The sequence below is a fragment of the Notamacropus eugenii genome, chromosome 6 (assembly GCF_028372415.1).
Source record: "Notamacropus eugenii isolate mMacEug1 chromosome 6, mMacEug1.pri_v2, whole genome shotgun sequence".
NCBI classification, from domain to species: Eukaryota; Metazoa; Chordata; class Mammalia; order Diprotodontia; family Macropodidae; genus Notamacropus; species Notamacropus eugenii.
In genome coordinates, this window is record NC_092877.1 from 157,094,474 (window position 1) to 157,238,652 (window position 144,179).

The window sequence follows — 144,179 nt, forward strand, 5'->3', positions numbered from 1 at the left end:
ATGATGATTTACCTAGAGAATCCCAGAGATTCAAGTAAAAAATTACTTGAATTAATAAACAACTTTGGCAAAGTTGCAGGTTACAAAATAAACCCACACAAATCTTCTGCGTTCCTATATATTAGCAACAAAGTCCAACAGCAAGAGATAGAAAGAGAAATCCCATTTAAAGCTAGGGTAGACAGTATAAAATACTTAGGAGTCTACCTGCCAAAACAAACCCAGGGATTATATGAACACAATTACAAGACACTTTTTGCACAAATAAAGTCAGATTTAAGTAAGTGGAAAAACATTAGTTGCTCATGGGTAGGCCGTGCTAATATAATAAAAATGACAATTCTACCTAAATTAATATACTTATTTAGTGCCATACCAATTAAACTATCAGACAATTATTTTCTAGAGCTGGATAAAATAATATCAAAATTCATTTGGAAAAACAAAAGGTCCAGAATATCAAAGGGACTAATGAAAAGAAATGCTTGGGAAGGTGGCCTAGCACTACCAGACCTCAAACTGTACTATAAAGCAGCAATTATCAAAACCACTTGGTATTGGCTAAGAAACAGAGAGGTAGACAAGTGGAATAGACTTGACACTCAAGATGCAGTAGGCAAGGAATATAGCAACCTTCTGTTTGATAAACCCAAGGACCCCAGCTTCTGGGATAAGAACTCATTGTTTGACAAAAATTGCTGGGAAAACTGAATAACAGTGTGGCGGAAATTAGGCATAGACCCATACCTGACACCGTACACAAGAATAAAGTCCAAATGGGTACATGATTTAGGTATAAAAATTGATACCATGAATAAACTGGAGAAGCAAGGAATAGTGTATTTATCAGATCTATGGAGAAGGGAAGAATTCTTTACTAAAGGAGAGATAGAAAACATTATGAAATGCAAAATGGATAACTTTGATTACATTAAACTGAGAAGTTTTTGCACAACCAAACCTAATGCAACCAAAATCCGGAGGGATGTAGTAAATTGGGAAAGAATTTTTACAGCTAAGCTCGGGGATAAAGGCCTCATTTCTAGAATATATAGAGAACTGACTCATATGTATAATCATACAAGTCATTCCCCAATTGATAAATGGTCAAAGGATATGAACAGGCAATTTTCAGAGGAAGAAATTAAAGCTATCTATAATCATATGAAAAATGCTCTAAATCACTATTGATTAGAGAGATGCAAATCAAAACAACTCTGAGGTACCCCATCACACCTATAAGATTGGCAAACATGACAGAACAAGAAAATGATAAATGCTGGAGAGGATGTGGGAAAGTTGGAACACTAATTCATTGTTGGTGGAGCTGCGAGCGCATCCAACCATTCTGGAGAGCAATTTGGAACTATGCCCAAAGGGCTACAAAAATGTGCATACCCTTTGACCCAGCAATATCGCTACTAGGACTACATCCCTAAGAGATCATAAAAATGGGAAAGGGTCCCACATGTACAAAAATATTTATAGCAGCACTCTATGTAGCTGCCAAAAACTGGAAGTCAAGGGGATGTCCATCAATTGGGGAATGGCTGAATAAATTATGGTATATGAATGTAATGGAGTACTATTGTGCCATAAGAAATGATGAACAAGAAGACTTCAGAGAGGCCTGAAAGGACTTATATGACCTGATGCTCAGTGAAAGGAGCAGAACCAGGAGAACTTTGTGCACAGCAACGACCACAGTGTGCGAGAGTTTTTTCTGGTAGACTTGGAATTTTGTAATAACGCAAGAACTTCTTATAAAAAAAAAAAAATCCCAAAGGTGGTTCTCAAGGCAAAATGCCTTCCACACTCAGAGAAAGAAATATGGAAGTCATTCACAAAATGTAGCAGATCATGTTTGTGTATGTGTATGTGTTTGTGTATCATGTTTTGATTTGTTATATGATTTCTTGCATTTATTTTAGTCTGACTACATAGCATGACTATAGTGAAAATATACTCAATAGGAAAGTATATGTAGAATCTATACAGAATTGTATGCAGTCGTGGGGAGGGAGGGGAGTAGTGGGGGGTAGGTGTGGGGGGGATAAAATCTCAATTGTATGGCAGTGATTGTTAAACATTAAAAAATAACAATAATAAAAAGAAAAAAAAACAATTGCTAAATAGATGATGTTTATTTTTTTATCATGACTTTTGGATCGTCCAGTAATTTTTAAATTATCTCTCTTAGATCTATTTCCCAAGTCTATTTCTTTTCCAGTAAGATATTTCACATTGTCTTCTATTTTTCTCATTGATTTGCTTTCGTTTTATTGTTTCTTGATTTTTCATAAAATCATTAGCTTCCATTTGTTCCGTTCTCAGTTTTAAGGAAATTTTTCTTCAGTGAGCTTTTGGACCTACCTTTTCATTTGTCCAATTCTACTGTCCAATACTTTTTAAGGTTTTCTTCTCATTGGATATTTAGACCTCTTTTCCCATTTTTGAAGTTGCTACTTTCTTCAGTATTCTTTTGGTGTCTTTCTAAATAAGATGTTGACTCATTTTTCACTATATTCTTCCATCAGTGTCATTTATCTTCCCTATTTTTACTCTACTTCTCTTACTTGATTTTCAAAATCCTTATGAGCTCTTCCATCACTGATTAATATTTTTTTCTTGGAGTCTTGAAATGTAAGAGTTTTGGCTTCATTATGTTCTTCTATGTGTACGTTTTGCTCTTTCTTGTCTAATCAGAGTTTTTTTTGGTTCATTTTCCAAGTCTACCACTTGACTTTACCTTTTTGTTAAGGTAGGACTCTGCTTCCAGTATGGAAGGCATACTACGCAAAACTTCAGGGTTTCTGTGCAACTATTTTCAGAGAAGGCTTTTAGAGTAGATCTATGCTTCTGGGGTACAGAAGCCTCTGTCCCACAGTTCTTTTGCTTAGAACTTGAGGCTTTGTGTACTTTGGCCTCTGGTTCTTTCAGCTAGAAGCTAAAATGCTGCAACTTATCTGATGAGTTGGCTGATATGCCAAAGCAGAGGTCAGGTGAAGTCTTTCTGAATTTCCTCAGAGTTACTGTGGATCTCACAGCTTGAAGTGTTGGGCAAGAGTGGTCTGACCACAGGACGTCTCCTCTGCTGAGCTGGAGCATGGGCAAGCTCAGCAGTTGGTGAATACCATCTGCGCTTGTTTCTTCTTGATTCCCCTGGCTGTACCGAGGCATACCTGAAAATCTGCTGTAGGTGATTGTGGGCTCCACACCCTGGGACTCAGGATCGCCTACTGGTTTGCTTGTGGGGCTGTCTAGGATACCTCTGGTTCTGTGATCCTATTTATGCTACCAAATATATTGCCAAAGCAATATTACTGCACTGGTGGTGACTTTTAGTATTTCAGCATAATTCTCAATTGCAAAATATAAAAGACTCTCTATACAGAAGGCAGAAGAGAAACAAATTTAAGAACCAGGAAGTAAATTCCATCATGATGACCAAGAAGTTAATAAACATGATCACCTCAGGGAGGAAAGTCATTCTCAATCTTCTCCCCCTCAGACAAGGTATTTTCACAAGCAATTGCTCAAGAATCTGAGCCTTGCTGCAAGCCTGACTCTCCCCTCTGCCCCCTCCATGCTCACTCACTTCCTCCTAGTTCTGCTCCACCTTTTCTGTTCTGTCTGTTCAGCAAACTCCTCCAAGCCCATGTGACTTAGGCTTCCAGGTGATCTAAGCAAATCATATGGGGCTATAAATGAATGAGAAATATCTTTACATTAAAATTACTATTACATCTGTCACCTGAGATCTCTGGGAGTAGTTGTTGCTGCTACTGCTGCCATCACTGCCCCAGAGCTGTGCTGGAGACAGGGCAGGACTGAGCTCTTCTCTAACCCATTTTCAATAGCCCTTTCTTACCAACATTGCAAGTTGTTTTTGACATTTTGGGGGTGAGAAATCTGGAAACTGACAGAGCTGGCAGTGATTCCATCCCTTGAGTCCTGCTCTGGGTTTGCTGTAACCCAGTCTCTTGGTATAACTTGTGCTCTTCTTTGAGCAGCAAATCTTTCCTGTTGACCTTCTAGCTTGTCTTCCTCTGGAAATTTGTTTCGTTTTCTTTTTGTGGGTTCTGCTGCTCTAGGAATTGTTTTGATTAAATTTTTACCAGTAGAAGGGTTTGGGGGAGAGGGCAAGCAAATCTCTGCATTTACTCCACCATGTTAGCTCTGCCCCTCAACTTTCAAGCATTCTTAATATGTAGACCAGATATTAATGGAAAGTTTGACCTTAATAACAAAACCCAAGACAAGCATATAAAGGTAAATAGGAAAGGGAAATAATAAGTGACTACAATGCCAATGAGATATTCACAGTGCCTATGGTGGCTGTGAATGTGCCAGCACAGTTCTAAATCGCAAAATATTAACAGACTCTCCACATGGAAAACAGAACCAAAACATTTATTCAAACACCAAAAAGTAAAATCCCAACTTCAGAAAACCAAATCCATCAAAGCAAGAAAGAAGTCTATACATAATAATAATCAGGGAGCACCGCCATCCCCAATTCTTCCCTCTGTTAGATTTTTCAGAAACCACTTCCCTTAAACAAATCAAAGATAGCCTCCCTTAAAATCACAACATGCTCTCACACTCATGTCAGTTGCTGCATGCTCTCTCTTTTCCTGCTCTACCCATTCAACAAGCTCTTTCCTACAAAGGCTCATGTGACTCACACCTCCATGTGACCCAGGAAGGTCACATGGTCCTGATAATGAATGAGAAGGAGCTTCCCATTTAAATTACCATTTTGGGGGCTTAATAATTTTAAACTGTTTACATTTCTACATGAAGAAGATCATATCTGTAACTCATAAGACCTTTCTCATTATGAGGGTTATTGTGTTCTCTATATTGAGGATAACATTGAAGGCTTTCTAATAAGATAAGAGTTGAAGTAAGAATGCCCACTATCATGACTATTATTTATTATTATACTAAACATGCTAGCTATAACAATGGAAGAAAAATAACGAGAAACTAGAATAAGCAATAAGGAAATAAAACTATCACTCTTCATAGATAATATAAAGGTATACTTGGAGAATACACAGAATCAACTAAAACTGTTTGAAAAAAATTAATACCTTCAGCAAAGAATTGCAGATTATAAAATAAATCCACATAATTAATCAGCATTTCTACATGCTACCAAAAAAAATCCCAACAGGAAGAAATTAAACAATTCTATTTAAAATAACTTTAGACAAATTAAAACACTTTAGAGTTTAGAGAGTATAAAATATCTGAGAGTGCATCTTCTAATTTGTTTATGATATTACCTTTTATGTCTAAATCATGTGCCCATTTTGACTTCAACATGGTACATATATGGTGTAAGATATTGGTCTACACATTGTTTCTGAAAAAACTGACAAATGTTGGAGAGGATGTGGAAAAATTGGGATGCTAATGTATTATTTTTTGAGTTGTAAACTGACCCGACCATACTGGAAAGGAATTTAGACCTGTGTACTAAAGGTTATAAAACTGTGTGTACCTTTTACCCAGCAATACCACTACCCTCTAGGGCTGTATCCCAAAGGGATGACATAAAAAGGAAAGGTTAAGTCCTATACAAAAATCTTTGTAGCATCTCTTTTTTCGTGGTGGCAAAGAAACATAAAATGAAGGGGTGACTATCAATTGGGGAATGGCTGAACATATTGTGGTATATGATTGTGATGTAATGCTATTGTTCTATAAGAAATTATTAGCAGGATAACTTTCAAGAAAACCTAGGAAGACCTATAAACTGAGCGAGAAAAACCAGGAAAACTTTATACACAGTAGCAGCATTATTTTACAATGAAAAGCTGAGGATGACTGCAATGGTAATTTAAGTGAAAACCTTTCATATTCATTAATAGGACCATGTAAACTTCCTGAGTCACATGGAAGCCTGAGTTACATGAGTCTAAGTCACAGAAGACTGTCTGTGGTGGGAGTAGTTTGCTGAATGGCTGGCACTCAAAGAGGTGGAGCTGGAGCAGAGCTGAGAAGAAGTTAGTCTTGAGAGTAGTCAAAGCTAGGAAGCATACAGTATGCTGGCTAGTGTGAGTGATTTTGTGATTGTTTCTGATTTTGTTTAAGAGAGTCTGGTTGTGATTTGTTTAATGGATCTGGTTTGTGAAAAGCCTAGCAGGAGGAAGAACTGGGGATGGTCTTTTCCGCATTATTATTGTGTACAACTTTTTCATACTATAATGGATTTGCCTTCCTGGTTCTGGAATTTGGCTTTCTGGTGTCTGAATAAATGTTTTCATTCTGCCTTCCATGAGGAAAGTCTGTTATATTTCAAAATTCAGAATTGCATCACAATATTCATGGATGCTTTGGGCGCTGTGAATATCACATTGATGCCAAAATGATTTACCTATTCTCAACAATACAGTGATCCAAGACAATTCTGAGAGATTAAAAATAAGGAAAACTTCTAACCACCTCCAGAGATGGAACTGGTGGAATCTGAATGCAGATCAAAAAATATTTTTTAAAATTTTCTTTATTTTTTCTGGCTCTTTTTTTTGGAGGCGTGAGGGTTGTTTGGTTGTGCATTGCTACAGCCTGGTTAATATGGAAACACTTTTTCAGTGATTGCACATGTATAATATATGTTAAATTTCTTGCCTTATCAAGGACTGATGGGAGAGAAAAAGGGAGAGAATTTGTAACTCAAAATATAAAAAAATGTCAAAATTGCTTTTCCATGTTATTGAGAATAAATAAACAAAAATCGAAGGCAACATGGCAGAGTGGAAAAGGTCTTGGCCAGATTAATGATTTTGGTCGAGACAAGTTCTTTCTCCTGACTTCCATTTTCTCATCCTTAAGAAAAGTAGATGAACTTTAAAACTCCATCTAGTGGTAAACATTCTGTAATATCAGTTCATTCTGTCTACATATCTAACAAAGCATTTCAGTGTCAGAAAGAACTTCATCAATTACCTTGTCCAACTGAACAGAATCCTTACTATGACATACCCCTAATGTAATTGAGCAGGAAAATTTTACTTACACCAAAGATTATCTTTTTGACAGAGTATTTAATTCAGCACAAATAGGAAATGATAGCTAATAACATCTATCAGCTATATGACCCTTTAAGTTTTATAAAGCTATGAAACTTTACTTCATATTCATAACACCTCTATGACATAACTTGCCCAATATAACATAGTTAGTAAGTATCTGAGCTAGGATTTGAACTTCGGTCCTCCTGAGTACAGGTCCAACATGCAACTCCATAAATTACTAGTGCCTAATGGATTGTGTTTACAAAATGTCTGGTAAGAAATTATTCAGCCTTTGATGGCTTCCCATGAAAGGGCAACTGATTACACCCTAAGTGCACTTAAACTCGAACAGAGCTAAAGATTTAGTAATATTTCCTTCTTACAACAAGCTTAGAATACCCTTTTTGAAACATCTACATAATATCAATTATGTTCTCCTTTGTGGTCTTCTACTTGACAGATTTTCAAAAGCTTAAAGAGAAGTATCAAGGGTGGACCCAAGATGGCAAAGTAAAAGGAGGGGGTCTCACCAGAGTTCTTCCTCAATCCCCTCCAAATACTTTTAAAATGATTCAAAAATAAATCTAGGGCAGCAGAACCTACAAACATAATGAAGTAAAACCAAAAAAAAAAAAAATCGGAATAAAACATTTCCAGTCCAAGACAATCTGAATGGTCAAAAGGAAAGTCTGTAATACTGAACTGGGAGAGGAGTACAGTCCAGCATGTATTGCGCCAACACAGACTGGGCCCCAGCAAACTTGGAGGAGGCCTCAAGGTACGGAATCACTGGCAGCAGTGGTGGTTTCCAAAATTCTTAGCTCACAAACCGCAAACACCATTTAGAAGGTCAGTAGGAAACATCTGTCTGACTTAGGTGAGAGAGAAATATAGATCAGCCTCAGTCCCAGCACATGCTCAAGGGAAGGGCCCAGACAGCTGCAGGAGCAGTAACCACTACTTTCAGAGCTCCTAGCTCATAGATGGTAAAGGGATCAAACAACCGATCAGAAGGAGATCACAGGGATCTCTTTGATGGCACTGAGGCAGGATTCTGTTGCTTTCTCAATACTTGCACTACTGGGTGGAAGTCTTGTGGAGAGGAGGAGCAGTAATATAGAAAAGCTTGTGGGAGCAGTGGAGAGGAAACCCTCCTGACAGTTCCATGGCAGAAGAGTGTTGTGGTCACTCATTGACCAGAACACATGCCAGGAGAAGAGTAAATAACTCTGCTTAACTTATATCACCTTGGAAAAACTGAAAACTTACTAGAAGGCTCTCTGAAAATAACTGCACAAAACTCTTAAAGTTTGGGATAGTATGTCCTTGACATTGGAAACAGAGCCCTATGTTAACAAAGAGCTTAAAAAAAGAATTGTCTGGGAAAATGAGCAAACAACAGGAAAAACCCTCAGACTTTAAAAGCTTACTTTAATGACAAGAAAGATGAACATGTACACTCAGAACACAGTCATAACATAGTCATAACAAAGTCAAAGCTCCAACATCCAAAACCTCCAAGAAAAATATGATTTGTCCATGGAAGAGCTCAAAAAGTATTTGAAAATGAAATAAGAAAATGTAGAGGAATAACTGGGAATAAAAATGAGAGTGATACAAGAAAACCATGAAAAACTATTCATCATTTTGATAAAGGAGACTAAATATACTGAAGGACACTTACACAAAATAAATACATCAAATAGCAAAAGACTTCCAAAAAGTCAATGAGGATATGAATGCCATAAAAAGCAGAATCAGTCATGTGGAAAAGTAGGCTCAGAGGATTACTGAGGAAAATAATTCCTTAAAAAGGAACATGGAGAGGGGCAGATCCAAGATGACAAAGTGAAATCGGGGAGTCACCTGAGTTCTTCCACAAATTCCTTGAGATACATCTAAAAAGTGAATCTGAGCAAATTTTTGAATGGCAGAATCCACTAGAAGATGGAATGTGGCAGATTTCCATCCCTGAAGAACCCAAAAGGTTGATGGGAAGGATCTGTTACACTGGGCTGGAGGAGCAGAGAGCACACAGCCTGCACCAGCACAAACTCAATGAAGAATGGCCCTAGGTGGTCTGAGTGACCAGCAGCAGCGTCGAATCCCAAACCTCTCAGCACAGGAGAGGAGATGGGCAGAGATAGGTGCGAGAGAAATAAAGAACTTGTAGCAGTAACCATCACTGTTCCTGTGGCTATCAACCCACAGAATGAATGTTTGAGTCATCTGCTTGAGGAGATTGACAGAAAAGTCCCTCTTCCTGTGGCTGAAGAGGACTGGTGTAGGACAAGAGGCATCCCAGGAAGTCTCATCTCAGGGAACAGCAGGAGATCCTGAGATCCAGGGGAGTGAATTCTGTAAATGCCTACCCTAGGAATCCAGATATGCCTCAACATAGCCAGGGGAATTGGGCAGATTGCAGTGTATACTTGGTTCACCAGTCACAGAATCTGCCCATGCTCTAGAGCAGCCCTAGGGTAGCAGACCTCCAGGAGCCAACCATGCCTCCCTGAAACTTTGCTCCATGAGTTTCAGTGTAACCCTGGGGAAACTCAGATAGACTTCACTGGCCTCTGACTTGGCACACACCAGCCAGCTCAGCACCAGGTAAGTTACAGCATCATATAGCATCTATTTGAAAGAACTAGAAGCCACAGCACACAAAGTCAGCAACCTGGACCCTAGACCTGAGTACAAGAAATATGTGACAGAGTCTACTGTGCCCAATAAGCAGAAATCCACTTTAAAAGCCAGGAAAAATAACCATGAACAAGAAGCCAATATAGCATTGACAATATAGCCATATTTGAAACCTCCAAAGAGAATATGAACAGATGCCAAACCCAAAGAGCATTCTTGGAAGAGCACAAAAAGGATTTTAAAAGCTTAATTTGGTTTTATTTACTCTAAATTGAGTGGCAGAAGAAAAATCGACCAATGATTTTAAAAACACAATCAACTCTTTCAAAAGTAAAATTGACCAAATGAATGAGGAGGTAAAAAACCTAACTAGAGAAAATAACTCATTAAAAGAAAAGATTTGGCAAATGTAAAAGGTGATTGAAAACCTACTTGAAGAAAACAATTCATGAAAAATTATAACTGGGCAAGTAGAAGCAAATAGCTCTATGAGGCATTAGGAATCAGCCAAACGAAATCGAAAGAAAGAAAAAAAAGGGGGGGGGGTTAGTTTTTGGAAGAAGGATCAAGTCCAGATAAGACTCTAGGAAGCCATTTTAAGAAGCTCCCCTGCAACCTCCTTGAAAACCTAGATGTTGGTGCTTCTCTCTCTGGTAATAATGTAAAGGAATTTGGAGATGGCTATGATCTTGTAAAGACTCAAAGACGAGGAGAGCAATCTACTGTAAACCAGAGAGAAGTGAAGTCCAGGGTGTTCTGACCAGACCTATCTAGCAGGTGTGGCTACTGATCAAGCACATTTGGAAGTGAACTCCATGTCCATGTGGACTGCTGTCTGGTGCAATGACAATGAAGTCATATTCTGCTGCAGCTTGGTGATAAGCAGCTTTTTTGGTAAAATTGTGTTCTGTGCAAGTTAAACCAGACTGTCAGTGAAGAATAAGAAATTTTTCAGTTTCTGCCATTGGTGGTGAAGGGAATGGAACCTTCAACCTTTTGTGTTTCAAAAGTTCAGAACAAATATTTTGACTGACATCCTACATGAGGCATTTGCAGCCACCTCAACATCAGTGCCACATAGAACACAGAATGACCATCAAGTGACTTTGGTAACCCAGTGCAACAGTAGTTGAGACAAGGACTCATTCAGCAGCAGTGCTGCATTTGGATTTGAACTTGATAGGACTAATGCTATGCAGAAATTGAGCTAAATTTGGGCTTTCTCTCCCCAGAGATTGACGTAGTAAAGGGGTATGTTCTCTGAGGTACTGGGGAAAATGTTTGAACTTTTGCTTTTGCTTCATTCTCTTTGTGAAAGCTAAAAGATGGTAAATGATTAGATGGAAATAGGGTACTAATCATGGGTAAGAGTGTAAAGAGCACTGCTAGTGGAGACACAAACAAGTGGTAACAGAAAAGAGACCCCAATAGAAAAGAAACACCCCCAAATCTTCTTTATTTGCAGATACAATTATTTGCCTAAAGCATCTTGGAGATTCAACCAAAAGAATTAAAGCAATTATTAATTTAAGTAGGATACAGTACAAAGTGACAAAAATCATTAGTTAAAAAAGATAAATTTAATTCCATTAAAACAACTCAAAAGTACATTAAAATATGGAAGATGATCAAGAGGTCCTCAGGACTAATATGAATGTGAATGCAAAGTATTCTATTAAAAATGAAAACTTAAATAACATTCATTGTTAATGACTAGGTTGCATCATAAAATAAAAATGATACCACCTAAAGAAAGAAAGAAAAAATAGAAGAAAACCTAAAATATCCCATTGGAAAAGCAACTGACCTGGAAAATAGGTCCAAGAGGGAAAAATCTAAGAATTATTGGTCTACCAGAAAGCCATGATGAAAGAAGGACTTAGACAGAATATTCCAAGAAATCATCAAAGAAAACTGCCCTGAGGTCCTTAATTCGAAAACAAAATAGGGAAAGAATCTACAGATAATCTACTGAAAAAGATCCCAAATTGAAAACATCAAGAAATATTATTGCCAAATTCCATAATTATCTGGTCAAAGAGAAATACTGCAAACAGTCAGAAAGAAATTATTCAAATATCCAGGAAATACAGTCGGGATCGAACAGGACCTTGCAGTGCCTACATTAAAAGATCAGAGGGATTGGAAAATGATTTTCCATAAAGCAAAGGAGCTTAGGCTACAACAAAGGATCAATTACCCAGAAAAACTGAGCAAAATATTTCAAGAAAGGAAATGGACATTCAATTAAATAAGGGCTTCCCTGAACTTCCTGATGAAAAGGCCAGAATAACATAGAAATTTTGATATTCTAATATAAGACCTGAGAGACATACAAAAAGGTAAACACGAAAAAAATGTTATTCAATATGGGCAAGCTATTTACATTACTGTATTTGAGGAAGATACTTGTCCTTAAGAACTGTACATTTATTATGACATTTCAAAGGGATAGATAGATAGACAGACAGACAGACAGACAGACAGACAGACAGACAGACAGACAGACAGATAGATAGATAGATAGATAGATAGATAGATAGATAGATAGATAGATAGATAGATAGAAGGTACTGGTGTGATGATAAAAATCCTAATTAAGGGATGTGAAAGGAGAAGAGGAAATAAGGAGGCAGAAAAAGGTAAATCACATCTCCTTAAAAAGAACAAAATCATATTATAGTAAAGGGAAAGAAGGGAGGGAGATGAGCATTGTTTGAGTTTTACTCTCATCAGATTTGGTTCAAGGAGGGAATAATTAACTCAGTTGAGTATAGAAATCTAACTTGCCCTATAGGCAGTAGGAGGAGAAAGTGGGAAAAACGGGGAGGGACTGGTTAGAAGGGAGGAAAGATTGAGAAAAGTCATGGTTAGAAGTAAAACACTTTTGAGGAGGGGAAGAGAGAAGTGAGAAATAAAAGGATAAACGGGGCAGGTGGTAATAGTATAGAGAGAACTACAGATAATAATTGTGACTGTGAATATAAACAGGATAAATTCTCCAATAAAATGGAGGTGGTTAGCAGAATGGATTAAAACCATAATCCTACAATATATTGTAGGACAAGAAACACATCTGAAAGAGGGGGATACAGACAGGGTAAAGGTAAAAGACTGGAAAATAATATATTATGTTGCAGCTGAAGTGAAATAACCAGGGATAGCAATCCAAATGTCAGACAGAGCAAAAGGAAAAATAGATGTAATCAAAAGAGATAAAGAAGGAAACTATATTCTGCTAAAAGGCACCATAGGCAATAAAGTAATAACATAGTTAAACATATATACAGCAAGTGGAATGGCATCCAATTTCTTATAGGAGATGTTAGAGGAGTCACAGGACGAAGTAGAAAGCACAACAATACAGCGTCTAAGACTAGGATTGCTACCTCTCTCTTTTTTTTTTTTTTTTTAACATCAGCTAAAGCACAATATATTCTACTCCAGCCTCTTACTTTTACCATGTGTGCGGCCCCCCCTGTTTGAAATGTGCTTCTTATAAAAAACATACTGTAGGTTTATTGTAGGTTTCATCCATTTGGCTGTCTGCCTCTGTTTTAATGGGAGAGTGTATGCCATTCACATTCACAGTTATGATTAATATTTGTGTCTTTCTCGCCATCATCCCCCTCAACTTGTTTGTGTTTTTATTTCTACCTTCCTCAAAAAAGTTTTACTTTTGATCCCTACCTATCTTAGTTTTCCCTCCCTTCTGTAAGGCACCCTCATTTTTCCCTTACTACTTGTTCCCTCCCTTCTAACGACCACCTCTCTGTTTTTCTCCCTTTCCCCTTCCCTTGCCTGTAGGGCAAGTTAGATTTCTATACTTTTTTTGAAATTAATTTATTTAACTTTTAACATTAATTTTAACAAAATTTTGGGTTCCAAATTTTCTCCCCACTTGTCCCATCTCCCCACCCCAAAACATCGAACATTCTGATTGCCCCTATCACCAATGTGCCCTCTCTTCTATCATCCCTCCCTTCCCTTGTTCCCATCTTCTCTTTTGTCCTGTAGGGCCAGATAACTTTCTGTACCCCATTACCAGTATTTCTTATTTCCTAGTAGCAAGAACAGTACTCGACAGTTGTTCCTATAACTTTGAGTTCCAACTTCTCTTCATCCCTCCCTCCCGACCCATTCTCTTTGGGAAGGCAAGCCATTCAGTATAGGCCATATCTGTGTAGTTTTGCAAATGACTCCCATTAATAGTCATGTTGTGTAAGACTAACTATATTTCCCTCCATCCTATCCTGCCCCCCATTGCTTCTATTCTCTCTTTTGATCCTTTCCTTCCCCAAGAGTGTTGACTTCAGATTGCTCCCTCTTCCCATTGCCCTCCCTTCCATCCTGCCTCCCACCCTGCTTATCCCCTTATCCCCCACTTTCCTGTATTGTAAGATAGGTTTTCATAACAAAATGAGAGTGTATTTTGTTCCTTCCTTGAGTCAAGTGTGATGAGAGTAAACTTCCTCCTTTTCTCTCACCTCCCCTCTTTTTCCCTCCACTAAAAAGTCTTTTGCCTGCCTCTTTTATGAGAGATAATTTGCCCCATTCAATTTCTCCCTTTCTCCTCCCTATATATTTCTCTCTCACCACTTAATGTCATTTTTTAAAGATACGATCCCATCCTATTACATTCACTCTGTGCTCTCTGTCTCTGTGTGTGTGTGCATGTGTGTGTGGGGGCAATCCCAGCCACTACCCAGATACTGAAAAGTTTCAAGAGTTACAAATATTGTCTTTCCATGTAGGAATGTAAACAGTTCAACTTTAGTAAGTCCCTTATGATTTCTATTTGCTGTTTAACTTTTCATGCTTCTCTTCATTCTTGTGTTTGAAAGTCAAATTTTCTTTTCAGCTCTGGTCTTTTCATCAAGAATGCTTGAAAGTCCTTCATTTCATTGAAAGACCATTTTTTCCCCTGAAGTTTTATACTCAGTTTTGCTGGGTAGGTGATTCTTGGTTTTAGTCCTAGTTCCTTTGACTTCTGGAATATCATATTCCACACCACTTGATCCCTTAATGTAGAAGCTACTAGATCTTGTGTTATCCTGATTGTATTTCCACAGTACCTGAATTTTTTCTTTCTAGCTGCTTGCAATATTTTCTCCTTGACCAGGGAACTCTGGAATTTGGCCACAATGTTCCTAGGAGTTTCTCTTTTTGGATGCCTTACAGTAGGTGATCAGTGGATTCCTTGAATACTTATTTTGCCCTTTGGTTCTAGAATCTAAGGGCAGTTTTCCTTAATAATTTCATGAAAGATGATGTCTAGGCTCTTTTGTTGATCATAGCTTTCAGGTAGTCCCATAATTTTTAAATTGTCTCTTCTGGATCTATTTTCCAGGTCAGTTGTTTTTCCAATGAGATATTTCACATAATCTTCCATTTTTTCATTCTTTTGGTTTTGTTTTGTGATTTCTTGGTTTCTCATAAAGTCATTAGCCTCCATCTGTTCCATTCTAATTTTGAAAGAGCTATTTTCTTCAATGAGGTTTTGAACCTCCTTTTCCATTCGATTAATTCTGCTTTTTAAAACATTCTTCTCCTCATTGGCTTTTTGAACCTCTTTTGCCAACTGAGTTAGCCTATTTTTCAAGGTGTTATTTTCTTCAGCACTCTTTTGGGTCTCCTTTAGCAGGGTGTTGACCTGCTTTTCATGCCTTTCTTGCATCTCTAATTTCTCTTCCCACTTTTTCCTCCACCTCTCTTACTTGATTTTTAAAATCCTTTTTGAGCACTTTCATGGCCTGAGCCCATGGTATATTTATTTTGGATGTGTGGGATACAGAAGCCTTGAGTTCTGTGTCTTTCCCTGATGGTAAGCATTGTTCTTCCTCATCTGAAAGGAAGGGGGGAATTATCTGTTCACCAAGAAAGTAACCTTCTATAGTCTTATTTTTTTTTTCCCCTTTTCCGGGCATTTTCCCAGCCAGTGACTTGACTTCTGAGTCTTCTTTCCACTCCCACCACGCCTCCAGATCTGCCCAGGCAGCGCTTCGTGTCTGAGATTCAAATGCTGCTTCCAAGCCTTAGGGCTTTGAGCGGGGGTGGGGCTTCTATTCAGTGTGAAATTAAGTTCAGGTGCTCAGGTGGGGGCAGGGTGGCCACTCAGGGCTCAGTTCCCTCAGGAGGTTTATGGGGAGACCTTCAACAATGGATCCAAGCTCCTGCCTGCTTGAGGAGCCCCTGTCTGCTGCTGCCTCTGATGCTGCCTCCCGAGGGGTTCTGAGTTATGGGCACACCCCACTCCCCTCTCGAGCAGCCAAAGAGACAGTCTCACCAACCCTTGTCCCCTGTGGTTGGAGGAACCTGCACTGCCACTGGAGATTCTGTCCTTGAAGCCTGCTCCAATCAGCTCCTCTTGGTGTTGGGCGGCCAAGGTAGGTCTGCTCACGGTCCGGTGTGCAACGGACCTTTCGCATCAGGTTTTCAGGGTTCTGTGGAACAAAAATCTCCTCCACTCCGTTGTTCTGTGGCTTCTACTGCTCCCAAATTTGTTGGGAGTTCTTTACAGATATTTTATGGGCTGTGGGTTTCGGAGCTAGCATATGTGTGTCTTTCTATTCCACCATCCTGGCTCCTCCCCCTAGATTTCTATACTTAGCTGAGTTTATTATTCTGTCCTTGAACTAAATATGATGAGAATAAAGTTCAAATAATGCTCATCTCCCTCCCTTTTTTTCCCTGTACGGTAATAAGTTTTTGTGTGTCTTCATGTGATGTAAGTTATCCTTTTATGCCTCCTCCTTTTCTCTTCTCCCATTACAATCCTTTACACCCTTTAATTGCAATTTTTATCTTCACCTCAGTTAATTTATACCCACTCCCTCTATCTAAATATATTTTTAGTGTTGTAATAAATATACAATTATCAAGATTAATGACTATCTTCCTCTCATATAGTGATGTAAAGAGTTTGTCATATTGAATAAAGAGTTTTTCCCCCTATTTAAATGTTCATCCTTGCCTAGCGTCTTGCATTTGAAAATCAAAGTTTCTATTGTTCTCTGGCCTTTTTATCAATAAAGTCTAGAAATCTCTTGTTTCGTTGAATATCCATCTCCTTACCTGAAAGATTATACTCAATTTTGCTGGATAATTGATCCTTGGTTGTAGTCCAAGCTCCTTTGCTTTACAGAAAATCATATTCCTATCCCCGTGATCTTTTAACACAGAAGCTCCAAAGTTCTCTGTGATTCTGACTGTAGTTCTTTTATATTTAAATTGTTTCTTTTGGCTGCTTGATGTGTTTTTTCCTTGACCTGACAGTTAGGGAATTTGGCAATAATATTCCTTGATGTTTTCTATTTGGTATCTCTTTCAGGAGATTGGTGGATTTTTGTGATGACTATTTTGCCCTCTGAATCTTGGACATCAGGGCAGTTTTCCTTAATTCCTTTGAAGATACTGTCCAGGCTCTTTTTTCATCATAGCTTTCTGGTAGGCCAGTAAGTCTTAGATTTTCTTTTTGGATCTATTTTCTAGGTTAGTTATTTTTCCATTGAGATATTTTGCATTTTCTTCTATTTTTTTTTCTTTCTTTAGATAGATTTTGTGTGACTGATCCTTTATGACTCGGAGAATCATTGGCTTCTACTTTATCAGTTCTAGTTTTTAAGAAATTGTTTTCATTTAGCTTTTGTGCTTCTTTTCCCATTGATCCAATTTCTCCAGTTAAATTTTGTATCTCCTTATCCTTTTGGCCAGTTTTACTTTTTAAGGAGCTGTTCTCTTCAGTGAATTCTTTTTTCATTTTGTCAATTGCATTTTTAAAATAATTGGACAATTTTTCTCTACATTTCTAATTTGTCCTATAAAATCCTTCCTGAGCCTTCCAACAATGCACTTTGAGCTTGAGACCAGTTCATATTACTTTTTGAGGTTTCATATGTGAGTGCAGTTTCAATGTCGTCCTCTTTTGAATTTGTATTTTGATATTCCCTGTCACAGTAGTAAGATTCTATGGTCTTTGCTTTTCTGATTCTTGCCTTTTGTCTGGCTTTTAAAGTGGATCTCTGCTTCTGATACACAGGTGGCTCTGTCCCATCGTCCTTTTGCTGGGAGTTTGGGGACTGATTTCTGACTTTGTATATTGTGAACTCTGGTTCTTACAGGTTTATAATCATGCAGTTTACCTGGTACTGAGCTGGTGGTTGTGTGCCAAGGCCTTGACCAGGTGAAGTCTTTCTGAGTTTCCCTAGAGTTACACTGAAACTCCTGGAGCAAATTGTGTGGGAGGGGTGGTAAGACCTTGAGAGACTTTCTCCTCCCCTAAGTCTGCCCTCAAGCACAGGCAAGCTCAGTGACTGGTGAACCCTGTCTGCACTGGTGTCTGCCCTATGACCTTAGCTGTGTTAAGGCATGCCTGGAGTCTTGGTGTTGGAGCTTACTGGCTCCACCCACTGGAACTCAGGTTCTTCTGCTTGTTCATTGAGGTAATGCTTATTTGGATGCTTCCAGTCCTGCACTCGCTCCCTTCAGCCTCAGCAAGAGGCACCCTTCCCTGGTAGTCTCCCTATATTTCAGAGATAATACACTATTTACCTCTTCTGCTGGTTCCGCTCTTCCAGTATTTTCACTGGAGCAATATTCTCTGGGTCTTCGAGGCAACAAGGAGAGGGTAAAAGCACTTACAGTTTACTATGCCAACTTCTAATTCTTTACCCCAGAAAAAAAAAAAAAACTTCTACAAATATTTTTTCATATATGGGTGGTTTTCCTTTTTTAAAAAAAATAATATTTTTTGAGATACACACCTGGTAGTATTATTGCTATAACAAAGAATATGCATGGTTTTATAGCCCTTTGGGCATAGTTCCAAGTTGCTCTAGAGAATGGTTTAATCACTTCATAACTCCGCCAACAGTACATTTATGTCTCATTTTTTCCCAGATCTCCTACAGCATTTGTAATTTACCTTTTCTGTCCTATTAGGTAATCAAATAGGTATGAGGTGGTGCCTCAGAAATGTTTTAAATTTCATTGATTCAATCAATAGTGAGTTGGAATTGTTTTCATATGGCTATAAAATACTTTGATTACTTCACCTGAACTCTGATGATATATTTTGATCATTTATCAATTGGGGAATGGTTCCAGTTTTTTTAATATAATTGACATAAATGTCTGTATGATAGAGAAATGAGGTCTTTAACAGAGACACTTTCTTCAATTTTCTTGCATGGTTACCATTACTAACTCTGTTTTTCTCCATTCAATTAGCCCTAAACCTATTTGTTTTATTCTTTCTCTCCTTTCACTCTGTTCCTTCTCAAAAGTGTTTTGATTCTGATTATTCCTACCCTCAAATGCCTTACCTTTTATCAGCACCCCTTATCTTATTCCCTTCTCCTTCTACTTTCCTGTAGGGAAAGATAGATTTCTATACCATGTTGCCTGAGTATTATATTTCAGAATTAACTGCAATAGAAATTTTTAGCATTCTTTTTAAAACTGTGAGTCTCAGTTCTCTCGCTAACTACCTTCCCATATCCATTGAGAAGGCAAGCAATTAAAATAGGTTATACAAGTGAAATCATGCAAAACAATTCTATAAAAGTCTTGTTGTGAAAGACTAACTATTTTCCTCCATCCTATTCCAACCCCTATTTATTCTAGTTTCTATTTTCACTTTGTCCCTTCTAAAAGTGCTTCTGATTTCCTGCTCTTCCAAATTGCTTTCCCTTCTATCACCATTCCCTCTCTTATGCCCTTTCTGTATTTTCTGTAGGTAAGAAAGATTTTCATACCAAATTGAGTGTGCATATTATTCCTTCCTTAAACTAAATCTTATAAAAGTAAAGTTCACTCATTATCCTTCACCTCCTTCTTCTCCTCCACTGTAAAAGCTTTTCCTTGCCTCCTTTATGTAAGATTATTTACCCAGTGTTGCCTTTCCCTTTCTCCTTCTCCCAGTACTTGCCACTCTCACACCTCTTAATTTTGCTATTTATATAACATACCTTCATATTCAACTTGACCTGTGTCTTCACCACACATAGACACACACACACACACACACACACACACACACACACACACACACACACACACTCACGTGTATTCTCACCAACTACCCTGAAAATGAGAAAGGTCTCATGAACTACAAATGCTATCCTTCCATGTAGGAATAAAAACAGTTTGACCCTAATGCTTAATTCCTTATGATTTCTCTTTCAAATTTACCTTTTCATACTTCTCTTGAGACATATTTGAAAGTCAGTTTTTCTATTTAGCTCTGCTCTTTTTTCCAGAATGCATTAAATTCAGCTCCATCATTAAATGTCATTTTTCCCCTCATGAATTACACTCGGTTTTTTTGAGTAGATGATTCTTAGTTTTAATCATAGCTTCTTTAACCTCCAGAATATCATATTCCAATGCTTCCAATCCTTTAATGTCGAAACTGCTAAGTTTTGCAATATCATGATTGTGCTTTCACAGAACAAGAATTGTTTCTATCTGGATATTTGGAATATTTTCTTCCTGACCTGGGAACTTGAATTTGGCTATAATATTCGTGGTAGTTTTCCTTTCGGGATCTCTTTCAGGAGTTGATTAGTCGATTCTTTCAATTTCTATTTCAGCTTCCGTTCTTAGAATATCGGGGCAGTTTTTCTTGATAACTTCTTCAAAGATGATATGTAGTCTCTTTTTGATCATGGTTTTCAGGTATGCCAATAATCTTTAAAATGCGCTCTCCTGATTCTATTTGCTTGGTCAGTTGTCTTTCAAATGGGATATTTCATATGGTCTATTTTTTTTTAATTGATTTGGTTCTGTCTTATAATTTCTTGATTTCTCATGAAGTCATTAGCTTCCATTTGCTACACTCTAATTTTTAGGGAATAATTTTCTTTTCTGAGTTCTTGAACTCCCTTTTCCATTTGACCAGTTCTGGTTTTTTAAGCCATTCTTCTTCTCATTGGTTTTTTGGACCTCTTTTATCTTTTGATCTAGTCAGTTTGTGAAAGTGATGTTTTCTTCAGTAGTTTTTGAGGAGTCTCTTGTTGCAGTTGCAAGATGTTGACTTATTTTTCATGATGTTCTTGCATTTCTCTCTTTTGTTTTCCCCATTTCCCTCTGTTTCTCTTACTTGATTTTCAAAATCTTTTTTGAGCTCTTCCATACCCTGAGACCCCCCACCCCACTTATCCTCTCTTCCCCTACTTTCCTGTAGTGTAAGATAGATTTTCATACCAAATTTAGTGAACATGTTATTCCCTCGTTAAATCCTAAAGACAAGCTTTACTTGTCCCCTCTCTCACCTTCTCCCTTTTCTCCTCCTTTGAACAAGATTTTTATTATCTCTTTTATGAGTTATAGCCCCCACCATTCCATTTCTCCCTTTCTCCACCCAGTAGTTTCCTCTCTCACCCCTTCATTTTTATTTTACTTTTTTATGGCTATCATCTCTTCTGATTCAACTCAACCTGTATAGTCTGTGTGTGTGTGTGTGTGTGTGTGTGTGTGTGTGTGTGTGCGTGTAATCCCTCCACCTACCCAAATACTGAGAAAAGTCTCAAGATTTACAAATATTGTCTCTCCACGTAGGAATGCAAACAGTTCAACTTTAGAAAGTCCTTTACCATTTCTCTTTCCAGTTTACCTTTTCATACTTCTCTTGATTCTTGTATTTGAGAGCTAAATTTTCTCTTCACTTCTGGTCTTTTCATCAAGTATGCTTGAAAGTCCTCTATATCATTGAATGACCATTTATTCCCTTGAAGTGTTATACTCAGTTTTTCTGAGTAGGTGATTCTTGATTTTAATCCCAGTTCCTTTGACTTCTGGAATACTCTATTCCAAGCCCTACCATCCCCTAATGTTGGAGCTTCCAGATCCTGCATTATCCTAATTGTATTTCCACAATACTCGAATTGTTTCTATCTAGCTACTTGCAATATTTTCTCCTTGACCTGGGAACTCTGAAATTTGGTCATATGAGTTTATCTTTTTGGGTCTCTTTCAGGAGGTGATCTGTGGATTCTTTCAATATTTATTTTGCCCTCTGGTTTTAGAATATCAGGGCAGTTTTACTTGATAATTTCATGAAATATAATGTCTAAGCTCTTTTTTTTGATCATGGCTTTCAGGTAGTCCCATAATTTTTACATTGTCTGTCCTGGATCTATTTTCCAGGTCAGTTGTTTCTCCACTGTGATGTTTCACATTATATTCTATATTTTTAGTCTTTTGGTTTTGTTTTCTAACTGCTTGGTTTATGTCATACTCATTAGCTTCCCTGAATTCGATTCTCTTTTTTAAAGAACTATTTTGTTCAGTGAGCTTTTGAACCTCCTTTTCCATTTGGATAACTGTGCTTTCTAAAGCTTTCTTCTCCTCACTGGCTTTTCGAACTTGTTTTTCCAATTGAGCTAACCTCTCCCCAGTACTGTGTTCAAGGGTGAGATTCAGATCAGCTTCTCGACTCCCCCAGGGGCTTTGGGAGGGGAGGGGCAGCAACTGAGAGCTGAGGTTCAGATCAGCTGCTCAACTCTGTCAGAGGCTTTAAGCTGAGTTGCCTGGACAATCGACCCAGGTTGCTTCCACGTAGTCATCTGTCACCTGCTGCTGTTGCTGCTGCCACCACCTGGGGCCGGTGCTGTGAGAACACTTTCCCCCTCTTGCCCAGCTGGAAATGCCCTCCCACACTCACCTTTGGAGCTTATGGTTTGAGGGATCTGGATCCTCCCTGTTGGGAATTCTGCCCCAGAGGTCTGTTCAGGTCCTGTTCCTTCTGGTGCTATGTGCTGGGCACCACTCTGCTCAGTGTCTTGTGAAATAGACGTTTCCTGTCAGCCTTCCATGTTACTTTCGACTGGAAACCTCTTTTATTCTGTTGTTCTGTGGCTTCTGCTGCTCTGGAATTTGTTGAGAGTCATTTTTTAGAGGTATTTTGTGGGCTGTGGGGGAAATACTAGAGTATATGCATCTTTCTACTCTGCCATCTTGGCTCCACCTCCGATCATTTGTTGTTTATTATTTCAAGGATTTTTTTTTTTTTACTAGCTTGTCTTGAATTATCTAAGTATAGTATCATGTCATCAGCAAAGAGTGACAGCTTACTATTTTCTTTGCCAATTCTTCAATTCCTTTTTCTTCTCTTACTGCTAAAACCAGCATTTCTAGTACCATATTGAATAACAGTAGTGATATTGTACATTCTTGTTTCACCCCTGATCTTATTGGAAATGGATCTAGTTTATACCCATTCTATGTAATGTTTGCTGGTGGTTTTAGATAGATACTACTTATTATTTTAAGTAAGGCTTCAGTAATTCCTGTACTTTCCAGTATTTTCAATAGGAATTAGTGCTGTACATTGCCAAAAGCTTTTTTTGTTTTTATTGAGATAATCACATGATTTCTGTTAGATTTGTTGTTGATATGATTAATTAGGTCAATAGTTTTCCTAAGACTGAACCAGTCCACTATTCTGGGTATAAGTCCTACATGGTCAAAATGTATTATTCTCATGATAAGTTGCAGTATTCTTTCTGCTAATATCTGAATTAAAATTTTTGAATCTATATTCATTAGGGATATTGGTCTATTATTCTCTTTCTGTGTTTTGGCTCTTCTTTGTTTAGCTATTAGAAGCATATTTGTGTCATAAAAAGAATTGGGTAGGACTCTTTCTTCACCAATTTTCCCCAATTGTCTACATAGTACTGAAATTAACTGTTCTTTAATTGTTTGATAGAATTTACTCACAAATCCATCAGGCCCTTGAGATTTTTTTTTTTTTTTTTTTGCTAAGGAGTTCATTGAAAACTTGTTCAATTTCTTTATTGAAATGTGGTTATTCAAGTATTTTACATCCTTTTCTGTTAATCTGGACAATTTAAACTTTCATGAATATTAATCGACTTCACCTGGATTATCAGTTTAATGTGCAAAGTAATTTCTAATTACTGTTTTAATATCCTCTTCATTGGGGGTGAGTTCACCTTTTTCATTTTTGATAATAGTAATTTGGTTTTCTGTCTTTTTTAAAAAATCAAATTGACCAAAGATTTATCAATCCTATTGACTTTTTTCCCATAAAAACAGCTATCAATTTTATTCAATAGTTTTCTAAATTTCAGTTTTCTTAACCTGTCATTTGGTTTTCTGCATGTCTCATTTAGTATATAATTAAGGATTTTCAATTTTTTTCCTAATTTTTTTCAGTTGTATACCCAATTCATTGATCTCCTCTTTCTCTATTTTGCTCATGTAAGCATTCGAAATATAAAACTCCCCTTAAGAACTGCTTTTGCTGCATAAATTTTGGTAGATTGTCTCATTATTGTCATTCTCTAGAATGAAGTTATTGACTTTTTCTGATTTGTTGATTGACCTACTCATTCCTTAGGCTTAGATTATTTAGTTTCCAATTAATTGTTGGTCTGTCTTTCCATGGACCTTTATTACAAATAATTTTTATTGCATCTTGATCTGAAAGGCATGCATTGACTACCTCTGCCTTTAGGCATTGGATTGTAATGTTTTTATTGCCTAGTACATGGTTAGTGTTTGTGTATTTGTTGGATACCTCTAAGAAAAAAATATATTCCTTTCTGTTCTCGTTCAACCTTCTCCAGAGGTCTGTCATATCTAACTTCTCCAGAATTCTATTCACCTCCTTAACTTCCTTCTTGTTTATTTTAGGTTAGATTTATCAAGTTCAAAGAGGAGAACACTGAGGTCTCCCACTAACATAGTTTTGCTTTCTGTTTCTTCCTGTAAGTCCCTTAACTTCTCCAAGAATTTGGATGCTGTACAACTTGATGGATGAATATTTTAAAATGTTATTATTTCATTTTCAATTGTGTCTCTTAGCAGGAAATACTTTCCTTCTTTATCTCTTTTGATGAGATCTATTTCTGCTTTTGTTTTCTTTGAGATTAGGATTGCTATCTCTGTTTTTTTACATTAGGTGAATTATAATATATTCTGCTCCAATCTTTTACCTTTGCCCTGTATATATCGCCCTGTTTCAAATGCATTTCTTGTAAATAATATATTATATATGTATTTTAAATCATTCTGCTTTCTGCCTCCATTTTATGCTAAAGTTTATCCCATTCACAGTTATAATTACTATTAGCGTCTTTATCTCCATCCTGTCCCCTGCCCCGTTTAGGCTTTTGCTTCTCCTTTCTCCCTTCCCTTCCTGCAGAGTTTTATTTTTGACCTCTGCTTCCCTCAATCTTCCCTCCCTTTTGTCAGCCTCCCTCCCTTTTCCCTATCTACTTCTTCCTTCCATTCTAATCACTCTTTTTTTCCCTTTCATCTCCTAGAGTCTATAGTGCAAGTTTGATTTTTATGCTTAACTGAGTATGCTTTTCCATCCTTAAACCATATCTAACGAGAGTGAAGCTCATACAATGCTCATCTCCTTCCTTTTTTCTCCCCTACTATGTCTTTGTTCTCTTCCTTTTTTCTCCTTTTTCTGCCTCCTTCTTTACTTTTCTCCTGTTACAATCCCTTCTCCCCTGTATATTTTTATACTCACTTCAGTTATTTTACATGTACTCTCTCAATATATATCCCCATAAATGTCATAATACATATGCAATTCTCAAGATTAACAAGTATCATCCTCCCAATTTGGGATGTAAATGCTTTGCCCATACTGGATAACAATTTTGTTTTTATTTTTTCCTGTTTAGCTTTCCATCTCTCTCTTGAGTCTTATATTTGAAGATCAAATTTGCTATTGAACTCTAACCTTTTTATCAGGAAGGTCTGGAAATCCCTTTTATCACTGAGTGTCCATCCCTTGCACTAAAGATCATGGTCAATTTTGCTGATTAATTGTTCCTTTGTTTTGGTCCAAGCTCCTTTGCTTTACAGAATTTTATATTCTAATCCCTCTGATCTATTTATTTACTTTTAGTCTATTTATTTTTAGTTTTTGACATTCATGTGAAAACAAAAATAAATAAATAAATAAAGAGGAAAAAAGTTCAGAGCCACCCAAAAAAAAAAAAAAAAAAAAAAAAAGCTCTAACCCTACCTCATCCACAGTCTCCTGGATATATAGAAGTCCAATCCTGATATCCCAACTTCAGTGTTTCAAGTTAAGCTAATCCTTCCTCCCCTTCAAAACCTGCCTCTGACTCTTCCTTTCTGTTTAAATCGTACCACCATTCTTGTGGTCATCCAAGCTAGAAATCTTGACATCATCTTTAATTGATCCTCCTCCATTGATGCATACAACAAATGCCAAGTGTATCATTTCTGTCCTCACCACATTCATTCCTCTTTTTTCCATTCTGATTGCTACCACCGTAGTTTAGACCCTAATCATAAGTCACTTACACTAATTGCATAGTATTTTAATTGGTCTCTCTCACCTCAATATCTCCTTCTTCCAATCAATCTTAATTCATAGCTGTTCTAATCATCTCTCACCCCAATTTTCCTGTTTCTGTTAAAAGAACTACCATCCTTCCAGTCATCCATATTTACAAACTCAGAGCCACCTATGTTTTTTACTTCTCCCTCAATACTCCCACGTATATTAATCAATTGTTAGTTGTTGTTTATATCTTTTCACTATTATTCACATCTGTTCCCTTTTCTCTTCTCACACAGCCACTACTCTCATTCAAGCCTCCATCATTTCTTGCCTTGGGTGCCCTAATTTCTCCCCTCTTAAATCAATTCTCTGTATTGACATTCCTGAAATACAGATCTAAATATATCAAATTTATTCCAATGCCCTTATTTTTACCTCTTATTTTTAGTATCATCTCTCTGTTGATTACCTTCAATTTATCTTGTGTATAGTTTCCTTATTTGTAGTTGTTGGAATGTTGTCTCTCCCATTGGAATGTAAGCTCTTTGAGAGTAGATACTCTCTTTTAACCTTTATTTGTATTCCCCAGTGGTTAGCACAGTGCCTGGAACACAGTAGGCACTTTATAAATGCTTGTTAACATGACAAAAAAAAAAGAATATTTGAAAGTCCTCTATATCATTGATTGATAATTATTTCCCTTGATGTGTTGTACTCGGTTTTGCTGGGTAGGTGATTCTTAGTTTTAATCCTACCTCCTTCGACCTCTGGAATATCATATTCTAAGCCTTTCAAATGATCCCTTAATGTAAAACCTGCAAAATGTTGTATTATTCTGATTATAATTCCACAATGCTTGAATTGCTTCTTTCTTATTGTTTGTAATATTTTCTCCTAAACTTGGGAGCTATGCAGGTGATCAATGAATTCTTTCCATTTCTGTTTTACCCTTTAGTTCTAGAATACCACAACAGTTTTCCTTGATTATTTCTTGGAAAATTATATCAAGCCTCTTTTTTGATCATGGTTTTCAGGTTAATCAAAAATTTTAAAATTATCTCTCCTGGAGCAATTTTCCAGGTCAATTGCTTTTCCAATGAGATATTTCATGCTGCCTGTTATTTTTTCGTTCTTTTGTTTTTGTTTTATAATTTTTTTATTTCTCATAAAGTTATTACTTCCATCTGTTCCATTGTAAATTGTAAAGAACCATTTTCTTCAGTGAGCTTTTAGACCTTTTTTTCCACTTGTCCAATTCTGCTTTTGAAAGCATTTTTCTCCTCATTGGACTTTTGGACCTCTTTTACCATTTAGATTAGTTTAAAGGCATTCTTCAGCATCTTTTTGTGTCTCTTTTAGCAAGTTGACTCCTTTTTCATAATGTTCTTGCATTACTCTCATTTCTCTTCCCAATTTTTCCTCTACTTCTATTATTTGATTTTCAAAATCCTTTTTGACATTTTCCATGACGAGAACAATTCATGTTTTTTAGAAGCTGTGGATGTAGGAACCTTGACTTTGCTCCCATTCTTCAGTTGTATGCTTTAGATTTCCTCTGGTTGTAAGTCCGTGTTTTTTTTCCACCATATTTTCACTCCGATGTTTTAATGTACAAACTTCAAGGTCCTGTGTAATCCTGACTGTAGTTCCTTATAAGTTGAGTTGTTTCTTTCTGGTTGTTTGATGTATTTTATCCTTGACCTGATAGTTCTGAAATTTGTCAATAATATTCCTTGAAGTTTTTAATTTGGGATATCTTTCAGGCGGTATTCATGAGTTTCTTTTGATAACTATTTTGCCCTCTGGATTTAGGAGCTAAGGGCAGTTTTCCTTGATGATTTCTCGGAAGATATTGTCCAGGCTCAGTGTTTTTTATCATGGTATTCTGGTAGACCAGAAATTCTCTCCTGGATCTATTTTCCAGGTGAGTTATTGGTTTTTTTAAATGATACTTCTTACATTTTATTATTTATTATTTACTATTTAGATTTTGTTTAACTGATTCTTGATGTATCATAGAGTCATTAGTTTCTACTTATCCAATTGTAATTTTTAACAAATTGCTTTATTCAGTTACCTATTGTGCCCCATTTTCCATTTGTCCAATTTTTCAAGTTGGGTTTTGCACTTCCTTATCCACGTGGCCAATTTTACTTTTTAAAGTACTATTCTCTTCAGTGAATTTTTTTTTAATCAATGTATTTTTAACATCATTGGTCAATTTTTCTTCTACCTCACCAATTTGACTTTTAAAATCCTTCTTGCTCTCTCCCAAAAATGCTTTTTTGACGTGAGACCACTCCCTTTTCAAATTTAAGGTTTCAGATATGGGCATATTGTCAATGCTGTCCTCTTCTGAATCTATATGTTGATGTTGCCTTTCCTCAGTAAGATTTTATGGTCTTTGCTTTTCTGACTTGCTTCTTGCTCATGGTGATTGCCTTTTTCCTATCTTTTAAAGCTGATTTCTGCTGATGGAGCATAGGGGACTCTGTCCCACACTCTTTATGCGGAAAACTTGAGACCTCTTTACTGAATTTTGGTGTTGTGCCCTCTGATTATTTCAGCTAGAAGTTGTATAATGCTGCAACTTACCGGGTGCTGAGCTGACTGGTTTTTGCCTAGGCTGAGGTCAAGTGAAGTCTTTCTAATTTTTCCTGGGGCTCCACTGAAGTTCAGGGTTTGAGGTGTGAGGGAGGGATAGCCTGTCCACAGGAGGTCTTTTCCTCCCCTAGGGCTGAGCTAGAGCACAGGCAGATTCAGCCACTGGTGAACCCCCATCTCAGCTTATGTCTGCCCAAATAACCTGGCTGTGCTAAGTCACATCTGTGTTTCAGGTGTTAGTGTTTACCTCTCTACCACCTACACACATCCTGGGGCTTAGGATCCCCATCTGCTTTGCTGAGTTGAAGGTTGTTGGGATGCCTTTGGTCCTGATCTGGTCCTAGTGTGTCACAGTGGGAAGTGTTCTTCCCATTGATCTCCCTGGCCTTCCAAGCTAAAAAACACTTTACCTCTTCTTTTGACTTCACTATTTCAGGATTTTTCCTGAGGAAATATTCTCTAGGGTTTTCAAGATTGGCACAGAAAAGTGAGAGCACTTACAGTTTACTTCACAATCTTGGCTCCTAGAATTTCAAGTAGGTGACTTTCCAACATTTAGTCTATGGGCTGATAGCCTCAGGAGTGGCTGGTGCTGCTACCGCAGGCCTTCTGATTCTTTCTCACCCACTTATGCTGAACTCCCACCATATGCTTAGAGGTTTGAGAATCTGCACTGCCGCTTCTGATTTAATCCACCTGAAGCTGTTCCTACTCCACTATCTCTGAGTCTGTGCTGGTGTAGCCTGCACTGTTTGTGCTTTCCCATTCCTGTGTAACGGATTCTTCCTGTAGACCTTCTGGGCTGTCCTGAGGTGGACATCTGCCACACTCTGTATCCTAGGGTATTCTGCCACTTTAAATTTTTTTTAAAATTCACTTTTTAGAAGTATCTGAAGGAGTTTCTGTAGAAGCTCAGGTTCATCCCTGCTTTCCTTCCCTCATCTTGGTTCTGCCCCTAAACCAATATACAAGATTACTTTCTTGGTGAAAATGTATTTTCTTATGATGGCAAAGATCAAAGCATACAGCCAGAAAAATATTAAAGCATTTCACGACAGGAAGACAGCAAGTCCAAAACTCCTACTTCCAAAGCCTTCAAGAAAAATATGAAATTACCTCAGAACATGGGAGAGCTCAAAATGGATTTCGAAAATCAAGTAAGAAAAGTCGAGTAAAAATTGGGAAGAGAAATGAGTGTGATGCAAAAAAATCATGAAAAAATGAGTCAATCGCTTGCTAAAGGAGATCTCAAAATGCTGAAGAAAATGGACTTTGAAAATAGATCTTTAAAAATAGACTGATCCAATTGGCAAAAGAAGTCTTACTCTCATCAGATTTGACTTAAGGAGGGAATAACACACATTCAATTGGATATGGAAATCTATCTTTCCCTGCAGGAAAGCAGGGGAGAAGAGGATAGGAAAAGGAGGACAATGGAAGGGATGGCAGATTGGAATTAGAGGTAATCAGAAGAAGGACAGGTGAAGAGAGAGATTGAATTAAATGTTGGGCAGGATAGGATAGAGGGAAATGTGGTTAGCCTTTCTGAAGATGACTGTTTTGCAAGTGTTTTGCATGACTACACACATATGACTTATCGCTTGTTTTCTCAATGAGGGCAGGTGGTGAGGGAGGAAGGGAGAGAATGTGGAACTCAAAGCATTAAAAATTAATATTAAAATTGTTTTTGCATGCAACTTTGAAATAAGTTACAGGCAATGGGGTATATAAATCTATCTGACCCTATAGGAAAGTTAGGGGGGATGGATGGCAGAAGGGGGTGACAGAATAGAGGACAGATTGGGGAAAATGGTAGTTGGGATGGGAATGGGAGAGATGAGGAGAATATTCAGAATTCAAATGCTTGTGAAAGTGAATGCTAAAAATTGAAAATAAATATATTATCAAAAATAAAGTGGAGTTGAAAGGGAGTGACCTTTACCTGAGTATAGTGACATGAAAATGGATGTGGTAGAAGACAGAAGACAGTTATACATGTCACATGTATAACTAAAAGATCATGACTCAGTTACATGATAGTAAGCAGTGAAAGGAAAATAATCCCCCATCCAGATATTGGTGTCCTAAGCCAAAACTATGCTCTTTTTGTTAGACATGACTCTAAGGATTAGGAAGCCCTTGATGACTGATAGGGCATTGAAAAGAAGAACCCTATTCTTATCTTAGCCATGTGATTAATTATTAAAAAGTAATTTCACATAACGTAGGATATTGTGTATCATGCCAGCTATTGAATCAAGTCCTATCTTTAATGCATACTAACATTATGGCAACGGACAAATCACTTAAATGTTCAGTGACCCAAGCAAATCTCTAAAAGCAGAAGTTCTAGGTGATATGCTAATCATCACCAGTGAAAAAGTTTTCTTTGTGACTTTGCTATGGTGGTTAGATTACAGATCAAATAAAATAAATCAAAACAATGCAAAGCAAAACAATGTGGACGATAGATTATCTTTGAAAATCAACTCTGTGAAAGTTTTTCAGGTGTGAGTGGTGGTAAGTACATTTTGCTGTGAATCAGTAGTTAGCATAAAATCACTGATGACACGATTAATAATGCACTACTGGAATTTTGGGCTTATGCAAAAATAAGGGAATGTATTACCCTTAAATGACAGCGATTAACTATTCTATTCTAAAAATGAAAATACTGTTACAATATTTGAAAACAACAGAGAGGTCATTGACCTAATTACTTTCTGGTAACAAACTCAATGATTAATGAATTTGATGATATTCATCCGCCACTGAATGGATTAAAAAATATTGGATTGTGTATGATCCTAAGTTAATTAATCAGTGAATTTAGAGGTAATAAATTTTCTTCTTTCACAGAGAATCAATTTGACAATGTGATTTTACATTTTTTTAATGTAAAGGCAGTCATGAAATAGTGGATAGAATTCTGAGGACAAAATACTAGCTGTGAAGACTTAGACTGAAGGTCCACTTCTGAAACCTTTTGGCTGGTGTTCTGGGCAAGTCACCCAACCTTTCAGTAACATTGTTAAAGGAGGACTTTTCACCTGAGAATTACCTAAATCAATTAAACACCCCCCTCCTCTCTCTGCCTACATACATATTTATGAATGTAGCAGATTTTGAATTATAAATGGCAAACATATATATACATTGATGCTGATTTTAAAAACAATTATTGATACAGAGATTATGAAAATCCTCCAAATACCTACATCTGAGAAGGGCTATTTTTGAGAATTATGAGTATGGCAAGCCACAACCTAAAAACATTTTGAGAAATATATCATTGACAACCTATATGGGAGCAAGTGGAAAATGGGAACTTTGAGGTAAAATATAAGGAATTGATTTTTGCTAAGAAGTTGTGATTGAGAGGTTGGTTTCCATAATTTATTTCTACCCATCTTTATATCACTATCACTGTCCTTTAAGAGTAAAAATATTATATTTCTGTTAGATTATACACACACAATACACATACATTAATACATACACACATGTACAATAGCATGTGCTATTGACATTAATTGAAAACAAAATTCGTTTATTTTTCTTTTGCTTCTTTGGTTACTCTATGATCACATTCAATGAATAAATATATGCTTTCTCACCTACATGGCATTTCTCCATGGGGACAGAGTTACACAGAATAAACATTTTATTTTGGGGCATTTCAATCTGCTTCTTTCTTCCAAAATTACTATCACAAAGATTTATTTTGAGCTTTAGTCAGAATATTTCGGTTTTTGTACAGGAAGGATATTGAGTAAGAGATTCAAAATATGTCAGTAAGCTCAAGTAAACAGAGCCTGTGGAGAGATAGCAATGCATTAAGCCAAAGAGATATCTCCAGAACATCAATGTGCGGAGAAATTTGCATTGAAGGACTGAAGGAGCAGTTTGGAGCAACACAAGATAATAATTTCAGATTTGCTACCTTTTCTCACTTTAAGATTATAATAAAAAGCAACTAGAGATGCCAATACTAGAGCATAACGAGAATTTGTAGTTATCTATACTGCCACAACATTGCAGAATCCCTGGGCTGCATCAAAATGTGTATCAAAATATTATTGTTATCCTATGTTGGAAGAAGAAAGGAAGGAAGGAACGAAGGAAGGAGGGAGGGAGGGAGAGAAGGAAGGAAGTGACGGAGGGGAAAGAGAGAGACCAAGGAAGGGAGGTGTCAGATTGCTTGTTTGAATTGTATTTCCAAGTGCAAGAGGAAGGCCTTTTTCTAATCCATTCACATATTTATCATAAGCTCATCAAATTATCTTTAGTTTGACTAACTTCACATAGAAAATGTTTAGTTATATGTTAAACAAAACTATTCAAGTGTAATTGCCAACTGTGCAAGGACCTTCTACATAATTTTCTTGAAAATCAGCTTTATTAAATGTCTTCTAACAGTGCTTCTTTTCCACAGTTAGCAATTCTTTCCTTTCTTCATAGCCTTATAATCTCTCTTCCTCAAAATAGAGTGGCAGCACTGGTACTTAGCACTGACTAGGTTTAAATATATAATTTCTTTTCATTTGTTGTAACTCTCAGTACATTAAAAAATGGGCCCACTGAAATTTTCCACTGTCTGGTTGTGTGTGTACGTGCGTGTTTGTGTGATTAGGAAAACCATTCCAGAAATTATGCAGAGACATTCATCTAGGTTTTTGTTCCCAGTCAGTAATTACTCCATAATTTATAAGAACCATTGAGAGCCTATGGCATATTATGGCTCAGGCTTACTTTGATTATAACTCCAGTACTGGAATGTGAGAGGGAATATAACATGAATCATATTGAGGGCCTACAAAGCAAGTAAAAATCATTGTATGAAGGAAGAAGGATGCTTCATTGTGAATCTTTGGAACCATTTACTTCTTTAGATGGAGAAAGAAGAACATTAGAGCCCAGATTCTGTGGTGGTAAATAGTAGATCATATTGTCAGTGAGAAACATAATTTCATCTGTACTACTGACTGGAGATGCATATATATATATATATATATATGTATTATACTAAATATATGCTACTATATATACTATACACACACACACACACACACACACAAATATATGTAGTATGTATACTATATACGCCACATTATTTCATGAAGGACCAGGTTGTTATGCCCTTTTCAGATACAATACAAATACTGATTTGATTACTGTACCTTCAGGAAGAATAGTAGGACAGGTTTGGAGGAGGTCATATTCATGGTGCCAAGGAAAATGGTCATGTGTTCTCGATGAATATCTGGATGAATGGCTGAGTTTGTACCCACTAATCAAGACAGATGAGTTCCAAGGAGGAGCATTCAAATCTAAGTGAATCAACTCCCTAGAGGATTGGAGTCATGTTTTGTGGAGCTCTAACCTGGTCCAGACAGTGATATTTCAGTTAAGTAGAAGAGGTCCTCCAAGGAAGATGCTAAAATGATATGATATTGAGATACAAGAAAAACACAATGAAGACATAGAAGGTGGGTGTGATCAGGCTGCCACACATTACAAACAGAGAATTCTAAAGAAACTATGGTGTAAGGGACAATATCAAATAACTGCATGAGTGAAAAACAAGGTGGGCTGTTCCCGTCGTTACAATGAAGAGTAAATCCTCAATATCTTGTGTGCCTCACTATTATCCTCATGAAGGAAGAAATAAGAATTTATTAAGCATCTCCTTTTTGCCCTTCAATTTTCGAATTTTTTTTTTTTTGGCAAATACTATCACAGTTAATTTTCAAAACAACTCTGGGAAAAAGGTCCTATCGTTGTCCCCATTTTACCATTGAGGAAACTGAGGTAGCACAAGTTAAGTGACTTTCTCAGTAGTACATATAGAAAGTGCTTCAGATTTGATTTGAACTCAGATCTTCTTGATGTCAAGCCCAATGTTCTATCCACTTACCACTACCTGGATCATCATATGAGAAAAAAAGGAAGAAGACTCCCTAGGAACCCCTATTATGATCATTTTGGAAGACATGGTCAAGCATCAAATATCAGGCAAAGACAGGCTGCAAATTACATCACAGGAAGAAACACACTTGTAAGAGCATATATCAGGTTATTGCTATCATTTTATATCTCCCCTCTCCCACTGTTTATCTGGTTCAGGTGCATCTAGCACATTTTGTGTCATGGACCACTTTGACTTCTAATGAACACTATGGAACCTAATTTTAAATACATAACATAAAATACAGAAGATTGTAAAAAAAAGAAACCAATTATACAGAAATATATCATTTTTTTAAAATCACTGGACACATTTCAAGAACCACTGCTCCAATCAAAGCATAATTTAGTGAAATAAAGGGCAATAAATATTTGACTCAAACAATTTAAATAAACATTAATTTTCATGATTCATCTAATTCACTGAACCAAGGGACAAATAAGGTGATTTCAAGCTGGTTATGGTATTAGTATTCCCATTAACCCCACCCACTGCCTTCTAAAGTATGATTATTCTGTTGGACATTTTTTCTAAAACTACACTTTGAAGATATCCCAATTTACAAAAGAGAAGTTTGAGTATCATTTTTCATAATCTAATTAAAATATAATGCTTTTTTATTTACCCAGGCAGCTGTTATTCAGCATGGACCCTGATAATAGTTATTGCATGACTGCAATGAATAAATGTTTGTTTTTAAAAACACTCAGGTAAATGAGATTCTGATTTCACATGGGGAATTAACAATTCCCTGATTGTATTTTTACAGCCTGTCATGGTATTGTTTTATACCCAGTGGTTAGCAAGCTTACTGAGTGTCTATTAATTCCAAGGCAAAATATTGCTTTAGATGCCATCAATTTAGAAGAGTCAGTCATTGCAGATTTATGTTTATCTGGTAGCTGAATATCTTTGTATTTCACACTAAGCTTGTTTATCCTAAAAATTCAATAAAAAATATTTACTTTTGAGCAAATAATTTCTTTTCAAATGCCAGCACAATATTCCATGATGAGGTAATTGGATGGTGCCACATCAACTTCCAATCTAGTTCCAAATTCCTGAAGTTAAAAAAACAGAAACAAAACATGGAAGCCAAACTCAGTTACCTGCAGATGGATTTTAAATACAAAGAAAACTCTGGCTGCCCCACCCCCAGTGACAGAATAATTATTCAATTTTAAATCTATACACAGAAATTTTTCAGTGGAACATAACACTTTATTAATACTTAAAAAAAAGATTGTCTAGATGATATTGAAAGTTGAAATCAGTAGTTGAATTTATTTTTCTCTCCAAAGAGAAAAAATACTTTTTTTCATTCATTCACTTATTTCTTTGTTTACACTTTTCAACATTCATTTCCACAAGATTTTGAGTTCCTAATTTTCTCTTCATCTCTTCCCTCCCCCTCCCGTAGACACTGTCCATTGGGATTACCCCTTTACCCAATCTGCTCTCCTTTAAATCACACCCCTCGCTTCTCTTATCCCTATATCCTATATTTTCTTGGTGGGCAAGATAGATTTCTATACCCCCATTACCTTAGTTTCGTATTTCCCAGTTGATGTAAAAACAATTTTTAACAATCGTTTTTAAAACTTTGAGTTTCAACTTCTCTCCCTTCCTCCCTCCCCACCCATGCCCACTGAGAAGGCAAGCAATTCAATATAGCTTACATATGTGTAGTTATGCAAAAGATTTCCATAAAAGTCATGTTGTAAAAGACTAACACTGTATTTCCTTTCATCATATCCTGTCCCTCCATTTATGGTTTGCTCTCTTTTGACCTTGTCTCTCACCAAAATTGTTTACTTCTAATTACACCGTCTTCCTATTTCCTCTCCCTTCTATCACCACCCCACGTCCCACTTATCACTTTCTCCCCTAAATTCCTGTAGTGTAAGATAGATTTTCATACCAATTTATGTGTGCACATTATTCTCTCCTTAAGTTAAACGTGAAGAGAGTAAGTTTCACTTTTTATCTTTCATTTCCTTCTTTTCCCCCTCCATTGAAAAATGTTTTTTGCGCCTCCTTTATGAGAGATAATTTACCCCATTTTATTTCCTCCTTTCTTCTCCCAGTATATTCTTTTCTCATCCCTGAATTTTATTTTTGAGATATCATCCTTCCTTTTCAACTCACCCGGTGACCTATATGTATATAATCCCACCAAGTACCCAAATATTGAGAAAAGTCTCAAGAGTTATAAACATAATCTTTCCATACAGGATCTTTCCATACAGGAATGTAAACAGTTCAACTTTAGTAAGTCCCTTATGATTGTTCTTTCTTGTTTACCTTTTCATGCTTCTCTTGATTCTTGCGTTTCAAAGTTAAATTTTCTATTCAGCTTCTGGTCTTTTCATCAATAATGCTGAAAGTCCTCTATTTCATTGAATGACAGTATTTTCCCCTGAAGTATTATACTCAGTTTTGCTGGATGGGTGATTCTTGGTTTTAGTCCTAGTTCCTTTGACTTCTGAAATAGCATATTCCAAGCCCTCCAATCCCTTAATGTAGAAGCTGATAGATCTTGTGTTATCCTGATTGAATTTCCACAATACTACAATTGCTTCTTTCTGACTGCTTGCAATATTTTCTCATTGACCTGGAAACTCAGGAATTTAGCTACAATATTCCTAGGAGTTTACCTTTTGAAATCTCAGGAGGTGATCTGTGAATTCTTTCAATATTTGTTTTACCCTCTGGTTCTATAACATCAGGGCAGTTTTTCTTGATAATTTCTTTAAAGATAATGTCTAGGCCCCTTTTTTATCATGACTTTTATGTAGTACCATAACTTTTACATTGTCTCTCCTGGATCTATTTTCCATGGCAATTGTTTTTCCAATGAGATATTTCACATTGTCTACTATCTTTTCATTCCTTGGTTTTGTTTCATAATTTTTTGATTTTTCATAATGTTATTAGCTTCCATCTGCTCAATTTTTAAGGAATTATTTTCTTCATTGAGATTTTAGATATCCTTTTCCATCTGGCTAATTCTGCTTTTTAGGGCATTTTTCTCCTCATTAGGTTTTTGGATCTCTTTTGCCATTTGGGTTAGTTTATTTTTTAAAGTGTTATTCTTTTCAGCATTTTTCTGGGTCTCCTGTAGTAAGCAGCTGACAGTATTTTCATGAGTTTCTTCCACCGTTCTCATTTCTCTTCCCAATTTTTGCTCTACTTCCCTTACTTGATTTTCAAAATCCTTTTTGAGCTCTTCCATAGCTTGTGACCAATTGTAATTTTTCTTGGAGGCTTTGAATGGAGGAGATTTGACTTTATTTTCTTCTCTTTGCATGCTTTAGTCTTCCTTGTTACCAAAGTAAGATTCCTTGGTCTAATTCTTTTTTGGATTTTTGCTCACTTCCCTAGTCATTTACTTGATTTTTGAGCTCTTTGTCAAGGCAGTTCACTGCTTCTGGTAGGGGTGGGGATGTCTTCTCAGCCACTCTATCCCTGCCCCCCAATCCGTGGACCCAGAGCTCCAGAGATAGTGGCTGCCATGGTTTCTTCCACCCCTTTCATGCTCCGCTGCCCTGGGATTAGGACCTGACCACTCCACTCTACCACACTGGTTCCACAGGCTTTTTCCACTGACCTTTCAATTTGTCCTCAGCATTTCAGAGTCCTGAAGTCTGGAAACTGTCACAGGCGCGAGACATTCGTTCTCCCCAAGACCTTTTCAGATCCTGTCTGAGCCCCCATGGCCCATGCTAGATTGAGCTCTGCTCCCAGTGTGACATGAGAGACACTTCCTGGCAACCTTCCAGACTGTGTTGGGCTGGAGATATACTTCACTCCATCATTCTATGGGTTCTGCAGCTCCAGAATTTGTTTACAGCCACGTTTTTGTTTTTTTTTTTACAGATATTTAGTTGGACTTGGTGGGAGCACTCTAGAAAGTCAGTGCTGTTACTCTGCCATCTTGGCTCCACCCCAAGGAGAAAAATATTGCCACTAAAACCAGAATGACTACTTAAAAGAAAGAATCATAATAAGCAGCTGCCCCTCAGGAAATGTTCTTGTGGTCTTAAAATTATTATTTCTTTTTGTGACTCACTGAGTAACTGGGAAGCTTCAATACACCAGGAAGATGCCAATTCTTTACAAAACTCTTATGAAGTACATGAGGAAAAAAGGCACTCTGAGCTTTTCTTTTAAACACCAAAGCGTCAAACCCCCATTTCGATAGGGGTTGATTTCCTCCATTACAAAAATATAACTCCAAAAGACTTTGCGTTGTAAAAATATAGTATTCAAGTTCAGAATATATTTAGATAAAAAAAAAAACCTTACTGTCTTCCAAAGAATAAAATAAAACGCCAATTCTCCTTACTTCTTAACATAGCTCATAAGGACAATATAGACACCTACTAGCAAATCTTTTAATAGAAAAAAATTCCGTAAAACCCCTTTCACCTGACCCCCTCTCTTATGTACCCCCATCATCTGCATCATCACAAAATTCTTTATGGTAGGCTGACTGGCACACTGACAATGACTTTTCCACCTTTCACAGGTCCATTGTGCTTCTGGAAAAAGAAGCCTCCAAAGTTTTCACTCATGCTTTATTCATTTTGTACTCCATTTTTCAAAGAAGTACTCATTTTAGAGCTCACTTATCAGATTCTTTAAATTAGGTTCATGACATAGGTTATGAATTATTGAATGATAAAATAAACTCACTATTCTGTACTTGCAACAGATATTCTCTTTAGTTTAGCATTAATGGAGGAAATTAGACCTCCCCTTTATTTTGCCTAAACAATTCTAATTTCTAAGATGAATTTCAAAACCATATTTGTTAAAAGCTACAAAAGAGTTATTTTCCAGGGGGAATCTTCAGTTTAAAGTTACTCAGTTGTACTGAAATGAAACTGTCAAAACATATCCAGTTTGGGAATAGAAATGTTGAAATCAACTAGGCTGAGGACTTATACAAAAAAGAGTGGAAGGGGAAATATTTTCTGTTAGTCATTTGACTACTAATATACCTCACATTGTGATTGGATTGGGGTAAAGGAAACAAAATGATGAAATGCTAGAGGGAAGAACACAAAATCTGGAGTCAAAGGACACGAGTTCAAATCCATTCTCTGCCACTTATTGTTATCTTGATAAACTTCTCCTCAGCTCTCCAGCTAATCAAATTATGCAATGATGAAAGTAATCAAGATTCATAAGAACTATTTTGCAAATAAGTGAATACAAACATTTTTTGAAAGTATTGATGCTCCCATATACAACAGACATTTATTTTGGGAGAGCATGCAACATAGTTCATAAATACTATGGTACCATGACATTAGGATAATTCAAATTTTAAACATGAAAACTGTATTTTCTTTATATATATATATATATATATATATATATATATATATATATATATATATATATATATATATATATATATATATATATATATATATACACATCTGGATTGCTAACGCTTTTATAAAATTTAGTTATTCAGTAGGCCTTTGCCTTCACTTTGAATCTGAAATTTCTTTGTGGAATTGCCCACACTTCCCACACCTCTTCATAGAACACAGAAATCAGTATAGCCAGACTACAGCTTTTATTAGGCACAGTAAAATCAAAGAGGGAGAGGCAGAGCCAGGATGGAGGAGTGAGAGCAACTGTGGACCTAAGCTCTTACATAAACTCTTTCAGATACCTCTAAAAATAGAATATGACCAGATTTTAGAGGGACAGAATCCAATAGGAGACAGACTGTGGCAGATTCATAGCCCAGGACAGACTGGAAGGTCGACAGGAAGAATCTGTTCCATGACGCTGGAGAAGCACACAACATGCAGCACAGAGGCTGTACCAGCCCGTCCCCACTATGGCAGGGCAGAGCAGAAAGTGCTGGGAGGTCTGAGGCAGAACCTGAACTGCAAAATCTCAGGTATATCAGTCCGGGACAGGGGTCCAGCAGAAGTGAGAGAGTGAGAGCTGTGGAGCCCCAGGTATCTGCAGCAGCTGCTCCTGATGCAGATTAAATCACAGATTCAATGTCTGTAAGTCACCTACTTGAATTTATGGGAGTCAAAATGGTGGAGTGATTGGTAAATTCTCTCTCCCTCTCCTCTTGATGACCTTAAAAGAACCAGACAATAGTCCCTCAGAAAATTTCTGGAACAATAGGATCAGCAAAAAGAGCAAACTGTCTCTTAGAACATTAAGTTAGGAAAATTTCCAAGGACAGTCTCATTTGCTGTAACAGAAGGGGGTAAATGCAGGACTGGAGCTGTTCCAGGCATACCCACCTCAGCAAACAGGGAGAATATCTAGAGCCCCAGGGGTGAGGAGCCCCTCAACTACCCATACGAGGACCCCACGTATGCCTCAGTACCCCAGGGGTATAGGGAATACACTAAGGCAGCTGGATTAGCCAGCCACTGAGCTTTTCTATGCTGTAGTTTAACAGAGGAGACCTCCTGTGTCCAGACCACCTCTCCCCCACACTTAATAAGCTAGCTCTAAGGTAAATCCAAGGAAACACAAAAAGACTTCTCCTGGCCTCTGCTTTCTCACACCAGCCAGTTCATCAACAGGAAAGCTGCAGCACTTTAACTTCTAGTTGAAAGAAGAAGAGACCACAATACACAAAACCTCAAGTTCAAGGTACAACAACTTGAGACAGATCCCCTTGTACCCTAAAAGCAGAGATCTACTTTAAAAGCCAGGAAAAAGGTGAGGAACATCATCATGAGTAAGAAGCAAAGCAGAAAAGAATAGATCATAGAATCTTTCTGTGGGGACAAGGATCAAAACACGAATACCAAAGAGGTCAGGATAGAGACTGTACTCCCATCTCAGACTTCAGAAGGGACTATTAACTGGTCACAAGCACAAAGAGCACTCTTTGAAGAGCTGAGGAAGGATTTTAAAAGCCAAATTAGAAAAACAGAAGAAAAACTGGCCTATGATTTTAAAAGTATGAAAAAAGAATTGACTAAAAAGAGCAGCTCCTTAAAACGGAAAACTGGACAAACAGAAAAGGAAGCACAAAACCTAACTGGGAAAATTGGACAAATGGAAAAAGAAGCACAAAAACTAAGTGGAAAAAATAACTCCTTAAAAGGAATAATTGGACAGATGGAAAAAGAGATGCAAAAGTTAACTGAAGAAAACAATTTGATAAAAATTTGAATTAGGCAAGTAGAACTTTATGACTCTATGAGAAATCAAGTATCAGTCAAACAAAATATAAAGAATGAAAAGATAGAAGAAAATTCAAAATATCTACTTGGAAAGACAACCAACCTGGAAAATAGATACAGGAGAGAAAATCTAAAAGTTATTGGTCTGCCAGAAAGGCAAATTGATAAAAAGAGCCTGGAAAATATCTTTCAAGAAATCACCAAGGAAAACTTTCCAGAAGTCCTAGATCCAGAGGGCAAAATATTCAGTGAAAGAACACACTGTTCATCTCCCAAAAGGGTTCCCAAACTAACAACACCGAGGAATATCTTTGTCAAATTTCAGAAGTATCAAGTGAAGGAGAAAATACTGCAGGCAGCCAGAAAGAAACCATTCAAATGTGGAGGAGCTACAGTCAGGATCACATAGGACCTTGCATCTTCTGCATTAAAAGAATGAAGTAATTGAAATATGTTATTCCATAAGGCAAAGGGGCTGGAACTACAACCAAAGATCAATTACTCCACAAAGTTGAGCAAGATATTTCAGGCAAGGAGATGGATATTTGATGAAATAATGGATTTACAGACCTTCCTGATGAAAAGGCCAGAACTCACTATAAAATTTGATGTTCAAATGCAGGTCTCAAGAGAGGAATAAAAAGGTAAAAGGGGGAAGAACTATTACTCTATATTGGCAAACTATTTACATCCTTATAAGGGAAGATGATACTTCTTCATATTTTAAATTGTATATTTATTATGAAATGTAATAGGGATATACATAGATAAAGGGAGCAGGTATAAAGTAAATGATGTGATGATAAAAATGTGATTTATGGATGCAAAGGAGTTGTAACAGGAGATGTGAAAAGGAAGTATCAAAATCAAAGGAAACCAAAAACAATGTTAAATACTTCTTACATAGTACTCTCTTTTCAACCATTTCCTCCTACTCAGTAAGCTCAGTGGTTCCCTATTGCCTCCAGGAGCTAGTGATAAAATTGCCTGGATTTTAATCACTTTATTATCTAGCTTCTTCCTACCCTTCCAAATTTCTTACACCTTACCTGCATCTTCATAAACAGATTAAGAGACACCAGTCTAACTATTTTTCACATACAATGCTCTATCTCCTAGCTGACTTTTCATTTTCTATCCTTCATGCCTGGAATCTTCTACCTCTTCACTCCCATCTCGCGGCTTCTCTAGTTTCGTTCAAGACTCCTATCAAATCTTACCTTCTTCAAGTTACTTTCCCTTTTCTTCTCTACCTCCACCCTACCTAGTGCCTTCTTTCTGAGATTACTTCTTAGTTTTCTTCTCTCTGCTCCATCTTCTCTCACTATTCTTCCTCCCTCTCCTCCTCTTACTCCTGTCCTTTCTTCTCCTTATCCTTAATTTTTCTCATCTTCTATTTTACATGTGAAGAGTCATGCAGTTAATTGTGGCTACTCTTCCAAATGAATTATACATTTTCCTCACTTATAATTCACAAGATGTCTTGGGATTTGGGAAATTTATTTTTTCTTCACGCAGCTAATAAGTGTAGTGTCTGAGGCTAGACTTTAATTCTGGTCTTCCCGACTCGAGGGCTGGTCCTCTATTCACTGTGCCACCTAGTAACCCCTCTCCCAATTTATTTTTCCAAAAGAGAATCCTGGAATGCTTAACCCTTTTGTGTCATGTAGTTTTAATTTATGATTTCTTGAAATATAGTTCTGAAAACCCAGACATAGATAAAGCCAATTGGGATTCAAATGGAACTGCTTGGTTGTGCCTTTAAGTATAAATCACTATGATTCTTGATGACTCTCCAATAAGAGATCTCAGCTCAAGCCTCATTTTCTCACTCATTGGGTTCAGAATGAATGTAAATAGCAATTGTTTCTGTTCTGATGAGAAATTATGAGTCTTCCCTTTCCAGAACGATTCTTTTGTGAAAGCAAATTAGTTCATCTTTTGATCCAGTTCTTATTCTTTAATTACTGAATGGCTGTTGCCTCAGACAAACTGAAATCTAGAAAAGACCTCAGCTTCATAAGACCACGATCTCCCTCTGCTTCTGGGACTATCCCAAGTTGTCCTGACTATGTCTTGCTACTCATCTCTAATGACTCTAGAGGAGAGAGTGAGGCTGATGACTTTGCTCATCTCTGCCTCACTTAAATAAAATTTACTTGTAAGTCAACACATCACCAACCTGACACCCTGGTTGTCTTTCAGAAGGAAAGCTCAACAACAAGCGGTGACAAGTAGTAGCAACACTTCACCCAAACAATCATATCCAGTTGGGTAATACTGCTATTTCCTCCTCCTTTTTCTCCTCCTTCCTGTCCCTTCTCTTCTCCCATTGTCCACATGGGGAGTCATACATACCCTTAGATGTGGGTGATCTGTGCAAAGGAATATTAATTTTTATGTATTTTACTTCATATGAGTTTTAGAGAATAAAATATAAATAACATCTCATTATGTTATGTATTTCTAATATATATATAGTTGTTTGGATGTTGTCTCCTCCATTGTATTCTAAATCCCTTGGAGACAGGAAATCTTGTTTTTTGTTTGTTTTTGTCATTCGTTGTATTCTTGCAATTTAGCACAGTATTTATAATCTCTTAATAAATATTTGTTGATGAATATGACAAATGGCAACATGGTTTATCATTACATGATGATTGTTCCTAAGTTTCTTAAAATTGTTTATTTTTTAAGTCAACCTTATTCTTTAAGAAAATCACTTTAGCAGCTTTATCCCAGATGGAATAGTGTAGGGAGAAATTTTAAGTAATATTCCAGGAAAAACGATGGTATCAAGGTATAGAATGAGATATACGTTTTGGACTTGACAAATATAGGAATTAATTTTGTTTGAATCTGACAATTTGTTACAAGAATTTTGTTCTCTTCCTTCCTTTCTTCTTTTCTTCCTTCCTTCTTTCCTTTCTTCTTTCTCAAAGCCAGAAATACCTAGGCTCCAGACCCTAATGTAGAAATTCTGGCTGGATGATCTTTAGCAAGGTACTTCACATCATCGTGATCTACACCAAAGATTCCAAACTAAAATTTCAAACAAGGTCACTAAATTACATATAATGTTCCTTGTGGGATCCATATTGACTTCAAAACCTTAATAGTAGTATTATCTATATTTTATTGTATTCTTATTTATTTTTTTAAATATTTGTCAATTACATTTTAATCTGGTTCCAGATACACTAGGGAGAATTGTGGAAAAACTGCTGGTCTCATTCTTGACACCTGTACCCTAGGCAGTTTTCTAAAGTCATAAACTAAAAAAAACACAGATTACCAACATTGTTAGAAAGAGCCTCCTAATCTGGGAGTCTTCCATACCAATGAAATGACAAAGAAAGTCTTTACTAGTGCTTGTTATTACTGTTTTTATCTCCAGTGCTGAATATAGCTAGAACCCAATTTCACTTCAGCCATTTCATCATCTTCTAAATGGAATACTGTAGATTTCTCTTAAAATTTTGGTATCTTGAGTTCCCAAGATGTAGTTGTTAGCTCTTATGTAGTTGCTCCCACTCTCCAAGTAAAGCTCTTCCCCCTTGAATCATATTACCATGATTCAGACTTTTCCTTCAAATTCACAATGTTCTAATTACAATAGAGTTATTTGGGTTTCTGGCTTGTCTGCCTACTCAATATTCCGTTCCCTGAGGACAGGGGATATGTTCATTTTTTTGACTTTGTATCCCCAGGTCCTTGTACAGAGCATTGCCAGCAGGAATTGCTTAATTCTCATTTCTTAAGTTCATTTGATTTGAATGAACTGAAGTTCTATTTTTGGAATTCCCCTTCTTCATATGAAATTCAAATCGCAGTCTATTATAAGAGAATGTTGAAAGTATTGTAGAAAATAAACTGTTTTAGTACTAGCAGATACTTTGGAAACTCCATTTAGAGACAAACAATTGTTAACTGCAAATATTATTTTGTGTTAGAAGCAAAACCCTTTAGGGAATGATTCTATCCTAACTTTATAAGGATAGGTCAAATTGCCAAAGGCACTTGAAAATAATAATATTCATTTTCTATAAGAGAATTGTGAATTCAGACTTTTATTCATTAATGACTTCCCTCTGATTATCTTAAACTAGTGACATTTAAAGTATTTGATACCGTTTTTAATTTTATGAAATAGCAGTGATTTTTTTTGTCAGTGTTCCCTGAATGAAAGCTTCTGGGAATGTTTGCATAGCTTAGTAGATATCCAGATTTAGAACATAACTGTCAGTATTTGAATATCTGTCACTCGAAGCTAAACTAGATATGATCCTCGTTGACCTTAGGTAAGCTAGTTCTCAGAAAAGAGACTAAAGTTTAATCACAAATCCCACATTTTAAATCTTTCTGGGTTGACAAGAACTATTAGATTTAAATTTCACTGGCAAAGCCTCTGAGAAACCAGTATTAGATATCAGTTTATTCATAAGCTTCAAAATTTTCCATTTAGTGTTTGAAAAATAAGATGGCATGGTATAATTAAAACTAATCTTGATTTTCGATAGCAAATTGTACAAATACATGTTCTCCGAATCAGTCAGTCTATGTGGCTGAGGACGTCTTCATCTCTTAACATTTATGCCTTTCATATTACTCTCTGTAAAGTGGAAATACCCCTGTCTGTACAATTTGCTTCATAGAATAATTGTTAGGATCAAATGAGAAAATGTATGCAAAGTGCCTTATAACTTTATGGCACTCTAGAAAAATAAGTTAAGATTAAAGGGTAGATAAAGTGATAAGAACCTTCTGAAACCTTGACAAATGCATTTCAAATGTTAACTACCATAGAATCATATTTTAGAATCATCATTTCTTTATAGAGAAAGAAAATGAGGAGCAAGAGAATACATTGATAATTTTAATAATTATCATACAGGTGATACATACACAATTAGTGTGAATTTATTTTACTGTAAAATTGAAATGGATACTTACAACTCTACTAACAAAGAACACTGATTTCTTCTCTACAAGTATTGATGAAGGAATCTGCATAAAGACAGTAAGACAGTAGATAATGGGGGCATGTTGTGTGTGATCAAAATACTCAGTGGATCATAGAACTGAAGACCAAAATATATCCACATGAAATTCCTCCATTTCCAATTTCAGCATATAGACAGACCTGGCTCTAATCTGTTAACATTTCATCCAAATTGGCAACTAATCATGGTGATTTTCTATCCCAGGGGAGTTCTTCTTACTCTTACTAAAATAATTTGTGCACAGAAGCCTTTCAATATATGAATAATTTAGGGTAATGCATTAACTCCTTCAGGCTTTTAAATGTCCTTTTAACGGTACATAATATTGACTTTCCAAGATACTCAAAAGCATTCAACCTTTAGCACCATTCCCAGTTCTTTAGTCTTCATAACCTATTTTTACTAAAAGGTCTTAATTTATTGAACTAGTAGTACACAATTGTAGTGGAAAGATAGTACAAATGAAACAGCACTGTGTTGGGAAGACTGGGTTAAAATCTGAGATTTTCCTAAAAAATTTAGCCTTTTGGAAAGTAAAAAAACACAAATTGACCATAACCTCTCTAATCCCCATTTTCCAGATTAAGAATTTGAAGTTCAGAGTGTGAGTATAAATAACTTCTCCAATACTCACACGATTAAGAAAAATCTGAGACAGGATGTAGCTTCAAAACTTTCTCACTGAAAAGTGGCATCTTTTGGTCAAGATGTTGGAGGAAAGGTAGAGACTCACCTTAGCTCTCCCCCAAATCCTTCCAAATGCCTTTAAAAATTACTCTAAACCAATTCTAGAGCAGCAGAACCCACAAAAATGGAGTGAAATAGATTTCTATTCCAAGACCACTTGGAAGGTTAGCAGAAAAGGGCTGTTGCACCAGCGTGAGAATAGCACAAATCAGTAGAGTCCACACAAGTACAGACCAGGTTCAAGTACACCCTAAACAATTTTCAGGGTGACAGAATCATTAGAAGCACTGGTGGATTCCAGATCTCTCAGCCCATGGACATCAAAGACAACTTAGAAGGTCTCTAGGAAAATTCTGTAATGCCTGAGTGAGAGTAAATGTACTTCAGGGCAGGCTGCATCAGCATAGTACAGCCATAGCAAAAAAGGAGCAGGCCATGGGAGTGATTGAATCAGCAGTGACAGTGGTAGCCCATAGAGAGGAAAAGGACCTAACAACTGGTTAGAAAGAGGTACAGGCAGTTCTTTGCTATCACTGAGGCAGAACTCCATTGTTTTGTCCATACTTGGATCCTGGTCACAGTCCTGGGTGGAAGTCCTAGGGAGAGAAGGAGCACTAACCTAACCAATTTTATATCAACAGTGGGGGAACAACCTTCCTCCCAGTTCCAGGGCAGAAAAGAGTGTTTTTGGTCATTCCCATACCAGAATACATGCAAGGAGAGGAGTAAACACATCTGCAGTCTACAGTGCTATATAGGTTTTACAAGTACATTCCGATTAAATAAATACACATTGAATAGAATAATTAAAATGAGTGGGAGAAACCATAAAACAAAACAAAATGTAATACAAAAGAAAATGGTCTGCCTCTATCTACAATCCAATTCCATAGTTCTTTCTGTGAATGTGGAAGGTGTTTTGCTTCGAGTCCATTGGAAATTTTCTAAGTCCATGCATTTCAATGAAGTACTAAGTCTACCAGAAAAATTCCTCGCAAACAGTGGTTGTTGCTGTGTACAAAGTTCTCCTGGTTCTGTGCCTTTCACTGGTGAATCTACCTGGCCCTGGAGATTTTTTTTCCTAAATAGTTCGTTGATGTTTGTTAAACTTCTTTTTCTGAGATGGGTTTTTTTTTTAAGTATTCAATTTCCTCTTCTGCTAATCTGGGCAATTTTTGTTTTTCAAAATAATCATCTATCTCATTAGAATTGTAGAACTTATGGGCATATAGTTGGGCAAAGTAATTTAGATATAAAGTAATCAAGGTATAAAGACTGATACTATAAAAAATTAGTGGAGCAAGGAATAGCGTATTTCTCAGATTTATGCAGAAGGGAAGAATTTTTGACTAAACAAGAGATGGAAAACATTAGGAAGTGCAAAATGGATACTTTTGATTACATTAAATTGAAACTTTTTTGCACAAATAAACCCAATTCAACCAAGATTAGGAGAGAAGCAGAAAACGGGGAAACAATTTTTGCAACTAGTGTCTGTGATAGAGGCCTCATCACTAAAATATATAGAGAACTGAGTCAAATGTAGAAGAATACAAATTCCCCAATTGATAAATGGTCAAAGGATATGAACAGGAAGTTTTCAGAGGAAGAAATCAATCTACAATCATGCGAAAAAATTCCTAAATCACTATTAATTAGAGAGATGCAAATCAAAACAACTCTGGGATTGCACATCACACCTATTAGATTGGCTAACATGAAAAAAGAGGATGATGATAAATGTTGGAGAAGACATAGGAGAATTGGAACACTAATTCATTGTTGGTGGAGCTGTGAGCTCATCCAACCATTCTGGACAGCAATTTGGAACTACACCCAAAGGGCTAAAAAATGTGCATACCTTCTCAGCCAGCAATAACACTTCTTGGACTGTATCCCCAAGAGATTATAAAAATGGGAAAGGTTCCCACACTTAACAAAAATATTTATAGCAGCACTCTTTGTGGTGGCCAAAAACAGGAAATCAAGGGGATGTCCATCAATTGGGGAATAGCTGGATAAGTTGTGGCATATGAATATAATAGAATACTATTGTGCTATCAGAAATGATGAACAGGAAGACTTCGGAGAGACACGGAAAGACCTAAATGAACTGATATTCATTGAAAGGAGCAGAACCAAGAGAACTTTGTATACAGCAACAATCACAGTGTGCAAGGATTTTTTCTGGTAGATTTAGAACTTCATTGAAATGCAAGGATTTAAAAAATTCCCAATGGGCTTTTAGGGCCAAGTGCCTTTTACACACATAGTAGCAACTATGGAATTTGAACACAGAATGTAGAAGATCATTTTCTTTTCTTATTACGTTTGGTTGGTTTTATGATTTCTTCCATTCATTTTAATTTTTCTTCTCAATATTGCAAAGGTGAAAATGTATTTAATAAGAATGTGGAATCTATATAAAATTGTATGCTATCTCTTTTATTCTTTTTTTAAATTTATTTATTTATTTAACTTTTAACATTCATTTTAACAAAATTTTGGGTTCCAAATTTTCTCCCCTTTTGTCCCCTCCCCCCCCCAAACACCAAGCATTCTAATTGCCCCTATGAGCAGTCTGCTCTCTCCTCTATCATCCCTCTCTGCCCTTGTCTCCATCTTCTCTTTTGTCCTGTAGGGCCAGATAACTTTCTATACCCCTTTACCTATATTTCTTATTTCCTAGTGGCAAGAACATTACTCGACAGTTGTTCCTAACACTTTGAGTTCCAACTTCTTTACCTCTCTCCCTCTCCACCCCTTCCCTTTGGAAGCCAAGCAAGTCAATATAGGCCAACTCTATGTAGCTTTGCAAATGACTTCCATAATAGTTGTGTTGTATAAGACTAACTATATTTCCCTCCATCCTATCCTGTCCCCTATTACTTCTATTCTCTTTTGATCCTGTCCCTCCCCGTGAGTGTCGACCTCAAATTGCTCCCTCCTTCCCATGCCCTCCCTTCCATCCTCCCCCGCACCCTGCTTATCCCCTTAACCCCCACTTTCCTCTATGGTAAGATAGGTTTTCATACCAAAGTGAGTGTGCATTTTATTCCTTCCTTTAGTGGAATGTGATGAGAGTAAACTTCATGTTTTTCTCTCACCTCCCCTCTTTATTCCTCCACTGATAAGTCTTTTGCTTGCCGCTTTTATGAGACTAACTATATTTCCCTCCATTCTATCCTGGGCCCCATTACTTCTGTTCTCTCTTTTGATCCTCTCCCTTCCCATGAGTGTCGACCTCAAATTGCTCCCTCTTCCTCATGCCCTCCCTTCCATCGTCCCCCCCCACCTTGTTTATCCCCTTATTCCCCACTTTCCTGTATTGTAAGATAAATTTTCATACTAAAATGAGTGTGCATTTTATTCCTTCCTTTAGTGGAATATGATGAGAGTAAACTTCATGTTTTTCTCTCACCTCCCCTCTTTTTCCCTAAACTAAAAAAGTCTTTTGCTTGCCTCTTTTATGAGAGATAATTTGCCCCATTCCATTACTCCCTTTCTCCTCCCCATATATTTCTCTCTCACTGCTTGATTTCATTTTTTTTTAAAGATATGGTCACATCCTCTTCAATTCACTCTGTGCACTCTGTGCACTCTGTGCACTCTGTCTCTATGTGTGTGTGCGTGTGTGCATGTGTGTGTGTGTGTGTGTGTGTGTGTGTGTGTGTGTAATCCCACCCAGAGCGTGGAATAGGATATTCCAGAAGTCAAAGGAACTAGGACTAAAACCAAGAATCACCTACCCACAAAACTGAGTACAATACTTCAGGGCAAAAATTGGTCTTTCAATGAAATAGAAGATTTTCAAGCATTCTTGATGAAAAGACCAGAGCTGAAAAGAAAATTTGTCTTTCAAACACAAGAATGAAGAGAACGATGAAAAGGTGAACAGGAAAGAGAAGTCATAAGGGACTTACTAAAGTTGAACTGTTTACATTCCTACATGGAAAGACAATGTTTGTAACTCTTGAAACATTTCAGTATCTGGGTACTGGGTGGGATTACACACACACACATGCACACACGCACACATACATAGAGACAGAGTGCACACAGTGAATTGAAGAGGATGGGATCATATCTTAAAAAAAAATGAAATCAAGCAGTGAGAGAGAAATATTGGGAGGAGAAAGGGAGAAATTGAATGGGGAAAATTATCTCTCATAAAAGAGGCAAGCAAAAGACTCATTAGTAGAGGGATAAAGAGGGGACGTGAGAGAAAAACATGAAGTCTACTCTCATCACATTCCACTAAAGGAAAGAATAAAATGCACACTCATTTTGGTATGAAAACCTATCTCACAATACAGGAAAGTGGGGGATAAGGGGACAAGCAGGGTGGGGGAGATGATAGAAGGGAGGGCATGGGGAGGAGAGTGCAATTCGAGGTCGACACTCATGGGGAGGGATAGGATCAAAAGAGAATAGAAGTAATGGAGGACAGGATAGGATGGAGGGAAATATAGTTACTCCTATACAACTCAACTATTATGGAAGTCATTTGCAAAACTACACAGATTTGGCCTATATTGAATTGCTTGCCTTCCAAAGGGAAAGGGTGGAGAGGGAGGGAGGTAAAGAAGTTGGAACTCAAAGTGTTAGGATCTTGCCACTAGGAAATAAGAAATACAGGTAAAGGGGTATAGAAAGCTATCTGGCCCTACAGGACCAAAGAGAAGACGGAGACAAGGGCAGAGAGGGATGATAGAAGAGAGAGCAGATTGGTCATAGGGGCAATTAGAATGCTTGGTGTTTGGGGGGGAGGGGATAAAAGGGGAGAAAATTTGTAGCCCAAAATTTTGTGAAAATGAATGTTAAAAGTTAAATAAATAAATTTAATTATAAAAAAAAAAGAATCTCTGTGCTAGAGGAAAAAGGTAAGGATTTAGATGCTCCCCCCCACTCCCCATCCCCCTTGGTGTTAACACTTTTATTTTCCTATAGTGCAGGGTTTATACATGCAAAAATTGATGGAATTGTATGCAATTCAATTATTTTAAATATGCAAAAGAGACACCTCAAAACAGTGTATTTTAGAGACTTAGTAGTAATTCACTTCCACTAGTTAAGCTTTCTGATAGATACATACTGTTATCAGACCACAAGGGTGTTAGTGAGCTAACATTAGATTACAATGTTGGCATATATATTAAGGATATAATTTCTCCTTCCCTAAAATAAGGAGGTTGGGCAGGGAAGGCCAAAGCCACAGAGATACCTGGACTTCTGGGCAGGGTGATGGGTGTTGGGTGAGAGTTATCTATTTTCATTTCTATTGAGGATTGTGGGCTTAAAAAGAAATTAGTCCTGTTTGCTTATTTTCCGGAGGAAAAACTGAGGCCCCAAGGAAGGAAATCGATACATGCAAGATGAGTCAGAAAGTCTTAACACAGCTGGGGTTAGAACCTTGGTCTTTCAACTCCTGGTCTTCTGCACCTTTCTCTCTATGCCACATTGTCATTGCTGAAAAAATTTGCTGCCTCAGATGTTGACAGAGATAATAAGGAGAGGCAGAAGCAAACAGAACTGTCTAACCAACTGAGCAGTGGTCTACTGGCAAGAGCCAAGCCTGTAGAAAAAATAAATACACAGATCTTCATGCTGTAAAAAAAAAAAAAAAAAGAGAGAGAGAACAGAAGTAATGATCAGTAATGGGGCACAGGATAGAATGGAGGGAAATATAGTTAGTCTTATACAACATGACTATTATGGAAGTCATTTTCAAAACTACACAGATTTGACTTATATTGAAATGCTTGCCTTCCAAAGGGAGGGGGTGGGGAGGGAGGGATGAAGAGGAATTGGAACTCAAAGTTTTAGGAACAACTGTGGAGTACTGTTCTTGCCTCTAGGAAACAAGAAATACGGGTAAAGGGGTATAGAAAGTTATTTGGCCCTACAGGACAAAGCGGAGGATGGAGACAAGGGCAGGGAGGAATGATAGAGGAGAGAGAAGATTGGTGATGGGGGCAATTGGAATGCTCGGTGTTTTGGGGTGGGGGGAGGGGATAAGGGGGGAGAAAATTTGGAACCCAAAATTCTGTGAAAATGAATGTTAAAAGTTAAATTATTTAATTAATTAATAAATTAACAAAAAAAGAAAGAAAGAAATGATGAGCAGATGGACTTCAGAAAAATACTGGAAATTCTTACAAGAAAAGAAGCTTAGTTAAATGAGCAGAATCAGGAGAACGTTGCAAACAGTTACAGATATATTGCTGAATGACTGACAGTGATAGATATAGCTCTTCTCAGAAATTAAAGGATCAAAGACAACTCCAAAACACTGAAAAATTCTGTCCACTTCTACAAAAAGAGCTAAGAAGCCTGAATGTAGATATAAGCAAACTATTTGCTCTCTGTTTTTGTTTCTTTTTTCTCATGTTTCCTCCAATTGGTTCTAAGTCTTTTATTTTTTTTTTTTTACCAAATCTATTGATTTACTTATTTTCAGTTTTCAGCATTCACTTCCATAAGTTCCAAATTTTCTCCCCCTCGCTTCCCCCCATAACCCCAAGAGAGCATGAAATCTTATATGTATTGTACAATACATACCTAGTAAACACATTTTCACATTACTCACAATGCAGAGAAGAATTGAAACGAATTGGAGAAACCATGAGAAAAATAAAAGATAACATACCAAAGGAGAAAATAGTGGCTTCATCCTGAGTTCAGATACCATAGTTTTTCTGAATGTGGATGACACTTTGCATCATGAATTCTTTGGAAATATTTTAGGTCCTTACATTGCTGTGAAGGGCTAAGTGTATCTACAGTAATCCTCACATACTGTGGCTGTTACTGTGCATAATGTTCTCCTATCTCTGTTCACTTCATTCAGCATCAGCTCATATAAGACTTTCCAGGTTTTTCAGAAGTTCACCTGTTCATCATTGCTTATTCCACAATAGTATTCCACAACTCGTACACCACAACTTGTTCAATGATTCTCCAATTAATGGATATTCGCTCCATTTACAGTTCTTAGCTACCACAAAAAGAGTTGCTATAAATGTTTTTTTGACATGTGGGTGCTTTTGCCATTTTTTAGGATCTCTTTGGGATAAAACGCTAGAAAATGTATTGTTGGGTCAAAGGGTATGTAAATTTTTATAACACTTTGGGCATAGTTCCAAATTGCTCTCCAGAGTAGTTGGATCAGTTCCCAGGTCCATCAACAATGAATTAGTATTCCAGCTCTCCCACATCTTCTTCAACAATTATCATTTTTCTGTTTTGTCATTTGTTAGTCAATCAGGTAGGTGTGTTGTGGTACCTCAGAGTTGTTTTGATTTGTATCTCTCTAATCAATATTGATTTAGAACATTTTCATAAGACTATGAATATCTTTAATTTCTTCTTTTGAAAACTAACTGTTCATATCATTTGATTATTTATCTCCATTTAGTTTTTGTACTTCTTTTTCCATTCGACCAATTTTCCCAGTTAGGTTTTGGGTTTCCTTTTCCATCTGATCAATTTTCCCAATTAGGTTTTGGGTTTCCTTTTCCGTTTGATTATCTCTTCCTTTTAGGGAATTATTCTCTCCAGTTAATTTTTGAACTTCCTTTTCCATTTGTTCAATTTTCTTTTTCAGAGTGATGTTCTCATCAGTGAATTCTTTTTTTATAATTTTAAAATCATTGGCCAGTTTTTCTTTTATATCCTTCTTCAGATGTTCCAGGTGATCTAGCTGTGCTTGCAAGAAATTCATAGTCCCATCTGAGGTTTTAGATGGAAGTATAGTCTCAGCTCTTACCTCTTTGGTGTTTGTGTTTTAGTCCTTATCCCCATAGAAAGATTCTATGGTTTTTTCACTTTTTGTCTGCTTTTTCTGATTCATGATGTTGGCTGAGTGTTGTAGCTTCTGGTTCTTTCAGTCAGAAGGTACAAATCTTTAAGTTGAGCTCATGTAGGCTAAAAGCAGGCTTTTTTTTTGTTTGTTTCCCAGATCAACCCTGGGGTTAGCTTGTTAGGTGTGTGGGAGGGGTGGTCTGGTCTCAGGAGATCTCCTCAGCTGACCTGAGGCAAAGGCAAGGTCAGGGGATGGTGATCCCAGCTTCCCTTTTGTCTTCCCCTTTCCCCCGAAGGGCTGGGGCACGCCTAGAAGCTAATGCATGTTCCCGCCCCTCCTGGGGCTTGTCTCCTGGCTCTGAGGCTTGCCTGGGTCTCAGTGCTAATTTTCTCTGCCCTGGGTCCTCTGTCCTTCCAGATCGCCTCCGCCACAGTAGGAAGAATTCCCCTTTGCTATTTTTCTAGCCTCTGGTGTTATGAGACTATTTGCCCCCTTCTGCTGTTCCCGCTGATCCAGGATTTATCTGGGGAAGAGTTTTATGGTTCTTTCACGGCCATCGGGGGGAGGAGAGAGCATTTACTGATCACTCCACCATCCTAGCTCCCGGAAGTTCAAGTAGGTGACTTACCGAAGTTTAGTCTTCAGGCTGAAGGTTTCAAGGGCTGCTGCGCTGATATCTGGCGCTCAGTGGCTCTCACTGGCTCGGTTTTGCTTGTCTCCTGCTCCGCTGGTTTCGCCCGCCACTCTCGGGTTTCTCAGGTCCCTTCTGCCCTGCTGCGCTGACCATGCTACGCTGTGCGCTGGGGGCTTACCCCCGTGGAACAGATCCTTCCCGTGGAACTTCCAGTCCAACCTGGGCTCCGAATCTGTCAAAGTCTGTCATCCACTGGATTCCACACCTCCAAAGTCTGGTCAGATTCTCCTTTCAGAGATATCCAGAGGAGTTTGACCAGGAGCTTAGGTGAGTCGTTGCTTTCACTCCGCCATCTTGGCTCTGCCCCCATTTGATTATTTATCAACTGGGGAATATTTGCATTACCATAAATTTGACATAGTTCTCTATATATTTTAGAAATGGGATCTTCATCACAGACACTAGCTGTAAAAATTCTTCAATAGTTTTCTGCTACCCTCCTAAACTTGTTTACATCGGTTTTGTTTGTGTAAAAACTTTCTTATTTAATATAATCACAATTATTCCTTTTCCTCTTCATTATGTTCTGTATCTCTTGTTTGGTCAAAAATTTCTCCATTTTTCATAAATCTGACAAATAAACTACTTTTTGCTCCCCTAATTTGTTTAGAGTATCAGCCTTTATACCTAGATCATGTACGCATTTGGACTTTATTCACTTTATAGTATCAGGCATTGGTCTATGCCCAGTTTCCGCCACACTATTATCTAGTTTCCCCAGCAGATTTTGTCAGATAGTGAGCTCTTATCCCAGAAGCCGGGGTCCTTAGGTTTGTCAAACAGTAGACTGCTATAATCATTCCTTACTGTGTCTTGCATATCTAGCCTATTCCACTGATGTACCCCTCTATTTGTTAGCCAGTAACAAGGGGTTTTGGTGATTGTGCTTTATAATACAATTTAAGATCTCATATGCCAAGGTCAACTTCTCTAGCATTCCTTTTGTTGCTTCCCTTGATATTCTTGACCTTTTGTTCTACCAGATGAATTTTAGTATTATTTTTTTTCTAGCTGTAGAAAATAATGTTCTGTTAGTTTGATTGGTATGTCACTAAATGAATAAATTAATTTGGGTAGAGTTTTCATTTCTATTATATTACCTCAGATTACCCATGAGCAACTGTTTTTTCTCAATTACTTCGATCTGTCTTCATTTGTGAAAAAAGGGTTTTGTAATTGCATTCATATAGTCCTTGAATTACTTTTGGACCAGTATGCTCCCAAATATTTTATAGTGTGTATTGTAACTTTAAATGGGATTTCTCTTTCTATTTCTTGCTGTTGGGCTTTTTTCAGTAATATATAGAAATGCAGATTATTTTTATGGATTTCTTTTGTATCCTGCTGCTTGCCAAAGTTACTACTTCAAGCATTCTTTACTTGATTCTCTAGGATTCTCTAAGTATATCATTATATCGTCTGCAAAGAGTGATAACTTCTTTTCTCTTTACCCTATTCTAATTCCTCCAATTTCTTTTTCTTCTCTTATTACTTAAGCTAACATTTCTAGTACCGCATTGAATAATAGTGCTGATAATGGAAATCCTTGTTTCACCTTTTATCTTACTGGAAGTGCATCTAACTTATTCTCATTACATATAATGATTGATGGCTGTTTTAGGTAGATACTACATATGATTTTAAGGAAGGTTTCATTTATTCCTATGCTCTCCACTGTTTTTGATAGAAATAAGTATTATATTTTGTCAAAAGCTTTTTTCTGCATCTATTGGAACAATCATATGTTTTCTGTTAGTTTTGTTGTGAATATGATCAATAATGCTGAGTGTTTTCCTAATATTGAACCACCAGCCCTGCATATCTGGTGTAAATCCTACCCAATCACAGTGTATTATTCTTGAAATAAGTTGGTGCTATCTTTTTGCAAATAAATAGTTTAAAATTTTTGCATCTATATTCATCAGGGAAAATGTTCTACAATTTTCTTTCTTTTTTTTTTTTTTTTTTGCCTCTTACCCGTTTAAGTATCAGCTTGATCATTGTATCATAAAAAGAATTTTGTAGGATTCCTTCTTCATCAATTTTCCCAAATTATCTAAATAGCATTGGAATTAACTTTTTTTAAATGTTTAACAGAATTCACTTGTAAATCCATCTGACCTTGTAGATTTTTTTTTCCTAAATAACTTGTTCAATTTCTTTTTCTGATATCGGGTTATTTAAGTATTTTACTTCCTCTTTTTTTAATATGGACAATTTATAATTTTGTAAACATTCATCCATTTCATTAATACTATCAAATTTAAGATTAGACAGTTCTGAAAATACTTTCTAATTATTGTTTTAATTTCCTCTTAATTGGTGGTAAATTGTCTCTTTTCAGTTTTGATACTGGTAGTTTGGTCTTTTTTAAATCGAATTAACCAAAGATTTATCACTTTTGATTTTTTTTCATTAAAATCAAATCTTTGTTTCATCTATTAGTTCAATAGTTTTCTTAATTTTAATTTTATTAATCTTTCCTTTTGTTTTCAGTATTTCTAATTTGTTATGTAATTGGGCATTTTCAATTTGTTCTTTTTATAGCTTTTTCAATTGCATGTATAATTAATTTCCCCCTCTTTATTTGTTAAGTTCATGTAAGCATTCAGAGATATAAAACTTCCTCTAATAATTGCTTTCTCTGTATCCTATGAGTTTTGGTATGTTATCTCATTATTATCATTCCCGTGAATGACATTATTGATTGTTTCTATGATTTATTGTTTGATTCACTCATTCTTTAGGGTTAGATAATTCAGTATCCAATTAACTTTTCGTCTTTCATTTCATGGCCATTTATTACAAACAATTTTATTGCATCATGATCTGAATAGGATTCAATGATTATTTATGCATTTATGCACTGGACTGTGAGGTTTTTATTCCCTAGGACATGGTGAATTTATATATATATATTCCATATTTCCCTGAGAGTAAATGTATGTTCTTTTCTGTCCCTGTTCAGTTTTCTTGAGATGTCTATCACATTCACCTTTTCCAGAACTGTATTCACTTCCTTAAATTCCTTCTTATTTAGAGGTTATATGTATCAAGTTCAGAGAAGAGAGTTGAGGTACCCCACTATTACAATTTTGCTGTCTATTTCTTCCTATAACTCCCTTATCTTCTCCTCTAAGGATCTGAATGCTATCCCACTTGGTGCATATATGTTTCATAATGGTATTACTTCATTGTCTTTGGTGCCTTTTAGCAAGATGTAATTTCCTTCTTTATCTCTTTCCATTAGATCTATTTTTGCTTTTGCTTTGTCTGAGATTAGAATTGCTATCCTTTCGGTTGTTTTTTGGTCTTACTTAAGGTGAAGAATAATATATTCTATTCCTACTTTTACTCGGTGTGCATCCCCTTGTTTGAAATGTACTTCTTGTAAACAACATATTGTAGGATTTCAGTTATTAATTCATTCTACTATCTGTTTCCATGGGGGAGTTCCTCCCATTCACATTCAGAGTTATCATTACTATCTGTGCGTTTCTCTCCATCCTATTATTTCCCCCACATTATTTTTTTTTATTTCTCCCTTCACCTCCTCAAAACAGTTTTACTTTTGACCACTGCCTCCCCCAGTCTTCCTTCCCTTATATCATGTCCATTCCCTTTTCTTTCCCTTTTCCCTTACTACTTCTCTCCCTTCTATCCACTCCTACATTCTCTTTCCCCTTTTCCCTTCTAGTGCCTTTAGGGCGAGTTAGATTTCTAAGCTTAACTGAGTATGTTATTCCCTCCTTGAACCAACTTTTATGAGAGTAAAGCTCAAATAATGTTCATCTCCTTCCCTTATTTCTCTCTAACATAATGTTCTGGTACCTCTTCATGTGATGTATCTTACCCTTTTCTCTTTCTTCCTTTCCTCCTCTCCCTTTGCACCCTTTAATTACTTTTTTTTATCATCACATCACGTAATTTATACTCACCCTCTATCTATGTATATCCCTTTTAAATATCATAATAAATTTACAGTTCTGAATGTTTATAAGTATCATTTTCCCATATAGGGTTGTAAACAGTTTGCCCATATTGATTAACTGTATTTTTTCTTTTCATTCTTCTTTGACTTTTCAGGCCTGTCTTGAGTCTTGTACTTGAATCAAATTTTCTTTTGAGCTCTGGCCTTTTCATCAGGAATGTCTGGAAATCCCTTATTTCATTAGCTGTTCCTCTCCTTTTCTGAAAGTTTATGCTCAGTTTTGCTGGGTAATTGATACTTGGTTGTAGTCCAAGCTCATTTGCCTTACAGCATGTCATATTCCAAATCCTCTGACCTTTTAAAGTAGAAATTGCAAGGTCCTATGTGATCCTGACTGTAGTTCCTTCATATTTGAATTATTTCTTTCTGACTGCTTGCAGTATTTTCTCTTTGACCCAATAATTCTGGAATTTGGCTGCAATATTCATTGACATTTTCAAGTTGGGTTCTCTTTCAGGAGGTGATCAGTGGATTCTTTGGATGACTATTTTATCCTCTGAATCTAGGACATCACAGCAGCTTTCCTTGATTTCCTGGAAGATAGTGTACAGGCTCTTTTTTCATCATGACTTTATGAGAGACGAATAATTATTAGATTTTTTCCTCTCCTGTATCTATTTTCCCTGTCAATTGTTTTACCAATGAGATATTTTACTTTTTCATTTATTTTTTGCACTCTTTAGATTTTGTTGGACTAATTCTTGATGGCTTAGGGAGTCAACTAGATTTTATTTGTCCAATTCTAATTTTACCAAATTGTTCTCTTCAGATAGCCTATGTTCCTCCTTTTTTCCTTTGACAAGTTGTTCCTTTTAAGAAGTTATTCTCTCCAGCTACCATTTGTACCTCTTTATCCATTTGGCCAATTTTAGTTTTATGGAACACCTCTCTTCAGTGAATTCTTTTGTTTTGATTTTGTCAATTGTGTTTTTAAAATCACTGGTGAAGTTTTTTTCTACCTTTCCCATCTGGCTTTTAAAATTCTTCTTGACCTCATCCTAGAATGTTTTTTAGTTTTAACATCAGTTCATGTTCCTTTTTGATGTTTCAGATGTGGGTATATTGTCAATGTTGTCCCTGTCTGAATTTTTGTATTCATCTTCCCTGTCTCTGTAATAAGATTCCATTGTCTTTGCTTTTCTAATTTGCTTCTTGCTCATGGTGATAGCCTTTTTTCCTGGCTTTTAAAGTGGATATCTGCTTCTGGGGCACAGTAGCCTCTGTCCCATATTTCTTGTTCCAGGGGCTAATTACCTGGTTACTAACTTTGTGTCTGTGCCTTCTGGTTCTGCCAGCTAGAAACTATGAAATGTTGCAGCTTACCTTGTGCTGAGCTGGCTGGTGTGTGCCAAGGCTGAGACCAGGTGAAGTCTTTCTAAGTTTTCCCAGGGTTATGCTGACACTGAAGGTCATGGTACAAGGTGTGAGTTAGGGTAGTGTGCATGCTGGAGGTCTCCTCCTCACCTAGAGCTATGATAGAGTATGGGTAGTATCAGTGTCTTGTGGACCCCTGACTGTGCTCATGTATGCCCAATTCCCCAGTCTGTGCTAAGGCAACCCTGGCGATTTGATGTTGGCACTCACTGTCTCCACACTCCTGGGGTTCAGAATCTCCTGTCAGTCTGCTAAGGTGGGGTTTTCTAGGGTGTCTCCAGTCTTGCACTGGTCTCCTTAAGCTCCAGTAAGAGGGAACCTTCCCATCAATCTCCCCAGCCTCCCAAGCTAAAAGACTACTGTACCACTTCTGCTGGCTCCACTCTTCTTGGATTTTTCCTGGGGCAATATTCTCTGAATTTTTCAAGGTCAATAATGGAGAGTGAGCATACTTACAATTTGTTCTGCCATCTCGACTACCAGAAAGTCAAGTAGGTGACTTTTAAACATTTAATCAGTGGGTTTATAAACCCTGGAGCAGTCACTGTTACTGTTTCCAGCTCCAGGATTCTCTTTCACTGAGTTCCATCATAGTTCAGTCTTGTGCTGAGAGGTTTGGGAATTGAATTTGCTGTTGGTGAATCAGGGCACCAAGGATTGTTCCTGCTATGGTGCTAGTGAAATCAGCATGCTCTGTGTTTCCCCAGCCCTGTGTAATAGATCTTTCCCATCGACCTTTCAGATTGTCCTGGGCTGGACACCTACCACACTCTGTTTTCTAGTGGATTCTGTCACTCTAAAATTTGTTCAGATTCACTTTTTAGAGGTATCTGAAGGAATTTGCAGAACAGCTTAGATGAGTCCCTCCTTTTACTCCAACATTTTTTGCTCCACCTATGCTTTACAACATGACTAGAGGGGAAATTTGTTTAATATAAGTTTATAAGTAGAAATTGTATCTGATTGCACAGCATCTTGGGGAGTAGGGGTTGGGAGGGATGGGGAGAAAATTGAGAACTCAAAATCGGATGGAAATGAATGTCGAAAACTAAAATCAAATAAATTAATTATTCTCATGATTTTTCCCTATGGGTGTTATTCTTTTGTCACAACATTACTAAGGTGGACATATAATTAATGTTATCACATATGTGCAGTCTATATCAGTTTACTTGTCTTGGGGAGGGAGAGAGGATTCAAAGTCTTATAAAAGTGAATATTGACAACTGTCTTTATATTCAATTGAAAAAATAGTATTAAGTAGGAAAAAAGACACAAACAAAACCTGGGTTCAAATTCATTTTTATTTATTTTGACCATGTGACCCTTGGCAAGTCATTCAACTCCTCACTGCTCCAGGTAGCTTTCTAAAGCTTAACATTTTTAAAATTATGCTTAACTGTTTTGTGGAAGGTAGTATGCTTCTCAGGAAATTACCTAAAACCAGGAAAAGAAAGGCCTTGTCTCTATCAGCAAGCTTTTAAACTAAGAAGTTAATGAGATTTCATATGATCCAGAGAATGATGAAAATGGACATCAAGGAAAGACCTCAACAGGTAAAATTAAAACTGAACTGGATTTGTTCAAGGTGAAACATAGATTATTCTGAGAAGTTGAAGCTACTGGTAGTCATAAGGAGGTTTGAATATTGCAAAATAACATAAACTACTTTATCTATAGAAAGGAAAAAATAAGAAAAATAAGGGAATCTTATCATCTTGAATCTTCAAAAGTTTGCACTTATGATGGAATTTACTAGGATAATTTTGCATTTTTAAATTTTTCTTATTTTCTGAATAAAATGATATCATCACTCTGTTATCTCCTCTTCTCTCAAGGCTCCAGTGAAACCCTTGTCAATCTCTAATCTCCAACTTTCTCCAACTCTGGCCCTATATTAACAGATGATCGTCTATTCATCCCCAAATAGATGTCCTGGCAGGAGACGCTTATGTGGCAAAATGGATAGAGTGCTAGGCCTTAAGGCCATAAGACCTGAGGTAAAATTTGACCCAAGACATTTTCCAGCTCTGTAACCCTGAACAGGTAGATTAACTTCTGTTTGCCTCAGTTTCTTCAACTGTAGCATGGGGATAATGATAGTACCTATCTCTCTTTGTTATGAAGATCAAATGAGGTAATATCTGCAAAAGTAACAATTTGTAAAACTCACAATTTCAGGCATATAGTGGTGCTTAATAAATGTGTGTTAAAGGAATACATGAATTAACTATTTTATTTCTCTCTCCAAGGAAATAAAATTTTAATTTCCCTTTATTTTTGTTTCATTTTTAGTGAAAATGTCAAAGTTGATTTGACTTTTGAAAAGTGTCATTTTCCATTCTGTTGGATAAATGTTTCATTGCACTGAGTAAACTAGATAGTTCAATTAGTTTTTAAAGGTATTCTAACATTATGTTATTCTTAGCACGGAAATAGATGAGGGTTGCACACAATGGTATCATTCTACTTTCATGTGTTTCTGTGTCCACATAATCCATGACTAAATGGTTCTCTCCTGATAGTGATGAGATTGTGTGTATGTAAGCTGATCTTCACAAATCTCACTTTGTCATGTAAAGCAGGTATAAAGTGTTTCTTTCATTTTGAAATACGAAAAAAGGTATTAAATTCTTACTATATACTCAGAATTTTACTAGGTATTGGAAGAGTTTCACGTTTTAAAGAAATGATTCTTAGCACTCAAACCTTCCAGTTTACTAGAAAGACACAATAGCTAAAATATAAGTTATACCCAATAAGTGCCTCAAAGAGTTATAAAACAAATAAGTATGATTCAAATCATACCTGAAAACTGTTATTTTCAACTTCTCAAGATAAAGAACAAACTCCTAGCATACTATGATATTTATTTGACAGATTCAATTAAAAACTTAATTTTTTACTTTAGATTTAGCTCAAATAAATTGAGAATCAAAATTTTTTGAGGAATACTCCAAAAAGTCTAATTTGAACAGTGAAGTTACATCATTAAATAGCACCAAAGAAAAATCACTATACCTTTTGAGGGAGATCATTTTGTATATGGGTATTCCATCACTTGAGAAGCATTCCTTGAGAATCAATAAGGGTCATAGTATTGTACTAGATATGTGATGGGCTGTCTAAATTGACTCATCTTTGCAAAAGCTTTTCTATATCTTGACTTCTTCTTGACCATAGTATTCTACTTCCTGGCCATTATATAGAGCTGAATAAATATATTGTTTTGCAACTGAAGTGACAAATCTCTGGGAAAGGATTAGAAGATCAAAGTCATATGAACTAACAAGAAGACAGATTAAAATGTCAAAAGCTCAGAAGCAAGGTGAGTCTCATGAGTACTGCTTTATGAGCAGTGAAGATCACTTCTCCCTCAAATAAAGGCATTCTATCCACTTATTTATTATTGACTCAGGATGAATATAAATAGCAATTGTTTCTGTTTGGGCAAGAAACTCTAAGGATCCTCACCTATAAGTCAATTTCTTTTTTGGTTTTTGGTTTTTAACTAAGTAAAGAGGTCATTCTCTGCTTTATTTGTTATTAAACCTGCAGATGTTGCCACAGGCAAACTGAAACTTGCTAAAGACCTTAACTTTAAAAGTCCACTGTCCTTCACTGCATCCTGGGCCATCTCCAGTTTTCCTGAACTATATTTGGCCACTGGACCCAGATGTATCAGAAAGAGAAAGTGAAGGTTGTGACTTTGCACAGCCCTTTTTCACTTAAAGGCAGTTCACTTACATGACATGGCATCATCTCCCTGACTTTCTGGTCCTCTTTCAGAACTAAGAACAACAAGCAATAACAAGTTAAATTATACAATTAGAGATTAGATTGGTTTATGCTTCATTGGATAATAGGATTTAGGTTTAGAAAGGATTTTTAGCAATCATCTTGTCTCATGCCATTATACTTCAAAATGAAGAAACTGAGACCAAGGGATATTGCCTAGGTTACACAGGTGGCAATTGGCTATCATAATTGGAACCCTGATCTTAAAAATATGAATTTCCCTGAGAATGGACACCACTTAAATTTTACAAGTCATTTAGTATGAATGAGTTCGTCAAGTAATCTTTTATTTAAGGGTCAGAATTATTTTACTAATAACAGCAGGACGTGGGGCAAGATATCAGAGCAGTTTCTTGGGTTTCTTAACGTTTTGGTGAAGAAGGAACTAGTACTTGCAAATAATTTAGGGTAGTGATTCTCACACATTCATCAATAGAAAACTGCTTTCTATAAGACGGGAAGAGATCCAGGAGGCAGTCTGTGACATCAGGTTGGGTTTACCATCATGAGGAATCACTGGAGGTGGAAGTCTATGAAGAGCCTGCATTGATTCAGAAATTCTGGCAAGTTCTGCGTTCAGAGAAAGTATGGAAAGGAAGGGAAGAATGCCAGTGACTTGAAAGAAAAAACTGGAAATGACTTGGTTGATTAGATATAAAATGGTGAAACAGAGGAGGAAAACGTTGATACTAAGATTTTAAGCCATGGATACAGAGACGCTTAGCTCTTACCCCACAGCCTCTAAAACAACCGTAAAGAAGAACTCTTAACAAATTGTAGGGGGGCGGAGCCAAGATGGCAGAGTAGAAAGACGTATATACACATAGCTCTGAACCCACAAACCATAGAACATCGGTAAAAAGGAACTCACTGCGAATTCTGGAGTAGTAGAGGCCACAGCACAGTGGAGCAAAGGAGATTTCTGTTCCAGAGGGACCTGCAAACCTCTCGCAAAAGGTCCGTCGCGCTGTGGACATGGAGAACAGTCCAGCCCTGCCGAGGCCGTGGCACGGAGAGGAGCAGATCTGAGCAGGCTTCAGGGATGGGATCTCCAGCGGCCGCGCGGGTCCCTCCACCCACAGGTGATGGGGGTCAGTGAGAGGGTCTTCTTGGCAGGTCGAGAGTGGAGTGGGGTGCCCCCATAACTCAGGGCCCCTTGGGAGGCAGTAGCTGATGCAGCGGCAGACCAGGGCTCCCCAAGCAGGCAGGAGCCTGGATCCATTGTTGAAGGTCTCTGCATAAACCCCCTGAGGGAACTGAGCCCCAGAGGCGACCCTGCCCTGACCTGAGTACCCGAACTTAATCTCACACTGAATAGCAGCCCCACCCCTGCGGAAACCATGAGGCTGGGAAGCAGCATTTGAATCTCAGACCCCAAGCTCTGGCTGGGAGGATCAGGAGGCGAGGTGGGTGTGAGGAGAATATTCAGAGGTCAAGTCACTGGCTGGGAAAATGCCCAGAAAAGGGAAAAGAAGTAAGACTATAGAAGGTTACTTTCTTGGTGAACAAGCATCTCCTCCCTTCCCTTCTGATGAGGAAGAACAATGCTTACCATCAGGCAAAGACATAGAAGTCAAGGCCTCTGTATCCCAAACATCCAGACTAAATATTCTGTGGGCTCAGGCCATGGAAGAGCTCAAAAAGGATTTTGAAAATCAACAAATTGTAGAGCAGCAGAAGTCACAGGACAATGGAGTGGAGGAGATTTCTGTTCCAGAGAGACCTGAAAAACCGACAGGAAAGGTCTGTCGCACACTGAACCAGGAGCAGAGCCTAGCCCTGCCTTGGCCATTTGGCACCCAAAGGAGGAGATCCAAGTAGGCTTCAGGGACAGAATCTTCAGCAGGAGCGCAGGTCCCTCAACCCACAGGTGCCAAAGGTCAGTGACAAGGTCTTTTCAGCTGACCGAGAGGGGAGCAGGGTGTCCCCATAACTCAGGCCCCCTTGGGAGGCAGCAGAAGAGGCAACAGTGAAAAGGGGCTCCAAAGCAGGCAGGAGCAGAGATTCATTATTGAAAGTCTCCACGTAAACCCCCTGAGGGAACTAAACCCCCTGTGGCAGCCCTGCCCCTACCTGAGCAGCTGAATTTAATCTCACACTGAATAGCAGCCCAACCCCCACCGAAAGCCCCTAAGGCTTGGGAGCAGCATTTGAATCTCAGCTCCCAAGCCCTGGCTGGGTGGAACTGGAGGCGAGGTGGTTGTGGAGAGTAAACTCAGAAGTAACTGGCTGGGAAAATGTCCAGAAAAGGGTGAAAAAAATAAGACCATAGAAGGTTACTTTCTAGGGGAACAGGTGTTTCCTCCCATCCTTTTAGGTGAGGAAGAACAAGGCATAGATGGTCAGAGAAAGTCAAGACCTCTGCTTTCAAAGGGAACTTAAACTTAGCTCAGGCAATAGAAGACCTTAAAAGACAAGTTAGTAGCTTACTAAAGGAAAACCAAAAAAATGCTAAGGAAAATAAGAGCTTTAAAAAGAGATCAACTCAACTGGAAAAAGAGATCCAAAAAGCCAATGAGGAGGAGGTTTTAAAAAGCAGAATTAGCCAAATGGAGGGGAAGGTTCAAAAGCTCACTGAACAAAATAATTCGTTGAAAGAGAGAATTGAGTCCAGGGAAACGAATGACTATGAGTAAAACCAAGAAGTTAGCAAACAAAACCAAAAATTTGAAAAAAAACAGAAGATAAGGTGAAACAACTCATTGGAAAAACAACTGACCTGGAAAATAGATCCAGGACAAATCATTTAAAAATTATTTGGACTACTTGAAAGCCATGATCAAAAAAAGCTTAGGCATTTTCTTTTATGAGATTATCAAGGAAAACTGCCCTGATGTTATAGAATCAGAGGGAAAAATGGATATTGAAAGAATTCATCAATCACCTCCTGAAAGAAACCCAAACAGAGAAATTCCTAGGATTATTGTGGCCAAATTTCAGAGTTCCCAGATCAAGGAGAAAATACTGCAAGCAGCTAGAAAGAAACAATTTGAGTACTGTGTAAATACAATCAGGATAACACAGAATCTGGCAGCTTCAACATTAAGGGATCGAAGGGCTTGGAGTAAGATATTTCAGAAGTCAAAGGAACTGGGATTGAAGCCAAGAATCACCTACCCAGCAAATCTTAATATAATACTTCAATGGAAAAAATGCTCATTCAGTGATACAGACTACTTTCAAGATTTAATGTTGAGGAAAAGACCAGATCTGTATTTAAAATTTGACTTCCCAAGACAAGAATCAAGAGAAGCATGAAAAGTTAAACAGAAAAGAAAAATCATAAAAGACTCTCTACAGCTGAACTGTTTACATTACTATATGGAAAGAAAATATTTTTAACTCTTGAATCTTTTCTCAGTATTTTGGTAGTTGAAGAGATTGTGCATACACACACACATACACATAGATAGAGAGTACAAGGTGTGTTATATCAGAAGAGATGATATCCACATACACACAAAATAAAATAAAATAAAAATTAAGGGATGAAGGAGGAAAATTCTGGGAAGAGAAAGGGAGTAATGGAATGGGGAAGGCTATAACTCATGAAAAAGGTAAGAAAAATCTTATTCAATGGAGGAGATGAGGCAGAAGGGGAGCGGAGGGGAAATAAAGCTACTCTCCCCACGTGTGGCTAAAGAAGGCAATAACATGCTCACTAAATTTGATAGGAATATTTATATACACCACAGGAAATTAGGAGAGGAGGCAACAAGTGGAGCGAGGGGAAGGTTAGGAGGGGGAGCAAATGCGAGAAAGGAGTCGCTAGAAATAAACATTTTCAAGAAGGGACAAGATCAATTGTAGCGGGGAAACATAAGGGGGGATGGGGTAGGTCAGAGTGCAATACAATTAGTATTACACAACTTGATTATTACGGAAGTCTTTTGCAAAACAACACGTATTTAGTCTGTATTGAATTGCTTGCCCTCTCAGTAGGGCTGGGGAGGGAAAGGAGGAGGGAGAGAAGTTGGAATTCAAAGTATTAGAAACGAATGTTGAGAATTTTTATTGCATATAATCGGGAAATAAGAACTACAGGGAGAGAAGTATGGAAATTTATCTTGCCCTGCAAGAAAAGAGCGAAGATGGGGATAGGAGAGGGGTGGGGTGTGATGGAGGGGAGGGTACATTGAGGGAAGGAGTAATCAAAGTGCAAGGTATTAGGAAGTGGGGGAAGGGGAGTGATGGGGAGAAAAATTGGACATGTTACAAAGTGAGGTAAAAGCATTAGTATTAAAACAATTGACTGAATTAATTACTGAGAATAAATCAATATCTTCAGTTTGGAGAAAAGAATTTCAGCCTAAATTTCCAAGAGGAAGGTAACCTCGAGTAAAATTTGGTATTGATGGAAAAGTCAAGGTTTTAATGGTAAATTTGATTTTATGATTGCCATTCAATCAGGAACTAGAACATGTATAGAAAGACATGTAAGCCAGTTAAGACTTGCCTCAAAAGATGTTCTTTAGCCAAAGTGAAACTATAATCATATGTGAAACCTGGTTATTGGAACTTGCCATTTTTAGATGCTGTGGGACTATTAAGTGACTGTTCTTCTGAGTCTAACTCCACATACGGGAAGCAAGAGAGGCAATCTGAGCCTCCAATACATGATGCCAGTAAGCTGATGAGATGCTGGTATGAACTGCATAGGTGATCTCAAGGGAAGGGTGGGAGAGCGACTGTTCAGCATGGGCTGAGGTGGGATTCTCCTGACTCAGTTTCCCCACTGACACCTTGCATACTTTAAGTCTGACTGAATGCAAGTGGATAATCTAATCCTGCCTGGATTTGACATGAATTTGGGGAGATATTGTATCCCTGCAATGTCCTTACTATTGGTGGCAATTTCCTATAATCAAAAGGTTTGTAAGCTTAATACCAGATCCATTCAATTATAGATTATAGGTAGGGGAACATCTGAGGTTGTCTAAAAAGCTCTTAGGCATAGGATTTTAGACCAAAAACAATAAGTTAGGGTCCTCTAATTCTTAATAATACTGTGGAGATAATTAGGTCAAGAGCTTGTGAAGTTAGGAACATAAATATTATCTGTGTCTCAAGTTGGTTAATGTTTAAAAAAAATTCTTTCGTGGTCCATATTGTAAATGCTTTAAAAAGATGTATAACCTGACCAAAAGTCTGAATGGCTTTATCTGTTTTAAACTGTTTTAAAAATAAATTTAAAAAAAGGTTTTAAGCCATGTACATTTGTTATGCCATTAACATAAACAGAAAAGTTAAGAGTTTAGAAAGGAAAATAATGGATTTTCTAGTGTACATAGTGCAAACTCTTGAAAGAATCTGAATACCCTTGGGCACTATACTGTCTAGAGGCAAGAAATCTGCTTTGTCTCCATTCTTTCTGGAAAACTAATTCACTGTCCCTTGATACCCAATTAATTTTGTTGTTTTGGATCCCCATGTTAGTACTGTAAGCAGATCTATGTCCTCCTCAGCTGGAGGATGGCTTTGAGGGTGGTAGGTAAAGTTAATCATTGCGGGTTATGTTTTGTTTTTTTTGTATCATTATGATAATGACTGCCAAAATATTCAGTATCTAGCGGAAGGTGTCTGAAGCGAACACTAAATACAGGAAATCAACAAACCCAGAAGAAAATAACTTCTTGGAGAAAAGTAAGTATGGTCTAGGTTGTGAATCAAGACGGTAAACCAGTTTTCTCATCTAACACAATGTTTTCTAGAGTTCAATGCCCAGAATTGTTGTGGGCCAGGTTTCCCTAGCATCAATCCTAATCAGCTGAAACTGGTGATTATCAAGGTGTCTGAGAAATAGCAGGTGTCCGCATTTTTCAAGGTGATATTTTGTTCGTTATGTTTAAAAAGATTTTCGTTCATTCTTACACAGTCTGCTTATCTAAACTTTTCATTTATAGCCTGAGATGTTAGCTCTGTTGTTGGCACGTCAAATATTATTAAGGTGGGAGGATAAAAAGCATAGGAAGCAAATTGTAAGAACACAGAAGATAAAATTTGCCTAGTAATCAGTTTTGCTCAGACTCAGCTCTGCGTTTGTATATGGTTCAAGCTAAAAATAAAGTTCCTTTCTCTTTGTTGCAGCATAATTTCTGAGGTTTTGCTTTGTGTTATTTCTGGAAGAAAGTGACATCTGAGCATCTAGTAAAGGATAAGAACAAATTGGCTATTTTTCCCCTCTGCTCCCAAAACCCTGTCTACAGAGACACTTAAGTTTTCTTGACCCTATTATAGGGCTTTTAAAAAAATACTTTGCTAACCTCTTAACTACAATATTACTCCTTCCTTTCACTGGACAAACAGCTATCTATCATCTCCATTAGCCTGTCATTTTCCCATCATTGATTATTTCCTTAATCCTTTGTAATCTAGCTTTCACCACATTTTCTAAAGAATTTTTCCTTTAACTTCTTTATCACAAAATCCAATGGTTTTCTTGGTAATCACTCTACTTGTTTTCTCTCAAAAATTTGATAAGATTTGCCATTATCTGCTTCTTGAAATACTATTCTCCTTTTGAATCCAAGGTTATTCCATGTGTTTTTTTTTTTTTTTTTACAATCTTACATCTCTTTTTCTAAGACATCCTGCCTTACCTAAAGGCAGGCATATATCAAAACATCATAAACAGAAATTTTAGGCTAATTCTGAAGTCTTTTTGGTGATGTCTTCCACTCCCATAATTTCTATTTGATTCAAAACACATTAGGTACCTACCATGTTTAAGAATCTGTGTTAGTTGTTAGAAATCAAGGAAGAGATGGTGATTATTTTTATATAGGTGATAACAAAATTTACAAATTCCTAAACTCTCCCCAAAACTTCCACCCTATGTTTTCATATATTTTATTGACTTTTCCATTTTTTTTTTACTTTTGTCAAGGTAACACCTTTGTCAAGTAATACCTTAAATGCAACAAAATCTATAGAATTTATGATTTCTCCATCTTTCCAAACCAAATCCCCTCCAAACTTTTCTTTTTCTATTAATTGCACTACCATTCTTGATGGCTTGATACTTTTGAGCCATCCTTGCCTCCCTCCTTTCATTCCCTTATATCCAGTCAGTCTTTTTCTATTTTCTCCTTCATGATGGTACTGACAATCACCTCTATTTTCATACTCAGCATAACAATCCTTGTACAGATGATCAATATCCCATACCTAGACTATTACAATAGACACAGTAGAGTCATCACTTCTTTAGTCTCTCCCACAGCACTGTAATAATTTCATCTTATATAGTGTTGCCAGACATGTTCCTGTGGTACATGACTCCAGCTATGTTACTGCTCTGATTAAAATTCCCAATGACCATTAATTCCCCTCTGGATTATTTATTCTCAATTCATCCTGGTCTTCAATAATCTTCATAACAAAATATTCCCTAACAAATATTCCCAGCTTTATCTCCCATTATTATCTTATACCTCCTCTATAATGGCATCAAGATGGATATTTAAAATAAATACGTGATCTATTCACAAAGGGCTGTAACACTGTGAACATCCTTTGATCCAGCAATACCACTACTAGATCTGTATTCCCAAAGAGACCATTAAAAAGGGAAAAGGATCTACATGTACAAAATTCTTTATGGCAGCACTTTTTGTGGTGGCAAATAATTGGAAATTGAAGGGATATGAATCAATTGAGAATGGCTGAATAAGTGCTGGTATACGAATGTATTGGAATATTATTGTTCTATAAGAAATGATGAGCAGGTGGATTTCTGAAATAACCTGGAAAAACTCATCCTTAAACATGCTTTTAGCTTTCCCTTTTCCATTCCTTTACTCACACTTTCTCCCAGAATACCGTTCTCCATACACCTCTGACTGCTGAAATGCTGGTATGGGCCAGTTAGGTGGCACAGTGAGTAGAGTACCTGATCTGCATTCAGACACTGTAATTCTTTCTCTGGATGTGATAGCCTGGAATTGTCTAGATAATTGAATTTATGTGAAGAGCCAAGTCTATCAAAGCTGATCACTGCAAAATGTTGCTGTCACTATGTGTAATGTTCTCCTGGTTCTGCTCACTTCATTCAGTATCATTTCATAAAAGTTTTTATTTTACTCAGCAGGGATAAATAAAGAACAAAAAGACTGAAAAGGTGGAAAGGGCCAGATTGTGATGGACATTAAATATCAAATATTAAATATGAAATATTTGTTGGTGGAGGAGAACTTTGATTTTTTTTCAAATTTATTTATTTTTATTTTTAACATTCATTTCCACAGGATTTTGAATTCCAAATTTTTTCCCTTATCTTCCCCCCACCACCTCAAGACAGCATGCATTCTGACTACACCTTCCCTCAATCTGCCCTTCATTCTATCACACCTCTTCTTTCCCTTATCTCCATCTCCTCTATTTTCTTGTAGAGTAAGATAGATTTCTGTACCCCATTACCTGTATTTCTTATCTTCCAGTTGCATGTAAAAATATTTTTAACATTCTTTTTTTTATAACTTTGAATTCTAACTTCTCTCCCTTCTTCCCTCCACACCCATCCCCACTGAGAAGGCAAGCAATTCAATATACATTTGTAATTATGCAAAAGACATCCATAAAAGTCATGCTGTGAAAGACTAACTATATTTCCTTCCATCCTATCCTGCCCCGAATTTATTCTATACTCTTTTTACGTTGTCCCTCCCTAAAAGTATTTATTTCTAATTACTCCCTCCCCCATTTTCCCTCCCTTCTATCATCCCCCCACACCCTATGTATAGCCTTCTCCCATACTTTCCTGTAGTGTAAGATATATTTTTATTTTAATTTATTTTTATTTTTTAAGGTTTGCTTATTAATTCTTAGTTTTCAACATTCTTTTCCACAAAATTTTGAGTTCCAAATTTTCTCCTAATCTCTCCCCTCCTCCCATAATGCCTTGAATTCTGATTAGCACTTCCTTCAATATGCCCTCCCTTCTGTCACACTCTTCCCATCCTTTACCCCTATCTGCTCTCTGTTCTTGTAGGGCAAGATAGATTTCTATACCCCATTTCCTGTATTTCTTCTTTCCCAGTTGTATGCAAAAACAAATCACAACATTCCTTACTAATAATCTGACTTGCAGCTTCTCTCCTTTCTTCCCTCCCCACCTATCCCCACTGAGATATTCAGTATGGGCTGTATATGTATAGTTTTGTAAAAGACTTTTATAACAGTCATGTTGTGTAAGACTAACTGTCCTTCCCCCCCCCATTTATTCTAGTCTCTCTTTTGAGATTGTCCCTCCCCAAAAGGGTTTACTTCTAATTAATCCCTTCTCCCAATTGTCCTGCCTGCCATCATCCCCCTCACACCGCTTTCTCACTTTCCCCTAATTTCCTGCAGTGCAACATAGATTTTCATACCAAATTGAGTGAGCATGTTATTCCCTCCTTAAGCCAGATGTGAAGAGAATAAACGTCACTTTTCCCCTCTCACCTCCTCCCTTTTCTCCTCCATTGAAAAATTTTCTTGCCTATTTTATGAGAGATAATTTGCCCCATTCCATTTCTCCCTTTCTCCTCCCAAAACATTCCTCTCATCCCTTAATTTCATTTTTCGTGTATCATCCCTTCTTATTCAACTCACTCTGTGCTCTCTGTCTATACATGTACGTGTGTGTGTATATGTGTGTGTGTGCGTGTATGGATGTGTGAGTGAGTGGGTGTGTGTGTGAGTGTATGTGTGTCTGAGTTTAATCCCTGCAACTACCCAAATACTGAGAAAAATCTCAAGGGTTACAAATATTATCTTTCCATTCAGGAATGCAAACAGTTCTACTTAGAAAGTCCTTTATGTTTTCTCTTCTCTTTCCTGTTTACCTTTGCCTGCTTCTCTTGATTCTTGTGTTTGAAAGTGAAATTTTCTATTCACTTTTGGTCTTCTCGTCAAGAATGCTTGGGAGTCCTCTATATCATTGAATGACCATTTTTTCCCTTGAAGTATTATGCTTAGTTTTATTGGGTAGGGAATTCTTGATTTTAATCCTAGTTCTTTTGACTTCTGAAATATCATATTCTATCTCTTCATGAAGACGCTGGTTCTAGAACATCAGGGCAGTTTTCCTTGATAATTTCGTGAAAGATGATGTCTAACCTCTTTTTTGATCATGGCTTTCAGGTAGTCCCATAATTTTTAAATTGTCTCGCCTGGATTTATTTTACAGGTTCGTTGTTTTTCCAATGAGATATTTGACATTATCATCTATTTTTTCATTCTTTGATTTTGTTTTGTAATTTCTTGATTTCTCATAAAGTCATCAGCTTCCATTTGGTCCATTCTAAATTTTAGAGAAGTATTTTCTTCAGTTAGCTTTTGAATCTCCTTTTCTATTTGGCTAATTCTGCTTTGTAAAGTATTCTTCTCCTCATTACCTTTTTAGTCCTCTTTTGCCAGTTGAGTTAGTCTTTTTTTATAGGTGCTATTTTCTTCAGTATGTTTTGGGTCTCCTTTAGCAAGCTGTTGACTCGCTTTTCATGATTTTTTTGCATTGCTATCATTTCTCTTCTCAATTTTTCCTCCACTTCTCTTACTTGATTTTCAAAATCCTTTCTGAATTCTTTCATGCCCTGAGAACATTGTGTATTTATTTTGAAGACTTTGGATGCAGAATCCTTGACTTCCTTTGATCCTATTCATTGTTCTTCTTCATCTGAAAGGATGGAAGAAAATACCTGTTCGCCAAGGAAGTAACCTTCTATAGTCTTATTTCTTCTCCCTTTTTTGGGCACTCCCCCAGCCACCTCTTTGACTTTTGAGCCCTTTGTCAAGAGTAGGGTATACTCTGGGGATCTGTAAGTTCTCTGTTACTCCAAGGTGGCACAATCAAGGGAGTGGTGTTTACTCCTCGCCTGGCTGGCACGCTGGTCTGGGAGCAAGCAAAAACTTTTCTGTCCAGAATCTGCAATTATAATTCCCTCACCACAATGGCTAGGCCACCTTCCCTAGCATTTCTTTGCCTTAATTCACTTAATATTCTGGATTTTTTGTTCTTCCAGGTGAGTTTGACTATATTGTTTTAGCTCCATAAAATATTTTTTATAGTTTGATAGGTATGTCACAGAATAAGTGAATCAATTTAGGAATTGTCATTGTTATTGTATTAGCTCAAATGAGCAACTGATTTTTTCATATTATTTAGATCTGTTTTGTGCAAAATATGTTTTGTTTTAGCAGGTAAACTCTCAAATAATTTATGGTGTCTACAGAAACTTAAAGTGGAATTTCTCCTATCCCTTGCTGTTAGACTTTTTAGTAATATGTAAAGAAATGCAGATGGATTTTGTGGGTTTATTTTGCATCCTGCTATTTTGCTAAAGTCGTTTATTATTTCAAATAGTTTTTACTTGATTCTCTAGCGTTCTCTAAGTATATCATATAATCTGCAAAGAATGATAGCTTAGTTCAGAGAGGAAAAGACAGAGATAGATCGATAGACAGACAGACAGACAGACAGATAGATAGACAGATAGATAGATAGATAGATAGATAGATAGATAGATAGATAGATAGATAGATAGATAGGTAGGTAGATAGATAGATAGATAGATAGATAGACAGATGGATGGATGGATAGATAGAAGTAATTTCACAGTTGATAAATGGTCAAAGGGTATGACCAGGAAATTTTCTGATGAAGAAATCAAAATAGTTTATGGACATGTGAAAAAATGCTCTATATCATTATTGGTTGGAGAAATGTAAATTAAAATAACCACACGTAATCATTTTATATCTCTCTGATTGACTAAAGTTATTGAAAGTAAAATCAAAAAATCTTGAAGAGGCAGTTCAAAAATTGAAACATTGATTCATAGATCATGGAATTCTGAAGTGATCCTCCATTTTAGAGAATGATCTGAAATTATACTCAAACAGTTATTAAACTACCTTTATCATTTGGTCCAGTAACAGGAATTCTAGGTCTATTTCCAAAAATGATTAGGGGAAAATTAAAAAAAAAAAAAAAACATATGTACCTTAAAATATTTGTAGCAGCTCTCTGTGTGCTGACAAAGAATGAGGCAATGTAAGGATGCTAATCAATTGGGAAATGGCTAAAATAGTTGTGGTATACTATAGTGATAGCATACTACAGTGCTGTAAGAAATGATGAGCAGGGCAGCCAAGATGGCAGAGTAGAAAGATGCACAAACACTAGCTTTTCTCCTACAGCCCATAACATACCTGTAAAGAAAGACTCTCAACAAATTCTAGAGCTTCAAAAAGTACAGAACAATGGAGTGGAAGAGATTTCCAGGCCAGGGTGACCTGAAAGGACAACGGGAAGTCAGTTGCACCAGATGCAGAGCAGAGCCAAGCCCATCCTCACTGGTGCAGCACCAAGATGAGGACCCAAGCAGGTCTCAAGGGCAGACCCCCTCAGCAGTAGCAGCGATTTGCAGATCCCTGAACCCACAGGAGCCAAAGGTCAGTGAGAGGTTTTTTCAACTGGCTGAGAAGGTAGCAGAGTCTCCCCACAGCTCTGGTCTCAGGCGGTGGTGCCAGAGGCCATATAGTGCAGCAGCAGCTCCCACAGCAGCTTGCATCCATTGTTGGATCATAAAAGCCCTTGGGGAACTGAGCAGTTGAGTGGTACCTCAGCCCCGTGTGGCAGCCCTGACCCAAACCAATGCTCCTGGGGAAATTGAGAACCTGACCTAAATCTCAGGCCCAAGTGCTGGCTTGGTGAACTGGAGGCCAGGTGGTTGTGGAGAGGAAACTCTGCTACTCACAGATTTTGGGCACAAAACTTTTTGGTTGCTCCTAGATCAGTGTACACACTGAATTGTGCCGCCTTGGAGGAACTGACATCTTACAGATCCCAAGAGCATACCCTACTCTTGACAAAGGATCAAAAAGTCAAGTGACTGGTTGCGAAAATGCCAAAAAAAGGGGGGGGGGGAGAATAAGACTATAGAAGGTTACTTTCTTGCTTAACAGATAATCTTCTCCCACCCTTTTGGATGAGGAAGAACAATGCTTACCATCAGGGAAAGATATAAAAGTCAAGGTTTCTGTATCCCAAATGTCCAAAACAACATTCAATGGCTGCAGGTCATTGAAGAACTAAAAAAGGATTTTGAAAATCAAGTTAGAGGGGTGGACGAAAAAATTGGGAAGAGAAATGAGAGAGATGCAAGAAAATCGTGAAAAGCGACTCTTGCTAAAGGAGACCCCAAAAATGCTGAAGAAAATAGCACCTTTAAAAATAGGCGAACTGAATTGGGAAAAGAGGTTCAAAAAGCCAATGAGGAGAAGAATGCTTTAGAAAGAAGAATTAAGGAGCCAAGATGGTGGAGTAGAAAAACACACGTATGATAGCTCCGAACCCACACCCCATAAAATACTTGTAAGGAGGAACTCCCAACGGGTTCTGGAGCAGCAGAAGCTACAGAGCAGCAGAATGGAGGAGATTTCTGTTCCAGAGAGACCTGGAAAACCAACCCGAAAGGTGCGTCACGTGCTGTACCCTGAGCAAAGCCCAGCCCTGCCTTGGCCACACAGCACCCAGAAGAGCAGATTCGAGCAGGCTTGGTGGATGAAATCTCCAGCAGCTGCGTGGGTCCCTTCTCCCACAGGTCAGTGAGAGAGTATTTTTGGCTTGCCTAGAGGGAGCAGGGTGTCTCCATAACTCAGGACCCCTTGGGGGGCAGCACCTGAAGCAGCAGCAGATGCAGCAGCAGACAGGGACTCCCAAAGCAGGCAGGAGCTGAGGTCGATAGTTGAAGGTCTCCATGTAAGCCCCCTGAGGGAAGTGAGGCCCATGAGGAGACCCTGCCCCGACCTGAGCACCTGAACTTCATCTCACACTGAATAGCAGACCTGCCCCCGCCGAAAGCCTGGGAAGCAGAATTTGAATCTCAGACCCCAAGAACTAGCTGGGCTGATCTGGAGGCGTGGTGGGTGTGGAGAGGACACTCAGAAGTCAAGTCACTAGCTGGGAAAATGCCCAGAAAAGGGAAAAAAATAAGGCTATAGAAAGTTACTTTCTTGGTGAACAGATATCTCCTCCTTTCCTTTCAGAGGAGGAAGAACAATGCTTACCATCAGGGAAAGACACAGAAGTCAAGGCTTCTATATCCCACACATACAAAATAAATATTCCATGCCCTCAGGCCATGGAAGAGCTCAAAAAGGATTTTGAAAATCAAGTTAGAGAGGTGGAGGAAAAACTGGGAAGAGAAATGAGAGAGATGCAAGAAAAGCATCAAAAGCAGGTCAAAACCTTTCTAAAGGAGGCCCCCAAAATGCTGAAGAAAATAACACCTTGAAAAGTAGGCTAACTCAATTGGCAAAAGAGGTTCAAAAAGCCAATGAGGAGAAGAATGCTTTCAAAAGCAGAATTAGCGAAATTGAAAAGGGCGTTCAAAAGCTCACTGAAGAAAACAGTTCTTTCAAAATGAGAATGGAACAGATGGAGGCTAATGACCTTACAAGAAACCAAGAAATCATGAAACATAAGAAAAAGAATGAAAAAAATGGAAGATAATGTGAAATATCTCATTGGAAAAACAACCTGGAAAACAGATCCAGGAGAGACAGTTTAAAAATTATGGGACTACCTGAAAGCCATGATCAAAAAAAGAGCCTAGACAATATCTTTCATGAAATTATCAAGGAAAACTGCCCTGAGATTCTAGAACCAGAAGGCAAAATAAGTATTCAAGGAATCCACAGATCACCACCTGAAAGAGATCCAAAAAGAGAAACTCCTAGGAACATTGTGGCCAAATTCCAGAGTTCCCAGGTCAAGGAGACAATATTGCAAGCAGCTAGAAAGAAAAAATTCAGGTACTGTGGAAATACAATCAGGATAACACAAGATCTAGCAGCTTCTACATTAAGGGATCGAAGGGAGTGGAATAAGATATTCCAGAAGTCAAAGGAACTAGGACTAAAACCAAGAATCACCTACCCAGCAAAACTCAGTATAATACTTCAAGGGAAAAATTGGTCTTTCAATGAAATAGAGGACTTTCAAGCATTCTTGATGAAAAGACCAGAGCTGAAAAGAAAATTTGACGTTCAAACACAAGAATGAAGAGAAGCATGAAAAGGTAAACAGCAAAGACAAGTCATAAGGGACTTACTAAAGTTGAACTGTTTACATTCCTACATGGAAAGGCAATATTTGTAACTGTTGAAACTTTTCAGTATCTGGGTAGTGGCTGGGATTGCCCCCACACACACATGCACACACACAGAGAGACAGAGAGCACAGAGTGAATGGAATAGGAGGGGATCATATCTTAAAAAAAATGAAATTAATTGGTGAGAGAGAAATATATAGGGAGGAGAAAGGGAGATATGGAATGGGGCAAATTATCTCTCATAAAAGAGGCAGGCAAAAGAGGAAGGAAGGAAAAAGTGGCGAGGTGAAAGAAAATCATGGTTTACTCTCAACATATTCGACTCAAGGAAGGAATAAAATGCACACTCATTTTGATATGAATACCTATCTTACAAGACAGGAAAGTGGGGGAGAAGGGGATAAGCAGGGTGGGGGCAGGGATGATGGAAGGGAGGGCAATAGGAGGAGGAAGCAATTTGAAGTCAACACCTTTGGGGAGGGTCAGGGTCCAAAGAGAGAATAGAAGCAATGGGGGGCAGGATAGGATGGAGGGAAATATTGTTAGTCTTACACAACACGACTATTATGGAAGTCATTTGCAAAACTACGGAGATACGGCCTATATTGAATTGCTTGCCTTCCCAAAGGCAAAGGGTGGGGAGGGAGGGATGAAGAGAAGTTGGAACTCAAAGTTATAGGAACAACTGTCGAGTACTGTTCTTGCCACTAGAAAATAACTAATACAGGTAATGGGGTATAGAAATTTGTCTGGCCCTACAGGACAAAAGAGAAGATGGGGACAAGGGAAGGTACGGATGATGGAAGAGAGGGCAGATTGGTGATTCTCGGTGTTTTGGGGTGGGGGGAGGGGACAAATGGGGAGAAAATTTGGAACCCAAAATTTTGTGAAAATTAATGTTAAAAGTTAAATTAATTAATTAATTAATTTAAAATAAAATATTTTTCAATGGAGGGAAAAAATGGGGAGGTAAGATGGAAAATTTGAAACTTACTCTCATCACATTGTCTCAAGCAAGGAATAAAATACATACTCATTTTGGTATGAAAACCTGTCTTACAAAACAGGAAATTGTGGGGAGAAGGGGATAAGCAGGGTGGAGGGTATGATGGAAGGGAGGGTAATGGGAGGAGGGAGCAATTAGAAGTCAACACCCTTGTGGAGGGACAAGGTCAAAAGAGAGAACACAAGAAATGGGAGGCAGGATAGGATGAAGGGAAATATAATTAGTCTTGCACAGCATGACTATTGTGGAAATCATTTGCAAAACTACACATATATAGCTTATACTGAATTGCCTGCCTTCCCAGTGGGGATGAGTGGGGAGGCAAAAAGGGAGAGAAATTGGAACTCAAAGTTTTAGGAACAACTGTTGAGTATTGTTCTTGCACATAACTGGGAAATAAGAAATAGAACTAATGGGGTTCAGAAATTTATCTTGCCCTACAGGACAAAAGAGAAGATGAGGATAAGGGAAGGGAGGAATGTTAGAATGGAGGGCAAATTGGTAATAGGAGTCATTAGAATGCTTGGAGTTTTAGGGTGGGGGAGGAGAGAGATGGGGAGAAAATTTTGAATTGAAAATTTTGTGGTAATGAATGTTGAAAACAAAATAAATTTTAATAAAAAGAAATGATGAGCAGAGCAGTTTTAGAAAAACATAGATAGTCTTATTTGGGATAATGAAGAATGAAGTCAGCAGGACCAAGAAAATATTGCATACAATAACAGCAATAGTGTTTTAACAACAACTATGAATAACCAAGTCATTCCGATTATTATATATACCCATTCACTACAAAGAACCTTACAAAATCTGTAATGTTTATGAAGATGGGAAAAAATGCCCTGATAACTAAAATTCGTGTAGAATGATTTAACATATTCACGCATTTTTGTCTAATGTTAGCCATGCTTAGGTTGAGGTGAGTAAAAATTTAAAAATAACTTTATTATAAATTTTAAAGGAATATCAAGTTGTATATAAAAATATGCAGTTTCATATGCAAAATATCACTACTGATTAAAAGAATGAAAATCAAAACAACTCTGAGATACACTTATCAAATTGACAATCATGACAGAAGTAGGAAACGAAAAGGAGAAGATGTGGAAAAATTGGACACAAATGCACTGTTGGTTCAGTTGCATCCTGGTCCAAACATTCTAGAAAGCAATTTGAATCTATGCCCAAAGGGTTAAAATTAAGTGTATCTTTTAACATATCAATACCTCTACTAAGTCTATATCCAAAGGAGCAAAGAAAAGGAAAAAAGACATATCTGGACAAAAATAATTTTAGCAGCTCTATGTGTAATCAAACAATTGAAAACTGAGGGGATACCCATCAAAGGTGCATGTCTGAATAAATTGTAGTATATAACTGTAATTTAATATTCTTTGTTTTTTAAGTTTTGGTACCTATTTTTATTTTTCTCTAGTTACATACAAAAATTTAACATTTATTTTTAAAACTTTGAGTTCCAAATTCTCTCCCTTTCTCTATCCCCATCCCACTCCCTTTGGGGTTGACTAATATTTTTAAATGAACTCTCCTGGATCTGTTTTCCAAGTGAGTTGTTTTTCCATTGAGATATTTCACAATGTCTTCTTTTTTCACTCTGTTGTTTTGTTTTATAATTTTGTTTTATAAATTCATAAATTGTTTTATAATTTCTTGATTTCTCATAAAGTAATTAGCTTCCATTTGCTGCATTCTAACTTTGCCAGAATTATTTTCTTCTGTAAGTTTTTGCACCTCCTTTTCCACTTGATCTATTCTTGATTTTTAGGCATTCTTCTTCTCATTGACTTTTTGGACCTCTTTTCTTATTTTGGCAAATCTATTTTTAACTGTGTTGTTTTCTTCAACAGTTTTTGTGTTTCCTTTAGCAAGATGTTGATTGTTTTTCCCCTGATTTTCTTACAGCTCTGTCATTTCTCTTCCAAGTTTTTCCTCTACTTCTGTTACTTGAGGTTCAAAATCTCTTTCGAGCCTTTCCATGGCCTAGACCATTTCATGTTTTCCTTGGAGTCTTTTGATATAGGATCTTTGACCTTGCAGTCTTCCTTCAGCTGTATGTATGGTTTGATCTTCCTTGTCCCTAAGGATTTAAGAAAATATCTTTCCACCAAGAAGGTACCCTTCTATCATCTTGTTTTTACCCTGTTTAGCAATTTCCTCAGGAAATTACCTGACTTTTAAGGTTGGTTTCAGGGGTTTTGTGCAGCTGTTTTCAGAGACATCTTTAGGGACATGTATATTCTTGATTCCTCCAAAGATCAAAGGAGAGGTATTTACTCCAATCCTGGCATGCACTCTGGTCTATCATCAACCACAAGAAATCTTTTCTGCCCTGGAATGGCCAATAGGATTCCCTTTCTATTGCTGCTAGCAGCTTTGCTATGCCAGTGCTCCTCCTTGCTACAGGACTGCCACCTAGGATTGAGAATTAGATCAGACACTTGGTTGCCCTACACTGTGTAGGCTGGGAGCTCCAGAAGCAGCAGCTGCTGTGGCAATGGCTGCCTCCAGCCTGGGACTGGGACTAGGGCCAGATCACATTCCTCTCTCACCCATGTGACAGAGCTTTTCCACCGACCTTTTTAGTTGGCTTTGGTGTTTGTGGTTGAGGGGTCTGGGAACCACTGCAGTTGGCAGTGATTCACTATCCTGATGCGCACTCCAAATCCATCTGTGCAGACATGGTACACACTGGGCTCCTCTCCTCTCTGTTTCTGGTGCAATAGATACTTCATATCAGCCTTCCATATTGTCTTGTGCTGGAAATCTGTTTCACTCTGTCATTTTGTGACTTCTGATGCTATAGAATTTTCTTACAGTCAGTTTTTACAGATACTTTGAGAAGTTTTGGGGGAGAGTTCAAGCAGGTCCCTGAATCTACTCCACCATATTTACTCTGCACCTCCCAATTCGTATTTTTCTTTGAGGCCTTCTAGGAACAAGCTTTGAATTTCTTTTCTCCTGAGTTAGTATTTTGATTTTCCTTATCACCATAGTATTTTTCTATAGTCAGAGTTTTTTTTCCCATGATTTGCCCATTTTCCCAGTTTGTTTATCTCTTTATTAAAGTAGGACTCTGCTTCCAGGGTGGAGTAAAAACTGTCCCAAACTTAAGAAGTTTTATTTTTGGCATCTGTCTTCAAAGATACGCTTAGGGACCAGTTAAATATTAAATTCTTCCAGCATGATATGATCCAAGGCAATGTATATGCTGCTCTCCTGGTCTGTGTTCTGGTCTATGAGCAACCAGAAACACTTTTTTCTGCCCAGGAATTTTGAGAAGAGCCTCTCTTCCACTGCTCCGCCAAGCTCTGCTATGTTGGTACTCCTCCTAAAGCTGAGACTTCCACCCAGGACTGTGACACAGATCCAAGTATGGGCAAAGCAACAGAGTCCTGCCTCAGTACTAACGAAATAAACCTCTGCAATCACATTCTGCTCTTTTCTTCAACCCTCTTACCATTTGTGGGCTGAGAGCTTCTGAAGCACAGCTGTCACTGCTGCTGCTGATGTAGTCACTCCCAAAGCTTGCTCCTGATTTGCTGTGGTAGAAGTTGCACTGGCATTGCCTGAGCTGTACTGAGCTCCACTCTCACCTTTGTGCGAAGGCCTTTTCTGCAGACGTTTTTATTTGTGCATATCAGTACTGGCATATCAGTAAATAGGTATGTCTGCCAAATTTCAATTATAACTCTTATGGAGTCAACATAATGAAATTTAGAAATAGTACTATTACCTTAGGAATTGACTCAGAAAAAATAAATTAAGGAGGAAATAGAGGAAGGTTACAATTTTGATGGAGATGGCTCACTTAGAACATGGAAAAAGCTAGCACCATCCAGGTTTGAGTCAATAGCATCCTGTTAATATATATCCCAAAGCCCTAAAAGTGTCTACATCAGCCCTGTATCAAATATTGCTGTACTACACACACACACACACACACACACACACACACACAAATGCATGCGTGCATACATGTTCATGCACATGTAACACACATATTATCTCCTTTTTTTCAGATGAATACAGCTTCCATGACCTGTAATTCTTGAGTTTTTACATAAATCGTGAGTAATCTATACCCTTTAGAATATGATGTAGTCTTGTAGCCCCTCAGGCTGGAAGATTGGATAAACATAAAAGATAAGCACCAAGTAACCAAATCAATTAAATGATTGCTTCTTTTCTATGAGCATTAACTAAAAAAAATGATCAAGCTGAAAAAACAACTTGAAGATAAACCCTGTCATGATACAGAAGGCTACACCATAAGGAACACATACAGGCAAATGAATGTTTGTGTGTATGTAGACATTGATACATGTATACATACGCCAGCGCATAGTGCTCTTTATATCTAATCTGCTAGTATAAAATAATCCATGTTATTATATAACACCTCACTGTATATCCTTATGCACCCCCTCTTTCAAATATTAATTCCTCTTTATTAAACTTCATTTTACATGATTTTTTCCCATCCAACCACAGTTATAGAAGGACAGACAAAAGAAATATGTATAAGTTTGAACTGTGTTCCCTTGTATTCCTGTTCTTGTCTTTCGTAGAATCAGCAAACACTAATGCCAGGTTGCTCGATCTTATGATATATGTAAAAATGTCATCCCCTCAGATTACTTACACTTGTGATTTTTTTCAGAGGCTGAGATTTTTGACCTCGACTCAACTTTTCCTAAATAAATCCATGTTTCTTTTTTAATACTGCTAAAGTTATCAAATCCTTGGATTCCTGTGTATTACCATGACAACAAAAAAACCAGGATTCAATAGAGAAAAGGAGGATTTTTAAATGCCTCTGACATATAAGCTACATATTATATTTTTGTGTTCTGTAGATTGATATTTTATGTGGTTTGCTTCATGTGATTAACTAATAATGTGGTTTTTATGTGACTAAAAGTTAGACAAACATGGAAAACCATGGTTGCTAGGATATGAAGCATTTCACAATTTAACTACTGAGAGAATATGGATAACAGCTATTTGTCAATGAGTTTCATTTGAAAAAAAAATATAAGTGGTCCGAGTATGGCCTTGGTATAAATATATTCATAGGTTAACATTAAAGGCAGCTTGGCGTGGTAGATAGAGTGCTGGAGTGGATATAAGGAGTCCCAAGGTTTAAACATTGTCTCTGACACTTCCTTGCTAAGTGACTTTCTTCAAGACGTTTTATCTCACTGTGATTTCAAAATATCTATAATATTTATCTATTAAAATGTGGGTGGATTTCATTTTCAGGAAGCAAAATCAAGGACTGCCGATGTATTTTTTATAAACCAATTCAAACTAACTCTTTTGTCTTCCGGTAATCATGTGATAAAGATAACTTTTTTCTTCCTTACATACTCCCCAGTATCCTGATATCTGACTTGATATTTTTTTCCCTCAAAATTCAGAAGTATTTCAAGAGAGTCCCTGAAGCCTAGTCAAAGTAAGTAAGTTAGAAAATCTCTTTGTCTCCACATTCCTAATGTGAATAAAACAGAACTAGAACTTTCATTTAACAATCTCTACAATAGCTTTATTAGGCTTCTTCCCATTTATTAAAAAATAAAACCATGAAGCATCCTCTACATGATAGCCATGCCACAATATTGTCATTGATCAGAAGAGATATGTACTTTATATTAATGGTATAAAAGAGAATGAGAAGTACTTTTCCAGACATCATTTCAGGGCTTCATGAACTTAACAAATTTCTATGAATCTTAGAAATAAGATAAAGGACAAAAACTGAAGAACATCCTCAGGAAACATTGGTGAAATTGAATCCTTACATTTCTGAGACCTTGAAATCAGGAATATTCGTCAGTCTTCAAAGCTTCCAGAAATGCCTACCTCTAGATGACCTCAAATTATTTAGGGTTGTATAATTTTAATGAAACATATTTCCCTGATATATGGAAGTAATAATCATGCTCTTTCTTCATAAAATTCTATATCAGAGGTCTTAAAATGACTAACCTTACTAACCCAGTGACAATTAGATAAATTCTCATGGGAACACATGTAAAGGGCTTCATAGAACATCTAACTCAACCTTCATGGAAACAAGAAACAAGATTGAGTGTGCTGGATTTAAAATTCCTGCCTCTATGTCATGAATTGTAAGTCATTGTCCAATTAAGTTTGTAATTGTAAAGATTCTAATGCCTAATTCAAACAACTGATGGTAATTTCATTACATTCTCAGAACTCCTTCCCCCCCACCCAATCTTCAAAGGTTCACAATGAGAATTAAACAAGCCAAACTATGCCTTACCTTGAGCTCCTAGTTTCAAGGCCTAGGAAGGCTACAATGTTATGATAGTAGTAGTGAAAGTTGTTACAGGGAAATGTAAAACATATCAGTGGATTTTTAAGGCATTGTGTGACTCCTTTTTATAATTACTAAATGATTCTATGCTAAATCTCCATCATATATGAAATTAAGCCTGTTTGTGCCTGTGGAAGTTAATTCCAATTTCTCTAGGGCACATGGATAGATCATACTGAATGCATCAAATTAAAGAAGGGGGTATGAAGGATAGAGAGCTAACTTTTGTTTTTTAAGTTTTCAAAGACAAAACTTATTATTTCTCCCAGCAGCTCATCCTTTTCTAATAAGATAGGATTCAGATCAATACTTGGGAGGAAATTAAAAGTCACAGAATGATTTACCTCAGACCACTTTTTTAATAAGTTATTTCAACTCTTCTCTATAAAACAAAACACTGCACAGAATCTCCCTTAAGAATTTAGAAGAATCAGTTCTTAGTGTCTATGAGCTTAGTGTGCTATCTATTATTACCAGTGAACAAAGACCACTTATTCATCTACTGGAGGCAGCAATGATTTCACCATTCAACAACAAGTCACAATCCTTGGTGTTCAGTCTTTTTAGTCTTTCTGAAAAGAAAAGTTCACTGGTATGGCATAGCAGTCCAAATCTTCTGCTTCAAGCCTTTAACCAAAGGACTAATACTTTTTAAATGTCTTTTACATAAATGTCATTTAAAAAGATAGGTCTTGACTTCCAACAGATTTTTTTAGATAGATACTGCTTATTATTTTATGGAAAGTTCCCTTTGTTCCTACATTCTCCAATGTTTTTAGTAGGAATGGATGTTGTATTTTGTCAAAAGCTTTTTCTGCATCTATTGAGATAATCATGTGGTTTTTGTTAGCTTTGTTGTTGATGTGATCGATAATTCTAATAGTTTTCCTAATATTGAACCAGCCCTGTAGTCCTGGTATGAATCCTACCTGATCATAATGTATTAATCTCATGATAAGATGCTGTATTCGTTTTGCTAGAATCTTATTTAAAATTTTTGCATCTATATTCATTAGGGAAATTGGTGTATAATTTTCTTTCTCTGTTTTGTCTCTTCCTGGTTTGGGTATCAAAACCATATTTGTATCATAGAAAGAATTTGGGAGGACTCCTTCTTCCCCAATTTTCAAGAATAGTGTATGTAGTATTGGAATTAACTGTTCTTTAAATGTTTGATAGAATTCACTTGTGAATCCATCTGGCCCTGGAGATTTTTTCCTAGGGAGTTCATTGATGGCTTGTTCAATTTCTTTTTCTGAGATGGGGTTGTTTAAGTATTCAACTTCCTCTTCTGTTAATCTGGGCAATTTGTATTTTTTAAAATATTCATCCATCTCATTTAGATTATCGAATTTGTGGGCATAAAGTTGGGCAAAGTAGTTTCTAATTACTGTTTTAATTTCCTCCTCATTGGAGGTGAGTTCACCCCTTTCATTTTTAATATTAGTAATTTGGTTTTCTTCTTTCTTTTTTTTAATCAGATTGAGCAAAAGTTTATCAATTTTATTAGTTTTTTCATAAAACCAACTATTGGTTTTATTTATTAATTCAATAGTTTTCTTCATTTCAATTTTATTAATCTCTCCTTTGGTTTTCAGTATTTCTAATTTGGTATTTACTTGGGGATTTTCAATTTGTTCTTTTTCTAGCTTTTTCAACTGCAAGCCTAAGTCATTGATCTCCTCTTTCTCTATTTTATTTATGTAAGCATTCAGAGATATAAAACTTCCCCTAATAACTGCTTTTGCAGTATCCCATAAGTTTTGGTATGTTGTCTCACTATTGTCATTCTCTCGAATGAAATTGTTGATTGTTTCTATGATTTCTTCTTTAACCCAACCCTTCTTTAGAATTAGATTATTTAGTTTCCAATTGATTTTTGGTTTCTCTTTCCATGGCCTTTTATTACATGTAATTTTTAATCATTATGATCTGAAAAAGATGCATTGATTATCTCTACCTTTCTGCACTGGATTGTGAGATTTTTATGTCCTAGTACATGGTCAATTTTTGTAAATGTTCCATGTACTGCTGAGAAAAAAGTATATTCCTTTCTATTCCCATTTAATTTTCTCCAAAGATCTCTCATATCTACCTTATCCAGAATTTTATTTACCTCCTTAACCTCTTTCTTGTTTATTTTGAGGTTGGATTTATCGAGTTCAGAGAGGGGGAGGTTGAGGTCCCCCACTAGTGTAGTTTTGCTATCAATTTCTTCCTTCAACTCCCCCAACCTCTCCTCTAAGAATCTGGATGCTATACCACTTGGAGCATACATGTTTAGTAATGATATTGCTTCATTGTCTATGGTGCCTTTTAGCAGGATATGGTTTACATCCTTATCCCTTTTGATTAGATCTATTTCTGCTTTTGCTTTGTCTGAGATTAGGATTGCTACTCCTGCCTTTCTTACATGAGCTGAAGCACAATATATTCTGCTCCATCCTTTGACCTTTATCCTATGTGTATCCCCCCGTTTCAAATGTGTTTCTTGTAAGCAGCATATTGTTGGATTATGGCTTTTAATCCATTCTGCTATCCGTCTCTGTTTTATGGGACAGTTCATTCCATTCACATTCACAGTTATGATTACAATCTGTGTATTTCCCTCCAACCTCTTTCCCACCATTTGTGCTTTTAGCTCTCCCGTCTCCCTTCCCCTCCTCAATAGTATTCACTTTTCTCCCCCTCCTCCTGCAGCCTTCCCCTCCTTCTTTTGACGCCCCTCCCTTTTAGTTCCCTTTACTCTTATTGCTTCTTTCCTCCCTTTTAGCCACCCTCCCCTTTCTTCCCCCTTCCCCTCCTACTACCTATAGAGCTAGTTAGGCTTATCTAGTTAAGATTATTGTTCCCTCCTTTGAACAAATCAGATGAGAGTACCTCTCAAACAATGCTCATCTCCCTCCCCTCCTTCCCTCTACTATAGTTTTGTACTTCTTCCTGTGATATAATTTGCCATTTTCTACTTCCCCCTTTTCACACCTCCTATTACAATCCCTTCTCATACTTAAATCATATTTTTGACATGACATCATTTACTTTGTGCCCGTTTCCTCTACATATATCCCTTTTATCATAATAGCTGCACAGTTCTCAAGATTAACAGGTTTCATCTTCCCTTATAGGGAGGTAAACAGCTTGCCCTAATTGAGTAGCAAGTTTTTGTTTTTGTTTTTTCCCCTCTGTTTACCTTTTTATGATTCTCTAGAGACCTGCATTTGAAGATCAAATTGTCTGTTGAGTTCTGTTGTTTTGGTCAGGAAGCTATGGAAATCCCTTATTTCGTTGAATGACTTTCTCCTTGCCTGAAATGTTATGCTGAACTTTGCTGGGTAGTTGATCCTTGGTTGAAGTCCCAACTCCTTTGCCTTACGGAATATTGGGTTCCAATTCTTTCGATCTTTTAATGTAGAAGCAGCAAGTTCCTGTGTGATCCTGACTGTGTGTCCTTGGTATTTGAATTGTTTCTTTCTGGCTGCTTGTATTATTTTCTCCTTCACTTGATAGCTCTGGAATTTGGCAACGATATTTCTTGGGGTTTTGAGTTTGGGATCCCTTTTGGGAGGGGAACGGTGGATTCTTTCCATGACTATTTTGCCCTCTAAGTCTAGTACTTCTGGACAGTTTTCCTTGATGATTTCTGGAAGATATTGTCCAGACTCTTTTCTTCATCATGGGTTTCTGGCAGGCCAATAATTCTTAGATTTTCTCTCCTTGATCTATTTTCCAGGTCAGTTGTTTTTCCAATTAAATATTTTACATTTTCTTCTATCTTTTCATTCTTTAGATTTTGTTTGACTGATTCTTGTTGCCTCATTGAGTCATTAGTTTCTACTTGCCCAATTCTAATCTTCATCATATTGTTTTCTTCAGTTAGCTTTTCCATCTCCTTTTCCATCTGACCAATTTTTCCCTTTAAGGAGCTATTTTCTCCATTTAATTTTTGTACTTCTTTTTCCATTCGACCAATTTTCCCGGTTAGGTTTTGGGTTTCCTTTTCCATCTGATCAATTTTCCCAATTAGGTTTTGGGTTTCCTTTTCCATTTGATTAGCTCTTCCTTTTAGGGAATTATTCTCTCCAGTTAATTTTTGAACTTCCTTTTCCATTTCTTCAATTTTCTTTTTCAGGGTGATGTTCTCATCAGTGAATTCTTTTTTTATATTTTTAAAATTATTGGCCAGTTTTTCTTTTATATCCTTCTTCAGATGTTCCAGGTAATCTAGTTTTGCTTGCGAGAAATTCATAGTCCCATCTGAGGTTTCAGATGGAAGTACAGTCTCAGCTCTAACCTCTTTGGTGTTTGTGTTTTGGTCCTTATCCCCATAGAAAGATTCTATGGTTTTTTTCATTTTTCGTCTGCTTTTTCTGATTCATGATGTTGGCTGAGTGTTGTAGCTTTTGGTTCTTTCAGTCAGAAGGTACAGATCTTTAAGTTGAGCTAATGTGTGTCTGGGCTAAAAGCAGGCTTTTGTTTTTTGTTTCCCAGATGAACCCTGGGGTTAGCTTGTTAGGTGTGTGGGAGGTGTGGTCTGGTCTCAAGATATCTCCTCAGCTGCCGTGAGGCAAAGGCAAGGTCAAGGGATGGTGATCCCAGCTTCCCTATTGTCTTCCCTTTTCCCCTGAAGGGCTGGGGCACGCCTAGAAGCTAACGCGTGTTCCCGCCCCTCCTGGGGCTCGTCTCCCGGCTCTGAGGCTTGCCTGGGTCTCAGTGCGAATTTTCTCTGCCCTGGGTCGTCTGTCCCTCCAGATCGCTTCCACCACAGTAGGAAGAATCCCCCTTTGCCACTTTTACAGCCTCTGGTGTTATGAGACCACCCGCCCCCTTCTGCTGTTCCCGCTGATCCAGGATTAATCTGGGGAAGAATTTTATGGTTCCCTCACGGTCATCAGGGGGTAGGAGAGAGCACTTACTGATCACTCTGCCATCCCAGTTCCTGGAAGTTCAAGTAGTGACCCACCGAAGTCCGTCTTCAGGCTGAAGATTTCAAGGGATGCTGCACTGATGTCTGGCACTCAGCGGCTCTCACCGGCTCGGCCTGGCTTATCTCCTGCTCCGCTGGTCTCGCCCGCCACTCTCGGCCTCCTCTGGTCCCCTCCGCCCTGCCGCGCTGACCGTGCTGCGCTGTGTGCCGGGGTCTTACCCCCGCGGAACAGATCCCTCCCGTGCACCCTCCGGTCCAGCCTGGGCTCCGAATCCGTCAAAGTCTGTCACCCACTGGATTCTACACCTCCAAAGTCTGGTCAGACTCTCCCCCCAGAGATATCCAGAGGAGTTTTTCCAGGAGCTTAGGTGAGTCGTTGCTTTCACTCCGCCATCTTGGCTCTGCCCCCCAGATTTTTTTTTTTTGTTAAACTACTGTCTCTGTATTCTTGGCCAGCAAGGAAGCAGGAAACAGGGCTACTGAACCAGTCCCTTGATTCTAGAGGAACAGTGTTCTCTAAGAAGAAACTGTTAGTACCAGCAACTAATATGGAAAATAGGAATGTTCTTTATCAAAGGAAAGAAGCACCAAACAAATATTTATCTTGGATAAAATATGCAAAACAAAGTCTACTAGATTTCAATTGTTTCCTTTACCCCTAGATCTAGTTCTATAGATCAGTAATTGGCTGTAGTCAACTGTACTTTGATAAATCATTCAGACCAACTTTTGGATGTTACAGAATAGGTCTTTCTGCATTAGAAAAATTCAAACTTTGCACAAATATTTAAAGAAAAAATCAGTACCTCCATAGGAATATTGTAAATGGGTGACATCTTTCTTATGTCAAGTGGAAGGTAGATGTATAAAAAAGAAAATCTAAGATACTCTCTCTACACAACAGTGAGTTTTCCAGGGAAAGCAACTTTGCTCATATGAAAAGGGAGCTTTAGAACCCTGTAGGAGTCAACACATTTATGTCTCTTCGTTTGATGTTATAGGTTGCTGGAGGTTGTTTCCTTCCTTCTATCCTAGGTGTCTTGAAGGTTTCTGGATCTTCTGCAATTCTAGTAGCCTGAACTGGAATGAACTCTATTGGCAATGGCTTCTGAGTAACTCAATAGGACTGCATGCTAAGACCTGAGTCGGATTTCTGAAGAGTTCTTGGTCCAAAAATTTCCCATTTTTCAGATCAAGGTTCCTCTACATCTACATTTCCAGAGTACATACTGCTGGCATCTAGACCAGGAAGGAAGTAGAAGATCCATGAGTAAACCAGCTTCTAGGCTTTTGCTTGGGAGAAGAATGGGGTGTACTACTTGGAGATGACTGGGTTGAAGCAATCACTCTATCTTCTTTTGTCATTTCTCCATTTTGTAACTTCAATTTGTGGATTGCTTCTGCTATGCAATGGTACTTGGTTTCTTTTGTGGTGAGGCCTTTATGGGGAGTGTATCCCACGTCTGTCAACTCTGCCTGCTGCTCAAAGCACTGGACGTTTTCTTGTATCTGTTTTGTAATTGGAGAATTCATAATTATGTGTGTAGCCTTGGCCTTCACCACTGGGATCTAGATCATTTGGTGACTGTAAGCTATGGAGAAATTATTTTCTCCATCCTAAATCTTGAAAAGTTGTTGTTACTTCTGATCTAGGATGACCAACTTTTCCCACAGAACCTAACTGTTCATGTCAAATGAAGGCAAAGTCATTGGTATGGGGTCTTCCAGAACACCATCATAACTGAATGTCCAGTGATGGATTCTAATTGGCAAAGATCTATTGCCTAGAAGCCCACTTCCACTGTGCTCAGTAGCAGGCACATCTGGCTCTCTGGATGATGCCATGAAAGACTGATCCAGGTGTTTCTCCAAATAAGTATCAAGAACTCTGATTCCCATGGAAAGTCTATGGAAGTTATTCAGATAAGACAAAGATATGAAAAGGGAGCATTCTGCAAGTAGTGAGGAAGTAGCAACGGCTCCAAAGAGCTCTCCTGCAGAAGGTCTACAGACAGGTGGGTTTCTGTGAAGGGGGAGGGTGGGATGGAGGAAAGGGTGAAGAAAGAGATTAACTGCAGCCCAAGACTCTGCCACAGACAGGAAGCTGAGACTAACAAAGCTCTAGGCCCGGGCCCTTCCTAAGTGTGGAAACCATGACACAAGTAGTGCAAAGACCCCAGTGGACCTCAGCTAGGAAAAGTACACTGAAGTTGAGAACTGATTTTTAACTGTGTAAACTCACAATAATTTTTACACCCAAGATTACAAGTCTTTCTTGGTCTGATGAAAGGCAGTACTGAGGGATAGAAGGTTATACGCTCTCTGAGAGCTAGAGAGAATACTTCATTTCCTCATCATTTCTCTCTAGTGGTAGATTTTTTTTAAAGTCCAGAGTGAAAGAAAGGATATCTATTCCAAGATCATGCCATAGAATCAGAATTATAGTTAACAGTATGAACCTCAAAGTATTCAGTCTGTAACTTTCACCTATTTTTCCCACATCTTACCTTCTGGATCCAAGTAGAACCAAGAAAATCAGTCTTCTACATTGTGGTCCTTCATAAAATTGATAACTGCCAGGCCTAGAGGCCTGTATTGGGCTACCCGAGTCTTTCTTACCTCACCTCCGAGGTCTTCGGTTGGCCAAAACCGGATGCACATATGAGAGAAAGGACGTTCCAGAGTCGAACAAGGGTTGAGCTTTATTTCAGGGTCTAGTTACAAGTGCAGGAGGGTCTTCCTTAGGAGGAAGAGGGGGAGATTTCCTAAGGAGGCTAAGCTTAAGGGATTGGAAGTAGAAGTACAAGAGGGGAGAGAGGGGGAGGGGAGAGAGGAAAGAAAAGAAGCGGAGCCTACTGTCCTCTTGGCTCCTCACGTGCTAAGAGCGCTTTCAGGCTTCCTCAATCCTACTTAACCTTCAGCCACACAGTTTGCATCTCAATACCGTGCTGTAGATAACAATAGTGTGCCCAGATCCGGGACCATCTCGAGGGCAGGGAGACTCCACCCATCACGTATCTCCCGGGGAGAGGCGGAAATACCCGAGCTAGCCGAGCTAGCTCAGTCTGACCTTCTCGAACCCCTGCTGTTCATGGAGGGCCTCGTAAGACTCTAAGATTTAGAAGTCCCGCTTTTACCTGCCCGAGACCGTCCACACGGAATTGAGCTTCCAATCCCAACAGATAACAACTATCTGTTCTGACCTTTTTTCTCTTAACAAACAGCAGTTGTCCTTTAAATTAATTTTTACAGGAAGTAATAATCTTTATGGCTATAATATAGTTAAATGAAACCTATTACTGTAGGTTTCAATAGTTGAATATTAGCTACTTGGTTAATGATTAGTTATTTGCCAAGATCTATTGGGATATGAAAGAGCATTCTGAAGCGAACTGTTTGATCCACCATCCTATATCATTAATCTATATTTGGCCTAATTCATTTCCCTTGTTTGTTTAGGTTTGATATTGAGAAAAAGTGAGACACTGGCAAGACACTGAGCAACTAACCACAACAACAACGTTTACTCATCCATAGCAGCAAAGAATTATTCAACAAGTATAAGGATTGAAAACACCACTAGTTGATTCAACTTAAACAAAATCTCTTGACTGAGTTGACAAAACTTGTTGAGGAAACTGAGGCATACACAAGGTGTGACTTGCCAGGATCATGAACCAGTAAGTATCAGAGACTAGATTTGAAATTAAATCTTTCTGACTCCAAACCCAAAACTCTATTTTATGTCCTTGTGGGTAGGGAGAAGATTATCATCTAACAAGGAATAGTAACAATCACAAAAATTTAAAATATTTTAGCATATAATTAAAAAGATTTTGTTGAAATAAAATAAATGAGGTAGGAATTATGGGAAAACAGCTTTGGAAAATGTCATAATAAATTTCACTAATAAAATTTTAATTTCCAAGGTATACAAAACTTCATATGAACTCATAAAAGGGCTCATTCCCAAAATAAATTAGTGGTCTAAGCATATCAACACACAGTTTCCTAATAAGAAAAATATGCCATCAATTATCATAGTTTTACAAAGTTCCTAATTGCTAATAATATTAGAAAATGAAAATCATAAAAATAGTGCAGACACAATTTATACCCATCAGCTCTCCAACATGACAAAGGAATATAGAAATTGTTAGATATGGTGGAAAATTATAGACACAGTAATGAACTGCTATTAGATCTGTAAATTGGCTTAACCATTCTCGAAAACAATTTAGAATTATATTCTCCAAATCACTAAATTGTTTACACATTTTGACCTAGTGTTACTGACATTAGGTAAATAATCTAAGGAGGTCAATACCTATATGCACAAAAATACTTACACAAACAAGGAAAGACCTGGGAATGTGATTCATGCCCATAAATTTTATTATGATTAAACGTTATGTTATAGATGAATGCAATAAAATATTATCATGCCATAGGAACTGACAAAAATGATGGATTCAATGAAATATGGAATTGCCTCTAAAGACTGATATGGAGTGAAATGAGGAGAACCAGGGGAATAATTCACAGAATGACATCAATAATAATGTGAGAGGAAACCGTTCTGAAAGATCTCAAAACTCTGCCCATGGCAGCTGCCAATCATGACTTCAAACGACTAACAATAAAACATTTCTCCTACTTCTTGGCAGAATGATAACAGAGTAGCGATACAAAATAAAACAAACATTATTAGAGAGGGACAACGTGTTGGTTTGTTTTTCTTTATATAACTTTATTATATGGCATGGCTTCTGTGGGGGGCAGGAGATTAATTAATGGCTAATGATAGCTGTGAAAAAGATAAAAATAAAGCATTTCATAAAATTAATAGGAAAAACATGAAGTAAAGAAAAGTATACAGAATAATTTTATTAGTACTTTTCTAAATTTAACATATGAACATATATGTACAATAGATAGAAATTTCTTTTTTATCACTGAAATAGAAGGTACTTCAAAAGTCTTAGTGCAATTTAAAACACTTTTAATTTAAAATAGCACTAAGACTTTTTTATACTGTATTCACATGCATGCAGCTACACATGCCCATATACACATACGTACACATATACACACAAATATACAATCACATATACAAATATACTATGAGTATGTGTGTACATTTTTGAACATCTACATGTTTACACAGACATTTACTTTAAAAAATAACTACACTTAAATTTCTTGTGTAATTATTTCTTGTATAATTCATTGTTTGGAAATATTTAAATTATCATCTTTTTAATAACTGCTACATTTTCAATATTTTTAAATAGAAGCAATATCTTTCATTATACCTCAGGAGGTGGCCTAATACATAATTTTAAAAACATGCCAGGAAGGAAACATGTTGTATGAACAGAAAGACTTGCTGAGTTTTCAGGGTGGGAATTGTATTTAATTATATTGTTGATATTTGATTGTGAACTTCTATTTTCTGTTCTGATTCATCACTAACAATATCTCATTCTTGCTATTAACAGGTGTTAAGTTTAATTAAAAAAATGGGAAATTCTTCAACAAAGCAGTACATTCTTGTTGGAATATGACTTAATGTTAAAAAAAAAAGTCCTAGAAATCACTGTGACAATAAGAACTCAAAAATAATCAAAACATATTCTAAATGGATCAAATGGAAAGATACAATAGAGCATTTAATGATTTACACAAGATAAATACTATGGGATAGCCTGGAACACAGTCTGCATAGTTAGACTTTGTTTTGAGTCCTGCTTCTCATACATAGATCTCATACTGATTCTACATAATTCATAAACTTCTCAGTGCCCCAGGAAACAGATACTCTGGCACCGAGGAGTTGCTCATTTCCATTGCAAGAGGAGTTTCTTGTCATAATGAAATAAAAAGTTCAATATTAAACTTGGGAATATCTACACCATGCTGAACATTTTTTTTATCCTTTTTTTTCAATGTAAATGGGAATAAGCATTATATAGTACCAACTCTATACCAAATGCCTTGTTAAATTTTTTTTTTACACATATAACTTCATTTGACCCTGACAACATCCCTGCCAAATAGATGCTATTATTTATTGACATTTTATCATAAAAAACCAGGCAAACAGAAGTTAAAGTGACTTACTCATAGTGACACAACTGCTAAGTATCTGAAGCTGAATTTGAACTTATGTCTTCCTGACTCCAGACCCAGCACTTTATCCACTGTATCACCTACTTCCTAGAAGAAATGTTCAAGAAAAAAAGGGAAAACCTAGTTATTGTTGTTGCTTTACCCTTAGAGCTTTGCACATTATCACTGATTATATTCCATATGCTCACTGGGCATGTCATTCAGGTCAAAGCACTCTATGAAACACAATACCTCTATAAATGATATGTTTATAGGTTGGTGTCTCCCTCTAAAAAAGATTCTATTTCAAGAATGGGATAGAATCAAAACCTGAAGAGTTCCTTCTAGCTTTAAGATTCTATGATTATTGTGGGTAAGTCCTCTAAATGGAATAAAATATCTTTTCATCCTATGTAATTTGCCATCTATCTGCTATTAGTCATCTATCTATTGAAGCCATCAGAGTATTTAGTTTCACAGAAATTACGAATTTAGAATTGGAAGGGATATCAGCAGTCATCATGTCCAAAACAGGAAGGAACTCCTATAAGGTCATCCATTTTCTATTTTAATACCTCCCCTGAGAAGGAATTCATTTCTTCCTCAAGAAGTCTATTGCATTTTGAACAGCTCTAGTTGTTGGGAATGTTTTTGTTTGTTTTGTGTTCCCCTAAAATCAAGCTTAAACTTGATTCCTTGCAAATTGATGCCCATTTTAGTGATGAACTCATGTTTGTTTGGTTTTTTTTTTTTTTTTTTACGCTTTATCACATTTTACCTGAGTTTGGTGGTTCAGTAAGTAGATTACTGGGCCTGGAGTCAGGAAGATTCATATTTATGAGTTCAAATATGGCTTTAGATACTTACTGGCTACGTGACTCTGAGCAAATCATTTAACGTGTTTGTGTTAGTTCCTCCTCTGCAAACTGAGGGTAGAAAGGAAATGGCAAGTCACTCCAGTATTTCTGCCAAAAGAACTACAAATGAGATTATTAAAAATCAAACACAACTAAAGGAATGTAAACTTTTTCTCTTTCTTATTAATCTGAATAGTCCTTTGCACAAAGATGTCATTTAATATGTTTTTAGTTGAATCCTTATTTTCCTGTGCAAAGCTAGAGGATTGACTAGAGACCACTAAGAGTTACTTGAGATCTCTCTCCTATGATCTTTTAACCCTAGGTTCCTCAGTAGCAATGTTATAGTTTCTTACAAGTGGTGAATAACTGAAGGAAACATACTTCCCACATTTTTTTATTTGAGGCAGCATGACTACACCAGAGCTTTGTGGAAAGACCTGAACTCAGTTCCAATCATTAATAAATACTTAAGAGGCACAAGTCTATGGCATTGAGATGAGAAAGGAAGAGGAGCGTGGATTCTCCACATGTTGACTTTAGGCAGTGTTCCTTAAAGTATAGGGTACAAAATATGTATTTCCTTGAATGCGAAGAAATGTTCATATTATGCAAAACAAACTAGAAAATTGTCAGAATCATTGAAAAGAGGAGAGTTATATTCAAAATTTACTACGCCTCCCACTGTAGTTGACAAAGAATTTGTCTTCTGAATCACTTGCCTGGGGTAACACAAATACTTTTCAATCTTGGGTATGTTTGAAAAGGCCAAGAATAACACATTGTGTGTTAGGCTACAGATAAATTATAAGTAAATGTAAAAATGCAAAGATATTCTACAGACCATAATTCTATTTTATTCTATTATATTTTCATAAGCATAAGGAACTCCTTGATGAAGGCAAGTCAATAAACTTTCCTGAGTCTTCTAGTCTTAGAGAGATGCCTTGAGCATTGAAAGGTAAAGGTGATTTGTCCAGGTTTTTTAGATAGTATGCCTCAGAGGTTAGATTTGAACTCAGATTTTCCTGGTTCCAAAGCAGTCTATTTACTGTGACATAGACCACAAAACATTAAGAACAGAAATTAATTCAAGGAATACCAGTTTAAATATAGAACTTAAATGGAGATAAAAATAGGTAACAATTATAAAGAATACCAAAAAAAAAGATGGGAAGAACAATAATGTTGCAAAAGTATGACAACGTTACAAGGATTCAGTTAAAGCAGTTATCAAAGGAAAAATTCCATCGGTGAAAATATACATTAGCCAAAGAAAAATGAGAGAATTAGTGAATTGAATGTGAAAACAACTACAACAATCATGGAGTGACAATAACTAAAGAATCAATGAATTAAAACACCCCTCAAATTAGCATCAGACATTCTGAAACTTAAAAAATAAATAGATAAAATGAAAAAAGTGCTGCATTAAAAAACTAAAAGATGTCACTTGGAAAAAAAAAACCTTAAAAATCATTTATATTAAGCTAATTTGGTAAAAAAAAAAAAAAAGAAAGAAAAGAAAGGAAAATCAAAATTAAAAAAAAAAAGAAACTTCCCAAAAGATGCTGCATGATTCTGAACTACACTCATGTTACAGAGCGCTTGCAAGGTAAAAGTCTTCATTTTATTAGAGGTCCCGTTCACCAGATTATCCTAGGCTACCATTAAACTCCCTCATCCTGTAACCCCACTCATCTCAAACATTTCATTTCAAATACTATTTACCAGTCACATGACCTGAGTTGTCAGGTTATTTGATATCTTTCCAAGATGCACCATCTCAGGAATGCCCTCTATGCTCCCCTCTCAAATTCTCTCACCAGTAGCCAATGAAAACCCATTCCTTTAAGAGACTTTCTAGATCAGATGTCCCTAATCTTTTCTGTGTCCTGGACCCCTTTCTATTAAAGCTTATAGATTTCTCAGAATAAGTTTGGTAGTGGTGGTTTTTTTTTGTTGATTTGTTTTTAATAATCCATAACTTAGGAAAGTTCTAGATTTCATTTAGAGGTTAGTGAAAACAAAGATATATTTTTTTTTTCATATAGGCTTACAGACGTGTTGAAATCTATAGATGCCTTGGGGTCAACAGACTAAAGGTTAGGAATGTCTGGGGGCAGCTAAATGGAACAGTGCACATACTTCATGCGATTACTAGCTGTGTGACCCTGGGCAAGTCACTAAACTTGTGTATGACTCAGTTTGTTCAAATAAAACATAGAGACAATAATAGCACTCCCAGGGTTGTTGTGAGGAGCAAATGAGATGGATAATATTTCTAAAGTGCTTAGTATAGTGTCTGGCACACATTAGGCACTTAATAAATGCCCATTGCCTTCCTCCTCCCAAAAAAAGGAATTGCACTCAATTTAATTTGCATAGAAATTGTTGACTTCTCTTTATCCCCTTCTCCACACATATTTTTCAAAATCTCTTTAGCCCGCTCACATCTTTGAGGACTTCTTCCACTTTCCATTATCTTTTAAACATCAGTGACTATAACTGTTATCACATCTACTATGTATACACACACACACACATATATATACATACATACATACATATATGTGTTTGTGTGTATATATATATATATGTGTATATATATATATATACACATATATATATATACACACATACACACACACACATATATGTTTCCAGTACACTCGGTTGTAATCTATCCAGGCCTGATGACTGAGCTTCATTGACTAGACTCCAACAATTCATTTACAGAAAAATAAACATGAGAATTGCAATTAGCTCAGTTCTTTCATGATCTGATGCTATTTTTTTCTATCCTAATTTCTTTCTTCTGGACTCTCTCAAGCTTATCAATGTTCTCAGTAAAACATAATGTATAGAAATGAACAAAATAATACCATATAAATCAAGCTAAAAATAGAGCTTGTGATTCACGGATATGTGTTAACTGTATCACTGGAGTTACAATCTAAATTGATATAATTGCTGGTCAATTGGGGTAGTGAAGTACTATTTATTGTAAAAAAAATTTACACATACCCACAAATACACCCTTCGTTAAATATGTTAAGTAGGTGTTAAATTTATAATTATGTTCTCTTTATTTTCTTCCTTTTATTGTCATTTTCCACAAATACAACTATAAGGTATGTTGTTGTTTTTGCTTTTCAAGAATATATTGTATAAGCTGGATTTTCAGAGAAAGTGGGACTTTTATCAAGCCAAGTACAACATTTTATTTACTTTCATTTACCCTTTCAAAAATTTGTCTGGTCAAATCTAAAATAAATATCTTGACTATACCTGATGTTGTTCTTTTGGATGAATTCTATTTTTTCTTCTTGACTAATTAATTTCTCTTTCGTTTTTAACATTCAGTCCCACAAGATGTTGAGTTCCAAATTTTCTCCCCATACTTTCCCTGCCCCCATCCCAAGACAGCACACATTCTGATTGCCCCCTATCCCAATCTACCCTCCCATCTATCACTCCTCCCCTGATTGTCTTATCCCCTTTCCTTCTACTTTCCAGTGGGGCAAGATAGATTTCTATACTTCGTTGCCTGTACATATTATTTCCTAGTTACAAATAAAAATAACATTGAACATTAAAAAAAATAAACACAACTTTGAGTTCCACATTCTCCTCCTTTCTCCCTCCCCACCCACCTGCACTGAGAAGGCAAGCAATTCATTATAGGTTCTCCATGTGTAGTTATGCAAAACACTTCCATAACAGTCATGCTGTAAAAGACTAACAATATATCTCTCCATCCTGTTCCACCCTTCATTTATTGTATTCTCTCCTTTGACCTCTCCCTCTTCAAAATATTTGCTTCTTATTAATGTCTCCTCCAATTTACCATTCCTTCTATCATCTCCCCACCCCTCTTATCCCCTTTTCCCTCACATTCCTCTAGGGTACCATATACTTCCATGTCCAGTTGACTGTGTTGCTCTTCCTAATTTGAAAATATGTAAGAAAATACGTTACCAAGAAAGTTACCTTCTGTAGTCTAATTTTTTTCCCCTTTTCAGGCAATTTCCCATCCAGTTACTTGATTTTTGAGTCCTTTATCAAGTGAAAGGTATAAAGTTAAAAGCTAGGTTTCAGAGACTTTGTGCAGCTGTTCTCTGAGATATCTCCAGGGACCTATAAGTTCTCAGTTGCTCCAAGATGACGCAGTCAAGGGAGAAGAGTTTACTCATCTCCTGGCCTGTGCTCTGGTCTACGAGAAACCAAAAGCACTCTTTTCTGCCTTGGAACTACAAGTTGAATTCCCTCTTCACATCTTCCACCAGCTCCAACAGCCAGTGCTCCTTCTCACCCCAGGACTATCACTCAGGACTGAGACTCAAATCAACTGCTTGATTCCCCCAGCGTCTTTAGACCAAGGACTCCAAACATGGAAGCTGTTGTTGCAGTGGCCACTACCACCTTGGAGCCAGGATGGTGGCCAGACCCATGCTCCCCTCTCACTCAGGTGAAAGAGTTTTCTTACTGACCTTTGAAACTGTCTTTGGCATTGCTGGTTTGAGAAATCTCTAAATTGCAGCAGTTAACCATGATTCAGCACCCAGAAGCCTCTTGTGATCTTATTCATCTGACATGGCCCAAGCTGGGCTGCTCTCTGCTCTGTCAGCTATCCAGGCTTTCTTGGACTGGAAATCTGTTTCACTCTGTCATTTTGTGGTTTTTACTTCTCTAGAATTTGTTTAGAGTCATTATTACAGGTATTTTAAGGGCTATGAGGGGAGAGCTAGAGAAACACTGGATTTCTACTCCACCATTTTGTTTCCAACCTCCAGGTCAGTTGATTTTCCAATAAGATGTTTCACCTTGTCTTATGTTTTCAGTCTTTTCCTTCTGTTTCATACACATATAAATGTATATGTATGTATGTGTATATATATATACATATATATATATAATATATATATTTCTCATGTCATTAGCTTCTATTTGCTCTCATTCTAATTTTTAAGGAATTGTTGTCTTCAATAAGCTTTTGGACATCCTTTTCCATTTGGTCAATTCTGTTTTTTAAAGCATCCTTTTAATTGACACTTTGGACCTCCTTTTCCATTTGGCCTAGCTTATTTTTAAGGTGTTATATTCTTCAAAATTTTTCTGGAGATTCCTTTAGTAAGCTGTTGACTTCTTTTTCATAATTTCCTTGCATCACTTTCACTTCTTTTCTCATTTTTCTCTACTTCTTTTACTTGACTTTCAAAATCCTTTTTGAAGATGGCCTGTGACCAATTTGTCATTCTTGGAGGCTTTGGATATAGGAGCTTTGAGTTTCTTCTGTTCCTCTCATTGCATGTGTTGATATTCCTTATCATCAAAGTAAGAGTCTGATTTTTCCCACTATTTATTCATTTTCCCAGCCAAATACTTGCCTTTTGACCTCTTTGTTAAGGTAGCACTCTGCTTTTAATGTGGATGGTGTACTGCCCCAAGTTTCAAGGATTTTATACAGCTTCTTTCAGAGATATTTCTAGGAACCTGTAATTTTCAGTTCTTCTAGGTTGGCATGATCAAAGGACAACCTCTCTTGGCTTGTGTTTTGGTCTGTGAGGAACGACAAGCACTCTTTTCTGCCTTGGAACTGTGAGGAGGATTCCCTCTTTACCACCACCACAATCTCTGTAATGTTGGAGCTCCTCCTCCTCCCAGGACCTCCATCTGTAGGAATATAACCTAGATCCAGGCATAGACAAAGAAAAGAGAATCCTGCTTAGAGACAGCGAAGAGATACTTGAAATCCCCCTCTGACCAGCCACTTAGTGACTCCACAGTTTGTGAGTGAAGAGCTGTGGAAGCAGACACTGCTGCCACTTCCTCCACTGTCCCAGGCCTGGGAATAGACATTTTTTCTCTCTCACCTAGATCCAACAGGCCTTTCCTACTAAAGTTTTAAAGTTGTGGTTTACATTTGTGGGTTGAGAAGCCTGGAAAACATCACAGCTGCCTGGGATTCAGTTCCCTGAGCACTGGTTCAGATTGTCTGAGACTTGGTCTGCGCTGGTGGAACCCATTCTAGACTCTACTCAAGGGACATTTCCTCTCAACCTTCCAAGATGTCTTGGGCTGGAAATTTATTTCAGTGTATCATTCTGTGGGTTGTGCTGCTCTGGAAGTTATCTAGAGTCATTTTACAGGGATTCTGAGGTGTTTGGAGGAGAGCTTAAGGAAGTCCCTACCCTTATTATGCACTCTTTGTTCTACTCGCTAATAATAATTGATTCTTTTGATGCCATGGTCACTTTGACACAAAATTGCCATTCAATTCAATTTTCAAATCAGCTATATTTTGGACTGTCATAGAATAGTAGTTCTCAACTTTCTATTTCTTAAATAATTATTATACTTGGAAACACAGTCCAGCACAGGCGCAGAGCAGAGGGCAGACCAGCACAGCATGTGCCATGCTGCAACAAAGACAGGACTGGAGTGGGCTTCAAGGAGGCATGCCACCAACAGCAGCTTTGGGTCTAAGATTCCTCTACTCACAAAGGCAAAACACAACTTCAAAGTCAGTGAGAAAGCTCTTTCTCTTGGGTGAGAAAGAAACATAGTGATCTAGCCCCAGTCTCAGTCAGCAGAAGCTTGTATTGTTGGAGCCCTGGCCTAAAGCCCCTGGAGGAACTGAGCAGCTGATCTAGGTCTCAGACCTGAGTGGCTATCCTGGGGTGAGGAGGAGTGTTGGTTTCATGGAACTGGTTGAGATGGTGGAGAGGGAATCCTGCTAACAGACCAGAGTGCAGGTCATGAGAGGAGTAAAACCCTCTCCCTTGATTGTGCCACCTTGGAGGAACTGAGAACTTGTCACCAGAGTATACTCTCCCTTTGACAAAGAACATCAAAGTCAGGTAACTGACTGAGAAAATGCACAAAAAAAGGGGAAAAAAAGAATGACAATAGAAGCTTACTTTCTTGGTGAGCAAGTATTTTCTTCCATCATTTCAGATGAAGATGTATACCATCAGAGGAAGACATATAATTTAAGGCTTCTTCATCCAAATCCTGCAAAATAAATATGCAATGGTATTAGAACATGGAAGAGTTCAAAAAAGATTTTGAAAACCAAGCAAAAATTGAGAAGGTAAATGAGAGCAATGCAAGAAAATCATGAAAAGCAAGTCAACAGCTTGCTAAAGGAGACTCAAAAATGCTGAAGAAATTAACACCTTTAAAAATAGACCAAATCAAATGGCAAAAGAGGCCTAAAAGTCAATGAGGAGAAGGCTGCTTTATAAAGCAGAATTAGCTAAAAGGAAAAGGAGGCTCAAAAGCTCACTGAAGAAAATAATTCTTTCAAAATTATAATGGAACAGATGGAGGCTAATGACTTCATGAGAAACCAAGAAATTACAAACTATTACAAAAATGAAAAAAAAAATAGAAGGTAATGAGAAATATCTCATTGAACAAATAACTGACCTGGAAAATAGATTCAGGAGAGAAAATTTAAAAATTATGGGATTACCTGAAAGCCATGATCTAAAAACGAGCCTAGACATCATCTTTCATGAAATTATCAAGGAAAACTGCCCTGATATTCTGGAATCCGAGAGTAAAATAAATATTGAAAGAATTCACTGATCACCTCCTGAAAGAGATCCTAAAAGAAAAACTTCTAGGAATATTGTAGTGAAATTCCAGAGTTTCCAGGTCAAGGAGAAAATATTGCAAGCAACCAGAAAGAAATAATTCTAGCATTGTGGAAATACAATCAGGATAACACAGGATCTGGTAGTTTCTACATTACGAGGTGGAAGTGTTTGGAATATCATAATCCAGAGGTGAAAGGAACTAGGTCCAAAACCAAGAATCACCTACCCAACCAATCTGAGTATAATATTTCAAGGGAAAAAGTAGACATTCAGGGAAATAGAGAACCTTCAAGCATTATTCATAAAAAGACCAGAACTGAAGAGAATATTTGACTTTAAAACATAAGAATCAATAGAAACATGAAAAGAAAGAGAAACATAAAAAAGAAAGAGAAATCATAAGGGAATTGCTAAAGCTAAACTGTTTACATTCATACTTGAAAAGAGAAAGTGAGAAATGGAAAGGGGCAAATTATCTCTCATTTAAAAGGCAAGAAAAATCTTTTTCCATGGAGGGGAAAAGAGGAAGGTGAGGGGGAAAAATTAAGCTGACTGTCATCACCTTTGACTTAATGGGGGAATAACATGCACACTCAATTTGGTATGAAAATCTGTCTTACATTGTAGGAAAGTAAGGGAGAAGGTGATAAGTGGAATGTGGGGGTGATAGAAGGGAGAACAATGGGAGGAGGGGGTAATTAGAACTAAACACTTTTGACGAGTGATAAGGTCACAAGATAAACGGGGATTCAGGATGGGATTGAGGGAAATATAGGTAGTCTTTCACAACATCACTATTACGGAAGTCTTTACTAACACTTCACATATATAGCCTACAATGAATCGCATGCCTTCTCAGTGAGGATGGGTGGCAAAGGAGGAAGGGAGAGAAGTTGCAACTCAAAGTTCTAGGAACACATGTTGAGAAATGTTTTTGCATGTAACTGCAAAAGAAGAAATAAAGGTAATGGGGTATAAAAATTTATCTTGCCCTACAAGAAAAGAGAAAAGATGGGGATATGGGAAGGGAGGGGTTTGATAGAAGGAAGGGTAGATTGGGGAAAGGAGTAATCAGAATGCTCGGTTTTTTGTTGTGGGTGAAGGGGAGAGATGAGGAGAAAATTTGGAACTCATAATTTTGTAGATATGAATGTTGAAAACTAAAAATAAATAAATAAATTGAGAAACAATGATTATGCTTCTGATTAAATTGTATTTTCTAAGAAATACTAATCCATTTTATTGTAGTTTTTGTAGCAATTAAAATGACTATATTTTAATGGTTTCACTTTTACTTTTTTCCTACAATTTTGTCATACAAGAATTCCTACAAAAATGATATTTTTTCAAAAACTCTTAATGACTTTTCAGACAAACCCCTCCATAGGTAAAAAAAACAAAACAAAACAAAACAAAACAAAACTGTACGGTCTTAACATGTATTTATAGAAGTGGTTGAAATTTTATACATGCGTCAGCTAGTCAAATGCTGAACTCTCCATATCTTTTATAAATATGTTAATTGTTTGGATTAGAATCTGCTCTGTTTTTGAAGCTTATATCTGATACTGATAGTAGGAATTCTAATTTATTCATTTATTGTACTGTTCTTTGAAGACTTGCAATTTTTAAAAATAGTTTTATTTACTAAATTCTTTTGTTGTTGCTTGGTATCCTTTGTTAATTATGGTTTTGTTCATTACCACACATAGAATTTTAGGATTTTAAGGGATCTCACAAGAGATCCCTTTTTTTTTTTTTTTGTTTCACATACAGAAGCAAAGTGTAATTATATGAGCACCTTACTGATTGCTCTGCTGGGACAAATTATTAGATCAAATATTTTACACACTAAAATTCTACTTTAAAACATGCAGAAAACTCCAGTCATTTCTCTTGAAGATAACATCAAGCTTTGAATTCTGCAAGTTTATTGAAGAGGCATTGAAATGACAATATTTATTTTTGTCAGACACTGTTTCAATATTTACTTTTATTGAATATGTAATTTGTAACTTGATTCTGTTTTTGAGATTTTCTGATAATGTTCATTCCCTTCATTGACTTATCATTGGTATGACAAACTGAACAACCTGCCATCTGGCCTTTGCTTGAAAAAACCTGCTGAAAAGAAGCATATGTTACATTACAAAATCCTTCATTTCACTATAATCTGTCACTAATTATTAGAAAGTTGTTCCTCATATCACATCGTATTCTCCCATTAAAAAATCTAATGATCCCAGTTTTTCTCTCTAGGAACAAGTCAGATCCTTCATTCATATTGTGGTCTTTTCAAATATTTAAAGAATATTTTCATTTCATCCCATCTTCTTTCTCCAATTGCAATTCTTCTCTTGATTCCAGTTACTTCCTGGCCTTCAGTTGTTTTACTCTTCTGATTGCTTTATTCTGGTCTCACCAAGTTATCAATCTTCATATGAAATTATGTTGAACAAAAATGAATAGAGCAAAATAATCAATCTAACTTGAGAGGTAGTACCAATTATTACATTTTATGTTCCATACATGATCAAATATGCTAAAAATTCCTCTACTGAGGGCAGGGGGGTGTTAATATTTACCTCAAACAATATGTAATTCCATGGCATTCATGTTGACATTGTAGATCATACTATGTTGTTCTAACTAGAGAGAAACAAAGGGATATTTTTAAATGCATACTTTTTTAATAAAAATGTGGGGGAAAGCTACCAAAATTATGATCATCAACCAGAAACATCAAGTTTTACTTCCTTAGATTTCAATGGGACCTAATCAATCTTTGAAAACTAATGTCAGCTTATACCCAGATTGGATTCTATATGTGAAGAAATATCATTGATGTAGAACCTAGTGTTGCTGGACATTAGGTCAGAGAAGAGCTTTTCAGCAATGAATACAGAGAGAAATACAAAATCTCCCTCACACTTTCATCATTTCCATGATTATCTACAGCTATCGGAATATATAGAGGTATTACACCAGAATACTTTTGATATAAAAAAGGAAATTTCACAGTGACATGCATTTGAAAAAGAAACAATTTTCACAAGCAGGATGTACAGTACCTAACCATTAATTTTCTATCTTCAGCTTTCTATTTTTGCCAACGTCTCTGCAGAAAGAAAAGATTTCTCTCCCACATGCCTTTTTTCGTTTCAAACACAGCCTGAAGGAAAGTATAATGATTTGAACACCTCACTGGTTGGTTGTGGTAAATGATTAGCCTGAAAATGTTTTAGACCCTTAAAATGTAACTTAAAATATGGAGAAAAACTCAACCATCTCTTGAATATGAGATAAAGCTTTGAACTCTGGTATACCATTGAAGGAATATTCACATAATAGTTCCTTTCTCAAACACTTTCCATTTTTATTTTATTTAATATAACATTTAGAATTTGATTCCATTTTTGAGATTTTTCTGATTATATTAATTTTCTTTATTTGCATATCATCAGTATTTCTTGAATATTGAAAGTAATCAGATATTCTGTACTTTAATGAATATTCACAAAAAAATCTGAGTCCCAGTAGCTGCATTTTATAAAAGCAAACATGAGACAAAGCACTTGTCACAGTTCCAGAAAGAGTATCCTCTGTGGCCAGAGCGATAACTAAAGAATCCGAACTTCTTGGTTGTTTGCTCATAATATGATTTTGTTTTTCTTCCTTGCAGATAGTTCATCCTTTATTATGCATCTCACTATTTGAAAAATATAAACACTTTTTCTGTAGACAAGTTGCTAAAGAAAGAATATATTGCATTTCATTTAATCTTACAATACTTCAGGTCCATACCAGGTTGATGTATGTATCTCTTTCCATATCACCTTCCATTACATCTCTATGAGGAAAAAAAAATCAATAATCAGTTGAATAATAATGTTCCATATAAGGATATGTTTACCAATTGCCCATAATTTCAGTCATCATTTTCTCTGCCTTTCCTATCCAAAGTCTCCTCTTTCTGCCAGGAACTAGATCATCAGCTTCGATTTCTATGCCTATGATGTATTTTAGCCATATCATAAATCTTTTTTCATTCATTCATTAATTTATTCATAGACTATTCATATGCACAAAATACACTTATATGAGCATATGAACATATGTGCAGTGATATATGCATTCAGATGGGTATAAATACTTGTGTGGTATACACACAAATCAACATATGTGCTCACACACTATACATACATGGAAAAATACACATATACATATACATACATATAGTAAATTTGTGTTCTTTCCCTCTTTTTTGGTGAATATTGCTCATAGTAATGCTGCTGGGTCAAAGAGTACCTATAGTTTATTGATATTAAAGATATAATTCCAAATTTCTTTCCAGAGTGGTTTGATCAGTGAATATGACTTATTGCCTTGTGTCTTGCTATGGTCATGTCCTCAAGGCCTTCTGATATATCTGTCCCTGTTCCAAATGCTTTGACTACTCTCTTTCAAGAGTGAACGTGCCCTCAATTTATATATTTTTTTCCAATTTACTTCCTCATTAGCAGTCTTCAAGATGAATATTATAGATAGATACATAAATACACAAAAGATATAGAGAGTTACATAGAAATAGACATAGATACTGATATGTTGACATACAGACTTACACATACGTTTTTGTGTACATATAGACATAAGTATGTGTATGTATAGCCATGCCATTCTATATAGACACATACACACACACACATATATATATACACAGTATACATATGTACTACATGTACATTTCTTTCTACACACACGTGTGTGTATATATATATATGTGTATATATATATATTTCTCTAAAGGGAGATATTTTTCCATCCTTTTACCTTCTTTCCAGTGTTATGATTAGTGATTCTAGTGGATAAATTAACTTTGCGTAATAGAAATATTATTGAGCCTTTCTACTGTACTGACAGGAAAAAAAAAACATTTACTGAATAATTATTTCAATTGTTCAAAATCCCAGGTCATGATGCGACTGCTATGAAAACTTCTCTGACCTTAGAAAAGTTTGGATTGACTATGTAGTGTCAAATAATGTGCTGAGTTTATCATCTATAGGTTGAAGGTAGATTTGTATTACGCAGCTGATTAATGGGAAAATGTCAGCATTACATAATTTATATTCAATAGAAAGATAACATGGCATAAAAAGATGATTTTGAAGTCAAGAAGACCTGAGACCAAATATTTCCCCTGATATTGATTACTTGTTTCACCGTGGATCAATCAAGTAACCTCTTAGAGTCTCATTTTTCTCATGTATAAAATAGGTCTAATTATGAGTTCCCAGAATTTTTATCTCACAGGGGCATTAAGAGATTCAAGGGAGGCAAAGAATAGAGAGGATTCCATAAACGTTAAATTAACAGACCTAATTACTTTAGCGACATAAATCCTATATGTTTTTTTTTTCTTTTTAATGTTAACATAGTCAATTAACCAAATATTCATGATCCATTTACTAAATGTAGGGCTCTATGCTAATTGGTGATATAACCATGCCAGAAAAGTAAGGAGTACATTAAAAAAATTAATATGGGGAAAACTCTGGATATAAAATTTCCTCGGCATCTTAGCTGCAATTTTTATTTTTATTTTTCCTTTTTTCTTTATTTATTTAACTTTTAAAATTCATTTTCAAAAAATTTTGGGTTCCAAATTTTCTCCCCTTTTGTCCCCTCCCCCCGCCCCAAAACACCAAGCGTTCTAATTGCCCCTGTCTGCCAATCTGCCCTCTCTTCTATCATCCCTCTCTGCCCTTGTCTCCATCCTATACCCCTTTACCTGTATTTCTTATTTCCTAGTGGCAAGAACAGTACTCGACAGTTGCTCCTAAAACTTTGAGTTGCAACTTTTCTTCCTCCCTCCCTCCCCACTCCTTCCCTTTGGAAGGCAAGCAATTCAATATAGGCCAAATCTGTGTAGTTTTGCAAATGACTTCCATAATAGTAGCATTGTGTAAGAACTAATTATATTTCCCTCCATACTATCCTGTCCCCCATTACTTCTGTTCTCTCTTTTGATCCTGTCCCTCCCCATGATTGTTGACCTCAAATTGCTCCCTCCTCCCCATGCCCTCCCTTCCATCATCCCCCCCATCCTGCTTATCCCCTTATCCCCCACTTTCCTGTATTGTAAGATAGGTTTTCATACCAAAATGAGTGTGCATTTTATTCCTTCCTTTAGTCGATTGTGATGAGAGTAAACTTCATGTTTTTCTCTCATCTCCCCTCTTTTTCCCTCCACTAAAAAGTCTTTTGCTTGCCTCTTTTATGAGAGATAATTTGCCCCATTCTATTTCTCCCTTTCTCCTCCCAATATATTTCTCTCTCACTGCTTGATTTCATTTTTTTAAGATATGATACCATCCTCTTCAATTCACTATGTGCACTCTGTGTCTATGTGTGTGGGGGTGGGTGTGTGCATGTGTCTGTGTGTAATCCCCCCCTGTACCCAGATACTGAAAAGTTTCAAGAGTTACAAATATTGTCTTTCCATGTAGGAATGTAAACAGTTCAACTTTAGTAAGTCCCTTATGACTTCTCTTTGTTCTTCACCTTTTCATGCTTCTCTTCATTCTTGTGTTTGAATGTCAAATTTTCTTTTCAGCTCTGGTCTTTTCGTCAAGAATGCTTGAAAGTCCTCTATTTCATTGAAAGACCAATTTTTCCCCTGAAGTATTATACTCAGTTTTGCTGGGTAGGTGATTCTTGGTTTTAGTCCTAGTTCCTTTGACTTCTGGAATACCCTATTCCACGCCCTTAATGTAGAAGCTGCTAGATCTTGTGTTATCCTGATTATATTTCCACAATACTTGAATTCTTTCTTTCTAGCTGCTTGCAATATTTTCTCCTTGACCTGGGAACTCTGGAATTTGGCCACAATGTTCCTAGGAGTTTCTCTTTTTGGATATCTTTCAGGTGGTGATCTGTGGATTCCTTGAATACTTATTTTTCCCTCTGGTTCTAGAATCTCAGGGCAGTTTTTCTTGATAATTTCATGAAAGATGATGTCTAGGCTCTTTTTTTGATCATGGCTTTCAGGTAGTCCCATAATTTTTAAATTGTTTCTCCTGGATCTATTTTCCAGGTCAGTTGTTTTTCCCATGAGATATTTCACATTTTCTTCGATTTTTTCATTCTTTTGGTTTTGTTTTGTGATTTCTTGGTTTCTCATAAAGTCATTAGCTTCCATCTGTTCCATTCTAATTCTGAAAGAACTATTTTCTTCAGTGAGATTTTGAACCTCCTTTTCCATATCTCAAATTCTGCTTTTGAAATAATTCTTCTCCTCCCTCTTTTGCCAATTAAGTTAGCCCTATTTTTCAAGGTGTTATTTTCTTCAGCATTTTTTGGGTCTCCTTTAGCAGGGTGCTTACTTGTTTTTCATGCTTTGCTTGCATGTCACTCATTTCTCTTCCCAGTTTTTCCTTCACCTCTCTAACTTGATTTTCAAAATCTTTTTGAGCTCTTCCATGTCCTGAGCCCATTGAGTGGGTTGGGATACAGAAGCCTTGACTTCTGTGTCTTTCTCCGATGGTAAGCATTGTTCTTCCTCGTCAGAAAGGAAGGAAGGAAATGCCTGTTCACCAAGAAAGTAACCATCTATAGTCTTATTTTTTTTTCCCTTTTCTGGGCATTTTCCCAGCCAGTGACTTGACTTCTGAGTGTCCACTCCACCCCCACCTCGCCTCCAGATCTGCCCAGCCAGCACTTGGGGTCTGAGATTCAAATGCTGCTTCCCAGCCTCAGGGCTTTGGGTGGGGGCAGGGCTGCTATTCAGTGTGAGTTCAAATTCAGGTGGTCAGGTGGGGGCAGGGCCCCCTCACAGGCTCAGTTCCCTCAGGCCATTTATGCAGAGACCTTCAACATTGGATCTGGGCTCCTGCCTGCTTGGGGAGCCCAAGTCTGCTCCCGCCTCTGCTTCTGCCTCCCGAGGGAGCCTGAGTTATGGGGGCACCCCACTCCCCTCTCAACCTGCCAAAGAGACCCTCTCACCGACCCTTTTCACCTGTGGGTGGGGGACCCGCACGGCCGCTGGAGATTCCGTCCCTGAAGCCTGCTTGGATCCGCTCCTTTCCACGCCATGCTGCTGAGGCAGGGTTGGGCTCTGCTCCGGGTCCGGGGCACGAGGCACCTTTTGCAAGAGGTTTTCAGGCTCTCTGGAGCAGAAATCTCCTCTGCTCCATTGTTCTGTGGCTTCTGCTGCTCCAGAATTCGCTGGTGGTTCTTTTTTTACAGATGTTCTATGGGCAGTGGGTTCGGAGGAAGTGTATGTGCATCTTTCTACTCTGCCACATTGACTCCGCCTCCTGAAATTTTTAGTATTCCAACATTGTTTAGGTTGCTGAGAGGCTAAGTGCCTTGCCCAGGGCCACCCAGTGAGTATGTGTTGGGGAGGAGTAGTTTAGAGGAGCTGAAATCAGAACTTCCTGGTTCTAAAGCTAGCTTTCATTGTACTATACTGTCTTTGCACAAAAATCACATATTACATGACAGATAAAAATAGTTCAGGCATTATCTACTATCTTGGAATTTATCTTTCTTTTTTCAACTAGCAAACGTGTATTTCCTCTTTTTCCCACATTCCACATAAAATATAGAAAAAAAAACAGAACCCTTGCAACAAATATGTATAGAAGAAAACTGATTTCAACAAAATAATTAAGCCTGTCTAAAAGAGGTTTTTCATTGTGCATGTCAAGTCCACCACATCTTACACTGTAATGAAGGTTTGCTGTTAACAGATCTGGAGGGAATAGGTATTCTTTTCCCATTACCAATATCAACCAGCTGTTTAGTTAATAATGCCATCAAATCTCCTTCTTGATTGATTCACACCAACTGGATCCTGTATTGCAAGAATATTTCCTTTAGGATTTTTGAGAAAGGTTCTCTTTGTATTATAGTGAATCATAATTGAAGGCTTTATGTTATATCACTGTTGATATGCAATAATGTCATCAAACAACTTGGGAAGACTTAACAACTCTGATCAAAGTAGCAGATAGCTATGATTGAAGAGAACTGATGATGAAGTCATCACCTGCACACAGTGCATCATTCTGCACACCATGGTGCAGAATGAGGGAAACATTTTTGGAATTTGTTTCGATTACTTATACATAACTTTTATGAAGGTTTTTATTTCACTTCGGGAAGTTGGAAGGAGAGAAAATCAATGACCGGTAATTAAAAATTAGCTACAATTTCAAGGGAAAATGAAAATGAAGGAAAAATTGTCTAAGAAAACTCCTCTCATTCGCAGAAATGAGCATATATACTTCCCATATACTTTTGCCCTATTGCCACCATTATTGATTCTTGGAGAAATACTCAAGGCGTCCTTACACATACACAAACATGCACATGTACATACACACATGGCAACTACTATACTTTTTATGTCCTTTAAAATAAAGGCAGAAAGGTAAAGGCTAAAAGAGACTCAGCGTACTCCAGGAAGACTTTTTTTTTTTTTTTTTTTTTACAGAATATGGCAATACGTTGCCTTTTCTAGGAAGAGTTTATTCTCACAAGAATCTGTGCCAAAGGACAAAGTCTAACCTAGTGTTGATTGAAGCATTATCATATGCATCTAAGTACTTGGAAAGTTGCAAGATAGCATTACTGTTCTTCCTGGACTTTTACGTCCTCCTTAATAAAAAAGATTCATAGAAATGAGAATTTAAGAGTAAGTTATAGATTAATTTTCTTTTAGGGAACAGCCAATAGCCACTGCGTAAATAAATAAATTCTTCTTGGGGCCAATAAATTCATCTTGGTGCAGTCCCAGTCATTCAGACTTAGGAGTTGTCTTTCATCCTTTCGACAGGATTCCAGGTGGCTCCAGCCTTAATTTTCAGAGTGATTACACATTATTCTGCTTCATACACTCACACAAACTAGCCTGCTTAAAATTTCCTATGCACAACATTTCAACTCTCAAATTTGTGCCTTTGTATGGACTGTTCCTCATGCTTAGAATGTTCTCCCTTCTTCCTTCATCATCAAGCTTTTTGCTTCCTTTAAAGCTCAGTTCAAGTGCCATTTCCTTCAATTCTCCTTTCCTGCTGTTTTTAATTCTCAGTGTTCAACCATTCATAAAACACATTTATTTTCGTTTTTATATATGCTATATTTGCTTCTCTGTGAAAATTTTGCATTAAAAATGAAAGCAAGTACTATTTCACTTTTGTATACAGATACCTAATACCAAATATAGTGACTGGAAATTAGTAGATTAATAAATCGTTGGTGATTAGGAAATTGATTGATTGGGTATAGTGCACTGATGAATAAAACACAAACATGAACACCAGTTCTCAATAGTTGATTTGTTTGACGGTAACAATTGCATATTATGTATAGTTCATAGGGAAAATCCGGAAGAACTTCATGGAGAAACTAGAATTTAAATTATTTAAATTGAGTAGGGGTTCGATCACCAAAGACAGATGATATTCTCATCCCAGGAAATACTATGATAAAAGAAACGGAGTTAGGAAAGTTCAGAATTTATTCAGGAAACAGAACAGTCTAGTTGTCTAGACTTTTTGCTGACCAACATAAAACAATGTGTCTGGAAGCACAGATTGTTGTGAGTAGAGGGACAAGGACCAAACTGGAATTTCACTTGGTGGGCAACCATCGAAATTTCTGACCCAAGAAGTGACATGACATCTTTGAATTAGGAATACTAGTATGGGAATGATATATAGATTGAACCAGAGGGGAAAAAACGAAAGCAAAGAGTACTTTTTCAATATAGAACTAGTGAAGCCTTAACTAAGATACTGACAAAATAGAAAAGAGTAAATAGATGTGAGATAATTATGACTATCTTGACAAGTAATTACATAAAAGAAGCAAATTATAGGGAGAAGTAAGAGATTACCCTAAGGCTTTGAACGTGAGTAAGAATATGAATGGTGCTATCATGGAGCGTTAGTGATGTTTTAAGGAAATTGAGTATTGTATATGTTGATCTTGATGTATGAGTAGAACATTCAGGCAGTGACATTGTATAAGTATCTGGAGATGGAAATCAGGGAAACAAACAAAAATTCAGGTCCATGTTTATAGTATTATCATGATGGAAGTGATAGTTGAAGCGTTGTGAATGACTGAGTTGTCAAAAAAAAGTCAAAGATAGAAGCTTGGAGAGTCATCACACATTTGAATAATGGGTTGGGGAAATGCAGATGTAGAGGCAATAACTAAAAAAGTTGTTTAAAATATAAGATAAAAACCCATAGGAGAATATATTTTTGAAGTCACCAAAAGAAAGGATATCTAATAGACTGAGGTTGGCAACAATAGCAAAATCAAAGTGAAAATATATGGAATGGATATGAAGAAAAACATTGGATTTATGACTGTAAGGCTTTTGGTGACCTTTGAGAGTAATCTCAGGAGAATAGTGGGGTGGTCATGCAGAATATTGAGGACTGAGTATGCAGTGCATAGTAAAGAAGTTTAATTGTATACATTTTTTCAAGAAGTTTTTTCAGTGGAGAGAGATGAGATAGTTTTAGAAGAGTACAGATAGGCAAAAGTAAATTTTTTTTCAGGATTTGGGAAACCTGATTGTATCTATAGGAAGATATTAAAATGTGGAGGAAAGAGAAATTGAAGATGCATAAGAATAATGGGGTATTTTTTGGAGTAGGTTCTTGAGGAGACAACAGAGAATGGGATAACACATACAAGAAAAGGAATTAGAAGAATGAGAGAGCAAGTGATAAAACTGTGAAGATTTATGAAGTAAAAGTTGTTAAGGCAGCTCACATCAGATGTCCTGCATCTTCACAGTGAAGCAGAAGGCTAAGTCATCTGAACAATGTGGTGGGAGCTGAATGTACAGTCCTAGCATTGGAATAGGAGAACATTAGAGTCATCCCCTTGGAGAATGAGATAGAAAGATGATCCGACAAAAACTTTCACATAACCAGGATAGAAGGTAATTTATAGAGTATTCCTGAATGCAAAAGTTGTACATTGGCATTGTCCTTTCCAATATAAGCTCCTCCCAAAAACTTAGGCATAGAGCAGAGGGATCTGGGTAGAGTTGGTTGCTAGCAGGGAGTACTCTTGCCAAAGCTTTCTAAACTTTAGATTATAGGGGTGGAGCCAAGATGGCGGAGTAGATAGACACACATACACTAGCTCCAAACCCACCACCCATAAAATGTCTGTAAAAAAGAGCTTCCAACAATTTCTGGAGCAGCAGAAGCCACAGAACAACGGAGCAGATGAGATTTCTGTTCCAGAGAGCATGAAAACCTCTCACAAAAGGTCCTCGAGCTGCGGACCCGGAGCCCTGCCCTCCTTGGCCACGGGGTGCCGAGAGGAGCAGATCTGGGCGGGCTTCAAGGACAGAATCTCCAGCGACCACGTGGGTCCCTCCACCCACAGGTGAGAAGGGTCGGTGAGAGAGTCTCTTTGGAGGGTCGAGAGGGGAGTGGAGTGCCCCCATAGTTCGGGTCCCCTCGGGAGGCAGCAGAGGAGGCAGCAGCAGACCTGGGCTCCCCAAGCAAGCAGGAGCCCAGATCCATTGTTGAAGGTCTCTGCATAAACCCCCTGAGGGAACTGAGCCTGTGAGGGGGCCCTGCCCCCCACCTGACCACCTGAACTTGATCTCACACTGAATAGCAGCCCTGCCCCCGCCCAAAGCCCTGAGGCTGGCAAGCAGCATTTGAATCTCAGACCCCAAGTGTTGGCTGCATGGATCTGGAGGCGAAGTGAGGGTGGAGAGGACACTTAGAAGTCAAGTCACTGGCTGGGAAAAATGCCCAGAAAAGGGAAAAATAATAAGACTATAGGTGGTTACTTTCTTGGTGAACAGATAATTCCGCCCTTCCTTTCTGATGGGGAAAAACAATGCTTACCATCAGGGAAAGACACAGAAGTCAAGGCTTCTGTATCCCAGCCCACTCAATGGGCTCAGGCCATGGAAGAGCTCAAAAAGATTTTGAAAATCAAGTTAGAGAGGTGAAGGAAAAACTGGGAAGAGAAATGAGTGACATGCAAGCAAAGCATGAAAAACAAGTAAACACCCTGCTAAAGGAGACCCCAAAAATGCTGAAGAAAATAACACCTTGAAAAATAGGCTAACTCAGTTGGCAAAAGAGGTTCAAAAAGCCAATGAGGAGAAGAATGCTTTCAAAAGCATAGTTAGCCAAATGGAAAAGGAGATTCAAAAGCTCACTGAAGAAAATAGTTTGGATTGTGTTTGGCATGTTTGAGTAAAAACCTGTTCAAATATCTCTTCTTTTTCACATATACACCTTTAAAAATCAAAACACAATTCTTGTTCTCACACCTTCCATTACAGAAAATAGGTGAGAACATTCTGTCATGTAGGGGATTCTTACACCAAGCTAACTTTTGACCCTTTACAGTTCAATTTGGACCCACTTTCTAAATCCTTCTCAAGATTAAATAATGTGTAGATTTCTCCCAAAACAGAGACCTGCTACCTACTTCATTTTCTTGGATTTCCCCATTTTTTGCTCTGACTACTCTTGGGAATTGATGAAATCAACAATGACAGTCTGCAAATACATCTCCTTATAAACTTGCAAAGAATGTTTCCTTTGCTGTTCTTGTTACAATATTGCATGCATCCTCTTTTCATTAATAAATGTCAGCTATCTTATAAATCTCAATATATCTCATTATAATGAATTAGATTTTTGTTCAATGATTAGTTGAAATGGTTTTGTATAGAGATCAGTTTGTGAAGTAGAAATAGAATTGCACTAGAAGTGACAAGCAGATTTTTTTTTTTTGTATTCAGTTGTTTACTCTCATTTTGACTCTTTATGACCCAATTTGGGGTTTTCTTGGGAAAAGTACTAGAGTGGTTTTGCCATTTCCTTCTCTGGCTTATTTCATAGAAGAGGAAACTGAGATGAATAGGGTAAAGTGACTTGTCTAAAGGTCATACAGCTAATAAGTATGAGTCCAAATGTGAACTCAGGAAGAAGTCTTCCTGACTTTAGGTCAGGCACTCTGTAAACTATAAACGTACTTCTTGAATTTTTCATAGTGATGCTAATATTTATTGACTGCGCTCTCTGAAACTGTTTCCTCCTTTGTAGTAATAGTGGAGGTAGTGATAGTAGAAGCAGAAATAGTAAGAATAGCTTGCAAACAGTGTAAAATAGCAATTGTTTCTGTTTTTTTTTCCTTTGACAAAGTAAAGAATTCATATTCTGCCTCATTTTTTACCTAGCTTTAATCACTGAATGGAGTTGACTCAGTCAAACTGAGACCTATTAAACACATTAGCTTAAAATGTCCATGGTCTCCCACTGAATCCAGGGCCATGTCCAGTTATAATGATTTATATCTCATCACTGGACCCAGGTGACTCTGGAAGAAAAAGTGAGGATGATGTTTTGCACGATTCTCCCTCACTTAAATCCAATTCACTTTCACGTTATGGCATTGCCTTCCTAATGACATGGTCCTTTACAAGAATGAAGGACAAACAACAGGAACTTTAAAGTATGAGATGTTCTGCACATGTTATCTCACTTGATCCTAAATAAAATAGGGATAATATAATTCCTGACTCTAAATATTGTCTTACTAATGCTTATAAAATTTTAACAAGATTCTAATGAAAATTAAGACCTGAGTCCAAAATTTCTGTAGTTATGTGAAAAGTACTTTTTTGCCTTGAATAATAGCATGTGAAGGCTATGTCTTTTTCCAATGAATTATTGCCATGGATGATGCAAGTAAATAAAAGGAATAAATCCTTTTAATTTTCGTTTGACCTTGATACGGGATAATGTAACATTTACTTGAGCTTAAGCAGAAATTATTCTATTTCCCTTTCCTACCATTTTGAAATGAAATGTCCCATAAAACCAAGCTCATATATATAAATGTGCAAATAGATGGACACTTAGCTTACTGGCTCTTAAAATGTGATGGACAAGGTATAGAATCTATGATTTATCTCTCCAGGAACTGGCCATTCTCATGCACACAACATATAATGCTGGTGAGTAAAGATAATTAATTGTGGTAGGGTTATATGTGGAGTGGCAAAAGGGGTGACCTTGAAGTTGGGATAATTTGTTGATTCTGACTAGAAACATTTATTGGTTCAATGAATAGAGTGGATAGAATCAGAAAACTCTGAATTTCCATTCTTGCCTCAGTAAATGTTTTTTTTTTTTTCATTTTGTTAGCCCGATGTGCATTACTTAAGCTTTCTCAGCCTTTGTTTCCTCAACAGGAAAATGGGGAGAAGAATGGCACCTACTGTATAGGGTTATTTTTGAGGCTCCAATAAGAAAACATATGAATGTATTTTGTAGACTTTAATGCATTCTATAAAGGATCACCATAAGTGATTTTCACCAAAACTGGAGATATGATGAAGTAAGAAATTTGAATCAGTGCTTGCGCACGTACTTATTTCCATTTCTTCAAGTGCCTCAGGATAGAAAAATATGCTGAAAGGAAACTGAGGGATACAGACCTGAGTCAGTAAGTTAGAAAGTGGAAAACAATGGCACACAAGAGTTAGGAAAGTAGAAGGATCACAGAACACTAGAAGTTAAGGAATATTTTTAAATACCTCCTAGACTAGGAAACTCAACTTTCTCAGGAGGATAAATTTCTTCTCTTCACAAATCCATTTATATCTCTCTGTATTTACCTAGCTAGATAGCTAGTTATCTTATGCATATGTACATACACACATATATGATGTGTTGACACTTAAATGTGTATGCAAACATATTATCTACAAGTATCATCAAAGTAGAAGCTCTCAAATAAGAACTTGAGGTCTGAAAGTCAAGCAGGAGCAGTGGGCAGTTATCTATTGATGGTTGTACAGGGATCCATTCACTTCTCTACCTACCACTCACACTAAATAGTTGCTTCCTAGTGACATGTATCTGAAAAAGAACATTTCAATAGTGGTGAGGATTGGTAGAGGGAACCAGGTAAATAATGTTTCAAAATTCCAAGGAAAAAAACCCCAAACCAAAGATTTTAGGAGCTTAAGTGGTATCTTTTTGTGTCATTGTATTGGTGGGAGGAAAGGCTTCAGAATAATGCCAAATTTGGGAAGTGAACAGTTGGTAAGAAAATGTGGTGTACAAGAAAGGGACTCACACTTTTGGATCATTGTTTTTAAAATAACATTATTTTTTAAAATGTTCGTTAATTTATTTTTAGTTTTCTACATTGATTTCCACAAAATTTTGAGTTCCAAATTTTCTCATCTCTCTCCTCCTCCCCCATCAAAACACCATGCCTTCTGATTACCCCTTCCCCCATTCTGTCCTCCCTTCTAAACATCCCTCCCTTCCCTTAACCCCATCTTCTCTTTTGTCTTGTAGGGCAACATAAATTTCTCTACCATATTACCGGTATTTCCTATTTCCCAGTTGTATGCAAAAGCAGTTCTCAACATTTTTTCCTAAAACTATGAGTTCCAACTCCTCTTCCTTCCTTCCTCCCCACCTATTCCCACTGAGAAGGCAAGCAATTTAATATAAACTATATATGTGTGGTTTCGCAAACAATTTCCAAAATAAGCATGTTGTGTAAGACTGACTATATGTCCCTCCATCCTATCCTGCCTCCCATTTCTTTTTACCTTTTCCTTCCCCAAAATTGTTGCCTTCTAATTGTTCCCTCCTCCCATTTGCCCACCCTTCCATCATCCCTCTCCTACCCTGCTTATCCCCTTCTTCCCTACATTCCTGTAGTGTAAGATAGATTTTCATACCAAATTGAGTGAGCATGTTATTCCTTTCTTAAGCCAAATGTGATGAGAGTAAGCTTCATTTTCCCTTTCACCTCCCCACTTTTCCCCTCCATTGAAAAAGCTTTTTCTTGCCTCTTTTATGAGAGATAATTTGTCCCATTACACTTCCCTGTTTTCCTTCCCTATATTCTACTCTCCCATCCCTTAATTTTATTTTTTAGATACAGTTCCTTCCCATTCAACTCACTCTGTGCTTTCTGTATATATATCTATATACATATATATGTATATAGATATAGATATAGATATATGGACAGACAGATATATCCATACCTAGATAAATATGTATCTACCTATCTATCTATCTATCTATCTATCTATCTATCTATCTATCTATCTATCTATCTATCTATCATCTATCTATCTGTCTGTCTGTCTGTCTGTCTGTCTGTCTGTCTATCTATCTATCTATCTATCTATCTATCTATCTATCTATCTATTTGTCTATGTGTGTGTGTGTATGTGTGTGTGTGTGTGTGTGTGTGTGTGTAATCCCTCCAACTACCCAAATATTGAGAAAATTTTAAGAGTTACAGATATTATCTTTCCATATAGGAATATAAACAGTTCCACTTTAGTAAGTCCCTTATAATTTCTCTGTCCTGTTTACTTTTTACGTTTCTCTTGATTCTTGGGTTTGAAAGTCACATTTTCTATTCAGCTCTGGTCTTTTCATCAAGAATGCTTGAAAGGCCTCTATTTCATTGAATGACCATTTTTCCCCCCACAGTATTATATTCAGTTTTGCTGGGTAGGTGATTCTTGGTTTTAATGATAGTTCCTCTGACTTCTGGAATATCATATGCCAGGTCTTTCAATTCCTTAATGTAGAAGTTGCTAGAACTTGTGTTATCCTGATTGTATTTCCACAGTACTTGAATTGTTTCTTTCTAGCTGCTTGTAATATTTTCTCCTTGACCTGGGAACTCTGGAATTTGGCTAAAATATTCCTTAGAGTTTCTTGTTTTGGAACTCTTTCAGGAGGTGATCAGTGGATTTTTTTCAATATTTATTTTGCCCTCTGGTTCTAGAATATCAGGGAAATTTTCCTTGACAATTTCATGAAAGATGATATCTAGGCTCTTTTTTTGATCATGGCTTTCAGATAGTTCCATAATTTTTAAATTGTCTCTCCTGGATCTGTTTTCCAGGACAGTTGTTTTTCCAGCGAGATACTTCACATTGTCTTCCATTTTTCATTATTTGGTTTTGTTCTGTAATGCCTTGGCTTCTCATAAAGTCATTAGTTTCCGTCTGCTCCATTCTAATTTTTAAGAACTGTTTTCTTCAGTGAGCTTTTGAACTTCCTTTCAATTTGGCTAATTCTGTTTTGAAAAGAATTCTTCTCTTCATTGGCTTTTTGGGCCTCTTTTGCTCCTTTGCTCTTTTGCGACTGAGTTAGCCTATTTTTAAAGGTGTTATTTACTTCAGCACTTTTTTGGGTCTCCTTTAGCAAGCTGTTGTCACACTATTCATGATTTTCTTTCGTTGCTCTCATTTCTCTTCCCAACTTTTCCTCCCCCTCTTACTTGATTTTCAGAATCTTTCTTGAACTCTCCCATGGCACAAGACCTTTGTATATTTATGTTGGAGGCCTCTGATGGTAAACATTGTTCTCCCTCGTCTGAAAGGATGGAAGAAAATACCTGTCACCAAGAAAGTAACCTTCTATAGTGTTATTTGTTTTCCCTTTCTTGGGCATTTTTCCAGCTATTTATTTCACTTTTGGATCCTTTGTCAAGAGGAGGGTGTACTCTGAGGACCTGTAAGTTCTCAGTTCCTCCAAGGTTCCTCATTCAAGGGAGAGGAGTTACTTCACTCCTGACCTGTGCTCTGGTTTGGGAGCTCCCAAAGTTTTTCTGCCTAGGATCTGCAAGTAGAATTCCCCTTCCAGAACCTCCACCAGCTCCACCATGCCAACCTGTACTCTTCCTCACCCTGGGACCCCCACTCAGGGCTGAGAACCAGGTCTACAGCTCAATTCCCCCAGGGGCCTTAGCCTGAGGGCTCCAAAAATACAAGATACTGCTGTTGCTGCTGCTGCAGCCACCACTGCCCAGGGTCGGAGCAAAGGGATGACCCTGCTTCCTTCTCAACCAGGAGAAAAAGGTTTTTTATTGACCTTTGAAGTGTCTTTGGCTTTTCTGGGTAGAGGCATCTGAGAACCGCCGCTATTGCTGAGGATTCTGCCCCAGAGGCCTGTTCTGCTCCTTTCCCTGCTATACTAAACAACTAAGGCTTGACTGGGCTCCATGGGCTGTGCTTCGCTCTGTATTCCATGGGATAGACCTTTCCTGTCGGCCTTGCAGTTTACCTTGTTCTAGAAATCTCTTTCATTCTGTCTTTTTCTGGCTTCTGTTGCTTTAGAATTTGTTTAGAGTCATTTTTTACTGGTATTTTATGCTCTGTGTAGCGGGAGCTTGAATATGTATGTCTTTCTACTCCTCCTTCTTTGCTCCATCAAAAGAACACATTCTTGGCTGAGGATTGACGAATGGACGAATGTCAATGTTAAAACTAGAACTAGATCCCAGGTTTTCTAATTCTGAGTCTTATGCTATGTCCACTATACTATGCTGGCTCTTTTCTGATACAGATCAAATTTTAGTTGATAGAGTAGCTTATCTTTATATTTTGGACGTTTAATGAACTATTTTAATGTCAGCGAATAATTTTATGTTCTCAATAACTCAAGAGCTTCTATTTTCAGTTGTTCAGATGCTTCCTCAACCAGTACAATTTACAGCTCCTTGAATACTTAGTGACAACTCTTCTATAGTTTCTAGGACCAAAAATTAAGCACTTGCCGCTCAAAGTAGTGACAATGAGGTTTTTCAAAATTTACTAGTTTAAGAGACACAAAATTGTGAGTCCTTTACCAGGCCTGTACTGCAAGTCTTTGTAGTGTAGTGGAATCTACCAAAGTTCATCTTTTATAAGTATATAGTCCATGAAAATCCAAGATCACTTCTATGTCCCTTAAGAGCAATATTTCATTGGAAGAAAGACCAGAGCTGAAGAGAAAAAGCAGAACTTCAAAATGCAAGTCTCAAAAGCAACATAAAAATGTAAACTGGAAATAAAAGTCATAAGGAATTCAATAAGGTTTAACTGTTTGTCTTCCTACGTGGAAATATGATACTTGTAATTCCTAAGAAGTTTGTGATTATCAGGGCAATTAGAATTAGCATACATAGTATACATAGACAGAGGGCACAGGTGTGAGTTGAATATGATAGGATGATCACTAAAAATAAAAAGAATATGAAAGAAAAATGCATCAGAAGGGGGAAGGGAGAGGTAGAATGAAGCAAATTATCTCACATGAAAAAGGCACAAAAGCAGATTTTTTAGGGGTGACAAAGCATTAGAAATTGAGGCAATGATCATCAATTGGGGACTGGTTGACCAAGTAATGGTGTAGGATTATGGTAGAATACAGTTTTGCTACTGTAAGAAATGACGAGAGAGGTACTCTCAGAAGAATCTGGGAAAGATGAACTAATTCAAAGTGAAGTGAGTAGAATGAGAACAGTATAAACAGTAGGAGCAATATTGTACATTATCAACTGTGAAAGGCAGCTATATTCATCAATAAAAAAAACACAAGATAATTTCAAAAGAATTATGCTGAAAAAATTCTATCCATCTTCAGAGGGGAAAAATGATGGAATCAGATTACAGATTGAAATATACTTTTAAAAACCTTATTTCTTCTTGTTTTTTTGTCAGTATTTTCTTTCACAACATGACTAATATGGAAATATGCTTGGCATGACTGCACGCATACAACATATATCAAATTGCTTGCTTTCTCAATGAGGTGGGGGAAGGAAAGAAGAGAATTTGGAACTCAACCTTTTAAAGAAATGGCTATTGATTTTTATATGCGATTTGTCAAAAATAAAATATATAAGATATGTATGATACTATTTATCTATATGAAAATGATATATCAATAAGCATTTCTATCCACCAAAATGTCACTCTCATTTTAATTTTACCTATCTAAATTCAGTAAGACATCGGCAATCTTATCACTTCAAGAGAAGGTGTATTGGAAGACCATTTTCCCTTGATATTCATTCTTAAATGGGAATACCTGAGTTTGGTTTTAATAACTGCCTTCCTTTCTAATCCTGCACATTTTTTTATTCATTTAAAATATGTTGAGAAACAATCATAGACTTCACAAGATTACCGAAGTAGTCCAAAACACACAAAAAATGTTTGGGAACCCCTGATAGGTGGAGGATCTGCACACTCTCAAGAGGAAGCACTTTCTTCCCCTGCAAAGAATGTTCATGTGTCCAGAAACAGAATCGGGAAACATGCAATCTATCAAGCATCATAGGAAGGAATGCAATAGTGTCAACCTGATACTATTCTGTGGAGATATGAAGACAATTTACTGGTCACAAAATCATCACTTTTGTGATGGAAGGCTGAAGAGAGAATATTCAAATTATTCTCCAATATGCTCTCTCACTCTTCCTTTTCCATTTGGCCCCTTAACTTTCCCATAATAGTTTGAACTTCCCTTATTCTTTCTTTCCTCTAAGATTTTTAAATTAAGTATGCCATATATAGTCAAATGACAGCTTTTTATTTCATTCGCTACAGTAGTTTTTTATATTTCTTCCTTTCCCTTTGTATTATCTTTCTTAAATTACTTGCGTTCTCAAAAGGACTTAGCTAATTCTATTTCTCTGCTTATAATTATAAATAATTAATGTTAATAATAGTAATATATAGTAATAATTATAAAGATCATATGAACTTTTCTTTTGACTGTCTTCATTAAATTCAATTAAGAAACATCTCTAAGAAGTTAATTTATGTCAGATTTTGTATGAAGTGTAAGAATACAAAGACAGATAGATAGATAAATAGATATATGATGGATTGATGGAGAGATAGAAAGATAAAGCATTTTTAAGTGCTTACTCTGTGTCAGGCACTGTATCAAGGGCTAGGATACAAATATGAGCAAGTAATAGGAGTTGGAGAAGGAGTGTTCTTATAAATTGCCATAGTAAAGAATGGACATAGAGGCCTGGATCCTGGAATTATTTAAAAATAACTGAACTGTTGGAGCCCAAAGTAGATTTCAGACTTCTATTTGTGGAGGATAGCTCAAGCAGTAGCATCATGATTTGGGGATAGTAGTTAAAGATCAAAACTTAGGCCCTATCATGTACACAATGTACATGTATATATGTATATATGTATATATATATATATATATATATGTATATACAAACACAAATATATACATATATCTTATATGTACATAATATATATATAAATGTATATCTAATTTTACGTGTATATATGTGTGTATTTATACATATATACATACATGGATACATGTATAATATATGTATACACATATATATTCTAGTTGGAAATGAGGGTAAAACACACACACAAAGAAGTATATTATAAGGTTATATGAGGAAGGAAAGAGCACTACCAACCTGGAAAATCACGAATGACTTCACAGAAATCTTGATACATAAGCTTAGCCTGAGTCATGTTTAGGGAAACAGGTAATCGTCCAATATAGCTGAAACATAAGGTTTGTAAAGGGGAGTAGTTTTACAGAAGAATGAAATGTCAGATGAGAACTAGGAATCAGTGATGGTTTTTAAGATAGTGACAGAAGACAGTCTGTGCCAACAGAAGGTGATTTGGGCACCTATGCAGTTCTGTACCGAATGCAGCAGGGAATCTAATTAAGAGCTTCTTATACTAGTCCAAGAAAGAAGCAAAGAGGTTGAACAATGGTGATAGCTGAGAAAGTGAACAGAAGGGGACAGATAAGGGTGGGATGTGGAGATGGTATTTACAAGATATAGAAACTGATTGGATATGAGATAAAGATGAGGGAGTGAGAGAGAGAAAGTATAAAGAATGCCTCAGATTGCACACAGAGAAAAAGGGAAATGTTATTGATGGGCAAGTTTAGAGAAGATAATTTAAGAAGTTTATGGGCTATCTATTTAAGACTATTGCCACAGGAAGTTAATGACGTGACCAGAATTCAGAAGAAAAATTAATAGTCCTGAAAACTATCATGCAATTATCAGAATATGAATGTTACTTGAAGACATGGGAGCTAATTATATAATTAATGGAGAGAGAGTAAAGAAAGAACAGAAAGAGTCCCAAGACAGAACTTTGATGGGAGAGGGGAGTGTCACTCATATTAAAAGAGAAAGAGATGCCTGGTGGGATACTAAAGGAGACTGAGAAGGAGTTGTCAAGCTTGTAGGAGAACTAGTAGAAAGAAACTCAACACAGTTAAGAAAGGACAGAATAATCCAAAGTAGAAGATGAACAGTAGTATAAAAACCTACAGAGAAGACAAAAAACAAATATAAAGACTAAAGAGAATGCCAACATATTTAGCAATTGAGAAGATTGTTATTAAAACTGGATAGAGAGCAAACAGTAGGGTCAAAAGTAGTTTAGAAGTGAGTAGAGTATTGGGAATTATTTTTTGCTTTTTATTTGTTTATTTTATTTGTTGTTTTTGTTAGACCTTTTTTTCTTGAAGAGGACCAATGACATGAGGAAGGTAGTGTCTTGATTTACAAGTGAATTGAATTTAAGTGAGGTAGATCTGTGCAAAGTCTCACTCTTTTCTCCAGAGTCTTCCTAGTCCAGGGTCAAGATATAGGTCACAGGAACTGGTGATGGACCCTGATGCAGTGGAAAACCCTGGCTTTTTAAGCTAATGTCTTTCCCAGGAATATGAAGGGAAATCACTGATTCAATGATTTGAGTAGGTAAGAATTGAAGCAGATGCACTAGTTTATCTTCAAAAAAGGTTCAATCTGGGAGGGTAAGACCCTCAGTGTTTCTAGCAAGAATAGAAACAATCGTTATTTACACTCACTCTGAGTCCTCAAATTTCAAACAGTAGGCAAGTGAAGATAGGACTGGGACATATTATTAGCCACTCAATGAGAGTCGGAACGATTTGTGTTTAAAGGTACAGTCAAGTAGCTCCATTTCAATCCCAATGGGCTTTATCAAATCCTGGTTTTTCAGAGCTATCTTTCAAGAACTCATCAATAATACTACATGAGACAAATAAGTTAATTGTCCCAGTTTCATGAAGAAAAAAATGATAATGTAAGTAAGTAGGGAAGAAAAGAAAAATTTCACTCCCAGCTCCAAGAGATGCTGCAAGGTTTAAACAATCAAAATGCATATTATTAAGAATTGAAGGAAGTGCATGTAATTCTTTCTGCTAATTGAAAACAAAAAGAGAGAAAGTGAAGTATAAAAGTTGTAGTGAAAGGTGGTTCCAGTGAAGATCATGTTAAGACTGAGGTAGAATGATAATGTTTATAGACCATGGGGAATTAGACAGAAGATAAAGACGGAAAATGCAAAAAAAATATGGTTTGATAAAAGAGACAAGGTCCCATAAGTGACAGAAGGAGATGGATTTGAGAACACAGGTACCGATGTTGACCTGGGAAAACAAAGCAAGAGAAAGGAGAATGTCTGAAAATGTTTAGAATTGTTTTTTTGGTTTTTTGTTTTTTTTTAGCTGTGAAGTAAGTGAAAAAGGGGAATGGACAATGAACTAGATTTTCTTAGTAAAATGGGAAACAAATGAAAATTTTGCCGGGGTCAGTCTGAGCCTAGATAAAATTCTGTAACATGAATTTGCAATAGACATATTTAGTCTGTTTGTGTGGCATTCATCTTCTATCTTCTTTAGAGTAGTAGTAGGGGTGACCATCCATGCGTGATACCATCAGTTACAACAAATGGAGACGTTTTGAATGCTATGGATAAGTTCACTTTCCTTGGTAGTGTACTTTCCATGGATGTACACATTGACAATGAGGTTGACACAAGCATTGCCAGAGCTAGCTCAGTGTTTGGGAGGCTCCGAATTAAAGTTTGGGAGAGAAGAGCTATTAGACAGACTACCAAACTGAAGGTCTACACAGCTGTTGTGCTGACGTAATTGTTGTATGCCTGCGAAACATGGACAGTCTACCAGTACCTTGCCAGGAAACTGAATCGCTTCCATTTGAACTGTCTTAGTAAGATTCTGAGTATCACCTGGCAGGATAAGACACTAGAAACTGAGATATTTGCTCTAACTAAACTGACAAGCATTCAAACTATGTTTCAGAGAACCCAACTCCTAAGGGCTGGCCACCTTAATAGAATGCAAAATGTACACTTGCCAAAAAGACAATTTTATGGAGAACTTGCATGGGGCAGGCAATCATGTGGTGGTCCGAAGAAGCAATACAAAGACACCCTCAAGGTCTCTCTCAAGAACTCTGGATTTGACTGTGCAACATGAGAGACAATGACACAGGAGTGCTCAGCATAGCGTGCCCACATCAGAAAAGGTGCTTCACTTTATGAGCAAAGCAAAATTGAAACAGCTCAGAGAAAATGTAGGATGTGCAAATTTGGAGCAACCATCCCAAATGTTCACATGGACAACCTGTGCTCAATCTATGGTACAGCTTCCAAACTCGTATTGGTCTGATCAGCCACAAGGATTGGTCTGATCAGCCATATTCATACACGTTAAAAATTGACTTTATCATGGTGAGGTCATTTTGATCCTCTTCAATGATATGTCATATATGAGCAAATTGTTTAATTACTAGTCTAAGACATTGCTGAAGGGAATGAGACTGGTATATAGGATGGTGAGGTGGATGAACAAAAACAGAAGAGAAACTGGAAATTTTAGTGGGATTGAAACGTAGTTTCAAGGTGGAGTGGAAAGGAGAGTGAGAGTTCAGTGAATTGAACGGAAGGTATTGAACTGATTGAAGCAAATCCACACGTGGCATTAACTCCATACTTATATTCTAATATGGTTGAGGATAAGGTAGCTCAGAATATAACCCAAATATGTAAAATTTATTCAGGTTTCTGTCAGCTCTGGTGCCTGAGAGAGCTCAGTAACTGGTCAAAAGTCAACTCAGGGAAACACTAGGCCTTCACTTAAAATCTTAGTCTTTCTATAAATAATAGAGTGTGTGCTTGTGACCAAGTCAAACTTTATCTTCTTGAAGTCTTAGGATGACTGGCAAGGGCTTTCTAAGTAAAATAAAGTGAAATATTTCCTTATTCACCTAGACACATTTTATTAATCAACCACACTTTACTTATACGCCCTTATTTTCTGCTTCCATGAGGGATTATAATTCTATTTCATATATCTAAAGAGAGGTATACTTTAAAATGATTTCTACTATTATAACAATTAGGAGATCAACATACATGAAGGATATATGAGTTGTACAAAAAAGGCACTGTGATTAGTGCTCTGCTAGATACAATGAACACAAATGGGCTGTATTTAACGAAAATGGGGGGAAACCAAAACATAAAAATAAAAGTTGAATAGCATATGAGATAAATTTTAAATGGAATTAAAAAAGGAATACATCAGCCAAGATGTCGGAGTAGAAAGACGAACATACACATAGCTCTGAACCCACAATCCATAGAAGGGCTACAGGGAAGTAACTCACGGTGAATTCTGCACCCAGAGGCCAAGGAACATGGGAGGGAGGGAGATTTCTGTTCCGGAGAGACCTACAAACTTCTCGCGGGGGGTCCTTCACCCTGCGGACTGGGCGCCAGGACTGGGAGCTGAGTGCAGCCCTGCCACGGCCGCGGCATCGAGAGGAAAAGATCCGAGCAGGCTTCAGGGATGGGATCTCCAGCGGCCACGCGGGTCCCTCCACCCACAGGTGATGGGGGTCAGTGAGAGAGTCTCTTTGGCGGGTCGAGAGGGGAGTGGGGTGACCCCATAACTCGGGCCACCCCCCCCCTGGGAGGTAGAGGCTGGGAGGCGGCTGCAGACAGGGGCTTCCCAAGCGGGCGGGAGCCTGGATCCATTGTGGAAGGTCTGTGCATAAACCCCCTGAGGGAACTGAGCCTGAGAGGTGGCCCTGCCCAGACCTCAACACCTGAACTGAATGTCACACTGAATAGCAGCCCTGCCCCCGCCAAAAGCCCTAAGGCTGGAAGCAGCATTTGAATTTCAGACCCCAAACGCTGGCTGGGAGGATCAGGAGGCAAGGTGGGTGTGAGGAGAATATTCAGAGGTCAAGTCACTGGCTGGGAAAATGCCCAGAAAAGGGAAAAGAAATAAGACTATAGAAGGTTACTTTTTTGGTGAACAGGCATTTCCTCCCTTCCTTTCTGATGAGGAAGAACAATGCTTACCATCAGGCAAAGACACAGAAATCAAGGCTTCTGTGTCCCAGCCCACCCAATGGGCTCAGGCCATAGAAGAGCTCAAAAAGAATTTTGAAAATCAAGTTAGAGAGGTAGAGGAAAAGCTGGGAAGAGAAATGAGAGACATGAAGTCAAAGCATGAGCAGCAGATCAGCTCCCTGCTAAAGGAGACCCAAAAAAATGTTGAAGAAAATAACACCTTGAAAACTAGCCTAACTCAATTTGCAAAAGAGGTTCAAAAAGCCAATGAGGAGAAGAATGCTTTCAAAAGCAGAATTAGCCAAATGGAAAAGGAGATTCAAAAGATCACTGAAGAAAATAGATCTTTCAAAACTGGAATGTCACAGATGGACGCTAAGGACTTTATGAGAAAGACAGATATCACAGAACATAGCGAGAAGATTCGAAAAATGGAAGATAATGTGAAATATCTTATTGGAAAAACAACTGACCTGGAAAATAGAATCAGGAGAGACAATGTAAAAATTCTGGGACTACCTGAAAACCATGATCAAAAGAAGAGCCTAGACATCATCTTTCATGAAATTATCAAGGAAAACTGCCCCGAGATTCTAGAACCAGAGGGCAAAATAAGTATTCAAGGAATCCACAGAACACTGCATGAAAGAGGTCCAAAAAGAGAAACTCCTAGGAACATTGTGGCCAAATTCCAGAATTCCCAGGTGAAAGAGAAAATATTGCAAGCAGCTAGAAAGAAGCAATTCAAGTATTGTGGAAATACAATCAGGATAACATAAGATCTAGCACCCTCTACATTAAGGGATCAAAGGGAATGGAATAGGATATTCCAGAAGTCAAAGGAACTAGGACTAAAACCAAGAATCACCTACCCAGCAAAACTGAGTATAATACTTCAGGGCAAAAATTGGTCTTTCAATGAAATAGAGGATTTTCAAGCATTCTTGATGAAAAGAGCAGAGCGGAAAAGAAAATTTGACTTTCAAACACAAGAATGAAGAGAAGCATGAAAAGGTGAAGAGTAAAGAGAAGTCATAAGGGACTTACTAAAGTTGAACTGTTTACATTCCTACATGGAAAGACAATGTTTGTAACTCTTGAAACATTTCAGTATCTGGGTACTGGGTGGGATTACACACACATACATGCACACACAGACACATACATAGAGACAGAGTGCACAGAGTGAATTGAAGAGGATGGGATTATATCTTAAAAAAAAATGAAATCAAGCAGTGAGAGAGAAAGATATTGGGAGTAGAAAGGGAGAAATTGAATGGGGCAAATTATCTCTCATAAAAGAGGCAAGCAAAAGACACATTAGTGGAGGGATAAAGAGGGGAGGTGAGAGAAAAACATGAAGTGTACTCTCATCACATTCCACTAAAGGAAAGAATAAAATGCACACTCATTTTGGTATGAAAACCTATCTCACAATACAGGAAAGTGGTGGATAAGGGGACAAGCAGGGTAGGGGGGATGATAGAAGGGAGGGCATGGGGAGGAGAGTGCAATTCAAGGTCGACACTCATGGGGAGGGATAGGATCAAAAGAGAATAGAAGTAATGGGGGACAGGATAGGATGGAGGGAAATATAGTTACTCCTATACAACACAACTATTATGGAAGTCATTTGCAATACTACACAGATTTGGCCTACATTGAATTGTTTGCCTTCCAAAGGGAAGGGGTGGAGAGGGAGGGAGGTAAGAAGTTGGAACTCAAAGTGTTAGGATCAACTGTCGAGTAATGTTCTTGCCACTAGGAAATAAGAAATACAGGTAAAGGGGTATAGAAAGCTATCTGGCCCTACAGGACAAAGAGAAGACGGAGACAAAGGCAGAGAGGGATGATAGAAGAGAGAGCAGATTGGTCATAGGGGCAATTAGAATACTTTGTGTTTAAGGGGGGAGGGGATAAAAGGGGAGAAAATTTGTAACCCAAAATTTTGTGAAAATGAATGTTAAAAGTTAAATAAATAAATTTAATTAAAAAAAAACCCTGAATGCATTAACCATTTCCATTATAAAATTGTGAAATACTTGATAGTTATTGTATCAAGGGGTTTAACTTACCTAGAAAACAAATTCCTTTTGTATGTCTTCTCCTGAAAAAAAAAAAAAGCAATACATCAAGTCAGCAAATGGCAAAAAATTAAAAAAACATCACCAATGTCTCATTGTGATATGAGAATGACTTTTGTTCTTAAAATTTATACCAGTGAATCACAAGCCCTAGAAGCCCAAATAACAGCCTAACTAGAAAGACTTTTTGTATGTGCAGAAGGATAAATTGCCATAATTATGTTATAAAAGAGAGTTAGAGTTAAAATTGTAGATACATCTTCATGCTGGTGATGAACTTTTTGGGTTAGAGAAACTCTACAAGATCCTCTACTAAATAATAGATCTGTGTTCTGCATCAATTGGGAGAAGACCTATTTTGGGGGAAAAGGAGGAATATGAAGGGAAACGTTTCAGACATATTTTCTTTCTTCTGTAAAATCTTAGTGTGGAAACTCTGTCCACCAATATAGATTGGTAATTCATATGTCATTTCAGAAATGCCTTGAGTACTGACAAGTGATCTTAAGAATGCAGTTAGTATGTGCAAATAGCAAAATTGATCCCTGTCTTGCTTTATTATTCTGCGCTGCCTCTCAAAAGGAGTAACTGCACCAATAAGATCATATATTTTTAAATTTTAAAATTATATCGAAACAGATAAGCTCTGTAGGATCCAGAGAAAATAGAGATAATTATGAATGAATATTTTCCAAGTCACAGAGGAGGAGAAACTAATTAATTTAACAAATAAGCATTTTTAAGGTCCTATTATGTATCAAGTATTTTGTTCAACACTGGGAATTCAAAGATGGAAAAAAATAACAAATAGGATTTACATGGGTAAAGTAGAAGAAGAAGATTCCAGAACAGAGGAACTATATGAAAAAATCTACAGATGTAAAAGAAAGTACAAGACATGCTCAGGATACACTATATTCCAGTTTGACCACGTCAGAGGATTAAATTTATCATATAACATTTTATCTTCTTAATTAGTATGCCACCACAAACCCCACTCAACTCACCTGAGCAGTTTATTGAAATATGACTGAATGTGGCTAGCTGTTATCTAACTATATCTCTGTTTCACTGACAGTTACAAGCTCTGCTCCATTTTTACTGTTGCCCAAAAGTGTTTCACTTGCTTATCACCCCTGGCTTTATCTTGTGAGAATCTTCAGAACACGGACAATTACTGGATAATTCCTCATAGGCATTGTGTTGGAAAGAGGCAAAAGCTAGATGTTTTCTTTGGCCTTTAGTGGCCATGTTAATCTGAATAAAAATTGACGGGGCAAATATATTAAAAATCACCGTAACACAGTGACTTGATAAATTACAATCTGTTAAAGTGGCATATGACTCATTCAAATTAACTTAAAAAGATTTGCTGAATGATTTCATACCAGTCCTCATTGTTATGATGATATGGTATAATTGAAAATTATATCAGAAAATGAATCATTGAGATTCAAAATTTATTCCATAATCTTCTTTTTCTTACTTCTTTAGTGGTAGTAAAGAAGAAGGAGCTGGGGGTGGCTACTCTAACACTTCTGTTTCTGTCCATTTATTAAAAGATTCATCATTATGTCCTGGATGGAATACAGAGTATGAACTCAGGAAATTCTGCATTAGTATCCCACCTTTGACATAATCTACAAGACAAATCACATTACCTGTCTAGCTTCAAAATTTTTTTAGTGGAACACACTATTAAATTGTTTCACTGAAATTATTATCACCACTTTGTGTCCCTTAGTGCCTCAACTTTTCATACAATATGAAGTAACTGTAGAAATAGGATGCCTAGCCACAAATGAAAGATAATCATTATCATCAAAAGGAACAAATCATGATCTGATACAGTGTAACTCTTTAAAATTTATTTCTAGATTACGACATTCATTTCCACAAAATTTTGAGTTCCAATTTTTCTCCCAATCTTTCCCCTTCCCCACCCCATAACATCTTACATTCTGATTACCCCTTCCTTCAATGCGCTTTCTCTTCTATCACACTCCAAACCTTCCCTTATCCCCGTATTCTCTCTTTTCTTGTAGGGCAAGATAGATTTCTATAGCCCATTACCTGTATTTCTTATTTCTCAGTTGTATGAAATAATATTTCCCAACATTCGTTCCTAATACTTTGAATTACGAATTCGCTCCCTTCCTTCCTCCCCAGCCATCTCCACTGAGAAGGCAAGCAGTTCAGTACAGGCTATATTTGTGTCTTTTTGCAAAAGACTTCCATAATAGTCACGTTGCATAAGACTAACTATATTTCCCTCCATGCTAAGCTGCCTCCTCCCCTTTATTCTATTCTCTCATTTGACTTTGTCCCTTCTTAAAAGTGTTTATTTCTCGTTACTCCCTTCTCCCATTTGCCCTCCATTCTTTCATCCCCGAAAACCCACTTGTCCCCTTCTCCTCCACTTTTCTGTAGTGTAAGATAAATTGTCATACAAAATTTGGTGAGCATGTTATTCCCTCCTTAAGCCATATGTGAAGAGAGTAAGTTTTACTTTCCCCTCACCTCACCACTTTTCTCCTCCATTGAAAAAGATTTTTCTTATCTCTTTTATGAGTGATAATTTGCCCCATTCCATTTCTCACTTTCTGCCCCAATACGTTCCTCTCTCACTACTTAATTTTATTTTTAATAAATTTTATACCTTTTGATTCACCTCAACCTGTGCTCTGTCTATACATATATATGTGTGTATGTGTGTGTGTGTGTGTGTGCTCCTGTGTATAATCCCTCCACCTACCCAAATACTGAGAAAAGTCTCAAGAATTACAAATATTATCTTTCCATATAGGAATGTAAACAGTTCAATTTTAGAAAGCCTTTTATGATTTATCTTTCCTGTTTCATTTTTCATGCTTCTCTTGATTCTTGTGTTTGAAGGTCACAACCCTTATCTTTTCATCAAGAATGCTTGAACGTCCTCTATATAGTTGAACGACCATTTTTTTTTCCCCTTAAAGTATTATATTCAGTTTTGCTGGGTAGGTGATTGTTGGTTTAATCCTAGTTTATTTTACTTCTGGCATACTTTATGCCAAGCCCTTCTATCTTTTAATACAGAAACTGCTAGGTTTTATGTTATTCTGGTTGTATTTCCACAATATTCAAATTGTTTCTTTCTACCTGCTTGCGATATTATCTCCTTGACCTGAGAATGCTGAAATTTGGCCGCAAAATTCCTAGGAGTTTCTATTTTGGGGTCTCTTTTAGGAGGTGATAGGTGGATTCTTTAAATATTTATTCTGCCCTCTGGTTCTAAAACATCAAGGCAGTTTTCTTTGATAATTTCTTGAAAGATAATGTCTAGGCTCTTTTTATCACAGTTTTCAAGTAGTTTCATAATTTTTAAATTGTCTCTCCTGGATCTAAGTTCCAGGTGAATTGTTTTTCCAATGAGATATTTCACAGTATCTTCTATTTTTTCATTCTTTTGGTTTCGTTTTATAATTTCTTGGTTTATCATAAAGTCATTAATTTCCTTCAGCTCCACTCTCATTTTTTAAAAAAAAACTGTTTTCCTCAGTGAGCTTTTGAACCTCTTTTTCCATTTGATTGATTCTGCTTTTTAAAGCCTTCTTCTCCTCATTGGCTTTTTGGACCTTTTTTTCCAGTTGACTTAGCCTCTTTTTAAAGGAGTTATTTTCTTCAGCATTTTTTGGGTCTCCTTTAGCAAGATGTTCACTCGCTTTTCAAGCTCTACCATGACTTGAGCCCATTTCATATTCATTTTGGAGGTACTGGATGCAGAAGCCTTGACTTCCTCTGACAGTATGCATTGTTCTTTTTCAATTGAAAGAATGGAAGGAAATACCTGTTCACCAAGAAAGTAACCTTCCATGGTCTTATTTTTTCCCCTTTCTTGGGTATTTTCCCAGATAGTTACTTGACTTCTGAATCTTTTGTCAAGAGAGGGGTCATAGTGGTCCTCTTTTCATCCTAGGACTGTGTTCAGGGCTGCTGCTCAATACTCCCAGGGGCTTTAGGCCAAGTTCTTCAAAGATGGACACTGTTTCCACCTTGGGCCAGTGTTGGGGGGGAACCCTGCTCCCCTCTAGCCCAGTTGAGAAAGCCCTCTTACTGACTTTTGCAGCTTTCTTTGGCGCTTGTGGTTGAGGGATCTGAGATCCTCTTGCTGCGGATTCTGCCCCAGAGGCCTCTCCTCATCCTGTTGCTCCTGGTGTTGCATGGCCAGGGCTGGGCTCCATTCTGCTCAGCATCCCATGGGATAGACCTTTCTTGCTGGCTTTCTAAGTTACCTTTGGCTGCAATTCTCTCTCACTCAGTCATTCTGATCTCAGTGATTTCTGCTGCACTAGAATTTGTTGAGACATTTTTTGCAGATATTTTGTGGGCTGTGTGGGAAGAACTAGAATATTTGCATCTTTCCACTCCACCATCTTGGCTCTGAGCCTCTTAGGTGTGACTTGTACAGAAGAACATTGAGTGTCTTCTGAGGTGATATTTTTGCAATTCTTTCTCATTCGCAAGAGATGCTTGAGTTTCTGAGTTAACGTAATGAAGGAGAAAGTTCTAGTTACAACTCTATAGCTTGTCAATACCTAAGTTTCTAGTGGGTTTTTATTGTTCTGGCTAAGGGTCTTATAAATTATATCAGTATTGATTAATCATCATTTCCTTATAGTTATAATAAAAGTGTAACTAATCTCCTTGAGTTCTTTCCGTATTTTATATTCACTATAATTGTTTTGAGATGAATTTATCTCTCACTGTTGGACTTATTGGCCTCATACATACACAGAGACACACACAGAGACATACATCTGTGTGTGTGTTTATACTTATAATTTATGTGGGTGTATTTTGTATCCTACAATTTTTATGAAATTATTATTTTTATTACTCTTTAATTGATTATTTAGTATTTTCATCTTTAGAGTAATAATTTTGTGCCATCCTTTCTTCTTTATATTCCTTTAATTTTTTCCTCTCTTTTTGCTATAGTTAGAATTTATACAAAAATATTGAATAATAGAAGTGATAAAAGACATCCTCGCTTCACCCCTAATTGTACTGGGAAGTCGTCTAACTTATCCCCTATAGAGATAATACTTGCTGATTGTTTTTGATCAATACCACTTAACATTTTCACATAAGCTACTTTTATTCCTATGATCACTAATGTTTTAATAGGGATGGGTGCTATATTTTCTCAAAGACTTTTTCTGCATTGTTTGAGATTGTTTGATTGGCAACAGTTAATAGATTATCAGATTTGGGACACACAAAATACCCAAAATTTGCATGTTTTTCTCAGTTTGGAGAAGACATAGTAAATATCATTAATAGTTATTTCCCAAATCTAAGGGGCATGCATCATTGCCAATTAATTATGTCACTGTATTATTTATCTTATTACAGAAAAATAGTTTATATATTAATTACTCAGTCACAAAATTGAAGCTTAAAACATACCATACCATGCTAATTCTTTGTTGTTCCTCTTTTGTACTCAAAGACCAATGATGAGTATTCATCCTGATGTTGAGGTTTAGACTCTGCTCACCCAGGGATGTCAAAAACTATTGAGGTTTAAACTCTGCTACCAAGGGATGCCAAAAACACTTGTAGTTTCTTGATGTGCTATGGTAGAACCATCTGAAAGAATTCAGAGTCAGACCACCTCTAATCCAAGCATAGCCATTTATTGAGATTGACAGCTGTCACGAAACTTGCTAAGTTCCAAGAGGAATCAGCAACTTCAGAGAAAGGAAGATGGATTTTTGCAGAGTAAAGATGCAATCGCATAAAATAAATTATGACTATTAAAAAGGCAAGAGGGTTTTTTAAGGGATTAGGTAATTGGGGAGTGCTCCCAGTCTCAGTGAAACTGCACATGCCATTATCCACAATGCATACAGAAAAACCCATTTGGGGGTACATACGTATGATTATGATATTGTAATGAGACTTTCTATATCATATGTTCATCCAAAGTCAATTCTTTACTATTACTGCACAAGTACCTACTTAGAAAAAGTCCTTTCTATTGTTTAGGGGTCTAATTCCTGCTTGGACATTCTCATGGACTGCTTTTTGATTGGGTAGCTATTGTGGCCCTGTCTGAGACTAGATAGATATGGTCATAGTTGAGTATATGGACACACCTGCTGTTTCTTGTGGGCAATATGAGGAAAGGTTCTAGGAGCGATGGCTAGCTAAATGCAGTAACTGGGAACACGGTACATTGATACACCTGCTGTTCTGTGAGAAATATGAGTTCATAGACACAACTGTTGTTTTAGTGAGCAGTGAGGCCTATATGAAGAAGTTAGCATATTAAATGTGTGTAGCAGGGGTTGAGTGGCTAGGTAGGTAAGGTGGGCCTGCTATTCAGTGGGGCCCATAAAGAAGCTAGAATATTGGGGCTGAGGGCAGTTTTATTAGAATTCCATCAGTAATGTGTGTTCAAATGTGACTGATCAATATAATAGAACCATGAAACTCTGTATCACAGGTCCAGAGCAAATAGCCTCTTTGAACATTTGGGATGGAAATGTCTCTAGATCTGCAGGACTCACATTTCCTTTGTGCTACTGTGATTCTGCTTTGCTCATAGAGCACAGGGTCTTCTTTGATGCAGACACTCTGTGCTGGGCAGTCATGTACCAGCGTCTCCCATATCTCATGGTCAAGAAGTTCACTAATTTCAGCTACAGGGGCTAAAATCAGGGCCACCTTACTGAATTTTAGTGCTCAATAAAAGCAGTTACAGGCACTAATATAGCTATGAGCAGTAAATTGGGCACCAACAGCACTTGGTGATTAAATTTGAATTTACAAACATGAGCAGGTAGCCAGATTTACTGACTGGAACTTTTTTCCAATATTAAAGTGCTACGTAATGTGATAGGATTGGAGGTTTAGAGCTGGAAGGGGATTCAGAAACCACATAATCCATACTTATATTAAAATATGATAGCTAATATAAGAACTTTGAAGTTTATAAAGCACTTTGTAAATATTATTTCTTTTTATCCTCCTAATAAACCTGCAAGGTAGGTGCTACTATTTTTTTTTATTTTACTCTTGAAGAAACTGAAGCAGATAAGGATTAAGTGATGTGCCTAGGATTATAGAGCCAGAAAGCACCTGAGGCCAAATTTGAACACACGTCTTCTTGACTCCACATCCAGAAATCTATCCATGCATGGTATCACATAGCTTCCAATTTCATGTTTTATAGGTTTCTTTATAGGTGAATGAAGTGAAGCAGACAGAGGTTAAATGATTAGAGAAATGTAGAAAAGGTAGTAAAAGTTTAAGACAGGATTTATAGCTTAGGTATGCTGACTCTAAGGCCAGAGTTCTTTAATTTTGCTCTACTGTTTGCCCATAAAATTGATATTATTGTTATTGAAGTTGTCATTGGTTAATGACACTAAGGAACATATTTAAATGCAAATGCTGCCTAATTATAATTTCAAATCCTTGAGGTTCTGACAAAATTTCATTTCACTGTTTGTCTATCTAGCTTAACTAAGACGAAAATTGAAGAGTAATGATAGGTTCAATAATGGTGCAGAAATTTGGAGTTGGAGAGAGAAAAATGGCAGTAGTTTTATTGATTTTGTCTCAAGGCTCTGGGCTGTGGTGGTCATTAGTCTCTGAGCATTAAATGTTCTTCATGAAGTCAGATGAGGTTTCAAGGACAGAAGATTCTTTAGGCCAAGAGAGTAATTGCTAGAAACAACACCAGAGAGAGGGCATGATAAGCAACCTCAGCTTGCTCATAGGAAAATGAGAAGCAAGGGAAAGTGGCAGTCTGGCCTTGAAGCCATTGAACTTATTGGGAATTTGGTCTATCTTCCACTCTCTCATCTTGTTGCACAATGGAACTAAAATATTTATGACTGGATTCCTATCGTTCTGTGACCCAGACCTTGAATTTAAAAGTTTGGAGCAGGGGGAAATAGACCTCAACTCAAAAAGGGAATTTTTTTCCTCTGAACAATTTGGACTTGGGATTGAATAGAGCAGGCAACCTTT

General features: G+C 37.1%; 1 pseudogene; it reads right to left on the bottom strand.

The window, feature by feature from the left end:
* Positions 1-93,410: 93,410 nt before the first annotated feature.
* LOC140510736 (putative monooxygenase p33MONOX pseudogene) lies at positions 93,411-94,306 on the bottom strand (annotated as a pseudogene).
* Positions 94,307-144,179: the final 49,873 nt, after the last annotated feature.